We start from the raw sequence: 143,601 nt of genomic DNA, 5'->3' as shown, positions 1-143,601 counted from the left end.
GAAGCAGGTTTTCATTTTTAAAGAGACCAGTTCATAATTCAAGAGACACTTTCCTCCAACAGGAAGTCCGTCAGCCCAGGAAGTTTCATCGCGTTTATCAGAAGGTAAGAATTTAGTTGTTTGTTCCTGTGGTGTGAAACTATTTTGTGCAACTTTTTTGTATTTACAGTTTTGAGGGATAAGCCTCTTAAATTTCTCTAGAAATATATGTTAAAAAAACAAAAACAATTTAAAAAAAATTTTGTAGTTTATTGCACTTTTTTGCAATTTATGTAATTACTATGCACTTAATGCAGACATATTACAATTTGGGCTATAATGGTTGTATTGATGTATATCAACTTGAAATGTTCCCAAAAATGGCAAGTTTACTCAGTTAACTAAGAAACAATTTTCTTTGGAGTGATGTGTGCTTCTCATTATGATGATTTTGCTTTACTCATAGAAGTTACAGTATGTAATACTGTACAATAGATTAATGGGCCAGCCAGCCGTGCACAGGCTTCAGAACTTGCCTCTGAATCTTCTGGTTTAAAATATTTCTTTAACATTAAATCATCCAGTGCCACTTGTCAGTATTTCCAAAGCTGCACAGCAAAACCAATCACATTAGAACCCTGACCTTCTTTGGGCTCCACATCCACACAGTCAAAACCAAGTCTTTTCCATGAGCAGGAATTTTTCTCCCAGTGCAGAGAGCTGCCTGCGAGTGTGTAAAACTGTAACAGTGCATGTAAAGCAGACACTCAAAAGTGCATGAGTTCTACTTTGTGTACATATCTAATTTTGTTTTTTTTATGACATAAATATAATTACATAAAGACATCACAGCTGTGGCTTTGGGACAACTCTGCAAATGTTCTAGAGTAACTCACTGAGAGTCTGAGAGGATTTGCAAAGAAGAATAGTAGAAAATCTCCATCATTCTCAAAAAGATTTGAGACTGCAATTACAAAAATTTCTGTTCTTTAACGAGGGGACTAAGTCATTTCAATGACTATAGCATCAGGCTGCAACATAAGAAAAGTGAAAAAAGTGAAGGGGGGATATGGATACCATCTGAGCCTACTCTATATGATTGTTCTTCAGCAGTGTAGAACACAATCTCAAATTCTATGACATTTCTACCTGTATATTTACTGAATGAGAACAAGAAGTGACTAACAACTTCACACCTTGAGTCAGAGAGTGTCAGGCTGAGACAGCTGAAACATGGGTATGCTTATCTGAAGGTCAAGCTTAGCTAGCACACCCCGAAATTCTTAAAAAAATAAATGATATACTACAAATTTCCCACTGATTAAGCAGAATGTACTTTACAAAATGTAAAAAAAAAAAAAAAAACCTATGTAAAGGATTAATTACTAAATGATCAGACCACTTTCATCAAATCACTGGGGTCCTTTGAATTTTGGAGTTTTCTCTATATTATTGTAGTCTTTACTTCACAATATAAAGCACATTGGGGTGTCTGTTCTTGCAATTTAATGTTAAATAAATTAAAATGATTAAAAATAGAAGTTTTTGGACCATAGTTCAAAAAGTCCTAAATATCTGATGAGATCTAAACAAAAGTTACCAAGAGGCAAATAAATGAAGTTATTCACACTACATAAACCGCAATTGGCCAATCATATCATCTTCTGTTTCAAATTCAGAGGCTCTTCAAAACTGTCAGCTTAAATTCAAGTCTAACCTGGTAGAGCAGTTCCAGTGTGTGTTTGAGGGCATCGCTAAAGCAGGAAACCCAACCCTTCTGAATCAGATCTACACAGAGCTCTACATCACAGAGGGAGGGACTGCAGAGGTCAATAATGAACATGAGGTCATACAGATTGAAACAGCATCCAGGAAACCAGACAGACCAGAAACAACAATAAGACAAGAAGACATCTTTAAAGCCTCATCTGAAAGAAATAAACCAATCAGAACAGTGCTGACAAAGGGAGTGGCTGGCATTGGGAAAACAGTCTTAACACAGAAATACACCCTGGACTGGGCTGAAGACAAAGCCAACCAGGACATCCAGTTCATATTTCCATTCACTTTCAGAGAGCTGAATGTGCTGAAAGAGGAAAAGTTCAGCTTGGTGGGACTTGTTCATCACTTCTTTACTGAAACCAAAGAAGCAGGAATCTGCAGCTTTGAAGACTTCCAGGTTGTGTTCATCTTTGATGGTCTGGATGAGTGTCGACCTCCTCTGGACTTCCACAAAACTACAATCCTAACTGACCCTAGAAAGTCCACCTCAGTGGATGCGCTGCTGATAAACCTCATCAGGGGGAAACTGCTTCCCTCTGCTCGCCTCTGGATAACCACACGACCTGCAGCAGCCAATCAGATCCATCCACAGTGTGTTGGCAGAGTGACAGAGATCAGAGGGTTCATTGACCCACAGAAGGAGGAGTACTTCAGGAAGAGATTCAGAGATGAGGAGCAGGCCAGCAGGATCATCTCCCACATCAAGACATCACGAAGCCTCCACATCATGTGCCACATCCCAGTCTTCTGCTGGATCACTGCTACAGTTCTGGAGGATGTGCTGGAAACCAGAGAGGGAGGACAGCTGCCCAAGACCCTGACTGAGATGTACATCCACTTCCTGGTGGTTCAGGCCAAAGTGAAGAAGGTCAAGTATGATGGAGGAGCCGAGACAGATCCACACTGGAGTCCAGAGAGCAGGAAGATGATTGAGTCTCTGGGAAAACTGGCTTTTGATCAGCTGCAGAAAGGAAACCTGATCTTCTATGAATCTGACCTGACAGAGTGTGGCATCGATATCAGAGCAGCCTCAGTGTACTCAGGAGTGTTCACACAGATCTTTAAAGAAGAGAGAGGATTGTACCAGGACAAGGTGTTCTGCTTCATCCATCTGAGTGTTCAGGAGTTTCTGGCTGCTCTTCATGTCCATCTGACCTTCATCAACTCTGGACTCAATCTGCTGGAAGATGAACAAACAACCTCCCTGAAGTCTGAAATGAAAGAATATTCAGAGAAACACTTCTACCAGACTGCTGTGAACAAGGCCTTACAGAGTCCAAATGGACACCTGGACTTGTTCCTCCGCTTCCTCCTGGGTCTTTCACTGCAGACCAGTCAAACTCTTCTACGAGGTCTGCTGACACAGACAGGAAGTAACTCACAGTCCAATAAGAAAACAGTCCAGTACATCAAGGAGAAGCTCAGTGAGAATCTGTCTGCAGAGAAAAGCATCAATCTGTTCCACTGTCTGAATGAACTGAATGACTGTTCTCTAGTGGAGGAGATCCAACAGCGCATGAGTACAGGACTTCTCTCCGCAAATTATCTGTCTCCTGCTCAGTGGTCAGCTCTGGTCTTCATCTTACTGTCATCAGAAGAAGATCTGGATGTGTTTGACCTGAAGAAATACTCTGCTTCAGAGGAGGCTCTTCTGAGGCTGCTGCCAGTGGTCAAAGCCTCCAACCAAGCTCTGTAAGTAAATATGTGATCATAGCTTTAGTTTTGAAATGTTGATTCTACTTAACAAAAAAATCAGGTTAGCAATTAACAAATCCAAAAACTGTGATGGGTTCTGCAGCATTCAAAATCTTTTTAAAAATTGTATTATAAATGACATTATAAATGATCAATTTCAGAAAGCAAAGACGTTCCACTTATGTCAGCATTTCAGCTCATCGCCTTTACATCCATCTTTTAACATGAACACTGTTTTATTCAATTATTCTTATAAGTACGCTGATACTCACATTAAACAACTAGAATTACGCTGTTGTTAGAATTGTGCCCTCCACTATTATGTCTTGATGGATTCTCGATCATCCAGAAAATTAAATCTCCAAAAGTTTATTCTGTTCATCTGGACGTAGCGTTTTCAGTGGGAGAAACATTTCGTCATTCATCCAAGTGACTTTTTCAGTCTCAGCTTACTGCAGGTTTCCGCTGTGTTAGTGGGGATGGTGTTCGCTCTTTGTTGTAGCGTCCTAATGACACCCAGTTTGTGCTCCAGTGGATGATGAGAGTCAAACCTTAAATACTGATCCGTATGTGTAGGTTTACGGTACACGTCAGCTTTTAGATGTCCCCCATTACTGATGGAAATCTCACAGTCTAAGAAGGCCAACCTGCCGCTTTTCATATCCTCCCTGGTGAATTTGATATGTCAGTCCACCCTGAGCCACGGTCACTCCTGTGGCTCAGGGGGTTGGGAAGCGTATCTGTAACCGGAAGGTCACCGGTTCAATCCCCGGGCTCTCTGTCCTGGTCGTTGTGTCCTTGGGCAAGACACTTTACCCTACCGCCTACTGGTGTTGGCCAGAGGGGCTGATGGTGCGATATGGCAGCCTCACTTCTGTCAGTCTGCCCCAGGGCAGCTGTGGCTACAACCGTAGCTTACCTCCACCAGTGTGTGAATGAATAGTGGCATTGTAAAGCGCTTTGGGTGCCTTGAAAAGCGCTATATAAATCCAATCCATTATTATTATTATTATTAATGTGATCCGTGAATTGCGGAAAATCCTGAGATTTGATTTTTCACCCAGGTGTCATCCACATATCTGAATCAATGGCTTGGTGGTGTTCCAGGGTAGGATAGCAAAGCCCTCTTTTCCACTTCTTCCAAGTACAAATTGGCCATGATGAGTGAAACTGGGGAGCCCATGGCACACCCATGTTTCTGCCTGTAGAACTGACCCTTGTATGTTAAGTAGTTGGAATGAAGACACAGCTCCAAAAGCAAACACACTTGAACGAAGCTGAGAGTGATCCTGTTGCTGAGGTTGGTGTCATCCTGTAATCTCTTACAGACTACCTCCAACTTTTCCGTGATTGGGATGCAAGTAAAGTGAAGTGATGTGGTGTTCAGAGCTGCACACCAGCGGGTTGAGGATCGAAGCCAGAAATTTGGGAGATGTTATAGGTGAGTGAGTTGATCATGCAGACAATCGATCTTAAAGGTGCACCCTGTTTATGTATTTTTGGTAAACCATACTGACTCTCTATACTCATGGCCATTGATCAGTGGTCTTTGATCGGTGCGTTTTGTCAGTGGTTGTTGATCAATGGTCATGAGAATTTGCATAATTAAGATTAAGGAACTGACCTCCCAGCCCATTGTTCCCTCAGTGGCCTGGTTTTAGTCATTATGCAAACGTACGGTTTATAAGATTGGGGAAACCTGCAGTCAGCTGAGACTGAAGAAGTCACTTGGATGAGTGACAAAATGTTTCTCCCACTGAAAATGCTACGTCCAGATGAACAGAATCAACTTTTGAAGACCTCCGCTATTATATTTCACAGTCAGGAATCAGAAGATCTTGCTTGCATCCAGGGGCCAGAAATTATTTCTTCTACGAGACTTAAAGTTTGTATTCAAAATTTTATAAGCAGAGGGTGGAGGAGATGGAGCTCATAAAGATGGAATGCTTCCTGAAACAAGCATATTATAAAAAAAGGTTCAGTATGTGACAAGTACGGATAATGTTGAGTTGCATCGACCAACAGTTATGACAGACATTAGAATTAGGAAGTGACCAAAAAGTATTGTAATACATACTGGTATACTTTTATTACTAAATCTACAAGCCTGTCATTAAATTACATTCCAATAAAGGGTTGTAGTTATGCTTGTATTAAGAAAAGTTAAAGGGTTTTCTTCCATTTAACACTTATATTTAGAAATTTTTAATTAACCATGTCTTGTAGTGCCCTCCAGTATATTTATTTTTCTTTTCAAGGTTGAACAAATGTCACAAATGTCATCTTTTGTTCTTTTATTTAGGCTGAGTGTCTGTAAACTGTCAGAAGAAAGTTGTCAAGCTCTGTCCTCAGTTCTCAGCTCCCAGTCTTCTAGTTTGAGAGAGCTGGACCTGAGTATCAACAGCCTAAATCATTCAGGCGTGAAGCTTCTGTCTGCAGCAATAGAGAGTCCACATTGTAAACTGAATACTCTCAGGTCAGATCAGTTATACTCAGTTTTTGTTATTGTTTTTCTTTTGTTTTCAACTGATAAAATTAAACAGTTAAAAACTTGTAGCCCATAAATTTTTAATCACATTGTAATATGTCTTAGTAAAACTGTTGCATTTTTAACCTGTTTAACCCCAGACATTAGAGATTCTCTAAAAGACATTGCTAAACATAGTAGCTCCTCACTACACCCTTATTACAGTTTAACATGAGTGTTGTTTAATTGTTCATGTTTTCCTTTTCAGACTGAGTCTCTGTAACCTCTCAGAGATGAGCTGTGAAACGTTTTCTGCTGGATTGAAGAATCTAAACTGCAAGCTGTCTACTCTGAGGTCAGATAAAGAGGTTTTCAGAATTAACCAATTAAAGTTCATTCATTTCTTGATGTACAAGTAGCTTGCAAAAGTATTCAGCCCCCTTGAACGTATTGACATTTTGTCACATTACAGCCACAAACAGGAATCAATTTTATTTGAATTACATGTGAAAGACCAATACAAAGAGGTGTACACGTGAGAAGTGGAACGAAAATCATACATGATTCCAAACATTTTTTACAAATAAAATACTAAAAAGTGGGGTGTGTGTAATTATTCAGCCCCCTGAGTCAATACTTTGTAGAACCACCTTTTGCTCCAATTACAGCTGCCAGTCTTTTAGGGTCTGTCTCTACCAGCCTTGCACATCTAGAGACTGAAATTCTGGCCCATTCTTCTTTGCAAAACAGCTCCAGCTCAGTCAGATTAGATGGGCAGTGTTTGTGAACAGCAGTTTTCAAATCTTGCCATAGATTCACAGAGTCACCACGGGCCTCTTGGCTGCAGTTCTGATCAGCGCTCTCCTTGTTAGGCCTGTGAGTTTAGGTGAACAGCCTTGTCTTGGTGGGTTTACAGTTGTGCCATACTCCTTCCATTTCTGATTGATTGCTTGAACAGTGCTCCATGGGATGTTCGCCTTGAGGTGACTTTTGTTGTGATTTGGCTCTATATAAATAAAATTGAGTAGAGGCTTGGGAAATCTTTTTGTAGCCTAAGCCTGCTTTAAATTTCTCAATAACTTTATCCCTGACCTGTCTGGTGTGTACTTTCCACTTCATGGTGTTGTTGCTCCCAATATTCTCTTAGACAACAACTTCTGAGGCCATCTTAGAGCAGCTGTATTTGTACTTATATTAGATTACATTAGCACTGACATTAGATTACACACAGGTGCACTCTATTTAGTCTTTGGCACTCATCAGGCAATGTCTATGGGCAACTGACTGCACTCAGTCCAAAGGGGGCTGAATAATTACGCACACCCCACTTTGCAGTTATTTATTTGTGTTACGAGTTCAAATATTGGGGATGGATACAAGAGGAAAAACCACAATAACAACACTGGTCCGGCCGGGTTAAGTCAAACGATGATTTTAATTATCACACGCGTGGGAGATGGACACTGATGCAGACAGCCTCAGATCTCAAAATGGTGGAGCATTGATCAAACTCTTATAGCCTCTGGTGCCCCCACCTTATCATAAAAGCCTAAACATTCACATGCTTTTCTCTCACACGGCGCCTAAGCTACGACCTTGGCTCCCTGTTTATCTGCTCCTGCTGAGATGGGGCAGAAAACTCCAGCATGTTCTCTTCTAATCAGACAAATAAGGCGATGACTTTCTGCGAACAGTATTTCTTATAACTCAGCAGTATAATGCATCCTAAACAATATCATTCATTCACACTAAATCAGCAGTCTAATGTAATGCAAATCAGTTTAACAAATGCAATAGTTATCAGCTTCTTCTAATTCAGGAGAATAATGCAAACTAAAACTACATAATAATTCACAATCTTTAATTAGGGGTCTAACATGGCATAAAATAATATCTAACATTTGTAAAAAAAAAAAAAAAAAAAAAAAAAAGAAAAGAATGGAATCATGTAGTGTGGAATTCCAATAAAATTGATTCATGTTTGTGGCTGTAATGTGAAAAAATGTGGAAAAGGGGGCCGAATACTTTTGCAAGTCACTAAAAAAGCCAGTTTTTGTTTCCTGAAGTATTATTGAAAAAAGGGTATTAAATTTTGATAATAGCTCCACACTGATTATAAGTTAACACCAGTGTTTGTTTGTTTTTTTGTTTTGTTTTTTGTTTTGTTTTTTCATTTTCAGAATGAGTCTTTGTAACCTCTCAGAGACAAGCTGTGAAACTCTTTCCTCAATTCTCACCTCCCAGTCCTCTATTCTGAGAGAGCTGGACCTGTGTAACACCAACCTGCAGGATTCAGGAGTCAAGCTTTTGTCTGTTGCAGTGGAGAGTCCACAATGTAACCTTGAAACTCTCAGGTCAAGAATCAAAGCTTTCCACAGATGATCATTTAAAATGTGATTTATTATTGTTGCACAAATATAAGAATTGTTAAGAGGTTTTTTTTTAATGTGTGACAGTTTTTATTTGTTTGTTTGGATTCCAAAAATTACTTCATGCACTAATAAACTTATATATAGTCATTTTGTGTACAAAAGATACCAATTTCCTTTTATACTGGTAGGCCGAACATGACCAAATTACATGTTGAGGTTTCTTTTGGGGTGGAGGAGTTTAAGTATCTCGGGGGCCTTCTTCACGAGTGGGGGTAGAAGGCAGCAGGAGCTCGACAGACGGATTGGTGCAGTGGCTGTACCGGTCTGTTATAGTGAAGAGTGAGCTGAATGTAAAAGCGAAGCTCTCAATTTACCAGTCGATCTATGTCCCTACCGTCGCCTATGGTAGCGAGCTGTGGGTAGTGACCGAAAGAACGAGATCGCGGATACAAGCAGCGGAAATGGGACCATTAACAAATGCAACCAAATTTGTTAATGGTCCGACTAAAATACTCCTAGGACGCACCGTTGCGACCAACTGTTTGAGTAAAAAAAGAAAAAAGAAAATTCTTCAACTCTGAAAGTCTCTGTGTGGTCAACGACACACATTACATTCCTATCGTGGTCTAAACCAATTACAGATAATCAGGGGCGGGACCTCTCTGATTGGATGTGGTCTAGTTGAAGTGCAGGTGGATAGAGAGAGGTGAGTAGCTTGAATAAAGAGATGAGGCTCAAAAACTTTTTCAACAACCACCAAACAGCAAATAAGAACAGATAAACGGATTCCACACTAAGACGTAAACACAGAGTGGACACGTCACCTCAGAATCAGGTTTCTCTTTCTCGTCTTTCTCACACGACTTCCCGTGCTGGACAAGCCGACGAAGCTGAAAGCCGACAGCTTACTGATTCTAAGGCGTCGGGTCTGAGCTTTGTGTTTACATCCAGCAAGAAAAGAAGATCGAAACTACACTTCACATTTGATAAATATCGTCATTAAACTACTCTTAATTTTGCTGTTTTGCTTCCACCACAAGAAAATAACACTTCATGCACAGCTCTCTGTCTCTGTGTATTTCACGAACAGTTTCTCATCTCAGATCTTAATTTTTGCATTATTCATTCGCTCATTACCCATCAGTCTACCATTGTTTACAGCGCTGTTGGTGACTTTCTTTCTTTTCTTTTTTTTTTCTTACTTAAGTGACCTCGGACAAAAATATACTGACAAAATGTAAACTTTTTTAAAATTACGTTAAATTGCAGAATATTTTTAAGGTTATCTGCTATAAAAAGCCAAGTCAGGAAAATCTTCATGTTCTGTGTTTTATCCTCAGTTTCTTTGACACAAAGGCATCTGCTGTGATGCTCACACCTCCTATAAAGTCTCACAAGTGTCAGTACTGATAAATGATCAGAATGATATTATTTCTGACTGTCTGAGGCAAAATTGAATCGAATCGAATGGATTGTGGAAATCAGTGATGATACCCAGCCCTAGTGAGTAGCCTAGGCCTGGCAGAAGTGGATGTAGCTGTGGGTAATAAGAAAAGATGAAAAGAACTATTGATAACTTTTTTGTTAAGTTAAGGCCTGATGGGGCCAAATGGACATTTTAAAAGACATAGTCCTTTCTTTAGTTTTATTCTGCACTTTATTACATCAGATTAATTAGAGGTTCAGTCACTCTGCCTTCTGTATTACTCCAATACATGACAACATGCCAAGGCTAGATGTACAGCGCAAATAATTCTGTTAAAGGTCTCCTCAGCGCTGGAAGGCAAGACATTCAAACAGCAGCTCTGTAGCTGTCAACCAACCATGCTCTTTACATCATGTCACATGGCTAATTTCCATTCTATTTCCTCTCTTAGCACAAAGAGTAATGGCTAAAAGTGTTTTTGTTGGGTCAGATCCAGTCGGCATGCACTTGGAGGGGTTAGAATACTCATAGAATACTCATTCTAAATTGTCCAAAGGTGGAGGTTTGTCTCTCTGAATCATCTCTTAGTTATGCTGCTATATGCTCAGGCTGTTGGTTGACCTCCCAAGATACTCTGCTTTCTTCTGCACTCCTCTCTTTTCATTTCTGATGCTTTTATGTGCCACTACTGCATGTCCTTAAACTTTTTCTTCTTTTTTCTTAGTTTGTGTTTTGTTCTTGTCTCACTGAGATCATCTCTTCTCTTTCCCCTCACCTGGCAACCAGTCATGGTAGATGCTCCTCCTGGAGCCTGTTCTAACTGGGATGCTCTTTGTGTCAATGGGAGTTCTTCCTTCCCACCGTCACCCAACGGTGATGCTGATCAGAGGATATAGTCTGATAGTTGGGGGTTTCTCTCTAATATTGTAGGCTGTTACCTTACACTGTTAAACAGCTGTTGTCTGTTGGGAATTCCACTTATAAATAAAGTTAAATTTAATGCATGTAAATGGATAGATGTTTTTGTATATGACAAACAGAAAATTATTGTTGACAGATGGATTGTTGTTTTGTGTGTCTGTAGTCTGTCAGGCTGTCTGATCACAAAGGAAGGCTGTACTTCTCTGGCCTTAGCTCTGAGCTCCAACCCCTCCCATCTGAGAGAGCTGGACCTGAGCTACAATCATCCAGGCCGCTTAGGAATGAAGCTGCTGTCGGCTGTACTGAAGGATCCATGCTGGAGACTGGACACTCTCAGGTATGGAGAGAATGTCTGATAGAGGAGGAAGAGCTGGAAACATTTCTCTGTCCTTCACTCACTTCCTGTTTGTTTCCTGCAGATGTGACATGAACAAATCAATAAGGCATACTAATGTAAGAGGTTTTCAGAGAGAAGTTTTCCAGGAAAAAGTTATGGATATCTCGGTATATTTAGTGTGGATTATATTAATTGTTCTATTCAGAGAGCAACAATTAATATTTATCCTAGATACAACAACCACTGTAAGCAGGGGAAACTGTTATCTTAGATTTATTAAAAGAAAAGGCTGTGGTACAAACTCTCAACTACAGGGAGATCTTTTCATAACATTTAAAAGCTGCTTGCCATTAAATGCACAGATATGTAACTGTATTAATGTATTTTAGTGCTTTTCAAATACAAAGGTCACAATTTGCTTTGAAAAGCCAACACACATTATGCAATAATGGAACAAAAACAATCCAGTAGATAAACAAATTTAGAGACAACTGTTAAGATTCAATATTGAGGAAGGGTACAAGAGGTGATCGAAGAATAACCACACCGATCCGGCCGGGTGAAGTCAAACGATGATTTTAATGAATACACGCGTGGGAAGAGAACTCTGTACGCAGACAGGAAGTAGTCTTCGACTTAATCAAAGCATGAACAGATATTTTATAGCATCAGGGTTTGTTTACTGACGCCCCTTCATGCGTCACAGATACATTTTATACATAGATCAGATCAACATCATCATGACTTTTTACCTAGAAAATCATCTTCTATTTTCATGGCTAGCCCTTCCTGTCTACCTTTCAGTTCTTGTCTTGTTCCTCTTTCTTGCCGAGACACCAAGAAACGGTTCCTCTTTTACCAAGACAATTTTGCAGTTACAGCCAAACATAACTAACCTCTCCTCTAAATAAATCTAATTTAAAGTGTGTGTGTGTGTGTGTGTGTTGACCTCACATGCTCTTCGTGTCACCTCTTCACCTACTGTCTGTGTCTCGTCCTCAAATGCTCTTTCTCAATTCACCTGTTGCACTTCTGACCTTTTACCAGACCAGAAGCTCACTGAGACTATGTGTATGTCTTCTACTAAATAAATGTTTTAATCAAGAACCTCTACTAAAACCTTAATATAAAATGATAAAGCTATCTGTTACATTGTTAAAGCCTCGTCTTAGCCTGCGGCTCAAAATAACTTCCTGCTACTTTCTGCATACAACTTCCTGTCAGCCTGCAACTCAGTCTTTCTGAAAGAGACACTGTTTAAACCTTGGAGTGCAATATCCATGCTGCAAATTATATTATTAATGCAATGACAATTATTTAACAATAGCAGTAAAATAATTTCCCTCCTCGACACTCCCCCTTTTGACCTCTGGAACACCAGAGGTCACAATACATTGTGTCCTCAGGCAGACCCTTCTCTGGTGGTCTCGAACCTCGAGATCTCCAGGATCCTCGCCCCTCCTGTGGTCGCCGAGATCTTCTGCAAAGGAAACAAAACACCTTTTCTTGCATCTCCCTAACTTATCCTATCTGGGACTCTTTAATTAAAAGCCTGATCCTAATTATCTTCTTAACTTATTGACTTGTATTTATGTATACTCTTCAACGTTACTCATCACTTTAAAATTCTTTTAAGCGCTGGTTTCACGTCCAGTTGCTCGCTCTACTTTCCCTTATCTGATCATCAACATCCTATGCACAAGTTGTCGCTGCTGCAAGTTAATCTACTCCAAAAGAAAACAACCACTTCAATCAATTAAGTTTAAGCATATAAGCAATTACTCCTGTATACATTTCATCATAGCTAAATGCTGCCTTGAAACAACTCCTATGTGTTAACACTAACTTCATTTTAAAACCTCACATTTCCTATGTTATCACCTGTTTTGGTATAACCTTTTTATTTCATTTTGCTCCCTTAATGTAACAATACCTTCTAATTCTAATGTATCAGACTTAACCAAAATATATGCTTTCCTTCCTCTTTGGTCCTTCTTTAAGTTCAGTTAAAAGCTAAATGAATTTAAGGCCTTTTGCCTGGAATCAATACTGTCATGTGTGTTTCTTAACTCTGTGTCTGTAAGCGTGTGCAATCCTTCATGAACTCATATTATCCTCACAGTAGATTGGCTAATCATAGCGCTAGCCAAAGGCTCGTGACCCTCCAGAGACAAATTTGAGCCACAACTCCTTTAAAAGCACAAAATGCAATATGTATAAAATAGTTATAACTGCACCTGAAATACAAAGTTAACATCATCATAAACATCTTATGGTCATCAAAGCAATGGGCAGGGCTGCGACCCAATTTAGCCCTGTCTGCACAAATTTTAGCCAACTTGTTTTTCAAATTTAGGTTCATCCTCTCTACCTTTCCTTGAGATTGAGGATGAAAGACCGTCCCGAACTTATGTTGCATTCCCAACATCCTCTCTACCTCTTGCAAATCTTTATTCTTGAAGTGAGTACCATTGTCTGATCTAATTCTCTTGGGAAACCCATGCCTTGGAATGTAATGATTAAGCACTTAATCACGCTTTTCGCGTCTTCACATTTGGTCGCCCATGCTTCGGGCCATCCAGTCAAAACATCCACACACACCAACAAATACCTCACCCCACCTGGGCCTGTATCAATCATGTCGGTATAATCAATCACGACCTCTTCTCCTGGCCTTCCTGGCATGAGAACCTTACCAGCTTCAGGTCTTACTGCTGGCTTTGGGTTGTGTGCCCCACAAATTAGGCACGTTCTGGCCTTTTCCAGTATCATCCTTCTCAAATCAGGATGCCACCATCGGCACAAATTTCTCTCCATCTGTTTCACTCCCACGTGACCAAGCCCGTGAGCCTCATTCACCTTTTGTTCCGCCATTTTGACCGTTAAAGCGGGACGCCCATCTGGCCCCCTCCACAAACCGCCATCTTGCCAGGCTCCTTTGTTTTCCCACACCCCCTTTTCCTCTGGGGATGTCTCCTCCTGAGCCTGTCTAACTTCTCCCATGCTGTTAGTGCTACCCTCCTCTTCTGGGGTTACCTGCACCAGTTGTCTCTGTCCTTTGTAGCCCGCTGCTTCCTTTGCGGCTTCGTCAGCTTTCTGATTTCCTCTTGCCACCATACTGTCTGCTTGTGAGTGGCCTTTGCATTTTATAATACTTACCTCGTCTGGGTCCTCCAGGGCCTTTTTGTGACAGATGGGTGCATTAGTGGCCGTTCTGAACCCGGCTCTCTTCCACTGAGCCAGTTCCACATGAGCTGCTCCAAACGCATATGCTGAGTCAGTGTAGATGTTCACTCTCATGTTTTTAGCCAACCTCAGGGCTCGAGTTAGGGCTATCACTTCAGCTCTCTGGGCCGACTGTTGTCCCTCGATTTTTCCTTCAACCTGGGCTTTCTTAATACAGTCATGTGGTTCTCCTGACCCCATTAGGTCTGCCATATTTATTCCTTCATGTGTGAATATCAGATTTGGCGCCTCTAAAATTTTGCTGAACCTTTGTTGCGTCAGTGGAGTCATTGTGAATGCCTGTGAGTTCACATAGGCCACTACACTGTGTGTAGTAAGCACTTTCAGTGGGTGTTCCCTCACTATATGTGCTGTTTTCTGAATTATCTTTGCTACTCCTGCTGCGTGTTGTGTGCATGTGGGATGCCTTGCTTCTGTTGAATTTAATCTTATGCTGACATACATAAGTACATCCCCTGGCAGTTGACATGGGGACAATGTCTCTTTCAACACCTGATTAAAAATTCCTGGTGAGAGTGCAAAGCCTTGTGGTAGGCGTGTGTACCTAAATTTGCGGCCTCTGTATGTGAATGAGAAAATGTCTCTGAGTGACTCGTGCAGTGGGAGACAAAAGAATGCATTCGCTAGGTCAATACATGTGAACCACTTTTGGTCTTCAGTTTTGTGCTTCTATTATGGTCTGTTAAATGGTATGTCATACTTCAGCCGGAACAGGACAGGCGAACAGTTAGCTAGACCCACATCTGTGGGCCCTGCGGACCACAAAGTACCAGGCAATTTTGAGAGCTCAGCTACTGCATCAGGATGATCCATTCTTTCCCTGCCATGTATTCTGGAGATTTCTTTATGTTCTAAGATCACTGCATCGTTGGACAAACAAGTTATGCGATATATTTTACATTTTGGTGCATACCAGACGTTTGGAATTTGGGTGCCTTGCCAGCATGCGTTGTCCAGCGCCCGCTTGACCATTGGTCCCAGATCTCTTGGCCCATGACCCTCGTGGACCGCCAATGTAATGTTAGGGGCTGAATCCTCTCCCACATTGTATCAAGGCAGTTGTTCATCAGTAAATTTCACAGCCGCGGCCACACCTTCTGGTCCAACATAAATGTTATGTGTTTGCACATTCCACGTCTGTCCCTCAAGATCAGACTGGAACTGTTCCCAATAGATATCGTTATCTTCCCTATCATAAAAGAGTGTAACGTGGAAAGGATCTCGCGGAGGGGAATAGACGGCCAGGCTCATTACCCAGGGTTTCCATAGCTGATAATGTCTCAAAATGCCTTCTTCCACTAGCCTCCCCCAGTAGATTTCGGCAGTGGGTTGTTCAGAGTTCTGGACTAGATATTGAGTCTTTGAAGGTGATCCCAGTTTCACAAGCAGGTCCCTGCCCATGAGATTTTCCAGGCACCTGTGAGGACACCACATATTGGTGCTTCAAAGTCTGTTTTCCCAGCTGTGTCAATGCTGGATCATCATCATTGACAGCATAGGTTCTGCCGTCCCCACGCTGTTCAGTTTCTCCGGGCTCCATCAGTATTGCTCCCCCTCCCAGCCCCAGTCGGCTACTGGGTACTGGGGGGCTGGTGCTGCATTCGGGTTTGGAGCTTGATGTGCTCCCCTGTAAGCAGCTCTTTGTCTTGGGCCTCCTCGTGCCTGGGATTGATAGCCTCGCCCCTGATAGTTCTGCGGCGGTTCAGGGCAATCTCGGGCCCAGTGTCCTTCTGCTCCACATCTCAGACACGCAGTCCAAGACACTCTGCCAGGATTCCCCGGATTCCGAGCCCTTTGTCCTCCCCTCACGGATCCACCACGCCCTCTCTGCGGTCCACCGGTCCCCCAATTCCCTACGGGTTGACGCTGCCTTGGTGCATTGGCGGGCCAACGGTCATCAGGGTAGAGACCCGGATCCTGATCTGGCCAGTCAGGCACAGGATCGGGCTGAGGCCTTGCCACCATTATAGTCTTATTTAGTTCTTTCGGTTCTTTTTTCTTCGCATTATATTTTTAGCGAGCCTCACCCAGCTGCAGCCTAAGCAGCTGCGCCTGTACTTCATCTAACTCTTTCTTTTGTTTGTTTGCCAAATCCTGTTCCTGCTGAAGTCTGTGGGTCACATGTCTCTCCCACTGCACCGAGTCTGCAACGGCAAAATCTGGGTTCTTTTCCAAGTCAACTGCAACCTGATTGGGCAGCCCTGCCAGCACTGCCGAACGAAACCACGCTCTACTTTCGCCCTCCTTCCCAATGTTCTCCCTTGGTTATTGGTGGAAGTTGTTTAACCAATGCTTCCAAATCTCTCACCTTATAGGCGCGATAAACTGGTTCGTTCTTTGGACCTGCTATTAGAGGCAGACTTAAACCAGGGTCAGGAGCTCCTTGTTCAAAACTCACTCTTCTACTCTTCCTCAACTTTCCTTTCCCCTTTGAGCTCTTAAATATGGGCTGTCTCTGTGCTTGGTCTCTCTTCACACTTCTTTTCCTCAAAATTAGGCTTGTACTTGGTTGGGGTTCAGCTCCTCCATCTTCGTCCTCCTCATCGTCTTCTTCTGATGACGTCGCACGGTCTTCATTCTCCTCTTCTGGCCCTCCCTGCATTACTCTCTGCTTTATAACCTCCAATGCCGTTAATGCCTCTATGGACGCACGTAGGGCCTCATGCATTTGTCCATACACTTCTCCTTCAGTTTTTAACACCAAGCTCAGAGGTATTTTATCACCCAGCCCTTTCTGTTGGGATATAATAGGTTTACTTACCTCAACCTCCATCGCTTGGCACTCTTTCTCTGCTGATTTTGATACTCCAGGGGAAGCCAAGCGAACAGCTTTCTTAAGCTGTTCGAGCTGATCCTTCAGAGGTTTGCATCCCCTTTTCCTACTAGGTGTCGCACCCGATCTGTCAGCCATTCTCTGAAACACAGACTTACCTCTTCCAATGGCGTTGGTCGACTCCACCTTCTTGGTCTAGGTCACCCAGACACGCCTAACTTTCGGTTTCAGTCTTCGTCTCGCTGTTCTCGCAACCACTGGCTCCTCTTCCCCTGCTCGGTGATACACAAGGTTTAACCCAGCACTTTAGACGCTGTCCTCGCGTTCTCAAGCGTTGACACTCAATCAAAATTATTCGCCCTCAAAGTGTTAATATATGACACCAGCAACCCTTATGCGCAACGCGCTCACCTCCGTATACTTACCTCTCCAATAGTTCCTCGGATTAGTGTTTTTTCATTTATTTTAAACCCATTAACGGCGCTGCGCGTCCCTTATATACTTTACAGCAACACACCCTCAAGGGTCCCTCAACTTGTCCCGTACTAATAAGTCTAAAACCAAGAAATCACCTTTATGACATTATGTCAAAGCTTTCTCCATGTTGCACAGCCTGCCACAGGTCTAACAAAAAAATCGCTGCCCGAGAAGGCTCCCACATATCAAGGTGGTCGTTTTCACAAACTTCCAGCAGACCCTCAAATAAACAAAAACAACGACCCAGGCAGGCTTCCAGTTCAGCCTCCTCAATTTCTATGCACACTGAAAACTCATGGGGAGATTCTTCTGTCTCCCCGTGTCCTACACAATTCACCTCCAAATGATCCCCTACAATTGAAATTTCAGTGTGGAATGACGCAGAGATTAACATTTCCTTATTTATTCACTATATGTAACCTGAATTTTCTCTCTCTTATCAAATAACAAAGGTTATCTTTACAATTTGTTATTGAACTACTAATTAAGTTGCTTTTTATGGTGTCAGTGATAAACTGCCCCTAAAAAGTCCACTTTATTGCGTGCTCATTGAGTTACTCCTATCAAAACTATTTAACAAGTTCAATTTACACATACTCATTAATCTGTCACGCTTATTAGTGGCTCATGGTTGCTTAAAGCCTATGTCTGACTTGACCACAGAGTTAGAGCATCATTCAATCCTCTCAGGATGACCACTCCACTTACTCTGCATCCAGTCAGCTCATGAATTAACAACCCTTGCAGACTGTAACCCTTTTATTTTTTGTTTATGCCTTCAAATCCACCTTAAATCTTCTTTACCTAACCGTTGGTTTTAAACACAAACAATTCTTATATTCTATTTTGAAACGCTGTCACCATTCATATATTTACAATGTTGTTATTTACTAAGCCAGCATTTTAACTGCAGACATTTATCCACATTTGCAAACAATAGTTATAGAGCTGAATGACACACAAAACCGAAAGCATAGTCCTCTCATGCGCTCTGCATCAGCTGCCTCATTTGCATGCACACACACTCTTCATCTAAGAATAGCAGCAGGCAGTCAGTGCATTGCTGACTCGACCCACAGAAATCTTTTTTTAATACAGAGACGTCTTATATTTACAACTGCACAGATTTTATGCCTTTTAACACCTACCGAATTTCGAAAAATTTAAGTTAACGGTCTAACCGATAAAAGTCCAACTTTTTTGTAATCAATTAACCAGTATCTGTCCAACAGTTTCTGGCCTCATCTCTAAAGTCCCTAACTCAATTTAAAAGTGTCCAACACCCAAGGTCCAACCTTTGCTGCCCAAAAAAGCGCAGATACCGTTCCAAACGGTAAGGAGATTCTAACTCCTAGTTATTCTGGAGTGCCCCAAGCTCCACAGTGACCAACTGACTATCCCTCTTCGAGGACAATGCATAAGCGTCCTTTGCATTGGCAAGCGTTACCTCTGAGCACTGCGCTTCCTACCAGTCCAACTGGCGTTCTTGAGTAATTTATAATACTTTGGAACAACAATAAAACACCCAACAAAGTGTAAGACTGAAGCAGGTCCAACCTTATAACCAAAAAATAACCAGATTCCCTAACATACTAAACGGTCCAACCGCATTCAATCATTACCAGCAGTCCAACTGCTTTAAATCCTCAGTACTGTCATGACATTCTCATCAAAATCAAAACAGACATCCACCAGTAACTTCAGTGAGTAGACTTAAATTTTATCATATCCAATTTGGCACACTTTGGAAATAATTCAACAGGTAGTGCCTTACCTTTTGGATAAGCCGGCTTATGCCCACTCACTTAGACCACTGGAATTCACGTCTGCCCGTCAGACCACCCAAGACCCCGGATTTCTCCGTCCAAACCTCCAACTCTCCCTCCTCAATAACCGGACGAAGCCCCCAAATGTTAAGATTCAATATTGAGGAAGGGTACAAGAGGTGATCGAAGAATAACCACACCGATCCGGCCGGGTGAAGTCAAACGATGATTTTAATGAATACACGCGTGGGAAGAGAACTCTGTACGCAGACAGGAAGTAGTCTTCGACTTAATCAAAGCATGAACAGATATTTTATAGCATCAGGGTTTGTTTACTGACGCCCCTTCATGCGTCACAGATACATTTTATACATAGATCAGATCAACATCATCATGACTTTTTACCTAGAAAATCATCTTCTATTTTCATGGCTAGCCCTTCCTGTCTACCTTTCAGTTCTTGTCTTGTTCCTCTTTCTTGCCGAGACACCAAGAAACGGTTCCTCTTTTACCAAGACAATTTTGCAGTTACAGCCAAACATAACTAACCTCTCCTCTAAATAAATCTAATTTAAAGTGTGTGTGTGTGTGTGTGTGTTGACCTCACATGCTCTTCGTGTCACCTCTTCACCTACTGTCTGTGTCTCGTCCTCAAATGCTCTTTCTCAATTCACCTGTTGCACTTCTGACCTTTTACCAGACCAGAAGCTCACTGAGACTATGTGTATGTCTTCTACTAAATAAATGTTTTAATCAAGAACCTCTACTAAAACCTTAATATAAAATGATAAAGCTATCTGTTACATTGTTAAAGCCTCGTCTTAGCCTGCGGCTCAAAATAACTTCCTGCTACTTTCTGCATACAACTTCCTGTCAGCCTGCAACTCAGTCTTTCTGAAAGAGACACTGTTTAAACCTTGGAGTGCAATATCCATGCTGCAAATTATATTATTAATGCAATGACAATTATTTAACAATAGCAGTAAAATAATTTCCCTCCTCGACACAACCAAGGTGGAAGACATATAGGCATAATGTGACAAAAAAGAGGGTTTATTGAGCCAAATGCAAAACTCACGATGAGGAAACACGGAGTCAGGCACAGGAAAAGAGGACAGTATATACACTGGGATACCTGCAAAAGAGAGACAGGTTGGAGCAAAGTACAGGTGCAGATGCTGAGAGTGTGTTTGGTTGGTGAGAGATGAGCTGATTGGACGGTATGTACGTGTCAGGACTGGTGACTTTTTGAGTTGTTACTGGGTGGTATTGCTGCGGTTGGTTGTTCTCAGATTAAGTATTTGGATTAACCCTTTAAAACTGGTAACTACTTTTAAGTAGTTTAAATAGTTACTGGTGTATATCTATAAGTTTTCTGGGATGCTTAGAACTCAAATTACACTGTTGGAAATGCTTTGTCATGTTTCGACTGTGTGGAGGCAGGAGAAGGACCCAAACCCACAACTCACTACGTAGGAATGAAACTCAAAAAGCTGCTTTATTGCAGAATAGCGCGAAAAATATAACAAAACTATACTGGGACATGGCTAAACTGACACAAAGGGAAACGGCCATGAGGGAGACTACGACACTGACAAAGAGAAACACAGGGCTTAAATACACTGAGGGATAACAAGGGAATGAGACACAGAAGGAGAGCACAGCTGGGAGTAATCAGGCTGGATGAGACAAGGGAAGCAAAACTAGAAACACTGACATGAGACACGAACCTTCAAAGCAAAACAGGCAACACACTGACTGAACTCTAGACATGTAAACTTAAGAGAAAATGGGGAGACAGAACATAGGAACCTGAAACATGGTACAGAAAGGCACAGTAGACACAACATGGAACACAGTGAAGCCATATTTCAAGAACTAAACCTATGATAACCATAACTGAAACCTAGGGAAATAATAACTATAAAGATCAAAACAGCACAACCCACCTGAACATAATGAACTCGCAGGGAAAGAGTAAAACTAAATACAGTGACCATAGAAACGCAAGACCTCTTCAAAATAAAACAGGAAACATGAGACACAGACATGACAACCTGAACTTGACAACGCAAGACACAGACGTGGACCACATGAAGGGCAAGGGTGACTTAACAGGGGTTGGAAGACAAAAGGGGAATCTAATAACAAAGAACTATACCAACTATAAAATTAACTTAGAAAACCTAAAGGGCTTAAACATAACAGGAATGTAAATTAATACTCAAAACGCTGGGTCAAAAGCCCCAGGATCGTGACACTTTATTACAAATTTGGATTATAATATTTATTTTTATTTTTCCTGCAGTACATAAAAATTGGTGTATGTCAAAAATCAGACCCAAAAGCAGCGCACATTTCGGTGCTTTATTTTGGTGCCTTTTTTTCCCTGAGATGTCAGAATTCTAGCCAATAATTTTACCTTTGCCAGGATAGTAGGCGGGCCCAGGTACATATGTTATTTTAGAGCAGAGTTACAGATTAAAAATGCCCAAGGCAAAGCGATCAAAAGTCTGGCTATACTTCACAGCAAAAGATGCAAACTCAGCAGCCTGCAACAAGTGCTTTAAGGTGATACTGTGATACTGTGCAAAGGAGGTAACACCTCAAATCTGATGACAAACCTTTAAAAAAAAAAAAAAAGCTGAGGAATGAGTCTTTAGTTAGGAGTAAAGGATGAAGCTGCTAGGTGGGTTTTTGACTGGGGGATTTATAGAAATTAACATCTAGTTGAGCTGGACTATGGTCTGAGATAGAGTTGTATGGGCAATCTAAAACCTTGGGAAGAATTCTATTATCTACAACAAAAAAAATCTATCCGTGAGTATGACCAGTGTACTGGTGAGAAGAATGAGAATTGTTTAGATGTAGGATTTTTATTCCTCCAGGGGTCAAAAAAGTGTAAGATTGCAAAAAGAATTGCAGAACTTTTGCTGTCAGCTTTTGCATTTGATCTGTCAAGTTGAGGATTAAGCACACAGTTAAAGTCACCACCCAATATCAAATGGGACTCTGTTAAATCTGGGAGGTTCTTTAAAAAAGTACTATAAAATTTAGGTCATCCCAGTTTGGTCCTTATACATTTGAAAGAGTTACTTGTTTCCTATACAAACTGCCCTGTATAATAATACATCTCCCTCTGGTATCCGCTACAGTTGATAGTGGAATAAATGGAATGCCCTTCCTAATTAGAATAGCAACACCACGTGATCTATCCTCAAATTTTTATGCTAAATACTAAAGTTTAATTTGTTCACTTGATCGGAGGTGTGTTTCCTGCAGATATACAACAATGATTTTAAATGAATAAATACCCTTGTGCATTTAACCGGATTATTTATACCTTTAACATCCCAACTTAACCAAAAACAATGGTCTCTGAGCAAATACTCTATTTCTGAGAGACAAATCAAACCCAAGGAATGAAATTAACTCTTATGTGGGAGGCCTTAAAAGCCTATCTTCGAGGCCAGATAATTTCATATGCAACCTTTTAAAAAAAAGAAATACTTAAAACAAATGAACAACCTAGCCAACAGTCTAAGCAGCTTGGAAAGAAAAGCGTCTGGACTTCTTTAAGTTGCTTGAAGATGTTTCACCTCTCATCCGAGAAGCTTCTTCAATTCTAAGATAAAATGGCGGAGAGTCCCAGATTTAAATGCAGTGGGAATAACCCTCCAAAGTGGGACAAAAGGACCCCTGATGATCCTCTACCTAATCACATGAGCCAAGATGTGAAACAGGGGGGTGTCACAATCAGCCAGGGTTTTGGGTGAAACCTGTCCCCACCCTATCATGCAAGCAACATAACGAAGTCCAGACGCTTTTCTTTCCAAGCTCCTTCTTATACTACGATGACTGAGAACCTTCACAGATAACCTAGCTAACAGTATAAAAGAGATTGATTGCTTATATGTAGAAAATCCAACACCAGACCTCTATAAGAGAAAATTATTACTAAACAAAATCCTGTCCATTCAGCAAAAGAGAGCATTTATTTTTCAAATCAAGGCAAAAGTTCTAGGAGCATGGGGAAAGAGCCAGAAAAATCTTGACACATCAAATTAAGCAATCCATATCAGTTAACACAATTTCTGAAATCTGTAAAACCTCTGGAGAAAAGACGTCCGATCTGAAAACTATTAATGACCAGTTTAAAATGTTCTATTCCAATCTTAACGCTTCAGATCCAGTTGATATGCATGGGCAGGGGAACAATATGAGAACAATATGAAGAGTTGGACAGCACCAGGCCCTGGCACAAATGAACCAGCTGCTAGTTGACGAGAGACACCCGCAAAACGCAAAGCACCAGCTACTGGCAGACCAGTATCTCCCCCAGGTGCAGGCTGTGTAAAGATGTCTCTGAGACAATCCAGCATCTAACAGCAGGGTGCAAGATGCTAGCAGGCAGGGCATACATGCAACGCCATAACCAGGTGGCCGGCATAGTGTACAGGAACATCTGTGCCGAGTATAACCTGGAAGTCCCGGGGTCAAAATGGGAGATGCCCCCAAGGGTGGTGGAGAATGACCGAGCTAAGATCCTGTGGGACTTCCAGATACAGACGGACAAAATGGTGGTGGCTAACCAACCGGACATAGTGGTGGTAGACAAACAGAAGAAGACGGCCGTAGTGATCGATGTAGCGGTTCGGAATGACAGCAACATCAGGAAGAAGGAACACGAGAAGCTGGAGAAATACCAAGGGCTCAGAGAAAAGCTCGAGAAGATGTGGAGGGTGAAGGTGGTCCCAGTGGTAATCAGAGCACTAGGTGCAATGACTCCCAAGCTAGGCGAGTGGCTCCAGCAGATCCCGGGAACAACATCGGAGATCTCTGTCCAGAAGAGCGCAGTCCTAGGAACAGCTAAGATACTGCGCAGGACCCTCAAGCTCCCAGGCCTCTGGTAGAGGACCCGAGCTTGAAGGATTGACTGCCCTTGACCGGCGAGTGGGGAATTTTATACATACAGTGGGGCAAAAAAGTATTTAGTCAGCCACCGATTGTGCAAGTTCCCCCACTTAAAATGATGACAGAGGTCAGTAATTTGCACCAGAGGTACACTTCAACTGTGAGAGACAGAATGTGAAAAAAAAAATCCATGAATTCACATGGTAGGATTTGTAAAGAATTTATTCGTAAATTAGGGTGGAAAATAAGTATTTGGTCACCTCAAACATGGAAAATCTCTGGCTCTCACAGACCTGTAACGTCTTCTGTAAGACGCTTTTCTGTCCCCCACTCGTTACCTGTATGAATGGCACCTGTTTGAACTCATCATCTGTATAAAAGACACCTGTCCACAGCCTCAAACAGTCAGACTCCAAACTCCGCCATGGCCAAGACCAAAGAGCTTTCAAAGGACACCAGGAAAAGTATTGTAGACCTGCACCAGACTGGGAAGAGTGACTCTACAATAGGCAAGCAGCTTGGTGTGAAAAAATCAACTGTGGGAGCAATCATCAGAAAATGGAAGACATACAAGACCACTGAAAATCTCCCACGATCTGGGGCTCCACGCAAGATCTCATCCCGTGGGGTCAAAATGATCATGAGAACAGTGAGCAAAGATCCCAGAACCACACGGGGGGACCTGGTGAATGACCTGCAGAGAGCTGGGACCAAAGTAACAAAGGTCACCATCAGTAACACACTACAACGGCAGGGAATCAAATCCCGCAGTGCCAGACGTGTTCCGCTGCTGAAGCCAGTGCATGTCCAGGCCCGTCTGAAGTTTGCCAGAGAGCACATGGATGATACAGCAGAGGATTGGGAGAATGTCATGTGGTCAGATGAAACCAAAGTAGAACTTTTTGGTATAAACTCAACTCGTCGTGTTTGGAGGACGAAGAATACTGAGTTGCATCCCAGGAACACCATACCTACTGTGAAGCATGGGGGTGGAAACATCATGCTATGGGGCTGTTTTTCTGCCAAGGGGACAGGACGACTGATCCGTGTTAAGGACAGAATGAATGGGGCCATGTATCGTGAGATTTTGAGCCAAAACCTCCTTCCATCAGTGAGAACTTTGAAGATGAAACGAGGCTGGGTCTTCCAACATGACAATGATCCAAAACACACCGCCCGGGCAACAAAGGAGTGGCTCCGTAAGAAGCATTTGAAAGTCCTGGAGTGGCCTAGCCAGTCTCCAGACCTCAACCCCATAGAAAATCTGTGGCGGGAGTTGAAAGTCCGTGTTGCTCGGCGACAGCCCCAAAACATCACTGCTCTCGAGAAGATCTGCATGGAGGAATGGGCCAAAATACCAGCTACTGTGTGTGCAAACCTGGTAAAGACCTATAGTAAACGTTTGACCTCTGTTATTGCCAACAAAGGTTATATTACAAAGTATTGAGTTGTATTTTTGTTATTGACCAAATACTTATTTTCCACCCTGATTTACGAATAAATTCTTTACAAATCCTACCATGTGAATTCATGGATTTTTTTTCACATTCTGTCTCTCACAGTTGAAGTGTACCTCTGGTGCAAATTACTGACCTCTGTCATCATTTTAGGTGGGGGAACTTGCACAATCGGTGGCTGACTAAATACTTTTTTGCCCCACTGTATATATATATATATATACACACAGACACACACAGTGGAACCCCGACTTACGCAAGTTTCACGCAAGTTACAAAGGCACTGAATGGCAATATTTCTGCTTGTGTTCCGGCAAAATGCCCGAGTAACGAAATCCGCTGGCTCTGATTGGCTGAGCCTAGAATGCCCATAATGCCTTCCGAATCATGTGACAATCCCTTGGTTTCTGTACTTGCGTTTTGCTGCGCCTTCGTAACTTGAATTTTTTGTTAAATGGGGTATTCGTAAGTCGGGGTTCCACTGTACACTAGTCCCTTAATAGTTTCAACATGAAATATTGAAAAAACTAATATATGGTCCACTGATCGTGTGACAGATGCAGACATTTCTCTGTGTGCACGTGGTGAAATCTGCTGTTAAATCAGAACATGAAAAGGTTATAGGTGACATTAAAACCCATGAAAACAAAGCTGCATTCACTCAGAGGTCAGGGGTTATGTACAGTACCCACACTGACACAAAGGATAAAAAAAGAGCAGCAAAGGCAAGGGGGGGGGGGGGGGGTCATTTCCAGCTAAATAGAACAATAGAAGAATATAAAGACAATGAAGGTCAGTTTGAATCACTCATATTTTGTTCAATTCAGTGTACTGACAGATCCAGGATCAGCCCAAATCATCAGCAGTTTGATCCACGTATGGGCTGAAGTGTATTTGTATATGAGAGCCATGTAATGTCCATGTGTGCATGCTGAAAGAGACTGTGCTGGTCTGACCCCCCTCCTCCTTTCAGGGTGGAGCCTGCTGGAGTCCGATGGTTGAGACCAGGTCTGAGGAAGTGTAAGTGTGTTTTTAATGTGATTCATGAAAACAAAGCAGCACACATTCAACCATCTTCAAACTGTCACATCACTCACTCACATCTCTGATGTCAGGAGTCATCATCAAAGTGTCAATCAATGAACAGATGATGGATCAATAACTGCAGCTGGATTGTGTTTGTTCTCTCCATCAGATTCCTGCCAACTCACAATCGACACAAACACAGTTCACACAAACCTCCAACTATCTGACAACAACAGGAAGGTGACACATGTGAAGGAGGTTCAGTCATATCCTGATCATCCAGACAGATTTGATTATTTCTGCCAGCTGCTGTGTAGAAATGGTCTGACTGGTCGCTGTTACTGGGAGGTCGAGTGGAGAGGAAGGGTTGATATAGCAGTGAGTTACAGAAGAATTAGAAGGAAACGAGAGTGTCAATTATCAAAATCTGGTATGTTTGCTACGCTTGCCAGTTTCTATTCCCCATACTGTATGTTTGGACACAATGATCTGTCCTGGAGTCTGTGCTGCTCTGATGATGGTCCTCATTCCGTCTGGCACAATAAGTGGGATACATCCATCTCCTCCTCCTCCTCCTCCTCCTCCTCCTCCTCCTCCTCCTCCTCCTCCTCTGTCTCTAACAGAGTAGCAGTGTATGTGGACTGTCCTGCTGGCACTCTGTCCTTCTACAGAGTCTCCTCTGACACTCTGATCCACCTCCACACCTTCAACACCACATTCACTGAAACTCTTTATCCTGGGTTTTGGTTCAGGTCCCCTTGTTCCTCAGTGTCCCTGTGCTGAGTTGAGTGTAAAGAGTGTCCTCCTGTTAGAGAAACATTGTTATCATTTTACAAAAAATAAAACGGCTAAACATGAGAGGCTTTTGGACAAAGTTTGTGCTCTCCATTCTTTAAGCACCGGCACAGTTTCAAAAGTACTGGTTTTGCACTGGTATCGGATAAAATCTAAACGATACCCGTCCCTACTCTCACCTAGTGATGGTGAGGTGAAGCCTCGTGATGAACTGAAGTTTTCCATCCAACTGGGGCCCGTTCTTCGTACCTCGCTAAGTAAGTTAGCTGGATTTGATTGTTGACGATTTCGCGTGATCTTGGATCGTTCGGTTCTCTGAAGCTCATCCGGGACTTGCTGTCATAGCAACAGATCCGTAAGCGTAAACCTGCTTGGGAGCAGGTTTACTTTATGTAAACAGGATTAGATCGCGGGAACTCAGGTATGTCCACTTCATGTATACGAAAGCAACAGCGATATTTTACCACTGTTTTACCATAAATAAATATTATCAATGTAACTAAAGATAATGCATATTTGATTCTTTCATTGATGTCACACAGATACATACAGGTCATTTCCTAAAAAAGGGAAATGTACTATTAACATTCTATTACATGTATGTGATTATTATTATTATTTGATTATTTCAGATGTAATTCATATTTTAGAGGAATGTATTTAGGAGATCAGGAGATTATTGATCAGAATTCAGTGTATACAAGCAGAAAAATGTTATTTTATAAATTACCGTGTTTTATTTTCCACAATAAAACACATTACCGTTTTGATGTTTTCTTTGTGAAATTGATTCATTTTACTCAGAAAATAAGTTAAATTCATTTCATTTTCTCTTATTATTCAGAGACTTATTTTATATCAATTATTTCTTTTGGTAAAGTTGGGCAATTTCAACCTTCAGTTTGAGATTTTGACCCTAAATCCAACACATATTTACAGTTTAAATCTATTAATATCTACTTTTGTTTTCTATTTGAATTTAATTAACATTTTCTCTACATTTTACATAAATCTTTTGAAATTAAAATCTACTTAATTATTTCAAGTGTCACTTTGTTGCCATAACTTTTTTTAAGTAACCTCTAGTCACAGTTTTTACAGTGTAGTAATAGTAAATTACTTCATGTAATCAAGATGAGAGACCACGGCTATAAAAGCGAAGGTGGATTTGGGAAGCCTGTCGCAGCCATGTCCTGTCCATATACGCGAGCCACCCATTGAGGAAGGTGCAAGATTGATAAGGAGAGTCCTCAGAATCCAGCGTATATTGCGGGACAGACAGGATCCTTTAGCTCAGCGCGACAGTGTGCTCATAGAGAGATATCGATTTTCCCGTGAGGGTATCATTTACTTAACCAACTTGTTGACGAGGGGGTGCAGGACCACCACCTGTCTTTTTTTGCTCTGCCCTTTTCTTGGTTACTGTTATAAACAAACAAACAGATTATTTCAGGGTCTCTTTCCAAGAGACGAAAAGCAATATAAGTGATAAATATTACCATTCTGTGGAATATTCTTATATTTCACTTTTACTTGTTCCCATGTTCTAGTGGGTCCTGTCGTGGCTCTAATGTGAAAGAGGATATAATATAATATAATATAATATAATATAATGTAGTATAATATAATAAATTTACCCTACCGCCTACTGGTGTTGGCCAGAGGGGCCGATGGCGCGATATGGCAGCCTGGCTTCTGTCAGTCTGCCCCAGGGCAGCTGTGGTTACAACCGTAGCTGCCTCCACCAGTGTGTGAATGTGAGAGTGAATGAATAGTGGCATTGTAAAGCGCTTTAGGTGCCTTGAAAAGCGCTATATAAATCCAATCCATTATTATTATTATTATTATTATTATTATTATTATTATTATTATTATTATTATTATTAAATTACCGACCAATCAAAGGGTTGCCGATCAATGTTTCTACTATCGATGCGTAGCCCCTGTTGAGCCACCCAGTGATCTCACATTACTTCATCCAGCTATACTAATCGTCAACAACAGGTGTGTTCGGAGAACCGGAATAGCGAGCTCAGAGTTAGCGCGATGATTTGATCTTGGATGTGTCATTTGATCTTGGATGTAGTAAGCGAGGTACGAAGAACGGACCCCTGGTTGACTCGTGGTTCGAAGCATTGTGATAATTCATTTGCTCTACTGCGCCATCAAGTGGATTCAAGTGAAATAGGCTCTGTGATTATAACGATGTGATGTGTCAAGCTCTAAACTGAATAAATAAATTGTTTTCGTGGTTATTTATTCTGAATATTGTCTCAGAGAAAGTCAAAACTATCAGGACAGAGTTTTGGTATGATTGTGTAACTGTTAGGGCTCTGATTTCTAGAATTGATTCAAATCGGGGAAATGCCTCAGACAGTCAGAAATATTATAATTCACATCATGCATCAGTACATTTCCGTAATTTTGAATCTATAAAAATAAAGCTGACACTTTATCAAAGGTGTAAGCATGACAGCAGATGTCTTTGAGTCAAAGTAGCTGAGGATAAAACACAGAAAAACATGAAGGTGATTTTCCTGGCCTGGGATTTTATAAGAATATTCTGCAGTAGATCAAAAACGAAAGAAAACCATTAATCAACATAAACCATCAAGTTACAGTCAAAACGCATCAAAATGATTCAAGCTGCGCTCAAGCTGCGCTCAAGCTGCGCTCAAGCTGCGGTTAACAGAAGGTTTTTAACTCATGCTCACCCTACCTTGATGTTCATCAACATCAGGTTGGAGAACAGGTGAGTGTAGTGATGATCCGCTTGAAGCTGAAGCTCCGGTGCGTGTGTCACAAAAATCAACACACTGCTTCAGAAGCACTGTGTCGAAGCTTGATTCGTTTGGCCAGAGTCACATGATCAGTGACGTCCGAAGCTTCATTTAGAACCTAACTGCTTCGGTGTCTGATTCAATGGTTTATAAGGAAGCGAATCATTCGCGGGATTTGTGGAGTGTTTTGATGGTGACAGATAGCGAACCACTGATCATTCCACTGAGAGATTTGGAGCCAGCGAGGAATAGAGGAGGCTCTGTTGTGTGGGAGTATTTTGAGTTGATTTTTGTCAATTGGGTGGGTTTTCCAGCTTTGTGTTCTGGCCGTTTGCTTTTGTTTTGTGCGTGTTTATTTTATCTGAAAACGGGAAAAAGGTAAAATGTCAAAAATCTGCTTCCATAATATAAATATCATTAAATAACTTTAGAAAAACTTCCACTTGACTCTTTACATGTAATGTTGTAAAAATATATATTTTATTGTTTAATTAATCTGAAAATGTTAGTCTGCCAAATGTGCAGCAATTGAATTTCTTTATTCTCTTTAGCTGATAGTTTGTGGGGCCCAGGTAGACTGTATAACTGCATCTCTACCAGTTTCTCTGCACTCCAGCCTCCTCTGGGCCATGTGAGGGATGTTCCTTAAGGCAGGAGAAATTATCTCCACGAAAAGGAACAGGTTCGGCCATCGCACACTAGAACAAATTCTCTTTTTAAATAAAAATGAAAAAGGGTTACCGTCAATGCATCATGTTTTTCATTTGCAAGTTCATAAGCATTTTCCTTTTCCATTTCACAATCAATTCTACCCAAAGGTCAAAAATATATCTGGGAAAACTTCCTTAATATAATATTATTTATAAATGCGATTAATTGCATACGTGCATGGAGGCAAGACCTCACAGCAGAAGCATACTCCATAATGTGTTTTACATTATTATATGTATATATATGTAACGTGGTATTTTTCAATTATTGTATTTACCAACATCAAGAAGTCACAAGCAAAGGAAGACCACACCATGGTGCATGTTTAAACAAGGAGAGTTTACTGGTCAAAACTATTTATTAAACAAATAAACCACATTTTCTTAACCACCAAAAAATACACGTTCAAAGCAACACAACGGAGGCCCAATATCAGACAGGATTCCACTGTGTAGAGTGGGCAATCATAATGAAGCGGTTGGTTTTATTTTGTGGATTCAAGCTGCTCTTCATATTTTTGGCCACCAGATGTCACCAGAGAGGACCGTGTTGAAAAGCTTCGAGTAATGAACCGTTTTTCAATACAAGCTTCAGAAAGCTTCATTTGGCCATCACTAGGTGAGTGCAAACACATTTATCATCCACCACACCCATGAGACACGCCCCACACCCGTGCACCAATACAGTGAGTCCATTTAAACCAACCCATTTAGTCAAAAAGGAACAACTCATATGGGTCCTACAATCTGATTACGTTTCTGTGAGTATTATTATTTTTGAGTCTACTAAATGACTTTAATAAAATCTCCTGCAGTTAAATTTTTTCCTTTTGAACGCTTTGTGAAACATGAATGAATGTGAGTATTAATGAGTTTTAGTGTAAATGGCTCTTACAGGTGACACCATCCTTTCAAAGTAAGAGTCAATCGGGGCGACTGGCCAGGCCTCTAAAACCGTCCCAGGTAGCAAGTTGGTAAGTCCATTTAAAGCTTTGAATGTCAACCATTAAAAGGAAATTCTTTGATCAGCACCAGATTCCTGTTGATTTTCGGAATAAACTGATAAATCCTTTAATACAACGGCTGATAATTACCGGTATGATTATTTCAGTCAAAGCTGAAACTGCTCAGAGAAACGGGAAAGAAGAAGTGACACCAAGTTACTTTAATTCTGTCAGCACAAAGTTAAAAAGTCACAAACTGTCAGTGTGACGTTACTTTAGTTACAGAGTGCTTTTATTGTGAAAATCGGTCTGCACGTAGGTGAAGGCCTTCCTTTCCAGGAAGCAGCTAAACTGTCAGGAAGTAAGTGGAGCTTGTTGTTGGTGTGTGTGAAGAAACCGTAAGTTTGCTTTGTTTCCTCCTTTAACAGTTTGTTTTTAGGAACTTTACTGTTTGTTCAGCTCATGTTTGATTTCTTCTCACAACAAGCTGTGTGTTTTTATTTCCGGTCCCTCCATTCAAGAGAGAGACCGCTCGATAGTTCAGATAGTGATGGCTTGCTTGAAGCTGACGCTCCTGTGTCCCAATTCAGGGTCAACGCGCTTGAAGTACGCGCACTACGCGTACTACGCGTACTATCAGTACGAGAAGTGCGGAAGTGAGAGGCTCGTGAAATGGGACGGTATCCGGTTGTTCAGTGATGACACGACGAATCCTACTTCCGGGTCTAAAGTAGTCTGCGTTTAATATGGCTTTTGTGTTGTTAACATGTTTAATGTTATGTATTTTCTTCTATTTGATCTCAAAAAGCTCCTAAAACAGTCAGTGATCACTGTTGACCTCCCTCGGCTTTTATTACTGCTAATCATTTATTTAAGCTCAGTTTTTAAAACCTTAGGATGTAACTACAGCCCAGCCCATGCAGCAGTATATGAATGACTAACCTCGTATTGTGGATGGATTATCTCAGTTGTTCTCTGGCTGAAGTTTGGTCCTTTTACAGCATCCTGCCATGCGATTACATTTGTTCCTGACCACCGAGAACACTCACGTTAACTTTTATCGAGTGGAAAAAAGTTAGCTTGTTTATATTATGCTAACATAGCTGTGTCGCTAGCGGTCACGTAGCACATCATTATATAGCAGCTAGCCAAACTTCAGTAACCCTACAAACGTCACTGCTGTTTAGTTTTCTGTCTTCATTTATGCTGGAAGTGATAACAGAGCTGTACGTTTGAATTTGTTTCCAAAACCTCGCAGTCAGGACATGCTATATTGTAGTTAGATAGAAGCTAGCGAGCTAACTCCCTGCTAACTTCTAACTCCGTTAAATGTCATAAATTCCGTTTTCATGGATGCCTGGATGTTAAACTCAATTGTTACACCTGGTAGAGCAGAACGCTGATCATTTTATTAAAGATGAAAGACTTTAGACAGTTTTTCAACTCTCAGTAATGCCATAGTGATCGTTTGATATATGGACCTGCAGCGCAGTTTAGGCCCAGACACGGCTAGTGACGTCAGACTGAACAACCGGATAGGGCTTTGGAGCGTGATGTCACGTGGAAAGGATTTTGGCCCGATCCGCCATTTTGGGGGTCTAGCGCAAGTGAAAAGGGAGCGAAGGCACACACAACAGCCATGGTTCGTATTTGCTGTGTGGTCGGCTGCAATGTTCGATCGCACGACCAGCAAGAAAATAAGCTTGAAAATGGTTTATCTTTTCATTCTTTCCCAACCTGGAAGCAACATGAGGCAGCTCGTGTATCGATGTTAGCAAACCATGATACTAACCGCGAGACACGTTACATACAGCTTTGTGTGAGAGAAATGAAGGAGAAAATGTTTTGTTAGTCATTCATTTTTGTTCTGACATCACTTTGATTAGTTGAGTATCTGAGGCTGAGACCACAGGACTGTAAAACATGATTGTTGGGCTTCATTTCTGTGCTGAACAGTCATTTAAGATTAGTTAGTAAATAACAATTAGTTAGTTAATGTTGTTCATGAGACTATATATATATATATATATATATATATATATATATATGAGAGATTACTAAATGGTTCTCATTTCCAGTAAATCCATGTGTGTCAGTGAATGCATCGTTTGTGCTTCAGGCTCCATCTAGTGGACTGATAGCAGAGCAGCTGATGGCAGCTTCCTCTGCCTCACACTGCTGTCTGACTGCATCCAGCTGACACTGAGATGAAGCAGGAAAGCAGCAGCTGATATTTGGACAGCACAGTGATGGAAAGCAGGATTACAGTTGATGTGCATGTGAATGATTTGTGTTTCCTCTGCAGGTAGAAAGTGTGTGTGAGCTGATATGAATTGAGCAGCATGGATCAGTGTGAGGACAGAGAGGAGGGAGCCCCTCCCTCTAAAAGCACTCTGTGTGGGGAACATGAGAGCCAGACCAAAGCTCAGAGGTGAGATGACCATCTCTAACTGTCCATGACTCTTCTCCATGTCACAGCTCAGCACTCACATCACTGCTCCATCATTATTCACAGGAAGAAACGAGGAACTAAACATAAACATGAACCTGGACCTTATTGAACCCAGATTCTTTTGTCCCCATGATAGAACAGAGAAAACCGACTCATAGTGGTCAAACATTTATAATTGTTTATTTAATTATCTTCCGGAAGAGAGAGCCCTGCACACCCCAAAGGCAGCCGCAGGATCTCTAACATTTGAATCATAAACTGTGTCTCATATAGGTATTATCTCCTGCAAAGAGGTAATGTGTGTGTAAATGTTGTTGTGAATAAATCCTCTATCATGTTTAATGTCAGCTCAGCTGTGTTTCACACACATTTCTATGTTCATATGTGTGTGTTGGAGTGTTTCCACGAACACAGCAGTCAGAGTGTAAAGGGTGGATGTTGTAGGAGGTGTTTCTGTAGTGAAGAGGCTGAGTAGGACACCTGCAGATGCTCCAGCAGGTGTCTCCTTTGTGCTTTGCTTCAAACACAGTGTAGGGAGGAACTTCCACTCAGATGTCTCAGGTGGTGCTGGATAGACGAGGATGAATAGTTTGAGCGTCAGACATTTCCAACTGAAACCAGAAAAAAGATGTTCTGAGTTATTGGGATTTGTGTGAAACTTGTGTGTTTTAGAGCGAGTGGTCAGCTCCAGCCTGTGAGTGGCCTAAGTTTAAGCTCAGCTAATACTTGTGTTTGTCTGCTCTGACAGAGGAGAACTAGCTCATTAGATTCAACGGGAACCTGAGAATATCTCCAAGGAACAGAGTTAACCCATCATCAGATGATTATATTGTAAATGTTGTTATAATGATTTCCTTGGTACCAGATTCCTGATTTAGAAACCTCACGTTAAACATCCTCGGGTATAACTCTTTAACAGCAGTGTTAGGATTAAAGTTACATGTCACACTTATTTCTGCACAATTCTCTTTTAATGATTCTTTGGTTTTTTGGGGTTAGTTCTTATTGTATCAGGTCTTATTGTTGATTCTTTATTATTCAGTTTGTGATGTTATTCCCATCACAGAACAATCCATCCAGGAAAAAAAAAATGTAAAACCTAAATAATCCAGATCAAACAGTTAATCAGCTGTGCAATATACAGTGGAACCCCGACTTAAGAATACCCGTTTCACAAAAAATTCAAGTTACGAAGGCACTGAACCCTCGGGAACGAATTAATTTCGTAAGTCGGGGTTCCACTGTTCTACATTTCTTTAGTAAAATTCTTGCAGAAACTTGTAAATGCCAACTAGTCGTAAATTCTCTAATATTTAATAATTTTTTCCCCTCCTTTTGTCTTTTATTATTACCACTGGTAATTTCTGTTATTCTCTCCTTAATATAACTGCACACTCTCTCTCTGCTCATGTAGAGCTGAGGGGCACGAGCCAAAGAATTTCATTATGGATCTGTACATGACAATAAAACTTGAAACTAAATTAGTAAAATGTAGATGTGATAGAGACTGTGACTGTTCACATGATTTCATGTTTAACAGATCAAAGATGGAGAAGCCCTCACCAGTGCAGCTGCTGGAAATGTTGAAGAATTTGGGAGAAGAGGAGCTGAAGATTTTCCACTTTTACCTGCAGTATGAACCCGGAGCTGACTTCCCTAAAATCTATAAGAGCCAGCTGGAGAACGCAGACAGACTGAAAACAGTAGACGTGATGGTGCAGGTGTATTCAGACCATGTGATGGAGGTGGCGAGGTCGATTTTAGGGAGGCTGAAAGGAGGTCAGTAAGAGAAAAATGAAACATTAAACACTGCTGACACAATCAGAATCAGAAAGGATTTATTACCTAAAGTTGAGCAGGTTTACAAGATTAGGAAATTGCTGCAGTACTTAGTGCAAAACATGCTGTAAGACAAACACTTAAATAAAATTTAAAAGTGCTGAGATTGATATATACAGTGGAAAGCAAAAGTTTGGGCAACCTTGTTAATAGTCATTATTTTCCTGTATAAATCGTTGGTTGTTCCAATAAAAAATGTCAGTTAAATATATCATATAGGAGACACACACAGTGGTATTTGAGAAGTGAAATGAAGTTTATTGGATTTACAAAAAGTGTGCAAGAATTGTTTAAACAAAATCAGGCAGGTGCATAAATTTGGGCACTGTTGTCATTTTATTGATTCCAAAACCTTTAGAAATGATTATTGGAACTGAAATTGGCTCGGTAAGCTCAGTGACCCCTGACCTACATGCACATGTGGATACAATAATGAGAAAGAGTATTTAAGGAGGTCAATTGTAAGTTTCCCTCCTCTTTTAGTTTTCTCTGAAGAGCAGCAACATGGGGGTCTCAAGACAACTCAAATGACCTGAAGACAAAGATTGTTCACCATCATGGTTTAGGGAAGGACACAGAAAGCTGCCTCAGAGATTTAAGCTGTCTGTTTCCACTGTTAGGAACATATTGAGAAAATAGAAGTCCACAGACTCAGTTCAAGTTAAGGCTCGAAGTGTCAGGCCAAGAAAAATCTCGGATAGACAGAAGCGACGAAGGGTGAGAACAGTCAGAGTCGACCCACAGACCAGCACCAAAGACCTACAACATCATGTTGCAGCAGATGGAGTCGCTGTGCATCGTTCAACCATTCGGCGCACTTTACACAAGGAGATGCTGTATGCGAGAGTGATGCAGGGGAAGCCTTTTCTCCGTCCACAGCACAAACAGAGACACTTGAGGTTTGCTAAAGCACATTTGGACAAGCCAGCTTCATTCTGGAATAAGGTGCTGTGGTCTGAGGAAACTAAAATTGAGTTATTTGGGCATAACAAGGGGTGTTATGTCATGGAGGAAAAAGAACACAGCAGTCCAAGAAAAACACCTGCTACCTACAGTTTAATGTGGTGATGGTTCCATCATGCTGTGTGGCCAGTGCAGGGACTGGGAATCTTGTCAAAGTTGAAGGACACATGGATATCAGTATCAGCAGATTCTAGAGACCAATGTCCAGGAATCAGTGACAAAGCTGAAGCTGCGCCAGAGATGCATCTTTCAACAAGACAATGACCCCAAAAACTGCTCAAAATCCACTAAGGCATTCATGCAGAAGAACAAGTACGTTCTGGAACGGCCATCTCAGTCCCCAGACCTGAATATTACTGAAAATCTGTGGTGTGAGTTAAAGAGAGCTGTCCATGCTCGGAAGCTATCAAACCTGAATGAACTAGAGATGTTTTGTAAAGAGGAATGGTCCAAAATATCTTCAACCACAATCCAGAATCTCATTGGAACCTACAGGAAGCGTTTAGAGGCTGTAATTTCTGCAAAAGACGGATCTACTAAATATTGATTTCATTTCTTTTTTTGTGGTGCCCAAATTTATGCACCTGCCTGATTTTGTTTAAGCAATTATTGCACACTTTCTGTAAATCCAATAACCTTCATTTCACTTCTCAAATACAGTGGAACCCCAACTTACGAATATCCCATCTAACGAAAAATTCAAGTTAAGAAGGCACTTAACGGCAATATTTCTGCCCGTGTTATGAGCAAATGCCCGCGTAACGAAATCCTCTGGCTCTGATTGGCTGAGCCCAGAATGCCTTCCGAATCATGTGACAACCCCTTTGCTTTTGTACTTGTGCTTCGCTGTTCCACTTTAACCATGTATTGTTGTTGCAGTTAGCAGTTATCCTATAGACCACCGGTGCGCGCACACACACACACATGCACGCACTAACACATCCTCCAACCACACACACCCATATTTTGCTCAATTGCGGTTTATTTCATACCTCAAACATTTAGTAAACAATTAAGCAAATACAAGTAATCTACAGGTAGTAAGAAAATAAACTACTAACTCTTTTACGCTATGTCCGCACCTACACGGGTATTTTTGAAAACGCAGCTGTTTCGTCCACGTAAACGGTGTTTTGAATCACCAAAAACAAAGATTTTTTAAAACTCATTTTTTGCGTTTATGTGTGGAGGAGGAATACAGAGTTCCTCACACAATGTTAAAGGTACGTGCCTTTTTTCACGTCAGCTGTGCGCCACGTTATTGTTTACATGAGAGGAATTGCAGAATGGCAGATAGTCGGATTAACAGTATTTTGTCTCTATCTTCAGGTTTTACAGGCTTACATATAGACACGCAGTTACTGTCCCTCCATTTACAAAGGCAGAGGCGTCACAGTGTGATTATTTTACATGTAGTTGTTTTTTCATGTGTAATAATATTCAACATTGCTATCAATACATTTTTCAAAAAATGCATCTCTGGGTTTAAAAACATAAACAGCTGTGAGAGACTGTGAGAGACTGTTTGTGATTTGAACCGAGGGAACAAACTGTGGCAGGATCAGCCTGATGTTATTTGTATCCCGCTGTAACTTTACTGTATAAAGAGCTAATATCTCCAAAATGTCAGGAGTAGTTAGTCATTACAAGAAGTGTTTGTGAACTAAAAATCAAGAATGTGGGATTCTGTTTGTCCGTGATTTGGAGAGCCCAGCGCTGCTCCCGATGCAGGGAAAACCAATCCTGCAGGGAGACCTACCTCGGCACTTGTGCAGGTGAAGCCAAAGGGCAGATATGCTTCACCATATTTTCTAGTCTTTGGCTTAGAATGAAGTTGGTTTGGAAACATATTCAGCGATGCTTCATCTCCTGCTTTGCGTTTGTGTGGGAGCCCCATGGTTGTTGTTTATTTCTTTTTTTTTTTTTTCCTTTTCATGCCGCGCACACCCTGCAATGGCTCTGCGCCCCCCACTTTGGGAAGGTCTGCTATAGACTATCGTTCATTCAAAGGCGCGATGAGTACTTAATTAGCTTGACAGACTGGTGTTTGGAGGTACAGCAGTTGGTGTACAGGGAGAAGAGCAGAGGACAAAGAGCACAGCCCTGGGGGGAGCCGGTGATGATGGTCCGGGAGTCCAAGACATTCTTCTTCAGTCAGGAAGTCAGTGAAACACCAGCAGATGGGATCAAGTATAATTATCTGGGAAAGTTTTTCTTGGAGATGGTCTGGAAGAATTGTGTTGAAGGCAGAGCTGAAGTCCACAAACAGGATTCTGGCATAGGTTGCTGGGAATTCCAGATGCTGCAGGTTAAGGCGTAGAGCCATCTTGATAGCATCGTCTACAGACCTGTTGGCACTGTATGCAAAAAGCAGGGGGACCGTGAGGGTCTTGACATAGGAGAGGATCAGGCACTCAAATTATTTTATGACCACGGATGTGAGAACCACAGGTCTGTAGTAATTTATTCAAGTAAACCTTGGCTTCTTGGGGACAGGGACTGTGGTGGAGGACTTGAAGCAGGCATATTTGCATTTGCACAGTCTCTGAGAGTGACAGGGGTCAGGAGCTTTCTGAGCATTCAGGCTCTTAAACTACTTCCTCACATCTGCTTCATGAATATGAAGGTTTGTAGTGGGAGAAGGTGGTGTGAGATCCTCATAGGTGTGGGATGAGAAGGGGGGTGTTGTGGGTGAAGTCTTTGGTTGTAGTGATGGCTCTGTGGTGGGGGAGAGGGGAAGGTGGGGTGATGAGTGTCCAAAGTGTCCCTATTGTTGGGGCTGGTGGGGGTATGAAAGGTGCTTGACGGCTCATCAAAACGACAGTAAAAGTCGTTGAGGGCGTTGTCCAAGAGCAAGTCATCAGTGGAGTGGGGGGTTTTAGGCCACGTCCACTTGTTTTCTCTCTGTTTTGGCCTCACATCCACATTGAGATGTCGTTTTCCCCGAAAGAAAACACAGCTTTTTGAAAATGCTCTCGAAAATGCATTCTTTTAAAACGGAGCTTTCGCATCGCAGTGTGGACAGCGAAAAATTGAGACTTTCTAAAATGATGACGCATGTTAGTCATATGATGCAGTCATGTGACCAATTAAACTAAGATAGCAGAGGGAATTATACAGCATTTGTTTTCTTTGCTGTCAATTTAGACAGCCCTATTAAAGATTAATATCAGTTTGTACATGCTTCAGATAGCTTTTCTTCACATTTTTTTAACTTTCACTCGTTTTTGCAACTTTGTACTTCTGTGTTTCTCGCAGCAACAACTCCACCTCATTGTTAGTCCATTTAAAAAAAAAACTCGGTGCTTTTCCTTGACATGTTGCCCCGACGTTTCAAAGAGCCAGAAAGTAAATAAGTGCCAGACAGAAATGAGGCAGGTTGAATCTTCTTGCATTTCACGCATGTGCAGTACTGGAACGTAAGCGTTTTCGGCCGTGTCAACGAGGACGCGCAATTCTGTGAAAACAACTGAAAATGACTGTGTGGATGTGGAGCGTTTTCATATCAAAACGTAGTTTTCAAATCTATCCGGGCTAGTGTGGACGTAGCCTTAGGCTTGTAGTTAGTGATATTCCTAAATTATTCCTTTTCCACACAGAGGCTGAGTCGTTATCTGAGATCTGATGTGTCTTTTCAAAATGCTGGTGTTTAGCAGTGTCCACTTCTTTACTGAACCTCTGTAGTAGTCCCTGACTCCACATCTGAACGCCTTTCACTTTTCTAGCCACAGCTGTTTGATTTTAGGAGTAAACTAGTGTTTGTCATTATTATAACTCACCGTGGTGCATGATGGCACAATGCTATCCTCGCAGAAGTGGAGGTGACAGTGTCTCTAAACTCATCCAAGCTGTTAGAAGCAGCCCTCATTGTGTCCAAAGTCTGTAGTAAATCCATCGCAGATGTGACAAATACTGGGAAAAAAACAAAAGTGTGTTAGTCCTGTAGTTCTCTGGTGTAAGGATATCCAGAAGCATGTCCAGACACACAAATTATGCAGAAAAACAAGACGGCAGTAGCGCACTGAAGTACCAGGGCATCCATTTGTGACGCCATCTTGGATCTCATATTGTCATTCTTATTTTATAAATGTATTTTAGTCTTACTTTTTATTTTGTCTTTCCTTCTCAAATAATTGAGTACAAATATCATACTTACATTTTTTCGAAGACAAATTTATTACTCAAGCTGAACTTTCCTCCAACAGGAAGTCCTTCAGCCCAGGCAGCTTCATCACTTTCATCAGAAGGTAAGAATTCAGTAGTTGGTCTCAGGAAATACTGATAAGTCCATAACACATAAAGCCTGATGTGACTAAACAGAGCTCTGGTTTCTCTGTAGCCTCAGCTCTGCATTACGACAAAAGTCCGAGCTCTATTGAATGAACATCTGGTTGGTTTAATAGTCTCTTTAGTTCACTAGATTTCTTGATGGATACAGAGCTTCAGATGACACGTGAGGATGGTTCATATTCAATTAAATTTATGTATACAGCACCAAATCACAACATCAGTCACCTCAACTCGCTTTATATTGTGAGGTAGACCCTACAATAATACATACAGGGAAAAAGCCAACAATCATATGACCCCCTATGAGCAAGCACTTTGGCAACAGCGGGAAGAAAAAAACGTATGAATAGAACTCTCCATTTACATGAACAAACTATTAGATAGATAAGATACAAACTGCACTAAGGTCTAGCAGGACAAGCACAGAGATGAGTCCACTGTCAGAGGCCATAAGAAGATCATTTGTAACCTTCACTAAAGCTGTTTCTGTGCTGTGCTGAGCTCTGAAACCTGACTGAAACTCTTCAAATAAACCATTCCTCTGCAGATGATCTGTTAGCTGTTTGACAACTACTCTTTCAAGGATATTTGAAATGACAGGAAGGTTGGAGATTGACCTATAATTAGCTAAGACAGCTGGGTCTATGGATGGCTTTTTGAGTAAAGGTTTAATTACAGCCAGCTAGAAGGCCTGTGGTACATAGCCCATTATTAGAGATAGGTAAATCATATTTAATATTGAAGAATGTTAATGTTAGAGCTAATGTTAAAGCTGAATCTTCGAGCTAATACTCATTAAAAAAAATACCTGAAATTAGCACTCTACAAAACTCATACTGACTGAGTCAGTTAACAACAGATTAAAATGCAGCAGTTTGGATATATTCAGATTGCAGCTTCTGGTCTTGATAAATTTTCATTAGCTGAGAGCAACGTGGCAGTGACTTACCTTCGGTCAAGCTGAAAGGAGCTGTGACCGGGGCACACATGCTTGCACCTACATCACCACACAGCGCACACGAACACACACAGACTCAGATCACATAGGCAGGAGATTAAAACACAAAATAAAATATTTAATAAACAAAGCATGTTTTGGTGAAATTCAAAAGAACAACATATATTTAACCAAACATCTAATGAATTGAAACAAATTTAAGATGCAAATAAATAAATATATAAATTATAGACCATAGTAGACTAATCATCTCAAATACTGTTTTTAATTCAGAGACTCTTCAGTGCTGTCAACTTAAACTCAAGTGTAACCTGAAGGATGAGTTTGAGTGTGTGTTTGAGGGGATCGCAAAAGCAGGGAACCCAACCCTTCTGAATCAGATCTACACGGAGCTCTACATCACAGAGGGAGGGACTGCAGAGGTCAGTGATGAACATGAGGTCAGACACATTGAAACAGCATCCAGGAAACCAGGCAGACTAGGAACTACAATCAGACGAGAAGACATCTTTAAAGCCTCACCTGGAAGAAATAAATCAATCAGAACAGTGCTGACAAAGGGAGTGGCTGGCATTGGGAAAACATTCTTAACACAGAAATACACCCTGGACTGGGCTGAAGACAAAGCCAACCAGGACATCCAGTTCATATTTCTATTCACTTTCAGAGAGCTGAATGTGCTGAAAGAGGAAAAGTTCAGCTTGGTGGGACTTGTTCATCGCTTCTTTACTGAAACCAAAGAAGCAGGAATCTGCAGCTTTGAAGACTTCCTGGTTGTGTTCATCTTTGATGGTCTGGATGAGTGTCGACTTCCTCTGGACTTCCAAAAAACTACAATCCTAACTGACCCTAGAGAGTCCACCTCAGTGGATGTGCTGCTGATAAACCTCATCAGGGGGAAACTGCTTCCCTCTGCTCGCCTCTGGATAACCACACGACCTGCAGCAGCCAATCAGATCCCTCCACAGTGTGTTGGCAGAGTGACAGAGATCAGAGGGTTCATTGACCCACAGAAGGAGGAGTACTTCAGGAAGAGATTCATAGATGAGGAGCAGGCCAGCAGGATCATCTCCCACATCAAGACATCACGAAGCCTCCACATCATGTGTCACATCCCAGTCTTCTGCTGGATCACTGCTACAGTTCTGGAGGATGTGCTGAAAACCAGAGAGGGAGGACAGCTGCCCAAGACCCTGACTGAGATGTACATCCACTTCCTGGTGGTTCAGGCCAAAGTGAAGAAGGCCAAATATGATGGAGGAGCTGAGACAGATCCACACTGGAGTCCAGAGAGCAGGAAGATGATGGAGTCTCTGGGGAAATTGGCTTTTGATCAGCTGCAGAAAGGAAACCTGATCTTCTATGAATCAGACCTGACAGAGTGTGGCATCGATATCAGAGCAGCCTCAGTGTACTCAGGAGTGTTCACACAGATCTTTAAAGAGGAGAGAGGACTGTACCAGGACAAGGTGTTCTGCTTCATCCATCTGAGTGTTCAGGAGTTTCTGGCTGCTCTTCATGTCCATCTGACCTTCATCAACTCTGGACTCAATCTGCTGAATCTAGAAACAACTCACTTATTTAAAACCCTCAGAACAAAATACAAACTACATTTCTTCTACCAGAGTGCTGTGAACAAAGCCTTACAGAGTCCAAATGGACACCTGGACCTGTTCCTCCGCTTCCTCCTGGGCCTTTCATTGCAGACCAATCAGACTCTCCTACGAGGTCTGCTGACACAGACAGAAAGCAGCTCACAGACCAATCAGGAAACAGTCCAGTATATCAAGGAAAAGCTCCATGAGAATCTGTCTGCAGAGAAAAGCATCAATCTGCTCCACTGTCTGAACGAACTGAATGATCATTCTCTAGTGGAGGAGATCCAGCAGGGCAGGAGCTCAGGAAGTCTCTCCACAGGTAAATTGTCTCCTGCTCAGTGCTCAGCTCTGACCTTCATCTTACTGTCATCAGGAGATCTGGATGTGTTTGACTTCAAGAAATATTCTGCTTCAGAGGAGGCTCTTCTGAGAATGCTGCCAGTGGTCAAAGCCTCTAAAAAAGCTCTGTAAGTAAACATGAACTCATCACTTAAAATCCTATAATCAGTAAAAATCTTAAAATCATGGGAAATAAATCAGAAATGCCGAAAACATAAAAAATAGTAACAATTATTATTAGCTCAGTTGGTAGTGGTTTCCCTATGATCTTCTTTTCTCTTTTTTTCCTTTCTCTCTCAGCCTGAGCAGCTGTAACCTGTCAGAAAAAGGCATTGAAATTCTGTTGCCAGTGGTCAGCTCCCAGTCCTGTCGTTTGAGAGAGCTGGACCTGAGTACCAACAGTCTGAAGGCTTCAGCAGTAAAGCTTCTGTGTGCTGCACTGGAGAGTCCACACACCAAACTGAATATTCTGAGGTCAGATCAACTTGTTTAGTTTAATTCAACAGTTTAGTTCAACTGTTTAGTTCTGTTGCTTATATGTTTGATGTCTTTTTTGTTTATATAAACCGAAAAAAATAATCAACAATTTAACCAGTAAAGGTAAACTTTATCCAGTTATCCTTGTTTCATAGCATTTTTAATCATTTTTAAGTTAAAGTTTTACTAACCTGCTCAGCACAAGACAATACGCTATTGCACCTTGATTACTGTTTAATAATAATCTTTATTCATGTTTTTATCTTCAGACTTAACATCTGTGAACTCTCAGAGGAAAACTGTGAAGCTCTGTCCTCAGTTCTCAGCTCACAGTCATTGAGACTGACAGAGCTGGACCTAAGTATCAAAAACCTGCGGAAATCAGGAGTGAAGCTTCTGTCTGCTGGACTACAAAGTTTAAACTGTAAACTGAATACTCTGAGGTCAGATCAAATTACATTTTGTTTTTAGATTTATTAATTAAATATTTAAGCTAAGTTCATCCATATGATGTTGTATCTTAGTATGTTAATGTTTCCTATGAAAATTGAAAGACAAGATTTAATGTTGTGAAAAGTATTAACAAGCTTTACAGGAGTATTTGTTTTATAGACTGTCTTTTATTTTTCAGACTGAGTGGATGTAACTTCTCAGAGAGAATCTGTGAAGATCTGTCCTCAGTTCTCAGCTCCCAGTTATCTAGTCTGAGAGAGCTTGATCTGAGTAACTGTGACCTGCAGGATTCAGGAGTAAAGCTTCTGTCTGCTAGACTAAAGAGTTCACAGTGTGCAGTGGAAACTCTCAGGTGAGGATTCCAACTTTTCCACAGATGATCATTTTTCCTTGATTTCCTGCAAGATTCTTTGTAATACAGGTGCCAGAATTGTCCAGAATTATTTGTAGAATTCTGCAGGAAAGTCATCTGGAACTCGAGGCTTATTATTAGGCATACTTATCAGGGCTTCCTGGAGTTCCCCTGGTGTCACAGGCAAATCCAGTGCTATTGCTTCACTGTCTAGTAATTTTGGAAGAATTACATTGTCAAGAAACTGATGAATTTCATTTTTAGTGGTAAACATAAAGTTTCGTAGAAATCCCTAAAATATTGTTTGTTTGATTATCTAAGAATAACAAAATTGTTATTGTGTTCGAAATTCTGCAAGGGAAGTCTTTGCTTAGGAATTTATTCATTTTTAAATTAATAATTTAATTTAATTCTAATTTTGTTTCGCGTGTTTTGTTCAGTATTTCCTGATCTTGGTCTGACATGTAGGGTTTTCTTTCTTTTTTTTAAGGATTTGATGTTTTTTTTTCTAGTTCCTGTATATTTTTGTTTTCTTTTTTCTTTTTATGTGATGAGAAAGAAATTATTTTACCTCTCATCACAGCTTTCCCTGCTTCCCATAGAACAGATGCTGATGTTCCAGGAGTGTCACTATAGTCTAAATATAAAGACCACTCTTTTTTAAAATATTTAATAAAGTCTTTATGTTTGAGTACTGATGTATTAAACCTCCAGCTTTTACTTCTTCTTAGTGTTCTTCTTATGTATTAGTGTTAAAGATACAGGAGCATGATGGCTGACAGCGATAGGGTGAAGTTTAGTGTCTGAATTTTTACTTAACAGTGAGCTGCTGACTAGAAAATAATCCAGACGAGAGTAGGAGTGATAACCATGTGAGAAGAAAGTATATTCCTTACTGTTGGGGTGATGGGAGCGCCATACATCGCAAAGACCAAAGACGCTTATATACTGTTTGATTATATTTGTGGACTGCCAATTGCGCTGAGTTCCTGCTGTGTTTAGCCTGTCCATTTCTTCATTCAGTCCAAGGTTGAGTTCGCTTCCTAGAAAAAGCAGTCTAGGTGTTCAGAGAATGCACTAAAAAATCTGTGAAAGAATGAGCGATCATCAACATTTGGGCCATATAGACTTAAAATACATAACTTTTTGTTAAGTATAGATGGTTAATATTTAAGAATCTGTACTCTGGATCTATAACTGTATCGCATACTATAAAATCAACAATTTTACTCTACTCCCCTTTGTCTAGATTTAAAACAGGCAAACACATTATGAAACTCAGGTGTTTTAAGTTCTTTTAAACTTGTGACACATCTGTGAGTCTCTTGTAATAAAACAACATCTGCCTTTAGTTTTTTGAGCTGCTTAAATATCTTTAACCTCTTTTCTCTGGTGCCATCTTCATTTACATTTACCAATTTATAAAACTTAGTGTGCCCATATTTGTGTGTATATGGCTAATGATGTACGCTGGATATTTTGTTTTACGGGTGAAGAGAATCTAGACACTTGTTTAAAGAGGAAAAAAGATATGTGGTGTAACGCTTCATAATTCTGACTATGTGTGTGCATATTAACTAATATTAGCAGGCGTGTATGAGCTTGAGTGTGTGTGACCTATATGTCTATGTGCACTGTGAGGGTGTTGTAAATGTGCTGACATTGAGCGCATATGGGTGTGTTCCACTATTCACACACTGTTAGAGGCAGCTACAGTTGTAGCCACAGCTGCCCTGGGGCAGACTGACAGACGTGAGGGTGCTGTATCACCCCTCTGGCGATACGGCAGCCGAGTAAGCTTCTCGGATGAGAGGTGAAGCTTCTTTCTGACAGAACTGAAGAAGCTTCTCGGATGAGAGGTGAAACGTATTCAAGCAACTTAAAGAGGTCCAGACACTTTTCTTTCCATGCTCTACGACTACGATGACCTGGATGACTGAGAACCTTCACAGACATAAGATACCATTTACTTTTCTTTTCCACCTGACGTGACCTACAGCGTGACACATGTACCTTTTGCCTCACTTCCATCACTTCCCTCTCTGTATGTGTTTTCTTTCTTTCTAAAACAGTAAGCATTTGTCACATTCTCAGATGCTAATAGCTGGGTTTCATTTGACGTAGACGTGACGTCGACGTAAAGCGCGAAATTTGACTGGAGGGCGGAAGTGAAAAAGATCAGCGCAAAATCACAGACAGACAGTACGCAAAATGCCTTTGTCCTGTTGTGTTTACGGATGCTCCAGTAGGTCGACCCGAGAAACTGATAAACGGTATTTTAGGGTACCAAAAATAGCCCAACGAAGAGGAGAAAAATGGAAAATTCTAACCGAAAAACGTAGGAAAAAATGGATTTTAAATTTACGTTTACAGTCGGGAGGAGCAGAGTCTGCCAATGCCCGTGTCTGCAGCGACCACTTCGTCAGAGGTAATGTTATGTTTGCAAACGAACTTATTAGCATTATGTTGTCGTTAAATTCTCGTTTACTTAGTGCTTTTAAGTTAGTAGTCTAATATTGACTTGATTGGGACTATAGGCTGCCCAAGTGCTTTGGATGACGAAGAGTCGGAGGACTGGGCTCCGACGGTCAATCTCGGCTACGAACGAAAACCCAGATCGGAATCAGTTCTCAAACGAGATAAAAGAATGAAGCTTAAGGCAGAACAGCATCGATGTGCAGAGGCGATTTTGGATATGCAACAGACGGCTGAGAGCCCGGATTTGAGCCTAGTGACAGTGGAGAACCCCGAACTGCAGCTTCCAGCTGAGAATCCACAACCAGAAGACTTCAGTGTGAATGAGACATTCACTTATCCAGGTAAGATATTGTGCTGAGATGTAAAACAAACAAGAATCATGTCAAAGAGAAAAAGATGCCATTATCTGTAATGATTATGGTCCAAGTTACATATTACATGTTTGTGATTTTTTAATCACAGAGTAAATCCATACCATTTTATTCAGAAAAAAAGAAAAAGTGGCACTTATTACCGTCAGGCACACACCACAGGTTTTTGTACACTGCTGTGGTTCTTATATTGCCAGATTCCAGACAGTCTCCTTTCACAGATAAGTAAAGATATCCGTAATGTAAGGTTTCTGTGGTGAGAAACATATAAATATATTTTTTGTTTAGACGCAACATGTTTTTTTGTTGATTAAAAAAAATAATTACATTAAATTAACATAGTGAATTAAACACATTACACCAGATTCTAATAGCCCACTAAAAAACTCCTACAGTGAAAATGAGTAAAAATTGAGGTTGCCTCTATTATGCTGATTATGCTCCCCCACTGTTATATTGCAGGCTGTGCGGATGCTGGATGCCAGACAGAGCTGACGATGGATGACATCGAGAAGATGGAGGATGTTTTGAGACAGAACACAGCAGAGCTGGTTGATCTTCGGAGCAAGGCTCTGGACACACAGTTCAGCCAGGAGGCTTTTGAAAAAAATGAAGACAAGACAAAGTTCTACACAGGGCTCCCCAACTTCTTAGTTTTAATTCAGATTTTTGAACTGTGCGAGCCCTATATCACCTCGGGACCTATGTCTTTGTTGTCCAAATTTGAACAATTCATACTAGTTTTGCTGAGGCTGAGACTAAATCTGCCCCTGAAAGATTTAGCTTTCAGGTTCAATATTTCTCTGTCCACTGCTTCTAGAGTTTGGCATAAAGTAATTGACATACTTCATAAAAGGTTAGAGTTCCTAATTGAGTGGCCAGAGCGACATGTTCTTCAAGCTACGATGCCACTGAGTTTCAGACAGGCATTTGGATGTAAAGTGGCTGTGATTGTTGATTGCTTTGAAGTCTTTATTGAGAGACCATCTAATCTTCTTGCACAAGCTCAAACTTGGTCCAACTACAAGCACCATCACACTGTAAAATTTTTGATTGGTGTTGCCCCCCAAGGCTACGTCACTTACATATCTTCTGCCTGGGGAGGGAGAATTAGCGATAAGCAGATCACAATAGAGAGTGGCCTCCTAAAGAACTTGTTACCTGGAGATATTGTCCTTGCAGATCGTGGGTTCAATATTGGCGATAATGTGGGGTTTTACTGTGCTTCACTACAGACACCGGCATTCACTAAAGGGAGAAAACAGCTGTCAGCCTATGAAGTGGCAGAGACAAGGAAAATAGCCAATTTGCGTATCCATGTTGAGCGAGTCATAGGTTTAGTCAGGAGGAAATATCAAATTCTGCAGAGCAGGGCTATGCCAATAGAGAACATGTCCACAAAGCCAGGTGAGACACATGCATTGATCGACAAGATTGGGGTAATTTGTTGTGCCTTATCAAATCTCTCCGAGTCTGTTGTCCCACTGGAGTAAGGGGGGTGGGTGGTAATCAATCAGTTAAAAAAAATTAAATGTCTTGTCACTGTCACGGCTCACAGACGGGGGTGGAGAGGAAGAGTAGTGTCCAGTATCTGCTGCTTGGCTCTGGTGATAAGTAGAACAGGGTAGAGTAATAGTAGTACCTAAGTCCTGACTCCTGATTAGTCTGTAAATGTTTTCAAATGAAATATTTTTCTCCAACTGTCATATTGTGCTGGCAGTTTGTACAGTATTATACTGTGAGATGGATTGCAATCTATTTTGTTTATTTGTTTAAAAGTCTAATCTTGTAAATAAACCACCAATGTATTATTATGCTGCCTCAATAGCATTTAATCATTGTGTAGTGTTACACAACACTTAAATGACACAATTAAATGTACAATAAAATTAAATGACAATCTGTGCTCTAATGCTACGTCAGAGCAAATACAATAGCCAGAACTCATAATGACTACCATCAGGTCATAACAATATTCAAAATGTCATTATGTTGTCGTCCTTTTATCACATTACACATGTATGTTTGTAACTTGCTGTCCCAGTATTTCTGGGAGTATACTGTTTCTAAAAAAACACTCAACTTTAGGAATCGCATCATCCCAAAACTCAAGGTCAGGCAAAATCCTTTCAACAAATATGTCATTGCGGTTCCACACAACAAAGTCACAGTACTCTGCATTTGCAATGTGAAGCTGTGCCTGAATTTGGTAATAGTAGTCATGAGTTGGGTCCAGTGTGACATTATCCCCGTCACTGATGAGGCAGAAGCCCTTCTCCCCAGCACGCATGCGCAGGTTGACCGCATCTCTCTGAGAGTGTGGGCACTAAAATCACAGTGATGAGAACAACAATCAAGATTTATCTGATGAAACAGTGAAGAAGCAAAGATGATGGGTGTGGTCTGTGTTATCATAATCTCTCATTGCCCAAAACAAATGTCTATTTGAGACAGACAATAAAGCCTCATCTTATCTTAATTGAACAATAGATTAGAAATTAGAAAAGGTATTTCCTGCATTTTTACTCAGTTCACTGATTCTTATGGAAAGATGTCACACCTATGGCCTTGACTACAACAGAGTCAATACCTTAATCTCGCAGATGCCAGTTCCATGACAGTCACAAGTGACTATCCCATCAGGGGTGGACCCCATGTATGGCCACTTGGGGTTCAGCCAGAGACCGCTGTCCATACATGAGAAGCCTGCATGCTCCTGGCTCATAAGCTTCTCATATGCTCCTCTGGCTTGTGCTTCATGTTTGCATCCATAACTATAAACAGTACACATGCCAAACATGAAAAGGAAATTATTACTTAGTATTGGATGTGTAAAACAGTAAAGTGATGTATTATACAATATGCCATTACCCTAAACTATACTTAGTTCTTACCCTGTATAACCCTAGCCGTATAAGCCTATAACTAACCTCCATCTTCATAACACTTTTTTAGTTACAGTTATGGACAGTTTCATACCCCAAATCTTAACTCTGCCTTACCCTACATCAAACCCTAAATACCTTGTAGCAGCTGTGGTGAACCTATATGCCTCTGGATAGCATATGGCCTTGATCAAGCTCTTTGATGGTTGCTGGGGGTTGGTCTTAAGAACTTGTTTCAGCTTAGAGGCAGTTACGCGTCCAGCTCTTTGCCTAAACCAAATACTGCTTGCACTCTGACTTCGAGTCGCCCTCTCTACAGCCTGGACTTGGGACAGGGTGAGCTCTTCAAGCTGGAAGTCCAGGCATAGCTCTTCAAGGTCTTTGGGGGGGAGCTGCAGTGTCTCTGGTGTTCTGTACTCAGGCACAGTTTTAGGAAGCATGCTAGACTGGGGGACATTCTTTGTGGTAAGGTTCCCTAGACATCAGTGCTGCACTCCTTGGACAGTTTTTGCTTAAACTCTCAAAAAACCTACAGTATGTCTCTGAATCTCTCTGCACTCTTGGGCATGGAAGTGATTTCCCAACCTTTTGTGTACTTGTGCAGCCATCAATGGAACACTCAAGCTTTCGTTTTTTTGACTTTGCTGAAGAGAAGTCAATCAGAGTTACTGGGCAAGCAGGAATCTGGAAAAATTAAGCCAAAGAAGATCATTAAAATTTAAAAAGCTCTTTTCCAAAACGCTATATATGCCCGGCTTGATTAGATCTACCAGGAGCTTGAAGCCCCCGCCGGTATAGCCTACAGGGTCATTGAGGCACTCAAGCTTCCCCACCACGACAAGGTAGCAGTATAGGGGAAGATATTTTATCCTACTGTCACATGAAGTCCCAATATAACATTCTTTATCCTACATTTTGCTTTTTGGCTTACCTTTTTAACATGAGATGGCATCAGCCACTTGCACTGCTCTGATGTGCATGTCGCTCTCATTTTCACCCCAGCTTCAACTGCAAAAAGAACAGCTCCAACGTGCGAGCATGATTCTGATAGTCTGGAAATAGAGCACATAATCTTTTTAACATGAAATGCAATATTTACAGTACATTTTGATGATGCATAGCTTACTAATACTAATGTGCAATGGCACTTTATTTGAAGTAACATGTTTATTCATTAACTCTTTCTCAACAGCCTATAGAGAAATCATTATCTAGGTGATGACATGACTGAATAGTTCTACCCTCTATCTGAAAAATGCATCTGAGTGTCATGAGGGATCTAAGGCAATCACACAAATTCTTAGCTGATGAATTCTTAGCTAAAAGAAAACACTCTCTCCCCACTACTACTGAAGTACACCTGCAAAATGCTAGCAGTGCCCTATGCGTATATGTGTGTGTGCTCATTGCAATAACATCCTACTTAATTAGGCTACTAACCCTGCCATACAATTGCAATGGGCTGCAATCACTTCTCCATCCTCCTTTGCAATTACCCAAGTCTTCAGAGGTGTCTCGTTAGACCTCTGAGAATGGTTTACCTTGAAACAAACAACTGTCACTCTAACGAAGTCCTAAGGATTTGGCATGTTTGTTGACGTTAAAGCCGCTAACGCTAACTGTTAGCGTGTTTAAGATAAAGCAATATAAGAACAAACACTCACCCTTGCAAACACCAAACTGTATCCATCACGGAGACGTTTTGTTCCAAGGTTGTGGACCCACCCGCTGACAAAAAAATTGTACGCCTCCAGACTCTTGAAAGCTTTCATTTGCTCCCTAGTGTAGTAAGAAGTCTGGAGGACCAAGTAGTTGGTGATATCCACAGCGTCGATAGTAGGCAAATCCTTTACTTCTGTGGTGTATTCGGACATTTTCAAAGAATACGGATCACGTCCGATATATTTTTTAACTATCTGTTTATATCTCTCCCGAGAAACGGGGTCTAAAGTTGCACAATAGCTGCTCTCCTGACTCTCCACAGTGTCCTCCATGTTTACTTCCGCCCTCCACTCAAAAATCGCGCTGCCTCCGCACGTCATCAGAACCACGTGACTGCAACCCAAGTATTCTGACCAATCATAAGCGTCAATTTCACGCATATCTTTAAGTCGTCCTCTGCTGAATATCTTCTGAACTAGGGATGGGCGATATGACCCAAAATTCATATCTCGATATTTTTTTAGCTGGATGGCGATATAAGATATGTCTCGATATTTTTTTTTTTTAAAGCCATAAAGTAGGAACAAAAAGAGTTCTTATTCAAAGCTGTGTCCCAGATGTCACACAGGCACTTTTATTAACATACAGCATAGATGTACATGAAAAAAACTACTCAAAAATAAACTAAGCATTTATTAAACAATAATGCTCCATAAATAAAAGAAAACATTGTTTTTGTGCATAACAAAAAGCTCACAATTCAAAATGTAAACTAAGAAACGCTGAACATAATAACAAAGATACAGATTTCACAGCTGCTCTGTTCCTGACTTTAACTGCGTGACTGACAGCCTGGAGTTTGAAATCCGCTTCGTAACCATGTCTCTTAACAGGTGCCATTTATGGTCCTTAAACACACACAATACTGTAATATTACGTTGAAGCACAGTACGTATTACTACTCGAGGCGCCTCGGTAGCCGTAATGCTCCGACAAGCCATCAAGCGGTGCAGCTCTGTAGCTTACCAAAGTCGTATTAAATTTTTTTTGACAGATTGCTGAGCGCATTGTTCCACATAAAATCGTTTCGCAGTCATCAAGCACAACCAGAATTCATGCATAAGGCGCGCTGTCAACTTTTGAGAGAATGAAAGGATTTGAGGCTGCACGGCATTGGCATGGTTAGCTCGTTAACATGTTGACGCCGTCCAGCCACACGCACGGGGCAATGCGCGGAAACTTGTTAACAGAGATTTGCCGTGTCCATCTTGTCACTGCCTGCAGGTGAAGCGATGGGAGAAGAGGGGGAGTTGTGTTTAGTTAAGGAGAGAGGTGATTTTCTGACGTTTTTAATTTGGTTCTGCCTGCTTCTAATGATGTTGATTTATTAACAAATCTTTTTAATAATTAATGTCTTTCTATTATCGATAATATTTGCATTATTAAAACTAGACTAGCCCCTGTTACAAAACCCTCGCCCTGGATAAACGACAGCATTCACTGTTTAAAGCGTGTCTGTCGTAAAGCTGAGCGTTTGTGAAGAAAGACTTGTTTACCGGTTCATCTCTTTCATTTAAAAGACCTTTTAGTTTCTTTTAACGCTTCAATTCGTGATGCAAGGGCTGCTTATTTTTCAAACCTAGTCTCTAGGAGAAGAGGTAACCCTAAGGTTTTATTTGACACTATTAGGGATATTGTTGCTCCAGCTTCTGCTGCTGTCCCCATTTCTTCGAATGAAGACTGTGAAAAATTTCTTTCCTTCTTTGTTGAAAAGGTTAGCAATGTAAGGAGCAAAATCTCTCCCTCCATGTACCATTTGCCTGTTCCGATTTTACTTAAGCCTGTCAGATTTGAAAGATTTTCACCAGTGTCTTTACCTGAGTTGTTGAAGCTGGTCACTTCAATGAGATCATCCTCTTGCCCCCTTGATATTTTATCCGGGTCTTTACTTAAAAAAATTTTTGAGTCTATTGGTCCTAGTGTTCTTAAAATTATTAATGCATCTCTGCTCTCTGGTCAGGTCCCTGTTTACTGTAAAAGTGCTGTCATTCACCCACTTTTGAAAAACCTAAACTAGATCCTTCTTTGCTTTCCAGTTACAGACCCATCTCAAAATTGCCTTTTATTGCCAAAATTTTAGAAAAGGTTGTGGCCAAGCAACTCACGGATTTTCTAGATGAGCACAACTTTCTTGATAAACTTCAATCTGGCTTTCGTAAGGCTCACTCTACCGAAACTGCACTTCTTAGAGTGTTTAATGATATTTTGATGAATTATGATGCTGGAGAGTGCACTGTTTTGATGTTGCTGGATCTGACCTCTGCTTTTGACACTGTTGATCATCTTATTTTGTTAGATAGATTAAACCACTGGGTGGGCGTATTGGGTACCGCATTGGAATGGTTTAAATCCTATTTGTCAAATCGATCTTTCTCTGTGGCTACCTCTAAGTTCAGATCCTCCGTCAGCTCTCTTGCCTATGGGGTGCCTCAGGGCTCTGTCTTGGGACCATTATTGTTTTTGTTGTATTTACTCCCTCTTCTGAAACTTCTCAGCTGTTTCTCTGATATTTCATATCATTGTTATGCAGATGATATTCAGCTATATATCTCTTTTAGGCCACCTGATGTTTCTAAGCTCTAAATCCTGCAGTCCTGCTTAGATTCCGTTAGAGATTGGCTGGCTGGTAATTACCTTCAACTAAATGCTAGTAAAACGGAAGTCATTGTCTTTGCTCCTGAGAAATTTGTTCCCCTCGTGGTTAAAAATCTAGGCCCTCTTGCTTCTTATATTAAATCATCCATTAGGAACCTTGGTGTTACATTTGATCCAGCTCTGACGCTGGACACACACGTTAAATCTTTAGTTTGCTCTTGTTTTTACCATTTAAGAAATATCGCTAAGCTGACTCCCATTGTGTCACGTTCCGAATTGAAAATGATTATTCATGCTTTTGTTTCATCTCGCTTAGATTATTGTAATTCCTTGTTTACTTGCTTAAGTAATGCCTCCCTGGAACAACTGCAGGGTGTTCAGAATGCTGCTGCCAGGCTTCTGACAAAGCATCACAAACACTCCCATGCCACTCCCCTGCTGATTCAGCTGCATTGGCTCCCTGTCAAGTTCAGAGTCCAATTTAAGATCATAATCATGACTTATAGGGCCCTGCACGGTGTAGCTCCAACTTACTTAAGTGATCTTCTTCTTCCTTATGACCCCAGCAGGTCCCTGAGGTCTTGTGACCAGGGGTTGCTGGCTGTCCCGCATACAACGTTAAAAACAAAAGGTGACAGAGCGTTTGTATCAGTGGCTCCCAGACTCTGGAACTCGCTCCCTCTAAGTTTGAGATCTGTGGACTCAGGTTTTTAACTGCTTTTTTTTCTATCTGTTTAAACTCGCTTTTGGTTGATTTTGTTTTGTTTTAGATTTTAATGTCTGTTTTCTGCCTCTGTAAAGCACTTTGTGATTTTATCTTGAAAGGTGCTATATAAATAAAATTTTACTTTACTTACTTTACTTAGTATCAATATTTTCTTTATTTCTACACACAGTGTGTGAGTAACTGCTGACAGTGAGGATGATACCCCTGATTGCAGTAAATCATATTTTCTGTTGAAAGTAGAAAAGAAGAAAGTAGAAAGAAGTAGAGCGCAGACAGAGCTGAAAACTGGTGCCTGTTTGATTTAGTCCTTGAAGGAGAGGTGGTGTTTTTACTGAGATATTCTAATGATGTTACAGACAGTGTGTGGCTCTCTTTCTCTGAATGAAAAGCATTCATTCAGTCATTACAAGGCCCAAAAAGTCCAAAAGACCAGCCAATCAAAAATTGGAATTCCTGAGCCTGGCAATGCCTGAAAGCAGCAGGTATGCTACCTGTGGCAGCCGGAATCACGTGATCTGACTGTTTGAACCACGGCGCAGCGTTTCCAAACATCTGCACTTTAGAAGCTCCAAACTGTGGAAACGTCAGTGTTGAGTGTCTCATCCCTATTTAAGAGATCTTCTTGGCACTGCAAAGCTAAGCTTGCAAACAGCACCATAGTTTGTGAATCCCAACTAATCAGAGCGCTCCTTATGTCACGTCACATGACCCGTGTGTTTTCTCCTTTGATTAGCACCCAAAGAACTAAAGAAAGGCCAGAAGGATGTTCAGCTAATCAAATCCCTCATAGGAACAGGAAGTCTAGAGACGAAATGGAGCAGAGAAGGAGAATCACCAGTTTAAAAGTCTGAGTTTTAAACTGGTGACCCTCTAAAGAGCCTTTTATCGACTCTCTTTTTTTAATTGACTTTCTCTTTTCTTTACAGTTTTTTTTCACCATTTAAACTGTTTAATATCAGATTTAGAAATAACTTTTGGATAGTTTTTCTACATTTCCACTAAAATGTGACACAAATAATGACTTTCTGACTTTACTTTGGACTAATATAACGACTCAGCCTGGCTATGTTGGACTTGGTGTGGAAGCAGCTCCCAGTTTGAGTTCAGGAGACAGACACCCTCTCTACTTTGAAGATCAGCTTCAAGCTTTCCTTTTTGATAAAGCTTATAGTTCGAGCTGGATCAGGTGACCCTGAACCATCCCTTAGTTATTCTGCTATCGGCTAAGGCTGTTGGTGGACTTCCCATGATGCTCTGCTTTCTTCTCCACTCCCCTCTTTTCACTCCTGATGCTTTTATATGTCACTACTGCATGTCCTTAACTTTTGTCTCCTCTCTCCCTAGTTTGTATTTTGTTCTTGTCTCTCTGAGCTCATCTCTTCTCTTTCCCCTCACCCTGCAACCAGTCATGGTAGATGCTCCTCCTGGAGCCTGTATTCACAGGGAGGATCTTTGTGTCAAAGGGAGTTCTTCCTTCCCACCATCACCAAGTACTGCTCAAAGTAGATAGTCTGATAGTTGGGGCTTTCTCTCTAATATTGTAGTATATTGCTGTTACCTTACACTGTTAAACAGCTTGAGATGACTGCTGTTGTCTTTTGGGAATTGTCACTTATAAATAAAGTTAAATTTAATGCATGTAAATGGACAGATGTTATTATATGTGACAAACAGAAAATGATTGTTGACAGATGGATTGTTGTTTTGTGTGTCTGCAGTCTGTCAGGCTGTCTGATCACAGAGGAAGGCTGTACTTCTCTGGCCTCAGCTCTGAGCTCCAACCCCTCCCATCTGAGAGAGCTGGACCTGAGCTACAATCATCCAGGGGACTCAGGAATTGAGCTTCTGTCGGCTGGACTGAAGGATCCAGGCTGGAGACTGGACACTCTCAGGTATGGAGAGAATGTCTGATAGAGGAGAAAGTGCTGGAAACATTTCCTGTGTCCTTCACTCACTTCCTGTTTGTTTCCTGCAGATGAGACATGAACAATCACACATGCAGGAATATTTTCAGGGACAGACACACTAGTCTAGCTGGATAGTACATGGATATTTGTGTAGGGGGTCTCCAAGGAGCCTGTTTGCAGGAACATGATAACAGATAAGTCATGTTGTGAGTTTCATTAAAAGTAGACCTACAAATAGGTCCATAAATATTTGGACAGAGACAACAGTTTGCAATTTTGGGTTACCACGGTGAACTTTAAATTAAAAAACTCAGATGCAGTTGAAGTTCAGACTTTCAGCTTTAATTCATTGGTTTAAACAAAAAGCTTGCATAAAAATGTGACAAACTAAAGCATTTTCTTAACATAATCCCTTCATTTTAGGGTATGTAACATTAATGACTCAATGGTAGGGAAGTGGAAGGAGCGCAGTTTTTGGCTTTCCACATATTCCAAAACTTGCTTTGTCGCTTTGCCATTACTGTGGCCTGGCATAATTTGCAGATGATGCGATGCTTTGAACCAAAACAGGCGCAGCTTGATGACACCATCAACATACGCTATCGAGGCAGAGCGGTATAGTCAAAAGCTCTACCGCCAAATTTATATCGTTTCTACAGTTTACCGTTTATACCACCCACCCCTAGTTTACAGCAAACTCTTCCAAATGCAAGCACCACACCTCAAATCCACCCCTGCCTTTTTTGTACTTAATTGATAATGACATAACAAAGGAATTTTCCTTTCCTGCCCACGAAATGGACGTTGTATCAGTTGTGTGTGCTACAGTTAGTGTGTAGTGTAGTCATTCTTTGGTTTTGTGTGTCAGTTCTACTAGTTGTGACAGCCAGTGGGCTGGCCTTGTGTTTTGCTTTTCTTGTTGCCTGTCTTTTTCAGGTAAGTGGTAGGTTGAGCTGACCCAATTATAGACGCAGCACACCTGAGAAGGCCAGTCCCAGCATATAAAGCCACCTTGATTGAATCTCTCTCTGTCTGGCATCCATCGTGTTCATTCGGCGCTTTTGTTATGGCTGCTATATCATTTAAATTGTGTTAAACTTTCTTCACCTTATTTTCATTAAAAATATCTTACAGCCTTTAAAAGACTGTATGTGTTATCCCACTTGCTTGTCACGTCCTTGAGCCGGGTTGTGACATAGTGAAGTTTGAAATGCTTATATAAAACCACCTGAGGCCTTGGCTGCATTTTTAGGGAAATAGTTGCATGTTGTTTGCAAAACGTATGCATCACTTTTTAAAATGCACAAATTCTATGAGCATTTCAAGTTCTGAAAATGATTGGTTAAACATGTTTGTGGTTTTTACAGTAAAAATCTGACCTTTTTCTACTCAGATATTTTCTCCAATGACTCGAGATATGGTGTTGATGAATGTGTCAGAACTAATACAAAGATATAACCCTGTGCAGTCTGGAGAAATTGGCCATCATCCACTCCTGTCCTGTTTCCGTCACTGTCTTGTTGGCCTCAGTCATGAAGCAACAGACAATAAGGTCTTTAGAGAGGCTCATCTGTGCTGTCTTTCCTCCATCCAGGACCTGGAAAGGTCCAGAATGAGGAAATGGGACAAACACATCTCTATAGACCTTTCACATCATGGAGATAAACTGTTTGCATTTCTTTCTTCAGGCAGATGATACAGAGTGTTGTTAACAAAAACAGACACCACAGACAATTCATTCCTCCGAGCTTTCACTTTGATGAACACTGTGAATGTTCATGTGTATGAGAGCCATGTAATGTCCATGTGTGCATGCTGACTGTGGTGCTCTGACCCCCCTCCTCCTTTCAGGGTGGAGCCTGCTGGAGTCCGATGGTTGAGACCAGGTCTGAGGAAGTGTAAGTGTGTTTTTATTGTGATTCATGAAAACAAAGCAGCACACATTCAGCCATCTTCAAACTGTCACATCACTCATACACATCTCTGATGTCAGGAGTCATCATCAAAGTGTCAATTAGACACGATTAGGGATGGGTATCGAAAACCGGTTCTTGTTGAGAACCGGTTCCCACTGTTTCAGTTCCTTGGAATTGTTTGCCATTTTTGCAAACGATTCCCTTATCGATTCCAGTCGCCCCGAATGACGTCACCACGTTGCGGTGCGTCATTTACCTGGCAGGAAACACGGCGCCTAAGCGGCTCAAACGCTCAAAAGTTTGATTATACTTTATGAGAACCGATGACAACAGGGCAACTTGCAAAGTAGATATTTCATTTAAGGGAGGAAACACTACGAATATGCAAAAGCATTTGCTCACAAAACACGCGATGACACGCATTTTTAATTCCGCTCCGGACTCGTGACTCTCAACCCAGCAGCAGCGGTAACGTTTGCATGTCCTCTCCCGTTAATGCGGCAGGTAAATAATCAACTAACAGTGCATATTATGTTAGCGCGATCTGCCTTATTACAAAACCTGCCATTACTGTACATGTAGGTGACCATGATGAGACAGAGTCTGGCTCAGATGCTGGCAGTTCTTGCTGCAGTCTACCGGTAGCGTCTCCTTTCAGGCAGGATAGACGAATGTCACCGAGCAGTGTCTAAGTTTGTGGTCAAAGGCTTGAACCCATTTGCCACAGCAGATGCCCCCGATTTTTGGTAAGTGAATGTGTTTAATTGTAGGCAGGGGCATTACTGGATATTCTTGTGTAATTGCCACAGAACAATTTATGTTATACTTTGTTATTGCTACAGAAGAATATTTATTTTATTATTTTACATTTACAATTTTTTTTCCTGGGGACCCTGTGACACCCCATTGAAGAGCCGTAGGCTGGATCTCTTAAGATCTCACTGTTGGGTTTGTAAGGCCATGTTACTCCTAAATTTCTATCTTGTTCAAAGAGAAGATATAAAACAAAGTTCTAAGCTAATCGACCTTAGTGTTCTCCTTTTTAAAAAAAAAAAAAAAAAAGAATCGATAAGAGAATCGATAAAGAATCGAATCGTTAAACAGAATCGAAAATGGAATCGGAATCGTTAAAATCTTATCAATACCCATCCCTAGACACGATAGAACAGAGAAAACCTGAGTCATAGTGGTCAAAACATTTATATTTCTGTTTTATTCAATCATCTTCCGGAAGAGAGACCCCTGCACAGCCCCCAAAGGCCAGTTGTCTCAAAGCTGGCCCTTTTTTTATACATAAAACAATATAATCAGCAAATAAGCCTTAAAATATATATTTAAATCTCAACACAATCAATGAACAGATGATGGATCTGCAGCTTGATTGTGTTTGTTCTCTCCGTCAGATTCCTGTCAACTCACAATTGACACAAACACAGTAAACAAAAGGCTCCAACTGTCTGACAACAACAGGAAGGTGACACATGTGGAGGAGGTTCAGTCATATCCTGATCATCCAGACAGATTTGATGTCAAGTGGCAGCTGCTGTGTAGAGATGGTCTGACTGGTCGCTGTTACTGGGAGGTCGAGTGGAGAGAAAACGTTGATATATCAGTGAGTTACAGAAGAATCAGAAGGGAAGGAAGCAGTAATGACTGTGTGTTTGGACTCAATGATCTGTCCTGGAGTCTGAGCTGCTCTGATGATGGTCCTCAGTCTGTCAGGCACAATAAGATAAAAACATCCATCTCCTCCTCTTCCTCCTCCTCCTCTGCCTCTAACAGAGTAGCAGTGTATGTGGACTGTCCTGCTGGCACTCTGTCCTTCTACAGAGTCTCCTCTGACACTCTGATCCACCTCCACACCTTCAACACCACATTCACTCAAACTCTTTATCCTGGATTTTGGGTTAATCCTGATTCTTCAGTGAGTCTGTGCTGAGTTGAGTGTAAAGAGTGTCCTCCTGTTAGAGAAACACTGACTGTTGAAGAGATCAGTTCAGTCTGTACATGTCTGACTCTTTCACTCATGGATTCAACCAGTTTTTAACTGATTTTAATGTTTTAAACTGTTCTAAATGATTCCTTGTAAACTTCTTCCTCTTCAGTCCTTTAAAGATGGAAGCTCCCATTATTACAGGATCCACATGTTGTTTTTGTGTCTTGTTCCACTCAAAGCTTCACAGTGAATATCAGTATGTGTTTCTCTGAAGCTCAGTTCACAACCAGCTCCTCTGCATTTTCAACAAATCTGAGCTCATTAAAATGAATCCAAATGTTTGATTTCTTTTTCTTAATGGGATGTTTCCAAACTCTCCACATGCTCTTACTGTTTCACTCATTGTTGGAAGCTTATCATTTGAAAATGTTTCAGCCTGTGACAAAGTGGCTAGGACAGAATTAATTTGACATTTGTCACTTGCATATATTGTTATTTTGTGTTCTGTTATTTTACAGTCAGCCATAATGCTTTGATTTAGACATTGCTGGTGTAACTTCTCTTAACACACAATATCCCGGGTTTTGTTTGTGGTAGCAGTAGTTACATTCTTTACATCCATGCATGTGTTTTAAAGCAAACACTACTAACCATCAGATCATCTGAATTCTCTTCTGTTTACAGACACATGTCTGGTAAATTATGTTTCTTTATGTTGCTTTGGTTATACTTACCATGGTGGCCATGTTGTGCACTCAGGTCCTATATGTGAGACAGGTGTAGGGGAAGGGCCGCCCACTACTTCCTGTTTATATAGGGTCATGAGGTCAATGATTGCATCACTGGGTGTAACCAAATGGAGGGTTTTTCATTTTGTATAGTATTGTTTGTTTTCTTTAAAGTAGCCTTTTGAGTTTATTAGTGTTAAAATAGTGTGAACACACTTAATTGGAAGTGCTCTTGTGTCGATTAAGCTAACAAACAAACATGCAGTGTTTTACTTTACCATTTAGTTGAGTAAATGAGTTTGTCAGTTTCATGCATGACCTTATTCCTGTTCTTTGTTTAGAATTGTATTATTTGGTTTGACCTATTTGTTTCAATGGTAGGGACTAACGAGGTCAGGTGTGGGCAAAGTCCTGTATAAAGCCAGTGGGATTTTTGCATGTGTGATTGTTTTATGTTAAATGGAGATGCCAGCAATAAAGTATGCTTAAAAGAACTTCAATCGTCTGCTAATCCTATTTACTAGTGATGGCCAAATGAAGCTTTCTGAAGCTTGTATTGAAAAACGGTTCATTACTCGAAGCTTTTCAACTCAGTCCTCTCTGGTGACATCTGGTGGCCAAGAATAGGAAGAGCAGCTTGAATCCACAAAATAAACCCAACCACTTCATTATGATTGCCCACTCTACACAGTGGAGTTCTGTCTGATATTGGGCCGCTGTTGTGTTGCTTTGAACGTGTATTTTGTGGTGGTTAAAAAAATGTGTTTTATTTGTTTAATAAATAGTTTTGACCAGTAAACTCTCCTTGTTTAAACATGCACCATGGTGTGGTCTTCCTTTGCTTGTGACTTCTTGATGTTGGTAAATACAATAATTGAAAAATACCATGTTACATATAATATATACATATAATAATGTACAACACATTATGGAGTATGTTACTGCTCTGAGGTCCTGCCTCCATGCACTTATGCAATTAACTGCTAGACGGGTATATTTATAAATAATATATTAGGGAAATTTTCCCAGACATATTTTTGACTTGGGGGTAGAATTGATTGTGAAATGGAAAAGGAAAATGCTTATGAACTTGCAAATTAAAAACATGATGCATTGACGGTAACCCTTTTTCATTTTTATTTAAAAAAAGAATTTGTTCTAGTGTGCGATGGCCGAACCTGTTCCTTTTCGTGGACATCATTTAACCTGCCTTAAGGAAAATCCCTTCACATGGAACAGAAGAGGCTGGAGTGCAGAGAAACTGGTAGAGATGCAGTTATACAGTCAACCTGGGCCCCACAAACTATCAGCTAAAGAGAATAAAGAAATTCAATTGCTGCACATTTGGCAGACTAACATTTTCAGATTAATTAAACAATAAAATATATATTTTTACAACATTACATGTAAAGAATCAAGTGGAAGTTTTTCTAAAGTTATTTAATGATATTTATATTATGGAAGCAGATGTTTGACATTTTACCTTTTTCCCGTTTTCAGATATAATAAACACGCACAAAACAAAAGCAAACGGCCAGAACACAAAGCTGGAAAACCCACCCAATTGACAAAAATCAACTCAAAATACTCCCACACAACAGAGCCTCCTCTATTCCTCGCTGGCTCCAAATCTCTCAGTAGAAATATCAGTGGTTCGCTATCTGTCACCATCAAAACACCACAAATCCCGCGAATGATTCACTTCCTTATAAACCATTGAATCAGACACCGAAGCAGTTAGGTTCTAAATGAAGCTTCGGACGTCACTGATCATGTGACTCTGGCCAAACGAATCAAGCTTCGACACAGTGCTTCTGAAGCAGTGTGTTGATTTTTGTGACACACGCACCGGAGCTTCAGCTTCAAGCGGACCATCACTACTATTTACTTATCACCTTCCTTGCTGCTTAAGTTATGCTACATCACACAGCCATATAAGCTGAAAATATTGGCTCAATAATTTTTAAACCTGGTTGCTTTCTCACAGTGTTGTGTTCATATGTTACACAAATATTGCATTCCTTGTATTTTATGTTTACATGCTGTAATGTTGGCAGTGAACCTCTGAAAGTCTGTCCTGATGTCAATTATGGTGAAGTGGTGTGTTGACAGTGTAACGGCAGCATTGGTGTGGTGTGAGAGTCCAGCGTCAGCCTTTATGTTGGACACTAATCTTGTATACAGAAACACTAATAAAGAATCAATCATGAATAATTGTTGTTCAGACATTAGCTCCTGATGGAGAAACTCCTTCTTTATCACAGCTCTGATGGGGCTACAGCTCACTTTCACACTAATCAAGCTCTTTGTTTCAATTCCGTGATTCTTATTTGCAAACCTCTGCCTGCTAAACCCCCTGCTTCTTTTTCTGTTACACCAGCTCGACTGTGCAACAAGCGTTTTCATAGATTTCTTTTAACAGCTGATTTTGGGCTAAGTCCAGCTGTTAAAATGCGGTGGCTGTCCCCTTACATTTACTCTGTTTGTGTCAGAACAATAAATGGACCGTAAGTGGCGCTCCATAAGGGAGCACACTTATTCCTCCTACAGTTTATTAAAGCTTGACAAATGAAACATGAGCCACACACTGAGACAAGTCTGAGGGCGGAGCTTGTGCAGCATAATCAGAGCTGTCCCCATGGAGGCAAAATCCATCCTACAGTTTGGGAAGTTAGGGGATCATCTTTCCTGTGGCTCTTGGCTTTCCTATATAATGCACCATTACATTGCTAACATGCTTGTCTTTAACTACTGCAGCTTCTACTATTGTGTTTCTGTAAAAAACTGTTCAATGTTTTGTTTTTCAGCTAAGTTTAACAGATGCATGAAGCTGTTGGAATCATTCACAAGCCTGAGTTTTGAAGCATTTTCAAATATGCTGATGTCCTCAATGACATGTCACAAACTTGATTTGTGTCTGTAATACTTGGTGTTAAATGATTTAACTTAATGCTTCAGATATTAATCAGATACCTTCTTTTCAGTTTAAGGCTTTCGTTGTCTTTGTTAAGACAACAAAATTGGTTGTAACTCAATGCATATCATCATTGATTTACAACTTACTTTTTTGTCAGTAAATGTGTGTTTGTAATTAAAATGTAATGATCATCTTACTGTTTCCCACTTGTGAATATTTTTCTATACTGATTGAAATAATCCCATAAGGAGAGATGGTGTGGAAAAACGAAACCTGATTTATTGGGATACAGATATTCATGAAGCTATTTGACGGTTAGACTCCCACAGAGTCTGGATGCTGATGGTGCTGTAGTTGAAGATAGAGGCATGCTTCAAAGAAGGCAGCTGAGAAAATGATTGGACCGTGGAAGTGATTTGAAGTATTATTGAGTTTGACAGTGCAGGGAAATGGAAGTGATGGCAAGAATAAAGACCAAGGAAGCAGCAGAAAAAAATGGTGTACAGCTTGTGTCACTGAATAATGCGATTTTGATTGATGACCCTAGCCTTGACCTTTTGACCCTACCGGAAGTATTCCGGAAGTGACTAATTGAATCCAGATGTGTGTAATATGATCCATAAGCGTGACGAATTGTATCCAGTGAGGGGAGGGGGTACTCCGGAAGTCTCTAATTGATTCCATATGTGTGACTAATCACATCCGGTGGGAAAAAAAGGAGGTGTGGTTCCTGGGGGGGATGCTTCAGGGATAATTCTGATCAGAGAGGGAGGGGTATGGTTACTGGGGAGGGAGAAAAAGTTCAGGGGGGTAACGCAGCAGATTTCTGATGAGTGTATAGCGACAGAGAGAAGGATTGTAGCAGTTAGTTTTTCACAGACAAACTCATAGTTTGGATTCTGTTTAATTGTTTCAGTATTATGACAATGATCTTGATAACCATTTTCTCGGTAAAAAGCTATTTCTTTTTTCAATAGCGGCTTTATTTTGCTTTCTTACGTTGATATATATATATATATATATATATATATATATATATATATATACTGGAAGAGCATATGGGAGAAGGATGCAACCCATATGCCTCCCTGAACAGGGTCCAGTAACCATCACAGTGGCAGATATCCAAGAAAGGGTCTCCAGTATGAAGAGTTGGACAGCACCAGGGCCCGACATGGTTCACGCCTACTGGCTAAAGAAGCTGACTGCACTCCACGAGCATCTGGTAGCACAAATGAACCAGCTGCTAGTTAACGAGAGACACCCGGAATGGCTAACCGAAGGTCGGACGGTCCTGATCCCCAAGGACCCCAAGAAGGGACCGGTCCCCTCCAACTACCGACCAATAACCTGCCTCAGCACCACGTGGAAGCTCCTGTCAGGCATCATATCGGCTAAGATGAACAGGCACATGGGTCAATACATGAGTGGGACACAGAAAGGGATTGGCAAGAATACCAGAGGCGCAAAACACCAGCTACTGGTAGACAGAACAGTCAGCCGAGACTGCAAGACCAGACTGACCAACCTGTGCACTGCCTGGATTGATTACAAGAAGGCCTATGACTCAATGCCCCACAGCTGGATACTGGAATGCCTAGAATTGTACAAGATCAATGGGACCCTAAGAGCCTTCATCAGGAACTCAATGGGGATGTGGCGTACAACACTAGAGGCCAACTCCAAGCCCATAGCACAAGTCACCATCAAGTGCGGGATCTACCAAGGAGATGCTCTGTCCCCACTGCTGTTCTGCATAGGCCTGAACCCCCTCAGTGAGATCATTAACAAGACTGGCTATGGATACCGACTACGGAACGGAGCAGTTGTCAGCCACCTCCTGTACATGGATGACATCAAGCTGTATGCCAAGAGTGAACGAGACATCGATTCACTGATCCACACTACCAAGCTATACAGCAATGACATTGGAATGTCGTTCGGACTGGAGAAGTGTAGTCGGATGGTAACAAAGAGAGGGAAGGTAGTCAGAACTGAGGGGATTGAACTACCAGAAGGCAACATTGCAGACATAGAGGACAGTTACAAGTACCTGGGGATCCCGCAGGCAAATGGGAACCATGAAGAGGCCGCTAGAAAGGCTGCAACCACCAAGTACCTGCAGAGGGTCAGGCAAGTCCTGAGGAGTCAGCTGAATGGTAAGAACAAGATCCGGGCCATCAACACGTACGCCCTGCCCGTGATCAGGTACCCTGCTGGGGTAATAGGCTGGCCAAAGGAGGAGATAGAAGCCACTGACATAAAGACAAGAAAGCTCCTTACCATGCATGGAGGGTTTCACCCCAAGTCCTCAGGCAGCAGAAACCCAAGAAAGAGGAGGGAGACGAGGAACCATCATGGAAGGACAGGCCCCTGCACGGTATGTACCACCGGCAGATAGAGGAGGTGGCTGATATCCAGAAATCCTACCAGTGGCTGGACAAAGCTGGACTGAAAGACAGCACAGAGGCACTAATCATGGCAGCACAAGAACAAGCTCTGAGTACAAGATCCATAGAGGCTGGGGTCTATCACACCAGGCAAGACCTCAGGTGCAGGCTGTGTAAAGATGCCCCAGAGACAATCCAGCACATAACAGCAGGGTGCAAGATGCTAGCAGGCAAGGCATACATGGAACGCCATAACCAAGTGGCCGGCATAGTGTACAGGAACATCTGTGCCGAGTATAACCTGGAAGTCCCGAGGTCAAAATGGGAGATGCCCCCAAGGGTGGTGGAGAATGACCGAGCTAAGATCCTGTGGGACTTCCAGATACAGACGGACAAAATGGTGGTGGCTAACCAACCGGACATAGTGGTGGTAGACAAACAGAAGAAGACGGCCGTAGTGATCGATGTAGCGGTTCCGAATGACAGCAATATCAGGAAGAAGGAACACGAGAAGCTGGAGAAATACCAAGGGCTCAGAGAAGAGCTCGAGAGGATGTGGAGGGTGAAGGTAACGGTGGTCCCCGTGGTAATCGGAGCACTAGGTGTGGTGACTCTCAAGCTAGGCGAGTGGCTCCAGCAGATCCCGGGAACAACATCAGAGATCTCTGTCCAGAAGAGCGCAGTCCTAGGAACAGCTATGATACTGCGCAGGACCCTCAAGCTCCCAGGCCTCTGAGAACCCGAGCTTGAACGATAAACCGCCCGCAGGGGCGTGCTGGGTGTTATATATAAGTGTGTGTGTGTGTGTGTGTGTGTGTGTGTGTGTGTGTTTCTTTTAGAATGTTTAAGTATGTAATGAGAATAAAATTGTAAAATGAATATTCCTTGCTTGATTGATATGCTCTATATATGTTTTAGACATCAAATAAAGATTTCTTTCAGCTGTTACATGTGAATGTGTTTTCTTAGAAATATATGAAGGGTTAAATTTTTATATTTTTGGATGATTTTAAATAAGTTTAAATTGTATTTTGAAATATATTTTGAAATATATTTCAAAATATAGAAAAATGGCCAAAAATATATGCGTTAAAACACATTTCAAAATATATTATGAATATATATAAATATATTTTAAAATGTATTTTAGCACATATATTTTTCGCCCATTTTTTGTATATTTTGAAATATATTTCAAAATATATTTTAAAATATATATTTTCACCGTATGGGCTGACCTTAAAAAACAAAGAAAAGAAAAGGAAAGGAAAGGAAAGGAAAGGAAAGGAAAAAAAACCAAACAAAATACAATTAGGCTGTCTAATCAAGTAAACAAAATCCTTAAACATTCCCTAAAGAATGTAAACCAGGTTATGTTTAACAGTTATTACCATTATTATTATTATTAGTCATAGTAATAGTAGTAGCGATGATGATATAATGTTCATATTTCAGCTATATATTATTATATATTTCATGTCTGTCACATTTATAGACAACTTGCTGGCAGTGTTGGAGATACCGTCAGCCCCCCTTTAAATGTTTTTTTCATTAGGGTTACTGTAACACTTTTCAAAACTTTTCCAAAACCTAACAAAAACTATTATTTAAACCTGTGAGTTAATCTAGAAATCAAGTGAAAATTAATATGAATTTCAATGTAAAGCATAAATGTTCAAATGGGACACTGAAATAAAGCTTAACTCATCTCATTTGAAAATGTAAAGAAAAGTTGCTCTAGGTGGCAGATCTTTCAATGACCACATCTAGCTATAGTATTTAAAAAATAAACAAAGGTATCTGAAATACAAAACATGGCTGATAAACCTGTATGTTATGACATCACCACTGACATTTTACATTGTGTGGAATAGGTGGACACAGGAAGCATTTGAGAAAATTGAATTCTATGTAACAGTGAGGTTGTGGCATATTCTTTTGCTCCCTGCAGGGGTACTAAATAATCTAATGTTACTATGGGTCATATCAGAGAACAGAGATACAAATGACATAAAGGCAGGAAAACAGATAAACTACAATCGAAAAACAAAATATGCCATATGTATAAACTGAAACCAAATGCATCCATCCATTCTCTTGTGCTTATTTTTATCCACGTTGCTAGCCTATTCCAGCTACCACAGGATGAAAGGCAGAATACACCCTGGACAGGTTCTAGGGTGTCGCCTGGGCGCCGGGTAGCTTAGCTTGTGGGCTGCGCGGCGGCTCGCGGCGTCGGCTTTGCTGTGTGACTGCTGTCAGCTGGGCTGCTGTGACGCTTAATCCCGGGGGGGACACGGTTTAGCATCGCTAGCGTGTGCTGTCAGCTAGGCTGCTGTGGGCCATACCGCGGGGGGGAAGCTGCTTCGGCGTACTAGCGTGCGCTGTCAGCTGGGCTACTGTGAAAGCATAACACATAGAGGAAAAACGGTCACACAAAGTAAACAGCTTCAGTGTTGCTATCGGCTAGCTGCTGTAGCGCGCTACACAGGGGTCACGCGGCTTTGGTTCTTAATCTGACGCTGAGTTAACAACATTAACAAGAAATAAGAAAATTAAACATGCATATGCAAAATAGAAAAACAAAAACAAAATCCTCATCAGTTCTGCAATCCTTGAGAATACACATCATGCTCTTCCAAATCCTGGTGAATTCTGTATTGCAAAATCCATGTCTGATTTGAAAGTAGTGTACACTACATGAACTGGTATACGGAGGATATTTTCACAAGTATTGGTCACTGGAAATCTGCAGTTAGTGATGAACTCAAGGCTTGGCTTTGGAGAAAACCCAAAATACTTTAAATGAGAATAACAGAACATTTCTATTACAGAGGCTAGAGCCTGTCCCAGTAGTCACAGGTAGAGCACACCTGGACAGGTCACCAGTCTGTCAGAGGACTAACACAGAGACAGACATCAGAGTAACAAATCTATTTAAAATTCATGTAAGTTTGCTGCAGCTGTATGTATGAACATGTGTTTCTGTGCTCACAGTCCACCTCTCAGGAACCTGCAGTTCACTTTTAGTCTACTTTAAACAGACCTCACAAAAGGCTGATGTGGCTGGATCAGTAGTCTGATTTAAGTACGATACTTTTGGCCAGGGATTAATCTGGTGCATCGCTTCACTGCAGTCTTTCGTATTTTCCCCACACCTGAATAAAAAATACTGATATATACAAATAACAGCTTCAGCTGATGCAGCCTGACTCAATCCTAGATGTTCAGCACACAGAGACACAGAGGTGCCGTTTAAAGTTTAGTGTTAACCTGAGTCAGTGATCATTTGCAGTATTACAGAGTCTGGCAGTCTTTGCATGATGTCCACGTCACTGTACGTTTCTAGCTGACTCTCAGGTGTGACAGGTGTGCCAGCAGGAAAGAGTAATAATAACCTGCATCCTGAGGTTTGTCATGCAGGATTAAAGGAGCCAGGCTTTGTTCACACAGCTAGGATTGTATTTTACACTGACCCTGGGTCAGTATAAGTATCATACAGTTTAAACGAAGCACTGAAACTTGCACATATTTATTACAGATGCACTGAAGCTAATCGAGATATTTGCTGTCAGTCTGTGGCTGCGATTAAACACTTTACTGGAAACTTTATTAACTAGTAACTTCATCAGTCATGACAGAAGCTAATATTTCTGTGCTAACATCGTTTAACCAGTAACAGCTTTCCTCCAATATAAGCTAACGTTTACACCGTAACTTTAAGCTAGCACCATAAAGACGGTAAAACACGTAATAATATCTACAAATGCATCTTAAAGCTGTTATATTAGCACTCGGTGTATTACTAACATAACCACATTAACATTACTGACACTCGCTGACTTTTAATAGTCATTCTATAAATGCTGTCCGTTTAAATGGTCTTACCTGTAAACACTGCTGTATCTACCGGATTCCAGCCAGAGTGGATTCTGGAGTCTTCCACGCTCCTGTTAGTGATCCTCCATCTGGATGGATGAGAACAACCTTCTGAACAATCTAGCAGGAGATGGTCCATATCTATGGGACTGATTTGTGCTGATAACGCCCATTGTATGGACTGATAACAGCCGAAGAGGGTGAATAAAGTCACCCAGTAGCTAGCTGTGCTACTGGGTGAACAAGAGTAGAAGAAGAAGACAGATTAATATCAATAACATCTGTGTAATAAAAACAACCTTTGACCTATCGACTGTTCTCATCTATTACCCAGCATACATCACTCCCTCCATAAATGCAATAAACGATACAAAAGTAACAGCCTATAATTAATTTCTCTGCTGTATCTGCTGTTTCTCAGATAGTTGCTTACATTATATAATTTATTGTGTTCTGTATACGTCACTACAATGTGATTTTGGAAATATATAAATATATGGACAACAGGCTCTTCCGCAGCAATCTCTTGTCGTCAATAAACAACTTTTAGGGAGCTCTATAGTATTCAATGAGAGGACCCTGCAGGTCAATTCTCGACGCGAGGGGGGTACCCTGCGTGTCGATAAGTGAAGCAGAGGGAGCCTGACCATGCGTCACACGTTTGACGAGTTGGGAGTGAGAACGTGTTGGATATTTACTATTGGTTCTTATAGCTGCTTTATTGAACATGGAGTTTCCTCTCAGTGCGTCACGTTTTTACTGGACTTGAAACTCATTCTGAATATTTGGCCTCATGGATGTCTTTTTGCTCTCTACATAATTTGGACTGTTTGAAGCTCATTAAATTGAAGTGTTTTTAATTTGATGAAGAGTGAGTCAGACGCTTGATTGAAGCCGGTGTTATTAATAATTCTTATTACTCTTGGAATATATATTTTGGTTGGAAATGCTCTTCATTAAGGACGGCACCTGTCACTGGTTTAATATCATGCAGTTCCTCACTGTGACCACCTGAGGGCAGTAAGCTGTCATCAGAAAGTATCTCTCTGCTGACAGTGTCAGTGTTGCTATCAGTTTAATAATATCTGTGTTCACATATTCATTGATCATTCATCGTCATTATCACACTGATGAACACTAGTGGTGAAACGCTGAAGTGAATGTGTCCTAATGTCAGTATTATTGTATGTGGACAGTTGTAGTTACTGACAGTGACCACTGGAGGGCAGTGACCCTGATAGTTTCTCTGGAACAGTCCAGAAGCCTGTCAGTGAAGCAGGATTAGATGTTCAGTGACGGAACATCAGCAGCAGGAAGTGTATTTTCTCTGTGAAGACAAAACAAGTGTAAATGTGTGTGTTGGTAACTCACTGTCAGTGTTGTGCTCTTCTTTTCTCTCCGCGGCCTCAGAAATGCTGACTCTGTTTGTACATCACTTATTTTTCAAATGATAACGCTGTTAAACTGCTTTCATTGAAAATATGAATTTAAATGGAGATAAAATGACATGAGGGAATTTCTACAACCCTGTCAATCAAATAGACGATAAGGAGAAAGTGTGAGGCGACCTCTCGGTAAAAGTGAGTGCAGCAGTGAAAAGGTGAATGAAAAGATAAGGTGAAAGCAGCTCAAACATTACAGACTGCTTCCAACAGCTTCACATGGAGGATCACACAGATGATCACCTGGGACACCAAGTTCAGAAAAGAGCAACTTTGAGAAGTCACAAATGGTTTATTTTGCGTCTTTATTGTGATTTTTGTGTTGTAAATATAAAGTCAGTTTTCACACTGACACAGAACTGAACTGAAGGTGTGATTATTTGGACTGTTGACTGATGTTATGTGCTGATGATATTTTATTGTTTTGAGCCAAACTGGATTTCTCTGTAGGAACTCCGTGTTAAAGGGCCAATGCACCAAACTGGCTTTGAGAACAATTTATTACTCATGCAAGGAAAGACTGAAACTTCTCTGAGTAATTAGTAGTGGGAACAAGTTCACTGAGCTCATAGCATTAAGTTGGCTTTATTAGCCCTGCATGGCAGACTGGTCTGAGACCCTCACTCTCAGATTGCCTTAAATAAGACCATTATTAAACTGAAGGTTTTACATCAAATCTATGTGGCGGAGGTGTGGTCCCGGACGCGGCTGCAGGGGAGGAGTGGTGCAGTGAGCTCAACGGGGCGGTGCTGGAGAGGCAGGTGAGAACAGCTGATGGAGTTTGGGCTGATGACGGTTTCCTTCCCCTTTTTAGTGAGACGGGAGAGGAGCGGAAGGAAGGCTGCGATCAGCTGAGACGGAAGCTGTCCAGATGGTGGACTGTCAAAACTAATAAAAACTCAGAATAAACGTGGCATCTGGCAATAACGAACTGTGTGTGTGTGCGTGTGTGAAGTGCATCTCAAAATCGAATTCCTAAATCAAGAACTAAAGCTTAACGAATAACCTGTCTTACAGTTACCTGTTATCTCTGTCTTACAGTACTGCAGGTACTCCCAGCATGCATGCGCTCACACACACACCTAATCTTAAAAGTAGAGATAGTGTCTGTCTCCTGAATCCAAACTGGAAGCTGGTTCCACAGAAGAGGGGCCTGAAAACTGAAGGCTCTGCCTCCCATTCTACTTTTAAATACTCTAGGAACAACAAGTAGGCCTGCAGAGCGAGAGCGAAGTGCTCTAATAGGGTGATATGGTACTACAAGGTCATTAAGATAAGATGGGGCCTGATTATTTAAGACCTTGTATGTGAGGAGCAGGATTTTGAATTCAATTCTGGATTTAACAGGATTTAACCTGGTCGTTGTGTCCTTGGGCAAGACACTTCACCCTACTGCCTACTGGTGTTGGCCAGAGGGGCCGATGGCGCGATATGGCAGCCTCGCTTCTGTCAGTCTGCCCCAGGGCAGCTGTGGCTACAACCGTAGCTTGCCATTATTATTATTATTATTAGTCCCTGTCAGGACTCTTGCTGCAGCATTTGTGGATTAACTGAAGACTAACTATTTCTAAGTCACTGTGAAAACTCTGATCAAAGTTAAAGTCCTGATGAAACTCTGATTAACTACATGGGCTCACATGAAAAACTACAGGCTGACATTAACGTACAGTTAGAGCTTAATGCATTCCACTCAGTTTTCCCGAAGTGCACATCTTACAGTGCACTTTTTTACAGCCTGGAACAAACATTTCAACAATTTGACTTTAAATCTGACATTTCAAACACATTTGATTGTTTTGAAATATTGTAATATTATAAGATGACGAAACAAAAAAGGTTCATTTCCTAAAAATCACTTTGTACTTTACTACATTATCTACATGTTAATGTTTGTTTGCTCCCAATTGTTCATTTTTTCCTCTTTCACACTGAAAAACACAGAGACTGAAAACATCTGGAACATCTGCACTTGACTCAAATCAAATCTATATTGTACAGTCACAAGTCAACAGCTTTGATTTAGTATTACTATATAATAAATACCATAAACGACTGTACAAATCACTCATTATATATATTATTATTTAAAAGTGATCTTCATGAGTTTCAGAGAAACATACTGATATTCACTGTGAAACTTTGAGTAGAAAAAGACAGAAAACAACAGGTGGATCCTGGAATAATGGGAGCTTCCATCTCTAAAGGACTGAAGAGCAAGAAGTTTACAAGGAATCATTTAGAAGAGTTTCAAACATCAACTGATTGAATCCATGAATCTGAAAACGTGTTTGTGAGTGAAAGAGACAGACATGTACAGACTGAACTATCTGTTCAACAGTCAGAGTGTTTCTCTAACACGACGACACTTATGCCTCAACTACACACACTTTCAAAGAACAACCAGGATAGACTCTAAACCCAGGATAAAGCGTTTCAGTGAATGTGGTGTTGAAGGTGTGGAGGTGGATCAGAGTGTCAGAGGAGACTTTGTAGAAGGACAGAGTGCCAGCAGGACAGTCCACATACACTGCTACTCTGTTAGAGACAGAGGAGGCGGCGGCAATGATGGATGTTCCTTTGTTATTGTGCCTGACAGAATCAGGACCATCATCAGAGCAGTAGAGACACCAGGACTGATCATTCCACCCAAACACAACATCTTTACTGTTTCCTTTCCTTCTGATTCCTGTGTAACTCACTGATATGAGAACCCCTCCTCTCCACTCGACCTCCCAGTAACAGCGACCAGTCAGACCATTTCTGCACAGCAGCTGCGGAAGTTGATCAAATCTGCCTGGATGATCAGGATATGACTGAATCTCGTCCACATGTGTCAGAGTTCTGTTGTTGTCAGACAGTTTGAGGTTTGTGTTCACTGTGTTTGTGTCGACTGTGAGTTGACAGGAATCTGATGAGAGAACAAACACAATCCAGCTGCAGTTATTGATCCATCATCTGTTCATTGATTGACACTTTGATGATGACTCCTGACATGATGAAGATGGTTGAATGTGTGCTGCTTTGTTTTCATGAATCCCATTAAAAACACACTTACACTTCCTCAGACTTGGTTCTAACCATTGGACTCCAGCAGGCTCCACCCTGAAAGGAGGAGGGGGGTCAGACCAGCATAGTCTTAGCATGCACACATGGACATTACATGGCTCTCATTCACACACTGTTACACACTGATAAAGGAACAGTCCAACATTTTCACAAATACACTTCAATCCACACATGGATCAAACTGCTGACGATTTGGACCAGGGGTGCTCAATACGTCGATCGCAAAGGTAGTATTGGTAGATCGCATGGCATTAAAAAAAATAGATGCCAGCCTATCATCCATCCTATCACTTGATTGATACAGGGAAGCCAGTCAGATGACATCAGATTTTTTCTGACGCTTAGGTCGCTGCGCATGCGCAAACAGCGGCGCGAAGTGTAGTAAAACTGACAAGCTAGTCAGCGAGTTAACTCCAATTTTTAGCTCTCGGTTTTTTCTCTTAAACCTAAGAAAGGGTTAAAAATGAGTGAGGGAGCTGGACCAAGTAAGAAGACAAAAACGTATCACTTTCATACGGAATGGGAGGAGGACTTTTTTTTTCCACGATGTCATTTTCGAAGTGCGTTTGCCTCATCTGCCAGGCTACCATCGCAATGCCAAAGAAGGGAAATGTGGAGCGGCATTTTCGAACTGTTCACGGAAAATGACAGGTAATGACAAAAACAATTTACATTGTTAATTGTGTTGTGAAATATTGGATATTGCGGTTATGCATGTATATACATTGTAGATATAAAGAATCCTCAATATATTTATAAATAAGTATATGTTTTGGATTTTTGTAGTGGGTAGATCATTTTGACTTGGTCATTTTAAAAATAGCTCACATGCGGAAAAAGTGTGAGCACCCCTGATTTGGACTGATCCTGGATCTCTCAGTTCTTTGAATAGTTGTTGGATTTGTTGTCACAGCAACAAATCTATTAAGTGTTGCGTGGTCATCATTATCTTTTATGTCCTCTTACAGATTACCTACAGAAAGATGCTGCTTCAGTCAGCAAGGAATAGTCTACATTATTTTTGACCACCGCATAATTGACAAATGTGGGATTTTGGATAATTTCATGCTGCCAACATTGTAAGAAAAGTTTAGGGGAAGCCCCCTTGTCGTTCCAACATGACTGTGCAGTAGTGCACAAAGGAAAGGTCCAGTAGCCTGGGCTATGATAGTCACCTTTCACCCCACTTTCAGCCACACTCCCGCTGGAGAGTGACAGGGCTCACCACATCTACTCTCCTAGATCCTCCAAAGCCAGTACGATGATCCTTCGACTCCTCAAGTACACAGATCGACAGGCCGACAGTATATTCTCAGCAGCATATTAAACATATCAGGTCCCCATAAGGAGAATCATGTGCTAACGGCTGTCTAAATGACTCGGGTAAAGTTTGTAGCATGCATGCTTGTTGTTTTTGTCTGCTTCCACTTGTCTTTGCACTAGGATGATGTCGGCGTAAATGTGCAGTCATATTCGTTGTGTTCCCACTAGTGCTTTCAGCGTTAATCCCGTTAAAATTACATTAACGCCATAACGCAGCAAATCTCCGTTAATGAGTTACCGTGGCACTCTAATAATTTATACTAATAGGTAGTTCTGACTATTTTATGTTCCATTTTTACATTTTTATGGCCGGTGATGTGTAGAATGCAACAAGTTTGCAACTTTGCACCTTGTAATCGTTCTAAATTATGGAAAGGAATAGTAATGGAGATGGAAGATAAGATCTGGGAAGGATACCCAGAAAGTTAAACTCATGGGTTGTACTTCATCGACGAGGGGTTGTTACAGTCTCCTAACTCAATAAAAGTTTTTGGTGTCTCAATTTATAAGTATCTTTCACTTTTCTTGATAAACTGGACTAATGTTTCTTTTGTGAGCACAGGAACAATTGAAAGAAATGTTTCTAGCTCTTCTCTCCATACCTGAGAGTGTCTAGTCTCCAGGATGGATCCATCAATCCTGCCGACAGCAGTTTTAGTCCTGAGAGACCGGGTTGATTGTAGCTCAGGTCCAGCTCTTTCAGATGAGAGGGATTGGAACTCAGAGCTGAAGCCAGAGAAGTACAGCCTTCCTCTGTGATCAGACAGCCTGACAGACTGCAAACACACCACACAACAATTCATCCATAAACACTTGACTTATATTTTCTTCATTTTTTCAGTTTAATTCTGCTTTATTTATAGTAGGACAATTTTCTTTTGTTTTCTTTTGTAATAATCCACATCTATTTTCGGAAATTCTGGGAATTAGATGCAGGGTGTGCAAAATTGTAAATTTTGGTATCGATCTGATATAAAGTAAACAAAGGGCTTGTGTTCCCTGAACCGATACCAATAACAATACATATACCTTTAACTTGATTTATAAGTGCACCTTATACATCAATCAGGCACAATATTAGGACCACCTGCCTAACATTGGGTTGTTTCCCCTGGCATACTGCTTGATGTCATCCACGTAGAAGAGGTGGTTAATAATTGCGTCATTCCATGCCTGGCATCTGTAGCCAGTAATTGATCATCTGATTGAGGGGGTTCAGACCTATGCAGAACAGGACTGAGCTGCTGTTCTCATATTGTTCCCCTGCCAGTAACAGCACACCTGATGGTTCACTGGAGAACAGCTGGTTTATTCTATCCCTTCTATCCCTCTTGTATACCTCTTTAGGCAGTTAGCCAAAGCTGTGAATCTTTGCTCGGAGAGCCCATAGAAAAAGACTTTCAGACTGCCTCAAAGAGATTCTGGCAACCTGTCAGGTGACTCAAGATGGGAAAGCTTATTTAAACTGAGGATATTGTCAAGTGTCATGGTCCTGGGTTATTCTATGCAGTGTTTTTGAGTTTTATTGTATTTTCTGTCATTTTGTATTATATTTAAGTCATGTTGTTATTCTATGGGTTTATTCTATTGTCCCTAGGTTATTCTGCTTAGTTTGGTTTATTAGATTTCCCCTTGTGTCTTTGCCCTCAGTGTCTCCCCCTGGGTGTCTGTGTTTATACAGTGGTGTGAGTCCTTGTGCCTTTTTCCTCTCCTTGTGTTTTATTCCATCTTGTTTCTCCAGCCCGTCATGTCTGCCTCTCTCCTTCGTTCCCTCTCGTCTGTCTCTCCTCCACTCGTATCTCGTTACCTGTTTTATTGTGAAGGTCTTGTGTTTCCATGTACGTTCTGTCTCGCTATGATTATCCATGTCAGCTGTGTTCCCCGTGTGCTCCCACATCCCCTTTTATCTTTCTGTGTATTTATGTCAGCGTCTCTCTCAATTCCGTGTCGCAGTCTCCCTCATACCAATCTGTCTGTTCTGCCTGCTAAGCCTGCCAAGTTTATTTTGTATATTCAAGTTTAGTTTTTTCTCGTGTCCAGCAATAAAGCTGCCTTTTTGAGTTTAAGTTTCATCTCCGCGATTCAGTCTAAATTTTGAGTCCTTTCCTGCCTGCCTGCACAGCAGAATATTGGAAAGAATACTTCGAGGACCTCCTTAATCACACTGACATGTCTTTCATAGAGGAAGCAGAGTCTGGGGATAAGGGGGACGACTCCTCCATCACGAGGCGTTAGGTCACTGAGGCAGTTAAACAAATCTTTGATGGCCAAGCCCCTGTACTGGATGAGATTTGCCCTCTACAATTTGCTTCTACAATGTTGCATGCAGATCAGGGGTAGTACCTTTGGATTGGCAGCCTGGGGTACTGAACAAGTGGGACCGGAGGGTGTGCTCCAATTATAGAGGGATCACACTCCTCAGTCTCACTGGAAAAATCTATGCCAAGGGGCTGGAAAGGAGAGTCCGTCTGGTAGTCGATTTCGAATACTGGAGTAACAATGTGATTTTCTTCCTAGTTACGGAACACTGGATCAGCTTTTTACCCTTTTAAGGATACTTGATGATGGATGGGAAAAGCATGGCTGTTTATCTATCTGTCTATCTATCATGATGATGATCAAGCAGGCAGGTGTGAACAAAAGATTAAAGTTCATAAAGATAAGTAGCAAACTAAATCGACAAAGCATAAACTAGCATACATACTGTAAATGTGGCACCAGGGGACATGGATGAAACGGGAAGGAGAATAGAAGAATACAATCACCTAGGATGACATCTGGTATGCAGAACCTCAGGGCATGAAGTTCGTGCTCCAAGCTATGTATGACATGCTACCCTGTCCAGCAAGCCTGCTTATCTGTGACAAGAGAAAGCATCCAACATGCCTCCTCCAAACATGGTGAGGGTACACTGCATATCTACAACAGCTACCCAAAAGCCCTTAGGGACAGTAAACAGGTCTGCAGTCAAAGAAAAATCTCCTTTTAATGGCTTACTGATGCCAGATATTCCTCTCTAAGACCTACAACTCTCTTGGCATCAGAGGAGCTGCAAAGAGGAAGGCCATCAAATCTGTCACCGAGGCTGCAAAAAGAGCCTTTAGGTGGATTTGCATTAATAGGTCCAAATCGTGGGCCAGTGCAGCTGGGACATAAGTCAAGGTCTGATCAGGCCTGACTGAGTCACCTAATCAAGGCTGTCTTAATGTTGCAAGGCCCAAAACACCCGATGACCTCAAGAAAAATCAATGACAATACATCTCAGCATATCTATGGATGTCTGTACAATATACTTTTTTTGGTATTCTAACTAAATGCAAAATGTAGCTTTTCTCTTAATTTTTCTGTAGTCCTAAATCTAACTCCTAACGCTACAGTTCATAACAATGAAAGGAAATTGGTATGCTATGAACACAAAATAGCCATAGATCTCTAAATGATCATTGCATAAATTTGATTTATTCAAACAAATCTAAAACAAAATTCGCATATCAAACATTTTTAGATAGCAAGTCAGAATCTGATAATACATGTAAAAGGTTAATAAAAGGTAGTTTTAAATTTCTATAAGGGTTAGCTGTCTATGCAAAAATAATTATTCAGAAATTCAGATTTTTTTTAAATGAAAGTGGAAAAGTTTACTTACCGGAGAGTTTCCAGTGTACAACACAAACTCTTCAGTCCAGTAGAGAGAATCTTCACTCCTGAGTCCTGCAGGTTGTTGTTACTCAGATCCAGCTCTCTCAGATTAGAGGACTGAGAGCTGAGAACTGAGGACAGAGCTTTACAACTTCTCTCTGAGAGGTTACAGCCACTCAGTCTGAAACACAATGACATTTGTGATAAAAAAAAAAAACAAAGCACTGTATGGTTTACCTATGACCTATTGTCTATGTGTTCAACTTGGCTATATGCAATGTATCAAGATTTCTGGCTCAAAACACTTTGGATTTCAAGGAGAAGGTGAGATATGCTACTACAGGGAGTGCAGAATTATTAGGCAAATGAGTATTTTGTCCACATCATCCTCTTCATGCATGTTGTCTTACTCCAAGCTGTATAGGCTCCAAAGCCTACTACCAATTAAGCATATTAGGTGATGTGCATCTCTGTAATGAGAAGGGGTGTGGTCTAATGACATCAACACCCTATATCAGGTGTGCATAATTATTAGGCAACGTCCTTTCCTTTGGCAAAATGGGTCAAAAGGACCCGACAGGCTCAGAAAAGTCAAAAATAGTGAGATATCTTGCAGAGGGATGCAGCAGTCTCAAAATTGCAAAGCTTCTGAAGCGTGATCGTCGAACAATCAAGCGTTTCATTTAAAATAGTCAACAGGGTCGCAAGAAGCGTGTGGAAAAACCAAGGCGCAAAATAACTGCCCATGAACTGAGAAAAGTCAAGCGTGCAGCTGCCAAGATGCCACTTGCCACCAGTTTGGCCATATATCAGAGCTGCAACATCACTGGAGTGCCCAAAAGCACAAGGTGTGCAATCCGATTGTTCAGTCTGACGTCACTAGCCGTGTCTGGGTCTAAACTCCGCTGCAGGTCCATATCTCAAACGATCACTGTGGCATTACTGAGAGTTGAAAAACTGTCTAAAGTCTTTCATCTTTAATAAAATGATCAGCGTTCTGCTCTACCAGGTGTAACAATTGAGTTTAACATCCAGGCATCCATGAAAACGGAATTTATGACATTTAACGGAGTTAGAAGTTAGCAGGGAGTTAGCTCGCTAGCTTCTATCTAAATACAATATAGCATGTCCTGACTGCGGGGTTTTGGAAACAAATTAAAACGTACAGCTCTGTTATCACTTCCAGCATAAATGAAGACAGAAAACTAAACAGCAGTGACGTTTGTAGGGTTACTGAAGTTGGGCTAAGATAAGATAAGATAAGATAGAACTTTATTAATCCCTCGGGTGGGTTCCTCTGGGAAATTCGATTTCCAAAAAAGCACAGCACCGACAGAAGTTACAGAGTTATACACACACACATATATATAAATACAGAGACAATATAAATAAAATATACGAAGGGGATAAATAGAATAAATAGGAATAAAAATAAAAATACAAGTGAATTGCACATTTCAAGTATTGAGTCTATTGCACCGTTGACTATTTACAAAAGTATTGCACAAAAGGTATTGCACAGTGAGGTGAAGAGGCACTACAGCTTAGTTGTTCCCTCCTTTGTCCTCCTGTTTCCCCTCCCTCTCCCCTCCAGAGAGGAGTTAAACAGTTTGATGGCGTGTGGGACAAAGGAGTTTTTAAGTCTGTTAGTTCTTGTCTTTGGGAGAAGCAACCTGTCACTGAACAGACTCTTCTGGTTGTTTATGGCCGTGTGCAGAGGATGCCCGGCATTGTCCATAATGTCCATCAGTTTCTTTAATGTCCTTTTCTCTGCCACTGTCACCAGAGTGTCCAGCTTCATGCCGACCACAGAGCTAGCCCTCCTGATCAGTTTCTCCAGCCTGGATGAGTCCTTCTTTGCTGTGCTGCTCCCCCAGCACACCACAGTATAGAAAAGTACTCCAGCAACCACCGACTGGTAAAACATCCTCAGGAGCTTCCTGCAGATGTTAAAAGACCTCAGCCTCCTGAGGAAGTACAGTCGGCTTTGGGCTGTTTTATACAGGTGCTCTGTGTTGCATGACCAGTCCAGTTTATTGTCCACCCACAGCCCGAGGTACTTGTACTTGTTGACCACCTCCACCTCCTCCCCCTCTATCTGAACCGGCAGTGGACCTGCTCTAGACCTCCCGAAGTCCACAACCAGTTCCTTAGTCTTTGAGGTGTTGAGTTGCAGGTGGTTTGTGTGACTCCATGCGACAAAGTTCCTCACCAGACTTCTGTACTCCTCTTACTGATCATCCAAGATACACCCCATGATGGCTGTGTCGTCTGCAAACTTCTGAATGTGGCATAATTCAGAGTTGTAGCAGAAGTCAGAGGTGTACAGGGTGAAGAGAAGAGGGGACAGCACAGTTCCCTGTGGTGCTCCTGTGCTGCTGACCACTGTGTCAGACGTGATGTCCTTCAGCCTGACGTACTGTGGTCTGTCGGTGAGGTAGTCGGAGATCCAAGCCACCAGGCAGGGGTCCACCTCCATCCTGTTCAGTTTTTCTTGAAGCATACAGGGCCGGATGGTATTAAAGGCACTGGGAAAGTCAAGAAACAGGATCCTGACCGTGCCTTTTCCCCCATCCAGGTGTGAGTGGGCTCTGTGTAGGAGGTACAGGATGGCATCCTCCACTCCGACACCCGCCTTGTATGCAAACTGTAGTGGGTCCTGGGCATGTTGTACCTGTGGTCGGAGGAGGTTGAGGAAGAGCCGCTCTAGAGTCTTCATAAGATGTGACGTCAGTGCCACCGGTCGGAAGTCATTCAGCTCATTGGGCCGGTTCTTTTTGGGGACCGGGACGATGCAGGATGTCTTCCATAGTATAGTCTTCCATAATATAAACAAGCTAACTTTTTTTCCACGCGATAAAAGTTAACGTGAGTGTTCTCGGTGGTCAGGAACAAATGTAATCGCATGGCAGGATGCTGTAAAAGGACCAAACTTCAGCCAGGAGAACAACTGAGATAATCCATCCACAATACGAGGTTAGTCATTCATATACTGCTGCATGGGCTGGGCTGTAGTTACATCCTAAGGTTTTAAAAACTGAGCTTAAATAAATGATTAGTGGTAATAAAAGCCGAGGGAGGTCAACAGTGATCACTGACTGTTTTAGGAGCTTTTTGAGATCAAATAGAAGAAAATACATAACATTAAACATGTTAACAACACAAAAGCCATATTAAACGCAGACTACTTTAGACCCGGAAGTAGGATTCGTCGCGTCATCACTGAACAACCGGATACTCAGAGACATGGCCAAGGTAAGAAAGGCTGAAAGACGACCACCACTGAACAAGACACACAAGCTGAAACGTCAAGACTGGGCCAAGAAATATCTCAAGACTGGTTTTTCTAAGGTTTTATGGACTGATGAAATGAGAGTGAGTCTTGATGGGCCAGATGGATGGGCCCATGGCTGGACTGGTAAAGGGCAGAGAGCTCCAGTCCCACTCAGACGCCAGCAAGGTGGAGGTGGAGTACTGGTTTGGGCTGGTATCATCAAAGATGAGCTTGTGGGGCCTTTTCGGGTTGAGGATGGAGTCAAGCTCAACTCCCAGTCCTACTGCCAGTTTCTGGAAGACACCTTCTTCAAGCAGTGGTACAGGAAGAAGTCTGCATCCTTCAAGAAAAACATGATTTTCATGCAGGACAATGCTCCATCACACGCGTCCAAGTACTCCACAGCGTGGCTGGCAAGAAAGGGTATAAAAGAAGAAAAACTAATGACATGGCCTCCTTGTTCACCTGATCTGAACCCCATTGAGAACCTGTGGTCCATCATCAAATGTGAGATTTACAAGGAGGGAAAACAGTACACCTCTCTGAACAGTGTCTGGGAGGCTGTGGTTGCTGCTGCACGCAATGTTGATGGTGAACAGATCAAAACACTGACAGAATCCATGGATGGCAGGCTTTTGAGTGTCCTTGCAAAGAAAGGTGGCTATATTGGTCGCTGATTTGTTTTTGTTTTGTTTTTGAATGTCAGAAATGTATATTTGTGAATGTGGAGATGTTATATTGGTTTCACTGGTAAAAATAAATAATTGAAATGGGTATATATTTGTTTTTTGTTAAGTTGCCTAATAATTATGCACAGTAATAGTCACCTGCACACACAGATATCCCCCTAAAATAGCTAAAACTAAAAACAAACTAAAAACTACTTCCAAAAACATTCAGCTTTGATATTAATGAGTTTTTTGGGTTCCTTGAGAACATGGTTGTTGTTCAATAATAAAGTTATTCCTCAAAAATACAACTTGCCTAATAATTCTGCACTCCCTGTATTGAAGATAAAACAATGGTCTCATATCATGTTGCATCACCATTTACCTGCCCTTACCTTCAGTTACCTCCAGTAAATTAAGTAGTGAAGGTAGTTTGAAAGAGATTACAGGATGACTCCACCTTAACAACAGGACCACTCTGAACAGTAGCCTGCTGAGTGTGTCTGCTCTTGTAGCCATCTTCAGGTCACATATTACGCATACCATGTGTGACTGCAACCATTCCCCAACTTTCTCTGAATTGTACTAATTACTTATTGATAAATGATCATGAAAATTTCTATATTAATGGTCACGACATTGACCTCATAACCCATTGTTGGTCCACTGTGATCATTTTGTTCATTATGGAAAAGTACTGTTTATAAAATTGTAGAAACATGTCAACTGAAACTAAGGAAGTCACTTGACTGACAAAACATCCCTTCCATGGAGAATTTTACATTCAAATGAACAGAATCAGCTTTACAAGATTATAAGTTTAATTCAATTGTTCTTTTTTCCATTGTGCATACATGCTTTCCATGTGAGTGTGAATGGTTGTTTGTCTCTCTGTGCTAGCCCTGAGTTAGATTGGTGAAAACCAAAGAGTGTACCCTGCCTCTCGCCCTAAGCTAGATAGGGTAGGCCTAGAACATCCCCCCCCTCCCCTCCCCATGACCCCAGTAAGGATAAGCAGAAGAAAATGGATGGATGGATGGTTTTCTATTAAGTAGAATCAACATTTCAAAACTAAAGCTATGATCACATATTTACTTACAGAGCTTGGTTGGAGGCTTTGACCACTGGCAGCAGCCTCAGAAGAGCCTCCTCTGAAGCAGAGTATTTCTTCAGGTCAAACACATCCAGATCTTCTTCTGATGACAGTAAGATGAAGACCAGAGCTGACCACTGAGCAGGAGACAGTTTATTTGTGGAGAGGCGTTCTGCTTTCAGGGACTGTTGGATTTCCTCCACTAGAGAACAATCATTCAGTTCATTCAGACAGTGGAACAGATTGATGCTTTTTTCTGCAGGCAGATTCTCACTGAGCTTCTCCTTGATGTACTGGACTGTTTTCTTATTGGTCTGTGAGCTACTTCCTGTCAGAGTCAGCAGACCTCGAAGGAGACTCTGATTGATCTGCACTGACAGACCCAGGAGGAAGCGGAGGAACAAGTCCAGGTGTCCATTTGGACTCTGTAAGGCCTTGTCCACAGCACTCTGGTAGAAGTGTTTCTCTGCAGATTCACTTCTTTCAGATTTCTGGAAGGTTGTTTTTTGTTCTTCCAGCAGATTGAGTCCAGAGTTGATGAAGCTCAGGTGGACATGAAGAGCAGCCAGAAACTCCTGAACACTCAGATGGATGAAGCAGAACACCTTGTCCTGGTACAGTCCTCTCTCCTCTTTAAAGATCTGTGTGACCACTCCTGAGTACACTGAGGCTGCTCTGATATCGATGCCACACTCTGTCAGGTCTGATTCATAGAAGATCAGGTTTCCTTTCTGCAGCTGATCAAAGGCCAGTTTTCCCAGAGACTCAATCATCTTCCTGCTCTCTGGACTCCAGTGTGGATCTGTCTCAGCTCCTCCGTCATACTTGACCGTCTTCACTTTGGCCTGAACCACCAGGAAGTGGATGTACATCTCAGTCAGGGTCTTGGGCAGCTGTCCTCCCTCTCTGGTTTTCAGCACATCCTCCAGAACTGTAGCAGTGATCCAGCAGAAGACTGGGATGTGGCACATGATGTGGAGGCTTCGTGATGTCTTGATGTGGGAGAGGATTATTTTGGCCTGCTTCTTATCCCTAAATCTCTTCCTGAAGTACTGCTCCTTCTGTGGGTCAGTGAACCCTCTGACCTCTGTCACCATGTCAACACAGTCGGGAGGGATCTGATTGGCTGCTGCAGGTCGTGTGGTTATCCAGAGGTGAGCAGAGGGAAGCAGTTTCCCCCTGATGAGGTTTATCAGCAGCACATCCACTGAGGTGGACTTTCTAGGGTCAGTTAGGATTGTAGTTTTGTGGAAGTTCAGAGGAAGTCGACACTCATCCAGACCATCAAAGATGAACACAACCTGGAAGTCTTCAAAGCTGCAGATTCCTGCTTCTTTGGTTTCAGTGAAGAAGTGATGAACAAGTTCCACCAAGCTGAACTTTTCCTCTCTCAGCACATTCAGCTCTCTGAAAGTGAATGGAAATATGAACTGGATGTCCTGGTTGGCTTTACCTTCAGCCCAGTCCAGGGTGTATTTCTGTGTTAAGACTGTTTTCCCAATGCCAGCCACTCCCTTTGTCAGCACTGTTCTGATTGGTTCATCTCTTCCAGGTGAGGCTTTAAAGATGTCTTCTTGTCTGATTGTACACTCTAGATTGTCTGGTTTCCTGGATGCTGTTTCAATCTGTCTGACCTCATGTTCATCATTGACCTCTGCAGTCCCTCCCTCTGTGATGTAGAGCTCTGTGTAGATCTGATTCAGAAGGGTTGGGCTTCCTGCTTTAGCGATCCCCTCAAACACACACTGGAACTTCTTCTTTAGAATAGACTTAAGTTCATGTTGACTCCACTCAACGTCCCTAATTAAAGTTCCTAAAAGAGTCAATAGACAAAAGATCACTATGGATTATTATATGCACATATTTTGAATATATATGTCCATTCATTGAAACAATAGTAAAGGTTCATCCAGCAGCTTAAATCTTCAGGAAATCCTCTTACTGCTCTGTAATTCGTCAGCCAGCTCATCCTGCTTTATTCTCCTCAGGAAATGCAGTGTGATCTTCACAAATGATTCTCTGATGCTATTTGGCTCTTCATCCTCACCCACTAATGCACAATTATTGTCCGTCTGACTCGCTAAGCATTCTGGGTAATCTGGACACAGACCCTTCTGGATCTTCTTCAGTTCTTTCTTCACAAAAGTGATCATTTTGTCCTCCAAGAGCTGCAATGGAATACTTTATGAATGAGGGCGGAGTGGGAGGGTGAGGTTGCTGTACCATAGACACTGAGAAAAAACAGAACAAAATGCAAGCAACAAGAGGGAGGAAACAGAGACATGCAATATTGTATGTGTCCATGAGAGTAACAGAAGAGAACTTTAGAGCATATCATCAGAAGTCTCACCCCTGACCCTAACTACAAGTAAAAAGGAAAGTTGGAAGCCTAGTCTTAAAAGTCAGGCATCTTGCTATTAAAAACTGGTATCTGATTTTAGAGGAGACGATCTTGACAGCTATTCCTCCCATTCTACGGTTAGAAACTTGAGGAACCACAAGTAAACCTGCAGTTTGACAGCGAAGTAACTGGTTGACATAATAAGGCAGTATGACCTCTGCAACAAAAGATATGATTTTCAGCTAATGTCAAGGGTATATGACATCTCACCTCTGCAGCATTTTAATAACTCCCCAGTGCAAACACTGTGTTGAACATTTTTACATCACTAAAATTTTCCGCAGTAAAGGCTTAATTCATAGAAATCAATTCAGTGATGTGCAATACCAAGAGTCCAAACCCTGACCTGTCTTTAACAACAAAAAAAAAAGAATGAGACGTATTTTCGATCAGACCTGCACTGTTCAAAATGCCATAGATGCCATATTTCATGACAAGACCAAGTTTTTTCTATAATGTTTTCCAATTATCTATCTAGGCAGATAGTTTACCGGACACTACCATTAGAGCCAGCAGTTGAAGGATGACATGTAACTGTTCAGGTCAAATTAGTCAGTGGTCAACAACACCACAGTTTTATGTTGTTTAGGTTTTCCCAGCTTCCAGTGTTTATGCTTTCATTTAAACAGTGTTGAGTTGTGCTTCTAATACACTGAGCCTTGCCTCCGGTAATTAGAAAAAGTATGTTATATGGACAATTATTGCTAAGAGGGAAGAGGAATAACTACACATCTCAAAAATTATGTCATGCAATTTAAAGGAGGCAGAGGTCTGTCAAGGACAATTGGATCTACCTTCTGAACTAAAACCCTTGCATGTAAAAGTAGTTGTTGTACATGTACAGACCATAAATATGGAGTCCAGGTGTGTTTGATGCTGCTGGGAAGACTGACCACTGGGAACCTCTGAGCTCTGCTGGTCCACTCTGTGGAGGAATCATGAAGATCAAGAATAATACAAAAGATAACCAAGTAAATAAGATGCTGGTGCTTCCCATCCCTAATAATAATAATAATAATAATAATAATAATAATAATAATAATACTTTTGTCTGATACCTTGTTAGTATCTTGCTCTTGACTACTCTTATTGTCTTTTGCTTGTATTTCTTCTTTTTCTCTTATTTATTGCTGCTCTTTTTGGTAAACTACAAGCACAGTCTATCTCAAAATTAATGTTTGTATATTATTATTAAATTTACTCAGGTATTTTCTTGTGATGTAGCTGAAGCTGCTGGACCTGCAGGAGTGTTGATGTGATCAGATCTAGTGTATGACTGGCTCAGGTCGACTGCACAAAGCTGAGTGTCAAACTTTGTCTTCTTCCTGTAGCTCTGAATTGAGTCCTTCTACACTATTACATGTGACACAGTGACAGGAAGTTCATGGAAAACGTGGAACCTCCTCTGCATGAATCCTGCACTCCTCCTGATCTGTCCGATTGATCCAGAGAACAGCTGTCTGAAGATTATACACATCACTCTGGTAGGCATGCTGCCAACAGCCAGCTGGATCATTGCTTCATGTTTTAAAGGAGGTTTCTTTATTAGTCAGTTCATTATTCGAACAAGAACCTCATCAGATCATGCCTCTGTTATACTGAAGGTGAAATTACATTAAAACTGAAAAATGATGGAGACAAGCTTCAGAGAAATCAAAGTCCAAACGTCTTTCTTCTGGCTTCAGATGGAAAGTTCAGTGTTCACAGTTCATGCTCTTCATTTTATCAATGCAAGAATCCAAAAAACCTCCATGAAGACAAACTTCTCAGCCAGAAATCAAAGCAGCGCTCACATGGAGTCACACTCATTAAACTATTCGCCCCCCTCCATCCAGCAACACCTAAAACACCCGAGTGGAAGTTCCTCCCTACACTGTTGTTTGTGGAAACAGTCCAACCTACACTGCTTCACATATAAACATAGAAATGTGTGTGAAACAGAGCTGAGCTGACATTCAACATGATGGAGGATTTATTCACAAACACTGAGTCATAACAACATTTAGACACACATTACCTCTGCCGGAGGACACACGTCTGATTTAAATGTAATAATAAAATATTTTGATTGGTCACTCTTGAAGGACACACAGCTGGTTCACGGGAATCAAATAATAATAATAATAATAATAATAATAATAATAATAATAATAATGGATTGCATTTATATAGCGCTTTTCGGGACCCCTCAAAGCGCTTTACAATACCACTATTCATTCACTCTCACATCCACACACTGGTGGAGGCAGCTACAGGTGTAGCCACAGCTGCCCTGGGGCAGACTGACAGAAGCGAGGCTGCCATGTCACGCCATCGGCCCCTCTGGCCAACACCAGTAGGCGGTAGGTGAAGTGTCTTGCCCAAGGACACAACGGCCGAGACTGTCCGAGCCGGGGCTCGAACCGGCAACCTTCCGATTACAAGACAAACACCCAACTCTTGAGCCACGATCGCCCCAAATTTCTGATTGATCCTGATAGGAAAATAAAATAAAACAAAATAAAAAAATACTTGAAGTTCATTATCTTGATTTTAAAATGCAAATCCATCCATTCTCTTCAGCTTATCATTGCCAGGGTTGTGGGGGGACTGTAACCTATCCCAGCAGGAGAAACACTGGACAGGTCGCCAGTCGTTCGCAGAGTTTAAAATGCAAATGGTTTAATAAAATCTATAAATATCTTTTTAAAATCACAAACAAACAAACCAAATTAAATTAGAATAACATTTCCCCATCAAAAATTATTCAGCTAACAATAAATTAGTTTATAAAATCTAGCCTAACCCTGATTAAATATTGAGTATTACTCTATGTTAGATAAGTTATTTGATTCTACAGTATATTAAATATTTTGTGTTCCTATTCTGCACATGTTACCGGTTAGCTGTAATATTAATATTAAATATTCCTTGGATGAACAGATGTCCAAAGTAGGGATACCTGAACAGACAATGAAGTACAATACTGAAATTCAGAAAATGTAACAATGTTATCAACATCTTTTTCAGCACTGTTGGTATAGGGCCAGACAAGAAAACAAAAGACAATCTTATACTGAAATAACTTTTCCACAACTGCAATATGAGACATGATCAATATAAAGCTGATATGCCTAAGTCTGTCCATGTTTTGACAGACAACATAGGAGAACATCAGAATAGAGCTTCTCCGAACCAGTCATGGTTGGAACAGAGTTTAAGCCATGTCAGTTTACGCTGACTCACTCAGCATAGGAGGAACAGCCCGCAGCCACACATGTGCTAACCTCCGGGCTGCTCCACCCACATACAGCACTATGTTATGAGTAACATACTGAGCAACAGCGTCACCGAATGTGACACCAAAATGCACAAGCCTAAGGCTCAAATAACGAGATAACATAAACAGTAGTATAAAATAAAGTTGTTTGTTTGAAACTTTTTTTTTTTAAATTTGTTCATATTCATCTGCAACACCTCAAGCTTTTTAATAGTCAGCATTAAAATGGACAGGAAACAGCGCATAAATAAAGGCCAATTTATACCATGGAGCCCTAATACTGTCTGTGAAGCTGGATTTAAGAAATAAGCCTTTAAAGTCAAAGTATAGCATGTTTAGCACTATCTTGCGCCGGTACAGAACATGATGTCACCTGTTTTTTGGTTCCTGCTAATAGACTCATCTTACTTTATATTTGCTGACAGTTAGGTGTGGGGGTGAGTGGTGGTGTACCCAGTACCCGCTGTCATCAAGACAAGAAGTTCCTTACCATGCATTGAGTGTTGCACCTTAAATCCAGCACCCTGCGAGTGTACACTAAACATAAGGAAGGTGGCCGAGGACTAGTGAGTGTCAGAACTATTGGAGCACGAGCATGACTTCCTGTTTGCTGAGGTGGATTTTCAGTAAACCAAAAGGTTGTTTTTAAGACAGTTTAAATGGGATTGAGGGAATGACGTGTTTGCACTTCAGTTTATATCCAACAACATCAAGCAGTTAAATCAAAGCTCACCTCTCTGCAGCAGACAGAGGCTGGGATTTAAAATCAATGGGACGATCTGCAGAACGGTCACTCTTTAAGGACACACAGCTGGGTTCGGGTTCAGGTCCAGCAGCTCTCTCATAAATCCTGTTAGAAGAAAAATGTGTTTTTAATTTACAGCCACAGAAGCTGATGAAGACTAAGAATACCTTCATCATCCCAAAGAGAAACAGGTTTTCAGGATGAGCATGAGCAGAAGGGAACTCCAAACTAGTGTTGGCAGTGTGAGAACAGAGCGCCACCTAGAAGTAAACACAGTCATTTACAGTGTGCAGGACTATTGATGGTCCTACTGTGAGCAGCAGGAGTTTAAATATACATGTTGGACATGTTTTACAGAATAAAGGAACTCCTCACTCAGTGACTTCCTTTGACCAGGAAACAACATCAAGAAGTTTATTTAAATCAAACTGACATCAGAGAAATCAAATGTTACTAACAGCTCACCTCTCTGCAGCAGACAACTGCTGGCTTTTAAAATCAATGGGACGGTCTGCAGACCGGTCACTCTTACAGGACACAGAGCTGGATGGAGGTCCAGGCTGGTTCCTGTGAATAATGATGGAGCAGTGATGTGAGTGCTGAGCTGTGACATGGAGAAGAGTCATGGACAGTTAGAGATGGTCATCTCACCTCTGAGCTTTGGTCTGGCTCTCATGTTCCCCACACAGAGTGCTTTTAGAGGGAGGGGCTCCCTCCTCTCTGTCCTCACACTGATCCATGCTGCTCAGCTCACACACACTTTCTACCTGCAGAGGAAACACAAATCATTCATGTGCACATGAGAGCTGCAGAGGTCGTGTCTGATGTGTTGGACTAACATCCACTCCATCTGAAACACAGCTTTTATCATTCAGCCCTGTGTATAGATGTGAATTTTTTTTATTCAGAAAGATGAAGTTTGTGTTTCAGTCATGTAGTGACTCTTGCTGCTTAACTGTACGAGGTTAGTTAAACACTGTGAAACAGATCATACAGATCCCGCCATGTTAGAAGAAATTATTAAAGACAGGGAGGCATCCTTTACAGCAATTGCTACAGTTATTGATTGTTCCATGTTTATTTCAGTATAGTAGTATTCAATTCTTTACAGTTTTTAATGTCCTCTTAATCAAATCAATGAACAAATCAGTCCATGCAATCTTTCTGAATGAATTCACAATGATGGTACTTTGATACCCACGCATTTTGCTAAAACACTTGAAAATACTTTTTTACTAATATTTTTTTTTTAAAGAACTCGAGTAATTGGGCATATCATGAACAAATTCCATCATAAATATTAATCATTGGAATTAACGGGAGATGGTAACAAAAACACTGGAGCTGAGCTTAGCTGTGACGCCATCCCGTACACTGCCTTTACTGCTGAACTACCGCGTCGTGTCCTCGGAAGTCTGCACTCCCGAGCGAACTTGTAAGAACTAGAATTAGGGAAGTATGAACTTCTGTGTTGAGATTAGACTTGGTCCAACGTTCCGCACCAGCTGTAAACATAAAGAATGTCATGTATGACGCCTCTCTGCATTTTACACGGTGCTGAGCTACCAGCCAGGCTAAAGTCAGACCATTTGTCACAGGTCTCCTTACTGCAGTCAGCCGCCATCGCTATGCTAGAGATCATCAGTCTGAGTCAGTCTCACACATTAAATGGTCCAGCTGTGAATCCGTTACTATTGAGCGGCAGATTTGTGCTGGAACTAAGCTGCAAGGAAAACATTACAAACTGCTAACGCTACCTTCACATGGAAACGGCCACCAGCATCATTCACAAACACCAAGTCCAGGAAGGAGGAGCCATAGAAAGAAGGAAACACGCAGAGACGTTAGCGTCATCTCGGGAATACCCAGCTGGAGCCCCGCCCCTTCTAATGACGTTAGTCAGAGACTACACATGAAAAACCATCATCACTCTGAATTTACAGCTCATTTTCACAGGTTTGATTTTTTCAAACTGTAACTGTGATACAGGATATTTAATTTTAGTTTTTGAAAGTTCAAATGCTTAGAAAAAACTACAAAGTGACAAGTTTGATTGTATTTAAATTAAATAATAATATTAAAAATAGACGCAATACAGTCATTGCAGGACTGTAACTTTGTTTTTGTTTTTTAAAGAGCAGACATTATATTTTAAGGATCTGAATGTTTTTTGTTTTTTAGTTACAGGAAAAGGACTGCAAGGCAGCCAGGAATAATACAAGGTGTGTCTTTTTAATGCCAAGTTCACAACTGTAAAATATTCCAACAAGCCACAAACCAGGCAGGAACACATGAGAGAAGGTTACCAGACAGTGACAGACATGACAGGTGACAAAGGGGACCCAAAGCTTTATTTACAAAAAGGATAATTAAGGAAATATTGAACAGCTGGTTGGGACTAATCAGATATAGCAAAATGCAAGGTACATACATAATTCCAGAAAAGTTGGGATGTTCTTTAAATTTGAACAAAATGAAAACTAAGACTTTCAAATCATAAGAGCCAATATTTTATTCAGCCGTACTTTGGTCAACACTTGTTGTTTTTTTTTTAAAAAGTGCTATATAAATAAACAGGAACTTGGTGTAGCATTGGTGTTTCTGGAGTTTTGGTGTTGGAATTAAGTCCCATTTATTTTGCCTGGTTTTTGGCTGCTGAACAGTTTGCTGCCATGTTTGACATATTTTTCTTTTAATGATGCGCCAAAGAGGTGAAGATCTGGACTGCAGACCAGTTCAGCACCTGGACTCTCCTCCGATGAAGCCATGCTGTTGTAATAGATGCAGTATGTGGTTTTGCATTGTCCTGCTGAAATATGCAGGGGCTTCCCTGAAATAGACATTGCATTTGTTGTACATATATGTTGCTCTAAAGCACAAGTGTCAAACTCTGGCCTGCTCTGCTCTGACCAGGACTGCCTGGTCCAGAGCAGTCTTCCTAGATGCTTGATTTGAAAATAATAAAACACATATTAATTAAAAAAAAGATGATAAAGATGTTCAGTGTCTATATAGGCCCACCAGTGTTCATTCATGGTGTGTTTGTCTCCTCATTTTCATGTTTGTCTCTGTAATGCCTAAACACAGAGGAGGTGCTTTTGTTTGTGTAAGAAAGCTCCACAGAACAGATGCGACATTTAACCTGCATAAAATGAAATAAATAATTTACACTGCAAGTCACATTGTTGCTTTTTGTTTCTATTCTGATAGATTACACTGAAACAAAGACAGACAAACTATTACCTTATTTGCTGTTAAAAGATCAAAATGATCCCACACAGCAGAAACATTTCTTTTTCTTTCCGGCTCCATTTTGTTATGGAGAGATGTGTGTTTTTTTTATTTTAAATCTTTGCGAGAGTAATTTTGTGTGTGTGTGTGTGTGTGTGTGGGGGGGGGGGGGGGGTTGGTGGCGACTCATTCCGTTGGCAGATGCGGATGCGGTACCTTTTAAACACAGTTTGGCGCGTTGGCAATGAGCGATGCAGCAGCTGTATCGATCACGTGACTTTCTTAAAGCGACGCACGCACCGACACAGGTATCGCTATGTGAGCTTGATACAAGGGTCGGTGCCTCAGTGTTGCTGGATTGGGATACAGCCCAGCTGAAGAGTGGAGCTTGTTGTTGGTGTATTTGAAGAAACTGTAAGTTTGCTTTGTTTCCTCCTTTAACAGTTTGTCTTCAAGAACTTTACTGTTTGTTCATCTCATGTTTGATTTCTTCATACAACAAACTGTGTGTGTTTTTATTTCCGGTCTCTCCTTTAAAGTCAGTGTGTAATGTTTTCCGACGAGGCCGAGCGTGTCCGCCATTTTCTGTTACTGTGTGATCAGACAAAACACACAGAATGTGTTCTGAGCTCGACTGGAGACACTTTGTAAATGAATATTTTGTATAAATTTGTGTTAGATGCAGATTCAACATGTCGGTCTTAAAAAAAAAACTGCGCCACAAACTGTTGGCTCCTCTCCAACAGGAAGAAGTGTTACAAAACACACAAAAGTTACTGTAGTTCACTAAAACTGAAATCCCAACTGAAACTAGATCAAAAGAAAGCTAAAATAGAAGTTAAAAACTACACGCAAAAATTAAAACTACATTATTTATCAGGGCTGTAGCAGATAACCTTAAAAATATTCTACAATATTTTGCATAATTTTTATAAGTTTAAATTTCTTTAGTATTGCACAACAGAAATTAGGTGTTCTTGTCCGAGGTCATTTAAGTGACAAAAAAGAAAGGAAAAAGACAGCGGCTGACAGCACTGTAAACGGTACACTGGTGGGTAATAAGCAAATGAATAATGCAGAAGAGATTTGAGACAGGAAACTGTTCTTGAAGTACACAGAAAGAGAGAGAGAGAGCTGTGCATGAAGTGTGATTTATTTGTTTTTTATTGTGGTGGAAGCAAAACAGCAAAAGTCAGTGTTCATGTTAGTATCTGAAGAATTGATGGAGAAAGCACTGATTCAGGGGAATAAGTGGAGTATTTCTGGCTGTAGCTCAGGTGGCAGAGCATGTCAGCCACTAATCAGAAGGTCAGTGGTTCGATCCCAGGCTGCATGCCAAATATCCTAAAATACTAATCCCATGTTTGCCTACTGGTGTCAGTCTGTCTGTCAGTGCGCCCCAGAGCAGCTGTGGCTACAATGTAGGTTGCCATCACCAGTGTGTGAATGTGACTGAATAGTGTAAAGCACAGAGCCCATTTCTTTACACAGCTCACTGAAGATGCGGAGCCTCAGAGCACTATTTCGCACATAGTTCACACATTCCACCACAGTTTTTAATACTTCTGCCATTTTTGGGAGCAAGGTTTTTGTTGCCAACGCATGCCTGTGCAAAATACAATGCGTCACAATGATGTGTGGTGCATCGGCTTTTACTAGTGCACCAAAACCAGAGTTTCTTCCCAGCATGACTGGAGCTCCATCTGTACAAACTGCAACCATATCCCATGAAAGATTGTTGTCTCTGAAGAAGTCATTCACAAGCTTCTTCACATCGGCTGCCTTATTTGTTGTTGTAAGTACAAAATAAAAAAAATCTTCTTTTATCATGTCATCTTTCACATAGCGCACAAAAACAGTAAGCTGGCTTAGATTAGCAGCGTCTGTGCTCTCATCGAGTTGAAGGCTGAATTTTGCCGGGCTTGAAATCAGATCCGTGACTACTTGAGCCAAGATATTTTTACTCATGTCTTCTATTCTGTTGCTGACGGTCTCATTCGAAAGAGGAATTTGGGATAATTTACCTTCGGCGACTGTTCCGAGTGTCAGATTCGCCATCTTTAACGCCGCTGGTTTCACGAGTGTTTCACCAATGGTGTGTGGCTTGCCTTGCTTTGAGATCAGGTAAGCAACTTCGTACGATGCTGTGAGGATCGGTTTGTTAATCTGGCTCTCTCCACTTTGAATTCAGCAAGTGTTGTGTTCTTGTGTTCCCCGTCTCCATGCAGCTTCAAGAAGTGTTCCTTTAGTTTTGCCGGTGCGAGACTAGAGTTGCTCAACTTGGCGTTGCAAATCATGCAGATAGGACGCTCACTCCCATCACGTTCCGTGATACATGTGAATCCATATTGTACATATTCGTCCAACCACTTTCTTCTTTTGCCCGAGATACTTAGTATGGATTAAAATATTAACAAAAAAAATCACACGAAGTACTACCACGACATTCACACTTTGACTACTGCGTGCGCTACATTCCCTGCAGCACTGATTGGCCAAGCAGTGTAGCATGATCATCTGCAGCCAGTGATGGCCAAAAGGGGGTGTGTCATCACAAATTTACACGATGATTTGGGTATGTCTGGACCTCCGCGACCTACGCGGTGGAGGCTGCCAAACCCCTGAGACCGACTCACCGAACCCCTAGGGTTCAATCGAACCCAGGTTAAGAGCCACTGCCATAAGCAGGTATAGTGTAAACAACTGTTAGAGGTCAGAGGCCTTTATAATTACAGTGGAGGTGGATGTATAGATGTGGTAAAGAATTGAATTAAACCTGTTGGCTTCTGTCTGTTTAAAAATCCTTTGTTACAAATATTGAATCTACTTCAACAGGAAGTAATTACAACAACGACAACACAAAAGTTTTTGCATTGTTTATTCACGCTGACTTCATTAGACCAAATAAAATTATTATATTAAATTAGTGAAAACATTAACAGATAATTAGACATTAGTTATCAGGTATGTCCCAGGCAGTGAGATGTTGAGACAGAAGAATCGTGTTTGAAATAAATAAAACATTGAATTTTATATTATAAATATTATAATATGTATAAATAATATAATATAAATATAATATAATATTTATATTATATTATATATATTATTATATATTATATTATTATATAATATTTTAATATTTATAAAATTATAAATATTATAAAATATTTATTTTCATTATGTTTTAATCAGATTTAATATAAAAAGTCATAATTACTTGTACTAAAATGTTATTTTCCTATAAAATAATACCAAGTAATAGTTAAAAATTTCTGTTTGTACACAGACATGATTTAACTCAAAGAGCATATGTCAGTCTCACTGTCTGTGCCCAAAGTGTTTGACCTCAGGGGCCCGTTCTTCGTACCTCGCTAAGTAAGTTAGCTGGATTTGATTGTGGACGATTTCGCGTGATCTTGGATCGTTCGGTTCTCTGAAGCTCATCCGGGACTTGCTGTCATAGCAACAGAGCCGTAAGCGTAAACCTGCTCGGGAACAGGTTTACTTTATGTAAACAGGATTAGATCGCGGCCACGCAGGTATGTCCGCTTCATTTATACGAAAGCAACAGCGATATTCCACCACTGTTTCACCATAAATAAATATTATCAATGTAACTAAAGATAATGCAGCACTTGATCCTTTTATTGATGTCACACAGATACATACAGGTCATTTCCTAAAAAAGGGAAATGTACTATTAACATTCTATTACATGTATGTGATTATTACAGATGTAATTCATATTTCAGAGTAGTAATAGTAAATTACTTCGTGTAATCAAGATGAGAGACCACGGCTATAAAAGCGAAGGTGGATTTGGGAAGTCTGTCGCAGCCATGTCCTGTCCGTATACGCGAGCCACCCATTGCGGAAGGTGCAAGATTGATAAGGAGAGTCCTCAGAATCCAGCGTATATTGCGGGACAGACAGGATCCTTTAGCTCAGCGCGACAGTGTGCTCATAGAGAGATATCGATATTCCCGTGAGGGTATTATTCACTTAACCAACTTGTTGACGAGGGGGTGCAGGACCACCACCTGTCTTTTTTTGCTCTGCCCTTTTCTTGGTTGCTGTTATGAACAAACTAACAGATTATTCTAGGGTCTCTTTCCAAGAGACGAAAAGCAATATAAGTGATAAATATTACCATTCTGTAGCATATTCTTATATTTCACTTTTACTTGTTCCCATGTTCTAGTGGGTCCTGTTGTGGCTCTAATGTGAAAGAGGATATAATGTGTCTGTGAAGGTTCTCAGTCATCCAGGTCATCGTAGTCAAAGGAGCTTGCAAAGAAAAGCTTCTGGACTTCTTTAAGTTACTTGAAGACGTTTCACCTCTCATCCGAGAGGCTTCTTCAGTTCTAAGGTCAAATGGTGGAGAGTGGATATAATGTAATATGATATAATAAATTTACCCTAATGCCTACTGGTGTTGGCCAGAGGGGCTGATGGCGCGATATGGCAGCCTGGCTTCTGTCAGTCTGCCCCAGGGCAGCTGTGGCTACAACTGTAGCTGCCTCCACCAGTGTGTGAATGTGAGAGTGACTGAATAGTGGCATTGTAAAGCGCTTTGGATTTATATAGCGCTTTTCAAGGCACCCAATCTATTATTATTATTATTATTATTATTATTATTATTATTATTATTATTATTATTATTATTATTATATTACCGACCAATCAAAGGGTTGCCGATCAATGTTTCTACTATCGATGCGTAGCCCCTGTTGAGCCATCCAGTGAGCTCACATTACTTCATCCAGCTGTACTAATCGTCAACAACAGGTGTGTTCGGAGAACCGGAATAGCGAGCTCAAAGTTGGCGCAATGATTTGATCTTGGATGTAGTAAGCGAGGTACGAAGAACGGACCCCTGCTGTCCCAGTAATATACTCATTTCTAATGGTGTCCCTGTTGGTCACTATTAATAAGAATCTTAGGATATTTAACTCTGTTACCTCCAGCTTTTAGGGCAGAGATTACTTAACACAGAGCTGTACTCTTAAAATGCTCCTCCTTTTTAAATTAAAACTACACAGTTAGGAAAGAACCGACAAACAACAGAAAATCAAAACAAACTCCTTGTGTTGTTAAAATCTGCCTCGTCCACCTTCCTTTTGTTTTCTGTCCATATTAACTCACTTAGAGAGACAAACTCTCACTTCTTATTTTTCTTATTACCATTAAATCAGTGTGTGTGTCAGTGAATGCATCGTGTGTGCTTCACGGCTCCATCTAGTGGACTGATGGTAGATGGTAAATGGCCTGTATTTGTATAGTGCTTTACTCAGTCCCTAAGGACCCCAAAGCGCTTTACACTACATTCAGGCATTCACCCATTCACACACACATTCACACACTGGCAATGGCAAGCTACGTTGTAGCCACAGCTGCCCTGGGGCGCACTGACAGAGGATGGCAGAGCAGCTGATGGCAGCTTCCTCTGCCTCACACTGCTGTCTGACCGCATTCAGCTGACACTGAGATGAAGCAGGAAAGAAGCAGCTGATATTTGGACAGCACACATGATGGAAAGGAGGATTTCAGTTGATGTGCACATGAATGATTTGTGTTTCCTCTGCAGGTAGAAAGTGTGTGTGAGCTGAGCAGCATGGATCAGTGTGAGGACAGAGAGGAGGGAGCCCCTCCCTCTAAAAGCACTCTGTGTGGGGAACATGAGAGCCAGACCAAAGCTCAGAGGTGAGATGACCATCTCTAACTGTCCATGACTCTTCTCCATGTCACAGCTCAGCACTCACATCACTGCTCCATCATTATTCACAGGAACCAGCCTGGACCTCCACCCAGCTCTGTGTCCTGTAAGAGTGATGGGTCTAAACATTTCATCATTAATTTTAAATCCCAGCATCTGTCTGCTGCAGAGAGGTGAGCTGTTAGTAACATGAACTCTTTCTTTTAACTGTTTGATGTTGTTGATTATAAACTGCAGTGCAAACACGTCATTCCCTCAATCCATTTAAACTGTGTCTTTAAAACAAGCCTTTGGTTTCTAAACAGCTGAAAATCCACTTCAGCAAACAGTTACAATAACTTGTACTGCGTTGTCCCGGACTTCAGCTACAATGAAAAAGACACAAAGCTGGAGTTGTTCTGTCTTTACGCTGCAAAGCTGCCTCTTCTTCTCTCACTCTCTCCCCTCCCTCTCCTGTTGCTACTTCAACAGGAGAGGGAGGGGAGAGACAAATAACACCAGGATCCTTTTTTATGTAGCTGATGGCTGGTAACTGTGCAGGGGCGGGTCTAGCAAAGTGTTGCCAGGGGGCCAGGTAGGGCATTAAAAGGGAGAGGGGGGCACAAAGAAATACTTTTCTTTCTTATTCTCATTTAAAATTTCTAGCTTTGAACAAATAATTATCCGTATCTTACAACCAAAGTTTTCATCTGATGTCAAATGTATAGAAATCATACATATACCAACAAGACTGTACATCACTGTCACAGCAGCGTTTGTTTTCATTCAAAGGCTTTATGGCTTTTCCTATAATACCTGGTGGGCCGGTCTCTAGTCAAAATGCCCGGGCCCATTTTTTGTCCCAGTCCAGCCCTGGTGAAGGGGGTGATTATAAATGTCAAGAGTGATTTGTGACAGAAGGATTGGAGGAAGAGTGAAAGGGAAACTTTACAAGATGATAGTGAGACCATGTTATAGGGCTTGGATGTGGTGGCACTGAGTTGACGATGGACAAGATTTCAAATGAGTATGTCAGGAGGACAGCTGAAAGGAGCAGCCAAAAAGGGAAGAAGCAGGATTGTTTGTTCTCAAGAACTCCCCAGTATTTAAAAAGTCTCTCATCTGTTACAGCTTCATTATCCAACAAATATCCCTAAACTAAATACGTCCATCCCTTCATTCATCCATCCATTCTTTTTTACTTGTCTGCTCTTCCAATTCAGGCTAAATACAAAATGAATTACTATATTACAATACTAATAAAAAAAGAAAAGGAAAACAACATATCAAGCCTACCCTGATATGGATTTCTGCTTTCAGTTTCCACGTGATAAAAATTAAGTTTACAAGATCTTCTCTAGGAGAAAACTCCTAGAGAAAAGAAAGAATTGCAAAACAGTCATCAGAATAAAATAGAATCTTTATTGTCGCTGTTACAAGAACAATGAAAGGTAGTTTGGCATTTCTCCATGTGTGTGAAGTACACAATAGCGTAAGTATTTACACAATAACACAGACAAATTTACACTTACACAAGAAAGATATGTACATAAGCTGCTGCTTTACAGAATTCAGTGTATAATAAAAGTCTTGGATCAAGTTTTGATCATTTTAGTACTTAGCCCACTATAATAAAAAAAAAAAAAACATACCGTAAATGTCGGGCTATAAGCCGCTACTTTTTGCACAAGCTTTGAACCCTGCGGCTTTTAGTCAGGTGCGGCTTTTCTATGGATTGTCCGTGATTTTTGTCATATCGTAAGACGATTTGTTTTGTGTGTTCCGCTGTTGTACGGCACTACGTTGCCTGGCGGAAGGATCGGGGTTCAAGAGTGGTATGTTAGTCACATGTCCGTCCGCCAGGCAACGTAGTGCCGTACGAAGTAGCGCGAAAAACAAACTTCAAAGTAGCGCTACGCGTTCAGCGGGAGTCGTGGATGATGAGCGGCGATAAACTTGCAAGTTATGCCCAAAAAGCAAGTTATGCCCAACTCCACCGGTGGATTCTGACAGCGTGGAAAAGTGTGAAAACATCCACGATCACCAACGGATTTTGAAGAGCTGGACTGCTGCATGATGGAGAGGAGGACACCGCCACGGCCCTTCTGAGGGTGTTTGACTCTGACACTGACAATGAGGATTTCTTTGGTTTTGAAAGTGACAATGAAGGAGAGAAGCGGAGAGTGGATGACGAAGCCATCATGAGCCTGTTTGTATCCGACACTGGAGAAGAGGACTTTGGTGGTTTTAGTGCGTAGGAAGAAGAGAAAGATGGTGAATGACTGACTTTTCTTCTTGTTAAAGCTGTGTCACTGCACCTGAGCCTAAAAGGTAGGCCGAATCTATTGTTCTGGTGTGCTGTAGGTTATTGTTATGTACTACATGTGCAAATATGTACCCATAACTTGTTTTTCAAAATATTAATAAAAGTGATGTCTCCAAACAGCCATCTCTTTCCTGACAATTCCCTTTGTGCATATTCTCTTACATATGATAAGTCAACATTGAAACACCTGCGGCTTTTGGTCAGGTGCGGCTAATGTATGTACAAAACAGGATTTTCCCCTGATTTTAGCTTGTGCGGCTAATATTTAGGTGCGCTTTGTAGTCCGCGAAATACGGTAATCAAAACTTAGTCAGTGTGTGCTCTCACACAACTGCAGTACAGCTCTGAGAATACATGCTGAGGTTTATTTGATTAAGGGGACCTGGAGGACTATGCAGACTATGTTACAACTGATAAGTCAACTCAAACATTTGCACCCATCCTGGTTGACAATCAAGGTTCAAAGACTCCGTAATATTTGTAATATCTTCATTGGATTCACCGATGACACAAGGAGAGGCATTAAGAAGAAAAAGTAAATTTAAAAAAACATCTAGGGGCATCTGACAGGAAATGATCTTCATGCTGGGCTGTAAAAAACAGTTTGTTCACAGAGAGCAGCAGGGACCAAAATCCCTGTTTCTTGGAAGTGCACACAATGTCTCAGCTCTCTTTCATTAAGAGGTCTGTGATTATTTATTTATTTATTTTACTCCTGCACAGTTGGTGTGGAGCACAATAATTTTGTTGTATATTTATAATAACAAAAAAGGATTATTCTATATGCTTTGTTAAAAGTATTTTTAACGAAGATAAATATTGCTAGTGAACTTTGTTCTGGAGTTGTATATTGTTAATGTTCAAATAGTGTCAGCTCCCACTTGATAACAAGTGAGAGCTGGGTTTTTTGTTGTCTTGTGTGTTTGTTTGTTTTTTGTATAATGTGGAGGACCACCAGCATCTTAGGTTGCGTTTCGATGACAATGTTTTGTTGTATTGTTCTGACTCCTTGAATTATTATTGAATTCCTCCACAGAGTGGACCAGGAGAGCTCAGAGGTTCCCAGTGGTCAGTCTGCCCAGCAGCATCAAACACACCTGGACTCCTTATTTAAGGTACATGTACAACAACTACATTTACATCTATTCTATTCACAGTTATTTCCATGTTGTGAAGTGAATACATCATAAAATTATAAATATTAAGCACAAATCAGAATACGCAAGTTTAAAAAAAATGTTTTAAGGCTGGCTTTAGAGCTAGGGTGAGAATGCATGTTGTGAATGTGGTGCAGCAGATAGTTCTAAACACCAGTGTCCACTCAGCTGAAGGCGCCAAAGCCCATGATGTGAGCAAATGGTAACAGTAGCAGTGAAGTAGGATCTTAGAGTAAAATTAATGTCATACTTTACAGGAATCCAGTGAAGTGGTTGAAGGACAGGAGCAATATGCTAAATAGAAGGTATTCTGGCAACGACACAGGTAGCTGCGTTTTGCACTGGGTGAAGTCTATGGAGAAGTTTGAGTGGTAATCTAGAAATTAATTAATTAACATGGGAGAATGAACCAGAGAATGAACAAGAATAGTCGTATTGTTAGCTGTGTAGAAGGGTTGTTATGAAAGTTTTAAATAAACTGTAAACACTTGGTGAGCGCCTTTTTTAAAGTGGAGTTTATTATATACATTGCAGTGGAGAGAGCATTCAGGTCCGATGCCAAAATGCTGTGTCACGATGGCTGCCGCCCTTATATCTTATACACACACAGAAACACAGAGACAAAAGGCATTTGACAGCACATGATGTGGTTTTATACCTTCAACTCAAAGTATCCTTGAAACCTTTCCTTCGAGAGAGAGAGACACCTTTGTTTTTCACTTATCCATCACCTGGAGATTTACCTCTCGAAACCTTGCTACGGCCTGATAAGGGAGGCACCTTCGTTTTTCACCATCTGTTTAACGTCTCCCATGAACTTACACACACACACACACACACACACACACACACACACACACACACACAGTAGGGCATTTTATGGTGTAATAGAGCATAAAGACATTTGTGGTGCTATCTGACATGTATATAACTAAGTGACAAAGTGATGTTATAATTATTACTAATGTGATCAATACATAAAATAAATGTCTGTGTAGGTTCTCAGTCATCCAGGTCATCGTAGTCAAAGGAGCTTGCAAAGAAAAGCGTCTGGACTTCTTTAAGTTACTTGAAGAAGTTTCACCTCTCATCCGAGAAGCTTCTTCAGTTCTAAGGTCAAATGGTGGAGAGTCCCAGATATAAACCTAGTGGGAGTAACCCCCCACAGAGGGACAAGAGGACCCCCTGATGATCCTCTAATCGCCTGAGCCAAGGTGTGAAACTGGGTGTGGGCCCCAATCAGCCAGAGTTTCGGGTGGGTTCATTGTGAAACCTGGCCCCACCTTATCATGCGAATTCCTGAGATCACCATCACTCTCCACCATTTGACCTTAGAACTGAAGAAGCTTCTCGGATGAGAGGTGAAACGTCTTCAAGTAACTTAAAGAAGTCCAGATGCTTTTCTTTGCAAGCTCCTTAGACTACATAAAATAAAGAAATTTCCATTACAGGGTGTACCCAGCTGCTGTTATGTAGGTGGACATATACCAACTGAGTGATATTTTGTTTTTTTTTTCGTTTAGAGTCGTACGTAGTGAGGAGGTGAAATTATTAACAAGATAATCAACCTCTGTTGGGGTAGCGTTCAGATAGCTGCTCTGCTCTGTGTTGGTACAGGGCATTGGAGATGATAACAGTGGGTGGATTATATTCTTAAACTTAGTTACAGCACTTTCAGAAAGACATCTACTTTGATAAAGTCTACTCTCCACCGCTGTGTAATCAATTATTGTAAATGTAAATGTTATCAGGAAATGATCAGACAGGAGAGGGTTTTCAGGAAACACTGTTAAATGTTCAGTTTCTATGCCATATGTTAAAACAAGATTCAGAGTGTGATTAAAGTGGTGGGTGGGTTCTTTTACATTTTGAGAGAAACCAATTGAGTCTAATAACAGATTAAATGCCATGTTGAGGCTGTCATTTTTAGCATCTACATGGATGTTATAATTATTATAATAATTATTTTATCTGAGCTCAGAACTAAATTAGATATAAAGTCTGAGAAATCAGACAGAAACTCTGTGTAAGGCCCAGGTGGACTATACACTGAAAAAAAATATGTTGTTGGATTTACTTAATTCAATGGTGGACATTTGTTGCACACAGATGTTTTGCTTTGGCAGCAACTTAAACAATTGAGTTAAATTAACACAATTTATTCATGTTCAATAAGCAATTTCTGTTGATAAAATGTGACTTAAACATGTTTTGATGAAGTAATTTGAGCTCTTGGAATATTTTAATCCTTCACAATTTTCTCACTTTATCCCAACACCATTCAATAACTTTTACCCAATACTACTTGGTCACTTAAATACTACATGTTATCTTCAAATTACATTTTGCTATTATATTCTAGTATCAAATACACAATTTTCAAATGGAGGCCTTATAACAGATTATATTGTTCTCTTCCAAGATGGTTGCTGGCATCCACCAGTAACCTTTCAAAACAAAATGTCTAATTTCACTGCATTGACAGTAGGTAAAGAATTAAACTGACATTACTCCTCCACTGAATCTACATAAATCAACAGTTAAATAATGTCAGTTCTTCCGTGTTCTCTGGAATCAATCACAGCAAAGAAATTAGACTGTTTCTTTTGAAAAATGTTGGGAAAGAACAAATCAAGATCAAAAATCAAGATTCAGTTAAACAACAATTATAACTAAACAATTTGAGATAATGTTAGGGGATAATGTGCAACTGGATTATGGACTTCCTCACTAACCGTAGACAGAGTGTCAGAGTGGGTAAGAACACCTCTTCCACCCTTGTGGTCAACACCGGTGCCCCTCAGGGGTGTGTCCTGAGCCCTCTGCTATACACTCTCTTCACCCATGACTGTATTTCCTCCTGTGCGTCCAATCTCATCGTTAAGTTTGCCGATGACACTACAGTGCTCGGACTTATATCCAACAACGATGAGACAAACTACAGGACAGAGGTGCAACAACTAGAGTCATGGTGCCACGACAATAACTTGGTCTTAAACGCCAAAAAGACCAAGGAGATCATTGTAGACTTCCGGAGGAAGGGTCATAACAACCATCTGCCTCTCTTTATTGGCAGTGGGGCGGTGGAGAGGGTAAGCAGTTTTAAATTTTTGGGGGTAACTGTGACCGAGGACCTGTCCTGGGGCAACCATATCACCTCAGTTGCACGGAAGGCCCAACAGCGCCTCTACTACCTGAGGAGACTGCGGAGCGCACACATTCCCAGATCTCTGATGCTGAACTTTTACAACTGTGCCATCAGCAGCGTTCTGACGTATGGATTTCTAGTGTGGTTCCCCAGCTGCACCAAGGCCGATCAGCAAGCACTCCAGCGGGTGGTGAAAGAAGCTGGCAGAATTATTGGAACAAGTCTGCCAGAGATCAGTAATATCTTCCCCACTCGCTGTCTGAGGAGGGTGCACAGTATCCTGCGGGACCAACATCACCCTGCGCGCCACCTTTTCCACCTGCTGCCCTCAGGGAGAAGGTACAGGTCTATACAGGCCAGAACATCCAGACTGGCCAACAGCCTGTATCCACAGGCTGTGAGGCTTCTGAACTCTCTGCCCCCCTCTCACGGACAATAACCATATCCAACTTCTAAATAGCACTGAACTGGTCTGCATTGGTGCATCAAATCTTTATTCTCTTTCCCCCTCCCGAATTTCTTATGAACATTACTTGTCATGTTCTTATGTTGTTGTTAAGGATTGTCTTATTGCACTGGAGTCACACTGGGTTAAATATTTACACTTGGGTTTTAAGGGGTACTCTTCCATTATTTTATTTACGGGTTGTACGGAGCCCCAAACGCAATTTCATTGTTCTCTGACAATGACAATAAATACTTAAATAAAAATTAACATTAAATTAGGTTACTGAATTGGCAAACACCTTCCTATTAACATTACCCATTTTACCCCAATAACTAAAGAAATTAGCACTTGCAGGTCAAAACCTTTTATTCAAGAGATGCAAAAATAACATTGATACAGTGACTGTCAAAAATTACAGCACTGATCATACTGTGACATCTTGGTTCAAAACAGCACACTTAGAAATATTCAACGTTCTTTACTTCAACTGAATGAAACTGAAAACACCATTTCACACGACCCATATGGGATATTTAGATTGTATAACTGTTCACGCTACATCTCTTCACTAGTAAAAGAAAGAAAAAATACAAAGAGAAATTTAAAAATGCTGCCAAAATGCTGTACAGAGCAAAAGGAAAAACAAACAACAACAAAAAAAATGGCCCTGTCCTCATGGCAGTTGCAGTGTATATAAAAATGAACCCTGCGATCTGTTCCTGGAATTGAGCTTCAAAAATGCAGCAGAACAAGTGTGAGATTTAAATGTCTTCTCACCTAGAGCTGGTCACCTCACATGCATAACAGTGAGCTTTCCTTGCAGGAGCAGTTTTGTCTTAGTTGTGAGCTTTTCTTGAGAGCTGAGTTGCATCCAACTCCATTACCACCCTTTGAATCACCTCAAAAGTGTAGCAGAGTTGTGATGGGTAACTCATGTTGAAGGAATAAAAAAGGTCCAAACAGCATGGCTACTGCAAAGGTCACGTTATCCAGATCTTGAAGAACTACTATACCCTCGATGATGATGCCAACATCAGAAAAGTCATTGCCTGCCGCATCCTCTGGAGACAGATGTTCATTGTGGTTTTCTCAATCTGTGCAGTGGCCTCAGTCAAGTCCTGGTTAAACACAAAACATTTCTTTATGATTCCTTTTTAAACTCATCTCTTTTGAATCTACCAGTTCTAATGTTAGAGTAATTTAAACCAATGCAAGCAACATAGTAAATAGCTATAGCCAAAGAGTGGCCTGCCATGCTGCCATTCATGGTCTAACAGAGTTTCTAAGAGAGGGTGAAAAACATAATTTCAAATGCTTTACATTAGTTTTTGTTAGAAAGCCACCGGCCCATCAGAAATCCAGGTTATGTCACTCAGAAGATGTTAGAATTTAGACTTTCAGCCCCACAATTTGGTTAGCTGTTGGTCAGTTGGTCTTTTTCTTTTTCCAAACAAAAGCTAATGTAAATATTGGTGGGATTTTCCTTTGTTCACTAGAATGACAAATTTAAAGTTTTTTCACACTGATGTGACCCCTAATACAGGGGTGGGGCCTCAAGGGCCGGCGGATGAGTTCACTACTAGGCCTCATGTGAACTTCAAATTATTAAAGAGGACTACTGGTCCTAACCAGTCCAATGAGGATCAAGTGGATAACTAAATACATTTTTAAATGTTGCAAAGCCACAATCTACTCATAAAACACTCACCATGAACTCCTGCACCAAGATTGCAATTGTCTTTCACACAGATGTGGAGCACTTTGATGAGACTCCCTTTGAGCATTAATGTCATCCTAAAGTATTATAACAAAGAAAACAGAGATTTGTGAACTTTTCAGTAGCACAGAAGAAAATGATCCCAGACAAAAACTCTTGACTTTTTAAACCAGTCAACATGCAACACCAGCATCTACAAAGCAATATCAAAAGTTCCTGTTTGACATCAACTTTATGGATATATAGTTTCCAGAACATATATTTTTTAAAAAAGATAATTTTTTCTCAGTGGGCCAGTAAATGCATGACGAAAATTATGGCATCCTTTCAGTGGAATCAGTACTCACAGGTAATAGTTGACTGTTTCAATGGATGCAGCATAAAAATCTTTTACTGACCTAATGCAATACATATACACTTTGTAGTTAAAGAATTTTAAAGTTCTTACTGTCATCATGGCAGCTACATCCTTTAGCTTTGTGCCCTGTTCCCCCGATCACTTTGCAAACACTTTCAGCAGACTGTCAGAGAGAAACTCAGCTCCGTCAGAAACCTTGACTGTAAAGGCATGGTTGGGATGCACTGGAATGCTGCATTTTATCTGAAATGACATAAAATTATTTTGAAATAACAGCAGGCATTGTGCTTGGTTAATAATCAGTAATGTTTTGTTGAATAAAAACTGTGTTTCCAGATCTTATGGGATTCAAAAAATCCAAAGATGTTTGTTCCTGATTTGCAACCCAACAACCCAGAAGTTACAACTTCATTTTAGTTCAAGTGTGCATTAATGTGAGTCCAGTAATCACCTTTCTGACAATACATACAGGTATAAGTTAAACCTATGGCAGATTTTGGATTTCTCAGTTGTATTAATAGGGTGGTCTATTTGAGTATGCATGCACCTAATAATTATAAAAAACCTATTATAATTAAGTTACAGAAACCTTAAGCGAAAATAGAATATACTTTCTTACCATAACACCTTGAACCCACAATCCATCAGCTGACTCCTGGTGAAATGCAGAATAGAGGTCGTCTCTCAATGTGCAGCAAAAAAAAACAAAAACAAAAGGACAGCAGGTGAGGGCAGGAGGGGTAGGGATGTAAGCTAGCATAATGCCACTGATGATATTAGCTAAAGCTATTCAATGTCCAAAATCTCACTAACACCACGGTGCAGTAAATACACAATGTAACTGAAGAGTCAGTTGGCAAATCTATTCACACAGAAAACCAAATTATGTTATGAGTGCCTCGTAATTAGGTTTAATGTGATATTACGGCTCTTGTGCCAAAGACAAATTCAAATGAAAAAGCGCCAATTCTTTGACAACAGATAAAACAGCAAATAAGCTAACGGCTCTTTTTTAGCATGTTACATGGCGACACTCTAGACGTTTAACTACATTTGGCTGAAATATGGTAAATATTAATTCAAAAAATCAAGACATACCAAAAACGTAGAGTTGACTGCTCAACTTGACTGAGATGGATGCCTTTTTTAAACCACGATCCAAAGCCCGCGAGATGAAATCACGCGTGGTTTCACGAGATTTAACGTTGCTATCTTATTGACTTACTTCACCTGAACATGATATGAACAATTTAATACACCCTTTCTGCATATCATGTAGTTTTTACACTATATAGTTACATTTATCTTTAAAACATGAGGCAATTGTGTTAAATACATGCAAGATGCTTACATAAATCCAAGAGATGGCCAGTCCCTTTTTTTCAGTGTAGATGATAACAAGTAAGACTGGTTTCTGAGTTTCACAGCTGGGGTGGACAATGTTAAGCATCAGGCTTTCAAATGAATTAAAAGTCTGTCTTGGTCTTTCATTAATTAATAGGCTGGTGTGAAAAATTGCTGCCACACCACCCCCTCGGCCTGTGCTTCGAGATTTCTGGTAGTTAGAATGACTCGGGGGTGTTGATTCATTTAAACTAACATAATCATCCTGCTGCAACCAGGTTTCTGTAAGGCAGAGTAAATCAATTTGTTGATCAATTATTAAGTCATGTACTAACAGAGACTTGGAGGAGAGAGACCTAATATTTAATAATCCACATTTCACTGTTTTACTCTTTGGTTCAGATGTGGATACTGTATTGTTCTTTCTTTGTGATTTTTATATGTTTAAGTTGTTTGTTGCTGGTTTTTAGTTTGTTTTTTGTCTTTTTGGAAGCTGACACAGTCTCTATGGAGATGGGTTTTTGGGGGGTAGCAGGAGGAGAGAAGCTGCAGAGAGGCGTGTAAGACTGCAACTCTGCTTCCTGGTCCCAACTCTGGATAGTCATATTTTGGGGGGTTTAATAAATTTGTCCATATTTCTAGAAATGAGAGCTGCTCCATCCAAAGTGGGATGGATGCCGTCTCTCCTAACAAGACCAGGTTTCCTCCAGAAGGTTTGCCAATTATCTATGAAGCCCACATCGTTTCTGGGACACCACTAAACATGTCACTCCTGGTCTGATTGGGAAGGGGACCAGAGAAAACTACAGAGTCCGACATTGTTTTGGCAAAGTTGCACACCGATTCAATATTGATTTTAGTGACCTCCGATTGGCGTAACCGGGTGTCATTACTGCCGACGTGAATTATGATTTTACTGAATTTACGCTTACCCTTAGCCAGCAGTTTTAAATTTCCTTCAATGTCGCCTGCTCTGGCCCCTGGAAGACAATTGACTATGGTTGCCGGTGTCTCTAGCTTCACATGTCTGAGAACAGAATCGCCAATCACCAGAGTTTGACCCCCGGCGGGTGTGTCGCTGAGTGGGGAAAAACAATTAGACGCATGAACAGGTTGGTGGTGTACCTGGGGCTTCTGTTTAGGACTATGCTTCCTCCTCACCATCACCCAGCCGCCCTCTTACCCCAGCTGCTTGGGGTCTGCCGGGGAACAGCTAGCGGGGCCTACGCTATCTTCGGCTTCACCAGCTACAGGGGCCTGGCTAGCTATAGGTGAATGAAGGGTGCAAAGCCGAGTCTCCAATTCAGTAATCCTGACCTCCAGCGCTGCAAATATGTTATATTTCTTACAGGTATCAGTACGGTCAGTACACAGAAAGTGTGCTTCGGATGAAGCACGTGAAGATTATACTATGAAAAAAAAATAATGTATTTAAAAGTTTTTAATTAAATTGCTAAGCAGATAAGCTACTCAGAAACACCACTGTGTTTGAGCAGGAACAGGAAGCAATTAGGACTGGGCGATATGACCCAAAATTCATATCTCAATATTTTTTAGCTGGATGATAAGATGTATATCTCAATATTTTTTTTTAAAGCCATAAACTAAGAACAAAAAGAGTTCTTAGTCAAAGCTGTGTCCCAGATGTCACACAGGCACTTTTATTAACATACAGCTTAGATGTACATGAAAAAAAACTACTCAAAAATAAATTATCAGCATTTATTAAATAATAATGTGCCATAAATAAAACTGTTGTTTTTGTGCATAACAAAGAGCTCACAATTGTGCAGTCAAAATGTAAACTAAAAGACGCTGAGCGTAATAACAAAGATTTCACAGCTGCTCTGTTCCCAAGCTCTACTGCGTGACTGACAGCCTGGAGTTTGAAATCCGCTGTGTAACCGTGTCTCTTAATTGGTGCCATTTATGGTCCTTATACACACACAATACTGTAATATTACGTTGAAGCACAGTACGTATTACTATGCGAAACTCCTCGGTAGCCGTAATGCTCCGACAATCCATCAAGCGGTGCAGCTCCATAGCTTAGCAAAGTCATACTAAAAATTTTTTTGACAGATTGCTGAGCGCTGTGTACCACATAAAATCGGTTCGCAGTCATCGAGCACAACCAGAATTCATACAAAAGACACGCTGTCAACTTTTGAAAGAATGAAAGGATTTTAGGCTGTGCAGGCCCTGTGGGCTGCATGGCGTTACCGTGGTTAGCATAGTTAGCTCATTAACACGTTGATGCCGTCCAGCCCCACCACGGGGCGATGTGCAGTAACTTGTTAACGGAGATTTGCCGTGTCCATCTTGTCGCTGCCTGCAGGTGAAGGGGGGGAGGGGAAGTTGTGTTCAGTGAAGGAGAGAGGCAAGGTCGAGTAACGTTGCGTAAAGATAAAAGTGGACGAAAGAGAGGCAAACTTGTGGCTCCACAACTATAATTATAACGTAACAAAGACTATATCGATATAAACGATATTGTCACATCGTATATCTTGTATAAAAATATGTAGATTTTATTTTATTTTTTTTAAAAACTCAATATATCGCCCAGCCCTAGAAGCGATACTCTACCACAGAGCGAGCGAACCCCAAGTGACAGCGCCATCAAGAGTCAGGCAAATATTCACTCTCCCACCGTGTCTGAAATTTTCTGCACTCACTTTCTACCTTTCGCTTCTTTGGTTCTGCCATGTTTAGCAACTTGGGGTAAATTTCTTCTAATTGTCTTTTTTTTGGTGGTGCAACTGCCTTGATCAACAGTAGCTCCCCCTGGTGTTAAAACTAAGAAGTGCAATACACTCAAGCAAAAGTTGAAGTGCGGCCCATATGCTATTCTATTTACAAAATTACTTGCGGGCCAGTAAAAATGGGCCCGCGGGCCAGAGTTTGGACACCCCTGTACTAAACCTACTTGATGCTTTTAATGTTTTGCAGTCTGTCACTGGTCCCACACATAAACGTGGACATACTCTGGATCTGTTTTTGTTTTTTTTTTTCACATGGCTTGCCTGTTTATAACCTTAAAGTTTATGATGACGTCTTTTCTGATCATATACCTGTTTTGCTTGAAACTTCTTTTCCCTGTATTATCGCTACATGTGGTTTTATCTCTTTTTGTTTTACATGCATTTGTGACAGGGACACACAAACATGAGCACATTACCCCTGTCCTTACCTCTTTACGCTGGTTGTCTGTCCATCTTATAATTCAGTTTACACTTTTATTGTTTGCTTTTAAAGTTTTAAATGGCCTGGCTCCTTCTTACCTGTCAGACCTTCTACACCGATACACTCCACAAAGGTCTCTCAGATCAACTGAGAAGTCACTCTTTCCTGTCCCCATGTCAAGATTGAAACACTGGGGAGACTGGGCGTTCGCTGTTGTGGCCCCAAATTATGGAATAAGATACCCCCATATTAGACTGGCCCCAAAACTTGAGAAATCTTCAAATCACTTTTAGAAACACACCTTTTTTCCAAGGATTTTTAGAAGTAGTATCAGAGTCAGTTTTACTCAGTTTTTGGTTGCTCTTAATCTTTTTTTACTTTTTTTTTACTTTTAATATTTCATAGTTACTGATTTTTTTCCCCCATTTATGTATTTATTTTTTGTTGTTGTTGTTATTAGTGTTATTATTATTGTTGTTGTTATCTTTGTCTGTTTAATGTATGGTTTTTAACTTTTATCTCTGTATTTTTTTTATTGGAAAGCACTTTGGTCAACCATGTTGTTCTTCATGATTCAGCATATCATTGATATAAATTGAGCAGATTTAGACTGATTGGCTGACATAGAAAAACACAGAACACTCCATGCTCTCTGTGTGTTTCTTTGTATGTCCGTGTGTGTGCATTTTTCTATGTCTGTGTTTGTTTTCTTCACCTCTTTTTAGCAGAAGTTTCAGCTTCTTCACCTGTATTAAGCTCAAAAATCAGCTTTCTTTACACATTCAAATACTATGAAAGACACTTAATCTATAGTGTTACATCATATTTTAGAAGGATCTTATGTGTTTCTATCATTTCTGCCTTGTTTGACCCATTTAGCAGAAGTCAGCCTGTTATCTACTTTGTGTGACTTAAAGCTTTTGTGATACAACTGGCTTTGTTGTGGTGTGATTTGGTCATTCCTTAAGTATTCTATTCCAGCTGCTGGAGGATAACATCATCACGTTTGTGAAGAGTGAGTTGAAGAAGATCCAGGAGGTTCTGACTCCAGATGACCTAAAAGGCTTAATGAGTCAATGCAAGGATGGCAATTTATTGCAGGGTGAACATGAGGAGCCTAGTGAAAGCAGCAGAGAAGCATTTGTGAAGATCACATTGGATTTCCTGAAGATAATGAAGCAGAAGGAGTTTGCTGAGTGTCTGCTGAGAAGTGAGAATATTTCTCTAAATATTTATGGTCCTCAGTAAAGGAAATTTTTATTCTGTCTGAAGGAACAGACAAAATTACATTTACAGTATGTGCAATTAATAAATCCTTCATTGTGGTATTTTGTCTATTGGTTCATTTAGGAACCTCGCCCAGAAACTTCCAATGGTGTCAACATGAATTTAAATCTGCACTGAAGAAGAAGTTCCAGTGTGTGTTTGAGGGGAACGCTAAATCAGGAAACCCAACCCTTCTGAATCAGATCTACACAGAGCTCTACATGACAGAGGGAGAGACTGTAGTGGTAAACAATGAACATGAGGTCAGACAGATTGAAACAGCATCCAAGAAACTAGATGGTCTAGAAGCAATAATCACAAAAGAAGACATCTTTAAAGCCCCACCTGGAAGAGATGAACCAATCAGAACAGTGCTGACAAAGGGATGGGCTGGCATTGGGAAAACAGTCTTAACACAGAAATACACCCTGGACTGGGCTGAAGACAAAGCCAACCAGGACATCCAGTTCATATTTCCATTCACTTTCAGAGAGCTGAATGTGCTGAAAGAGGAAAAGTTCAGCTTGGTGGGACTTGTTCATCACTTCTTCACTGAAACCAAAGAAGCAGGAATCTGCAGCTTTGAAGACTTCCAGGTTGTGTTCATCTTTGATGGTCTGGATGAGTGTCGACTTCCTCTGGACTTCCACAAAACTACAATCCTAACTGACCCTAGAGAGTCCACCTCAGTGGATGTGCTGCTGATAAACCTCATCAGGGGGAAACTGCTTCCCACTGCTCACCTCTGGATAACCACACGACCTGCAGCAGCCAATCAGATCCCTCCTGACTGTGTTGACGTGGTGACAGAGGTCAGAGGGTTCACTGACCCACAGAAGGAGGAGTACTTCAGGAAGAGATTCAGAGATAAGAAGCAGATCAGCAGGATCATCTCACACATCAAGACATCACGAAGCCTCCACATCATGTGCCACATCCCAGTCTTCTGCTGGATCACTGCTACAGTTCTGGAGGATGTGCTGAAAACCAGAGAGGGAGGACAGCTGCCCAAGACCTTGACTGACATGTTCATCCACTTCCTGGTGGTTCAGGCCAAAGTGAAGAAGGTCAAGTATGACGGAGGATCTGAGACAGATCCACACTGGAGTCCAGAGAGCAGGAAGATGATGGAGTCTCTGGGAAAACTGGCCTTTGATCAGCTGCAGAATGGAAAACTGATCTTCTATGAATCAGACCTGACAGAGTGTGGCATCGATATCAGAGCAGCCTCAGTGTACTCAGGAGTGTTCACACAGATCTTTAAAGAGGAGAGAGGACTGTACCAGGACAAGGTGTTCTGCTTCATCCATCTGAGTGTTCAGGAGTTTCTGGCTGCTCTTCATGTCCATCTGACCTTCATCAACTCTGGACTCAATCTGCTGAATCTAGAAACACCTCACGTATTTAAAACCCTCGGAACAAAATACAAACTACATTTCTTCTACCAGAGTGCTGTGAACAAAGCCTTACAGAGTCCAAATGGACACCTGGACTTGTTCCTCCGCTTCCTCCTTGGTCTTTCTCTGCAGACCAATCAGACTCTCCTACGAGGTCTGCTGACACAGACAGGAAGTAGTTCACAGACCAATGAGGAAACAGTCCAGTACATCAAGATGAAGCTCAGTGAGAATCTGTCTGCAGAGAAAAGCATCAATCTGTTCCACTGTCTGAGTGAACTGAAGGATTGTTCTCTAGTAGAGGAGATCCAACAGTCCCTGAGATCAGGAAGTCTCTCCACAGATAAACTGTCTCCTGCTCAGTGGTCAGCTCTGGTCTTCATCTTACTGTCATCAGAAGAAGATCTGGATGTGTTTGACCTGAAGAAATACTCTGCTTCAGAGGAGGCTCTTCTGAGGCTTCTGCCAGTGGTCCAAGCCTCCAAGAAGGCTCTGTAAGTAAATATTTACTCATATTTTTTTTTTTTTTTTTTTTTTTGTTATCAGCGCAATGTATTGTTTATAGTAGCATAAATTGTTAGCGTTTCTGAAACTTTTTTGAGTGTAGCCTTTATAAAAGTACTTTCCAGACCTGTTCTACAGTGGGCCTACAGCTTTTCATTAACTACTCAAAAATGAATACAAACCAGAGCTAAAACCGCCTGTTTCAAACAGAAGATGAATGTGGGGTCTCATCAAGGTTGAGAATGGCATAAGTAAGGATTATTTTTGAAGTCTATCTGGCAACAACAATCATATATATTGTAATTTGAAAAGTTTTTTATACCTGTGGCAGAGGATACTGGTCTTTTACTAAATGTTGCATGTCTAGATATAGAGGTATAATTGTGTTGTTAAGCAAATTAAAAAATGTCATCTATATATTATTTCCAGACTTGAATTTGAAGGTGTATTTATATTAATTACGTCCACGTGGAAACATTTGTTTATTCCGTAGTAGGTTGAAACAAAAGGTAATTTCATTTAATCACAAATATAATTTATTTTCAGATTGTCTGGCTCTAATCTCTCGGAGAGAAGCTGTGATGATCTGTGCCCTTTTCTCATCTCCCATACCTCTACTGTGATGGAACTGGACCTAAGTAACAATGACCTGCACGATGCAGGAGTAAAACTTCTGTCTGCTGGATTGAGTCCAGATTGTCCACTCAAAAAACTGAGGTCAGGATTCAGCCTTTTTCATTGATGTAAATTTAAAATCTGTATTATATCATGGCATAAACAAAACCTTACTGAATTCTAAATTGAACTTTTATTTACATTCTGTATCACCAGCCTCTGAATTACTGTTTGGTTTTTGTTTTTTCAATTTATTCTTGCATATTGGTGACTCTGTTTTTAAAAATGTGAATTTGGACACTCCAGCAATCATAGTTTATTATATTCCTGGGTCAAGATCAGGTGACACTGAAACAAATTTCAAACTGCAACAGGGGCCGCAGGTGCACATTCGCTGTCAAAATAAAAGACACTCACCAGATAATCAGAATCAGAATCAGAATCAGAATACTTTATTGATCCCTGGGGGAAATTATTTTTTGTTACAGTGCTCCATTTTAAACCAACATTAAGACAAGACAGACAATACGCTAACTAAGAATAGTACAATATATACATATATATACATACATACATACATAAGTCACTTATAAATAAATATTTGGAAAAGAAACATGTGTAGCTGTAGCAGCAAACAGTGTGTTAAGTGGATGCGTTGTACAGGGAGATGGCCACAGGCAGGAATGATTTCCTGTGTCGTTCAGTGGTGCTTTTCGGTAATCTCAGTCTCTCACTGAACGAGCTCCTGTGACTGACCAACATGTCATGGAGTGGGTGGGAGGTGTTATCCAACATTGTCTTTATCTTGGACAGCATCCGCCTCTCCGACACCACCTTGAGGGAGTCCAGCTCCATCCCCACAACATTGCTGGCCTTACGGATCAGTTTATTAAGTCTGTTGGCATCTGCGACCCTCAGCCTGCTCCCCCAGCATGCAACAGCATAGAGGATCGCACTGGCCACCACAGACTCATAGAAAATCCTCAGCATTTTCTGGCAGATGTTGAAGGACCTCAGTCGCCTCAAAAAATAGAGACGACTCTGGCCCTTCCTGTAAAGTGCTGTGGTGTTTTTAGCCCAGTCCAGTTTATTGTCAATGTGTACTCCAAGGTATTTATAGTCCTCCACAATGTCAACACTGACCCCCTGGATTGAAACAGGGGTCAAGTGTTTCCTGGTCTTCCTGAAGTCCACGATCAAAGTCCAGTTGCAACGCGCATTTGCGTACATATACCGCTTCTTTTGCATTTCAGACTCCTTCTGACATTTCTTTGTAGTTGGAGGAACACCAAAGTAATTTCTTAAAGGAGTTTGCTTCTTTGACGTCTTTAAGAGTTCTAAACAAATGTCTGTCCTCCTCCATAAAATTGTACGTACATAAACAGCGTTGCAACTTCTTATCTGGTGCGCGTCTTTTATTTTGACAGCGAATGCACACCTGCGGACCACTTATGTGCAGCCCTGTTAATAGATATTTGATAGAGTTTCTGGGAAACCTGGTCTCGTTACGAGAGATGGCATCCACCCCACCTTTGCATGGAGAAGCTCTTAGTTCAAGAAATATGGTTGAATTCATTAACACTCCAATATATGACTACGCAGAGTTGGGATGCAGAAGCAGAGTTGTAATGTGGAGTGTTATACACTGTCTCTCTTCTATGTCTCTTTTAATAAATTATTTTATATTTAATCAACACACTTATTCTGGCTTCAGTTCATCTTCAGTTAATTCTGTATCAAATCTACCACTAATGAGGCGTCCTTAAAGTCACCACTTTTTAAAATAATATTTTAGTGTTACTATCCATACAGGTGAGGAGAGAGGCAGAAACATGCTGGGATTTGCAGATATTTAATAATTAGTTCTGCACAGTAACTGATAAAGAGTCCGACTGGTTGCTCTTACAGTATAAAACCCATAATAAAAATACAGTAGTAGTAGTAGATGTTATATGCTTTTCTGTCGTATCTGAGTATCGGTGCCCCTGGGCAAAGTTTATTGAATTGCTTTGAAGCACTCCTGTTTCAAAAGACCTGCTCATCAAAGGATTTTGATACCCATCATTTTTTTACATCAGTAAGACAAAGAATTTCTTCGTCCCCATTCTATGAAGAAGTAGAATGTATTTTTCATGTATTTTGTTTTCTTTTTCTTATTTTTTTAAATAACGCAGGACACTAAGAATGATCTTTTACTGCATGTCAAACATGTTAATATTATGTAAGCCGAGGCAATAAAACACGCAGCATGCTGAACTGTAGACTGTAAACCTTTCCCATATCCATGAAAAAACTAGAACTTTGTGGTTACTGTGTTAGTGGTGTAACTTGATAGTATGTGGCATAAGTTAATAACTACAAGAGACATGATCCTAAATATAACTTTAGGAATAAAAAAAAAAAAAGATTTTACTTACCTTACAGTTATTAAATCCAGATTCTGCTCTGTTCCCAAGTTCTACTGCTTGACTGACAGCCTGGAGTTTGAAATCTGCTTCGTAACCGTGTCTCTTAACATGTGCCATTTATGGTCCTTATACACACACAATACGGTAATATTATGTTGAAGCACAGTACGTATCACTCCGCGAGGCTCCTGACTACGGTAGCCGTAATGCTCCGACAATCCATCAAGCGGTGCAGCTTTACATCCATCGTATACAATGCACTAATAAAAAAACAAATGGCAAAATACCCCGTGGCTGCTTGTCATTAAAAGAAGTTCATCAGAGATTTACATTACATTTTTTTATTATATTTATTTACATTACATTTACATCACCTTAGTTTGCACTAGTTTCAGACATTGAAAGCTTTCAACTATGAATACAACATATCAGAGCACTACGGGAGACAAAATTTAACTCATTACAAATCAACCAGTTTGCAACATATTAAATAAATAAATAAATAACATTTTATTTATATAGCACCTTTCTTGACAGAATCACAAAGTGCTGCACATAAGATAAAAAATAATAAAAGGGTAAAACAATTCAATTCAATTCAATTTTATTTATATAGCGCCAAATCACAACAAAAGTCGCCTCAAGGCGCTTCATAGATACAGAGAAAAACCCAACAATCATATGACCCCCTATGAGCAGCACTTTGGCGACAGTGGGAAGGAAAAACTCCCTTTTAACAGGAAGAAACCTCCAGCAGAACCAGGCTCAGGGAGGGGCGGGGCCATCTGCTGTGATTGGTTGGTGGGAGAGAAGGAAGACAGGATAAAGACATGCTGTGGAAGAGAGACAGAGGTTAATAACAGATATGATTCAATGCAGAGAGGTCTGTTAATACATAGTGAGTGAGAAAGGTGACTGGAAAGGAAAAACTCAATGCATCATGGGAATCCCCCGGCAGCCTACGTCTATTGCAGCATAACTAAGGGAGGATTCAGGGTCACCTGGTCCAGCCCTAACTATATGCTTTAGCAAAAAAAGTAAAACAGTCAATATAAAACAGGCAGAAATTTAACCAAAAACAGTTTTAAAAAGGTGAGTTTTGAGTTGTTTTTTTTTTTTTTAAAAAACAACTACCGAGTCTTAATGTATTCTTAATGTATGAGGGAGAGAGTTCCACAGTCTCGGGGCCACAGTGGCAAAAGCTCTGTCACCCTTACTTCTCATCTTAGTCTGTTTTATAGCAAGTAAGATCGGAGATGTAGGGTGGTGCCAGTCCATGCAAGGCTCTTAATGTCAAGACCAGGATCTTAAAATGTACTCTAAATTCAACAGGAAGCCAGTGTAGCTGAAATAGCAATGGTGTCACATGTGAATACTTGGAGGATTTTGTCAACATATACATAAGGATTCATTCGGTGTTATTTTGCAGTGTGAGTCAAAGAGTGACTGGTGACTGGCTGCTCCAGCCAATGATGCGATTCACATTCATACAGGGAGTGCAGAATTATTAGGCAAGTTGTATTTTTGAGGAATAATTTTATTATTGAACAACAACCATGTTCTCAATGAACCCAAAAAACTCATTAATGTCAAAGCTGAATGTTTCTGGAAGTAGTTTTAGTTTTGTTTTTAGTTTTAGCTATTTTAGGGGGATATCTGTGTGTGCAGGTGACTATTACTGTGCATAATTATTAGGCAACTTAACAAAAAACAAATATATACAGTGGGGCAAAAAAGTATTTAGTCAGCCACCGATTGTGCAAGTTCCTTATTGTGCAAGACCCTTAGTTATGCTCCCCTCTTTTCACTCCTGATGTGTTTATGTGCCATGCTTTCTCTCTAATATTGTAGGCTGTTACCTTACACTGTTAAACAGCTTGAGATGACTGTTGTTGTCTGTTGGAATTGTCCTTTATAAATAAAGTTAAATTGAATGGATAGATGTTATTATATGTGACAAAGAGAAGATTGTTGACAGATGGATTGTTGTTTTGTGTGTCTGCAGTCTGTCAGGCTGTCTGATCACACAGGAAGGTTGTACTTCTCTGGCCTCAGCTCTGAGCTCCAACCCTTCCCATCTGACAGAGCTGGACCTGAGCTACAATCATCCAGGAGACTCAGGAATTAAACTGCTGTCGGCTGGAGTGAAGGATCCAGGCTGGAGACTGGACACTCTCAGGTATGGAGAGAATGTCTGATAGAGGAGGAAGAGCTGGAAACATTTCCTGTGTCCTTCACTCACTGTTGGTTCATGTGACATGATTCATGTTTAAGGTCTCTAGGGAGAACATCTCCAGGTAAAATTTAGTTATCTTAGCACTGTTCCCTCTACGCTGCGAGCCTGCGCAAATACGCACTGCTGGCACAGAAAAGCTGCTGAGATTTAAATGTATACATAAGGATTCATTCGGTGTTATTTTGCAGTGTGAGTCAAAGAGTGACTGGTGACTGGCTGCTCCAGCCAATGATGCGATTCACATTCCTATTTACACAGCTAATCAATGTCGTTGACAGGCTCTGACAGTGTCCTTATGTGCCGACACCAGTGTTTTAGCTAGCAAAGTGGTGTGGCTGATGTGGAGTGAAGCTACACTAATGACAACATGTACAAGCATTGGAGATGTGAGCAGGACAGATAGGAAAAAAAATTAAGGTGAAGTTTGAGTTCTCAGTCAGATTTGTGCTCATCTAATGTCATTTATTTACAATTTTTATTTGTGGATATTGATCATTAAATACTGTCACTGGTTTATGAGTAGCAGAAATGCAAATAATCGTGTCATTTTGAGTGATGGGAATAACGGCCGTTACTTTTTTACAGTAACTAGTGATCTCAATAATCTCTATTTCTGTAGTTACATCGCTGTTACTAACAAGAAAATGTGGTGTGGACTCGTTGCTCTTTTTCTAATCACAGATGGTTGAAGCTACCTTCAGCTTAACAGGAGCTGGGGGGTCGGGCGCAATCACACAAGTGTTCCTGATTGGCTGAGGAAGAATAAAGTAAACCAATTTCATGATCAATTTAAGATGTGTTGTGGAAGTTTACCATTAAATAAAGCCTGCAGACGAGCGGTAGCTAACATTCTTGAATCAAAACACAACAGACAACCAAGTTGGTGGAGCCCCTGCATGACTGCGGGGCAGACGGTCAGCAGAGTCTCCCTGAGCCTAGCATGGCTCTCAGTTAAATACCTTCTCCAGGAACAAAAGGCAGTACACAGCTGTTTCACACTCCCTTGCTACCTCCCAGAGTCCTCGAAGAGACAAAAGATTCTTCCTGTGGAGCTGTCTGCTTCCCCCAACTTCCTTACTAGACCCCCACCATTTGTCTTACTGTATGAGTGTGAGACATGTTAAAATCCAGTGGCACCAAGGCATTATACGGTAAAATAATGTGATTAATACACAAGTAAAAGAAATTCCTATACAGATGACATAAAAACAAGATGTTATGTCAACCCAAGACAACCTGAGTCTCCCTTTATATGTTAAAAGTGTGGACTTCGACTATATCAGAATCAGAATACTTTATTCATCCCGAGGGAAATTAGGGGTTACAGCAGGCAGCACGCTAATGGCGCATGCGCACTCACAAAGGAACCTTCTGACCAACTTTACACAAACATCACATTGGGCAGACATGTCAGAAAGGTAGGCTGATAGGAAAAAAAACAACAACGAAAATACACTACATGAGGTAAGAGGAGGAGAAAAAAAACTCCACTCAGACTGAGCTCCTAGTGGGAGAACAATTTGATAACAGAAAAAACACCTCAGCACAAAAGCACATGACTATCAATACACCATAGAAACACGAGACAAGCAACAGGGGCGGGTAAAGGTGAGAGAGAGCCGGCGTAGACAGCGCATCCGGTCCTGCAGCATATCTGCGCTGGTCCAGTTGACTGCTATCTTCCCCGGTAGGGCACAAGCATCGAAGGCGTTGGAAAGGGAGGGGGGATGAGTGAGTGCTTATCAGTGTAAGTGTGTGTGCGTGTCCATAGTTTAGCTGAGACAGTGTCCTTCGGCCTATCAGGCTAAGTAAACAGTCCTCCAGCCAATCCAGGTGTCCTTCGTGGGGCGGGAAGAATAGTCATCACACAGTCGTTATCAGGGAGTTGTTTTGGTGGGCTCCAGCCTTGGGCCTGCAGCTGGGGCCGTGGTGTCCAAATGTTGAATATTGTTGATTTCTCCTTTGTGAGCAGCTCGAATTCTAGCACTCCGAGACTGGTCTCTCGATCTCCCGTTGGAGAGCCGCGAGCCTCCCCATGATGGTATCAAACTTCTGTTCTGTGGTGTTGTCAGTCTTTTGATTCTGAGACCTCACAACTGCAGTGATCCGTTCCGCGATGTTTTCCAACTGTCGCTCAAGGGTCTCATTTTGAGCAGGCCCCTCTCTGATGTTTCCCCTCATACGCTCAGTGGTGTTGTTTTGAGCCTTCACAGCAGCTGTAAGCGTCTCCAAGGTGTTGACCATATTACGTTCGTTGTGAGAGGTCGCACCTCGTCCCGTCGCTTCGAATCCAGCGGGCACCCTTGGGGGGGTTTGAACAGCCGGTTCCGCTTTCTTATTTCTCTGATAAACCAGGGCTAAGCCAACGCCGATCAGCATGAACCCTGTTATCATGGTTCCAAATAGGTAGATATCTTCAGCGTCCTCGATCGACAGTCCCGCCAGGCACACGGTCCTCCAGTTCTGCCACCCGTCCATCGTGTAACCGGCAGGGAAAGTCCCTCCAGGGCACTCAGGCTCTCCCGAGCCCCGACTTCTCGTTGAGAAAAGGGTGTCAATAGCACTCAGAGACCAGTTGATCAAATCCATAATTCTCTTTTAGGTTTAGAGAACGACAGTGAGAGACTGTTCCAGGGAAAGTAAATTCACACAAGACAAGACAAGGACATAGAGGCAAAGCAGGGAAGATAAGGGTGAGGAGGAGAGGAGAAAGTGCGACCGCCTTCGCTGAGAGCTCAAGAAGGTACTTCAATAGCAGTTTTTAAATTGTGTTGACAGGCTACGTAAACCCAGAGTTATGATAATTAAAAAAAAAAGTGATGTTTTTTCCTGAGACATTTGTTTACCACGGGCAGAGATGGTAAATGTGGCGTTTTATAAGGAAAGCGCTCCAAAGCACTCTCCACTCTACAAATGAGCAAAAACACAAATCAAAAAAACCCCACCCTTTCCTATTGACGGAAAAATGTACCATGTTGACCAATCAAAAAATGAAATGGCACCATAGCATTTGGTTGTTTAGAAAGAGGGGAAAGTTTTGGGAGTGACAGTGGCGAGAGAGCAGAAAAGAGAGAGAGTTTTGAGATGAGAGACTTGTGACGTTTGGCATGTTTGGAATCTACAGTTAGTGTGTAGTGTAGTCGATAGTTTTGTTGTGTGTGTCAGAACGATGAGGCGACTGATGAATGTTACAGGTGCTGCCAAAAGTGGCTGCACGTATCAGGCTTGTGGTGTTCTCCTTTATCTCATAGTGGACAGAAATAATTTGTGTGGCATCAAATTTGATGCAGAACGCCTGATTTTTCTTTAATAAGAACTATAATTAATTATTGTCAAGTGTTCTGTCTGTGAGGTGCCCACACTTGAAAAAGACCAGACTTTGGGTTTCACTCACTTTATTTTGACCAGCTAGTTAGATAGCAGGTGAAAAACCTTTCAACACAAAAAAGAACATTTAATTAATCATTCAGATAAACTAAAGGCATTATACAGAAGACAAATGAAATAACAAAAATATATACACTTCAGTAAAGCCACTTAACATAGCTAAAGCTAAATACTTTTGTCTAAACTATCATTTAACCCAGTTTAAGTTAGTTTTACATTCATTGGTTTTTAATCACAGAGCTGAGTAACTTCAAACAACGAAGATGAAAAACTGTTTCTTAAATACACAAAATGTGTCTACCTTGCATTTTTACACTTTTTAACAATTACATTTTTAAAGTATACATTTTAGAGTTTGCAAATATTTTAATAGAGACTTTAACCAAGGATTTTCTTTTACAAAGAATTATTTTCCTTAAATTAAACCAAACATATTTACACTAGTTTTAAGATTTAACCAAGGATTTGGCTAACTATTTTTAGTATTAATAAAATAAATATGTGGGAAACACTATCTACATAAACAATTTATTCAAACTTAAACATTCATTTTAATATCAATATAATTTTTTAAACTTAAATGCAGTAACTATTTCCCAAAGCATAAATACATTTCCACAATTGAGCTTCCATAGTTCACCAACATATAAGCAGCAAATATGACTCCAAGAGCTTACCGATAGCCCGTCTAGCTCAAAGTCTTCCTCACAGTGGAAAGTGGATTGTGCTTGGTTTGCTGTCCTCTCAGTATGTCATACCCAGGTCAAATGACTGCTGCATGCATTTTAAGGTCTTGTTACGTTCCCCCCGAAAGGGTCTAGGCATGTGAGTGAGGGGACCAGTAACAAATGAGTCCAGAACAGAATGAAAGGAAAACAGACCAGTGTTTTCAGTAAATAAAATAGTCTTTATTATAGATCATCTTAACATAAAGAGCCGGCAACGCCGTTTTACCAATAACACTTGGAAAAAGAGAAAAAGGGTTGCAACAACAAAGAACACAACAACCAAACAAAAACTCCACACCACGAGGAGGTACTTCCAGGGGCCCACAAGCTCACCCTGTCACTAACAGCAGCTGGCTTTACTGCTGCCAAGGCCCACAAGCCCACACTACTCACGCAAAGCAGCTATGCTGTTTCCACAACACCACACTTTGAGCAGGCTAACCACACACAACGCAGAGACACCAGAGAACACCCCACACCCTGCTCACAGCTCATCCCCAGCTTATATGACCTCCGAGAGGTGATTGCTGACTGGGCCCAGGTGGTAAATGAGTCCAATGAGCAGCAGCTGTGTCCTGGGGAGAGAGAAGAGCAAGAGAGAGACGGGGGGTGGAGCAAAAGAGGAGGAGGCGGAGAAAAACACCACGCCCACACAAGGGCAGTATCAGGAGGCCCAGCTAGGGCCGTAACAGGTCTACTAGGCACGCCAGGCCTTGATTGCTCTAATTCAGCTCACCTGGCGGAGCAGTGCGCACCAGGCCACGCTTAGCTGTAGATTGCACACAAGGTCTAATCAGCAGCCATGCGCAAGCAGCCGTTTGATGACTCGCCATGAAAATCTTATTGCTTCTCATTCTGTCATACATTGTCTGATCTGGTCCAAAGAGCACACATATGATAAGGCTCCACCCCTGAACATATTTCAACTACCATATTTGACATCAGGGAGAGCGCCACCTAGTAGGAACAGGAAATGTCATGTTTTACACTTTGGGGTACAGTATTGTGATGGGTGACATCTGCAGCCTCAAATTTCTCCAGGAAAGCCTTAAGCAGTTGGTCTTGGGTTACAGTGAAAACTGTGAATTTTCGCGTAAGGGTGTGACCCCAGAAGCATGGCGAACTTTCATGTCTCGCCATGAAGAAACAAGTTAGTATAACTCAATGAAATCCAGTCTGATCAGTACCAGACTTTACAGGCATGATGTCAGACCTGCCCTGAACAGATTGATGTGCCCATCGTCAGGAATATGCAGAGCGCCACCTAGTGGCAACAGGAAATGTCATGTCTTTCACTTTGTTGTACTGATTTCACAGGTTCATCGTGGACACCTCAAAAGTGGTGAACATGAGTCCCTCGTGATGCTTCAGTGCGAAAATTGTGACTTTAAACTGAACGGCGCAACCTAGTGACAACACGGTTCACCATGAAAGATGAAGTCGCTTTTAAGGGGCTTGGAAAGTTTAAAAAGTCTTGAAATTTGGCCCACACCTCCAATGTGATGAAAGCTTTCTATTTGATCATTTTCATTGAATAGCGTGAAATGGCTCCACAGCGCTCCCTACAAAATTTCAAAACATCAGCCCCTGCTCTGTGTTTTATCTATGAGTCTGAAACCTGGTAAGCTTATGGAAGATATTAAGATGTAGAAAAAAGTCTCTTGGAGCAATATCCCAAATCCAACAGGAAGGCAGCCATTTTAAAATTAATGTGTAATTATGGCGACATTTTCCCCTCTTTTCAGGCACCGTTCTTTGACGAACTCCTCCAAGGGATTTCATCAGATTGACCCGATCTCCAGTGTGTGGAATCTAAAGACCTTTGTGATGTTAAATTGCGAAGCTTTTTACGTTCAGGGAAACGGGGTGGTCATGGCGCCACGTGGAGTTTCAATCACTCGCCAAAAAGCAGTAATCTGCTGTCACTCAAAAACACAATGTCCAATCTCTCCCAAAGGTCGCAGGCGTGATGAGACTCGAGCTCGGAAATGTTTGTTATGCTATTTGTCAATAATGGTTAGAGCACCACCTAGTGGGACAACTATAATCATGATTGAATGAGATGAAATGTTAGCTGGTGGGTAAATGCATGAATTCCATCAATGTGACATCAGATCGGACGTGCTGGTTTTAGGTGTTGAGCGTGCCTCGACGTGCCGGGTGTGCGAGGGCCCTCATAACGCTGCTTGCAGCTTTAATTAAGTTTGTATTACCAAAATAAGAGATGCTGCTGTTGTTCATTTGATTATATGCAACATTGTATGCTAGCAAACAGCAGTCACCGCTTAATATTTGTTTTATTTTGATGGAATAGATTAAATATTGTAACGTGAATGATTTTCTATTTCCCAGTTTCTCTTCACTGAGTTGTCAGTGATGTGACAATAACTCAGACTGGAAGTAATCTTCTGATTCTGACAAATGAACTTTCAGATTATCAGAGGACAGAAGGAGACTGACAGGTGACTCAGTGATGTCAGCTTACAGCAGAATGATTCAGTGCACTAACATGAGGATCAAATCAAATCACTTTTATTGTCACATCACATGTGCAGGCACACTGGCACAGCACATGCGAGTGAAATTCTTGTGTGCGAGCCCCACAAGCAACAGAGATGTGCGAACACAACAACACAAACGAGCAAAATACAAGAATGGCCAACCTGAAACTAATACATATATGTACAATATATAATAGTGTATGCATTTCTGGATGTGTATACTAAATATTTTCCTGTGTGTGTGTGTGTGTGTGTGTGTGTGTGTGTGTATACACATTTTTACAAATTAAATAGTAAAAAAATAATAATAAAATATATAAAGTATACAGAGTCTTTGCTGAGGAAATACACTGGTCCCTTAATAGTTTCAACATGAAATATTCAAAAACAAATATATGGTCCACTGTTTATGTGACAGAGGCAGAAATTTCTCTGTGTGCATGTGGAGAAATCTGCTGTTAAATCAGAACATAAACAGGTTTCAGGTGGCATTAACGCACATGAAAACAATGCTCCACTCATTCAGAGGTCAGAGATCATGTACAGTAACCACACTGACACCAATAGGAGAAAAAAAGCTGGCAGGGAGGTGTCAATTCCAGCTAAACAGAAGAGGAATGTATAGATAATGAATGTGACAGTTTGAATCAGTCACATTTCATTCATCACACTGGTGCACCAACAGATCCAGGATCAGTGCAAATCATCAGCAGTTTGATCCACATATGGATTGAAGTGTATTTGTGAAAATGTTGGACTGTTCCTTTATCAGTGTCTAACAGTGTGTGTATGAGAGCGAAGTAATGTCCATGTGTGCATGCTGAAAGAGACTGTGCTGGTCTGACCCCCCTCCTCCTTTCAGGGTGGAGCCTGCTGGAGAACGATGGCTGACACCAGGTCTGAGGAAGTGTAAGTGTGTTTTTAATGGGATTCATGAAAACAAAGCAGCACACATTCAACCATCTTCAAACTGTCACATCACTCATTCACATCTCTGATGTCAGGAGTCATCATCAAAGTGTCAATCAATGAACAGATGATGGATCAATAACTGCAGCTAGATTGTGTTTGTTCTCTCATCAGATTCCTGTCAACTCACAATCGACACAAACACAGTTCACACAAACCTCCAACTGTCTGACCACAACAGGAAGGTGACCCGTGCGGAGGTTCAGTCATATCCTGATCATCCAGATAGATTTGATGCTCATCCTCAGCTGCTGTGTAGAAATGGTCTGACTGGTCGCTGTTACTGGGAGGTCGAATGGAGAGGAAAGGTTTATATATCAGTGAGTTACAGAAGCATCAGAAGGAAAGGAGACAGTGATGACTGTATGTTTGGATGGAATGATCAGTCCTGGAGTGTGAGGTGCTGCAATGGTGGTGCTCATTCTGTCTGGCACAATAGTAAAAAACAATCCATCCCCTCCTCTGTCTCTAACAGAGCAGCAGTGTATGTGGACTGTCCTGCTGGCACTCTGTCCTTCTACAGAGTCTCCTCTGACACTCTGATCCACCTCCACACCTTCAACACCACATTCACTGAAACTCTTTATCCTGGGTTTTCAATATGGTCTGATCCTCCTGATTCCTCAGTGACTCTGTGCTGAGTGGAGTGTAAAGAGTGTCTCCTGTTAGAGAAACACACTGACTGTTGAACAGATAGTTCAGTCTGTACATGTCTGTCTCTTTCACTCAGAAACATGTTTTCAGATTCATGGATTCAATCAGTTGATGTTTGAAACTGTTCTAAATGATTCCTTGTAAACTTCTTCCTCTTCAGTCCTTAAAGATGGAAGCTCCCATTATTCCAGAATCCACATGTTTGTTTGTTTTTTGTCTTTTTCTACTCAAAGCTTCACAGTGAATATCAGTATGTTTCTCTGAAGCTCAGTTCACAACCAGCTCCTCTGCATTTTCAACAAGTCTGAGCTCATTAAAATGAATCCAAATGTTTCATTTCTCTTTCTTAATGGGATGTTTCCATCATGGCTGAATAAGTGGACATCCAATAGTACTCAGTATATCAAATATTAAAGATATTCAGAGCCATACAGAGGTAAAGGGATGGGGGGGGGGATGGTGGGAAGGATTCATGTCATGATTCATGACGTGTTCTGTTTTTTGTTTTGCTCACTTTTTTGAGCTCTTGGTTTGTTTGTTGGTGTTTTTTTTTTTTTTTTTTGGGGGGGGGGGGGATTCCTTGTCATAATTCTTTCTGTAATTACCAATGTCATTATGTTGTTGTTATTGTTGTTGTTGTTGTTATTATTATTATTAGTATTATTAGTATTATTAGTATTATTAGTATTATTATTATTATTACTTTGTGTGTTTGGTTTTCGGATGTCTGAGGTTATCCTTGAAAGGCATGGATACAAGAGTGTGCACCTGGGAGTGCTTCTGTGGTCACAATGGCCTGCCATGTCGTGGTTAGTTGTAGATGTTTGCTCTGTGCCATGGATGTAAGTTTTTTGTTTGTTTTGTCTGTTTCCCAATTTAAATGAAAATGAAATGAAAAGAAAATAAATCTTATAAAAAAAGACATTCAGCATCTCTCATGTTTCTGTTATTCTATAAAAACAGCTCCTGTTAAAAGCTGATCCAATTAAAGAAACATGAACTTCCATATTGATTAGATCAATACGTACAGCTCTGATGTCACTAAAATCTCCTTGAACTCTTCATTGATGGTGATTTGTGGTCCTCTGCTGGTGAGAAGATGAACTGCATGATGTCGGTTTAATGAGCACAGGTGAAGTGTTTTTAAATCTGCTTTTTCTAATTGTTCAGGGTCCTGCTCCAGGAAACAGCTTCAACAAACTCTGGCTTTCAAAATAAGACCTCAGTCTGAGTTTTTAAAAAAGCTCTTAATTTGGAGGGAGCTGACATTTAATATTCATGTTATCAGTCCATCAATGGGCTTTATTAGCAGTTATCAGTCCATCAATGGGCTTTATTAGCAGTTATCAGCTTCATAGCTGTGGCTGAGATTGGCCCTCCTGCACCTGCTAGCAGGCTTAGTACGTCGTTTTCTCCAATCGGTGAGCCGGATCGCTGCGTCTCTGTTGGAAGGACGACTATGAATCCAGATCCAGTACAGACAGACTCCAGTTCACTTCACAATGAGATGGGCGCATAGCAGTTGCGAGAGCAAGTGGGGTCAAGCGAAGGAACGACGTTTGTCTGGTTCTCTCCTCTCCCGTGCACGAGAAACATAAAGAACTTTGCCTATTTCATGTCTTGCTTTGCTGTCCAATTATATTGTCTTCAACGTTCCAGCGAATAGGTTCAAGCTACAAACCTATCACCAGCTTCTGAAAGTTATTCTTTTGCCACGAGCATCATCTGTATGATGGAAGCCTGGAAATATCTTCAAAGCACACCATGAGAGTGTTAATAACGTTACTAATGTTCAGTTACACTTTACTAGGTCACATCTGTGACACACGTCACTTAAATAAAGAAGTAAATATTGGCTCTGTTTCATCTGCTGGGCCCAAAAGTGACTCCCTGTATTTAAACTGCTATGAATAACTTGTTGGTCTATAATATGTGAAACATGTGTCAAATGTCTCCATCATGAAAGATATCAGGTCATCTTGAGCCACAAAAACATTCCTAACGTGAGGTAGAAGCTGGATTCAGTTTGTTGCAGACGTTTATATATCCGATATTTATCCAGTTAAAGTCACATTGAAATTCAAAAATGTCTCTTCAAGAGGAGCAGAAGCTGCAACAAATATAACAACAGTTATTTAAGGCTGTTTTAAACGGCCACAAAGGAGCAGATTGGTTATAATGCAGCTGCTTCAGAGGAATAAAGATACTTGAAAAACTGTTTTTATTTCATGTGTAACACCTTTCAATGATGTGTTGACTAAAGTCTATTGACCAGTATAAGTAAAGATATCACACACACACACACATGGAAACACTGAAACCTGTTTTTGGTGCAGCAGCGGTCCCAGCTGCTCGCCTTTATCTAGACTGGGTCGGCTGCTGATCTCAATATAATCAATGTTTAAAGTTCTCAGTGTTTCTGTGTTGCTGCGTATAGGATCTCCCAGCATCATCACTGTGCTGTCCAATCATTGTGTGCGAGGTTACCCTTATAGTGCGATGTGTGTTTGCACAAAGAGAAGCATGTGTGTCAAATATAAATAGGCACAGAACAGAAACAGCTGCTCGTTTCTTCTATTTAGAGTCAAGTTAGTGTTTTGTGTCTTTGTTTGAGGCCTGATGTCGAGCAGAGGTGTGTGTAACTGCACTGGTCTGTTATATGTGTGAAGTGTGTGCTTCTCTTCAGCATCATCTTTGTCACTGCTGATTCCTTTGTGTCATCATGTGTTGAGAAGAGAGAACAGTTATAACGGAGGAGCAAAAGGAATCCCTGAAATCTGCATCAACAAGGAAGTGTTGGCTCACCAGTGATCCCAGCAGAGCCACTGGTTTGGCTCCAGTTGTTCTAGATTCAATGATGTTGTTGCTACAGATACATGTCAGCATCTTTATTGTAGTAAAGTCTTGTAATGTGAAGACAGAAACAAGGCAGCAAACAGCTCCATGATCTGATCTTAATGATGTTGTTTTTATTCCTGTCTGTCAGAACTGGATTGGAAACTATCAAAGGTCTAAAAACAGCCTCAACCCTCCCACAGAGCAAACTTTACACACGTCATCTTTCAGCTACAATCTTTGTTGCAGGGATCTTCTGCCAAACAAGGCTGAGAGAAGATTCCTTACAGCTGTCATGTTGATGCTGTTTCAGTTTTTGGGCAAACACACTCATATATTAGGGCTGATATCAGGGCTGCACAAGTTCTTTGTGTTTGTGATCATGAATAATAGAAGTGTGCCTGTTGAAGATCATGTTTCTACATTATTATATGTCCTGTTATTGTTCTGTGTTATATTCAGCTTTCAGCATCCTTTCCCAGCCCCCTGTTACACCATCCATACAAAGCCAGTCTGACTGTGAGCCAATGTGTTTGTTTGTGTTGGATCAATAGATTTGACAGACTTGGTTCATCCAGAGGGAAACAGTCCAAATTCAGATCTAATGAAGTGATGGAGGCTGTTTCCTACCACGGTGCTGATGTGTGACTAACAAGGCTCATGGTCTCCAGCAGACAAGCGCCTGGAATGAGGTGAGCTGAGTGTTGCTGTGGTGGGTCTGTGCCCACGTCATGCATCAGGATTCATGTTGGCAATAGTTCATATCTCTGTTCTTCAGCCTTCATCACAAAGCTGTGAAGGAAAAACAAACATCTAACAGGATCTGATGGATGCAAAGTTCACTGAGCTCTTTGTCATTTACAAACTTGTCCAACCAACAAGAGCACAGATGAGAAACACAGTGACACTTAAAGGATTTTGCCATATATGAGCATAGATTACTTTCATATAGATTTTCAATGCAGGCTTTTGGTGAGCCGCTGGGTTCTGTCTAATAATCATCTCAGCATTTTACAATAGAACAGCTCTTTATTAGCTCTGCATTTATTGTTATTGGACATGAAACAAGGAAGCTGTTTCTCATTGGATGTTAGTTTCATGTTCATCAGGATCATTTTCTAAAGAGCTGATATTGAGACCATTTACTGCACTGGCTGCACATCCTGTCTACATTTCTCTGTGTGTGCTGTGTTTGTCTTTGCATATTTCTCCATATTAACACAAACAGTGAACAGAAGCAGAAGCTTCACATGAAAAAGCTCCTCAAGCAGATCATGTCAGAGGTTTGTCATCAACAGGAGGAGCTGTTAATATCATAGGATGAAGATGCTGTCAGCTGGATGAAGAAGGTTATTTAATGCAAACGTTCACATTGAAGTCAAATTGTTGTCGTGTTGAACAGATTCATGTACTGATCGTCTCCAGAATGTTAGAAGAGCTTCAATGAATCATTAGAAACAACTTACAGCTGCACAGCTGTGTCAAACACATCTGTGTGTCATTGTGGGATTGTTGTGTTTCTACATGTGACACACGTCTAAAACATGCACACAATCTGAACACAAACAGGGACTCATGTGTTCCCACAGCCAGATGCTGAGAGCCATTTCCTTGTAGTCCTGTGTCTATATATATGAACCATTAGATGTTATTGGAATGATTGTCAGCTTTGATAGTTTCGTGTGTGTTTAGCTGGACGCTGTTTGATCCTCGACATGTTTAAAGGCGTCCAGTCCTGAGACACTGGGGCTGGAAACAGCTGTGATGTCATTGGACTGTCACACAGACAGAAGTGCATGAAGTGAGCAGCCGAGGAGCCGCTGATGTTTTGGATTCAACAGCATTTGAAAGGTCGACACAGACACATTTGCACATAGAAAGCTGAATCTGTCATATGCCACAGTGAACTCATTGTTCAGTGTTTTTCAGGAAACTTCTTATATGCCTCTGCTGCCAAACAAGCAGCTGATGTCCTTGAGAAGAAGCTGAAGAAGTCTTCAACAACAAATACAGGAAGTGGACTTTCAAATACTAGATTCACTTTAGACTCACACAAGAAATGACTCAACCAGCTGTGTTTGATTGACTCCTTTGACTATATGAAAGGTCAGTTCAGTGTGTGTCTGTACACAGACTGTTGTGTTGGACTATTATTCAGTTGTCTGCTGTGTGCTGAACTGTGAATGTTTTCAAATGTCTGCATCTCAGTGTAGATGAGGTTGGGGGTCATGGGAGGCGACCATAGCAGTCTCATCAAAATCATGACATCATCATAAATGACGGTGAAAAAGCCATCGGCCTCTGGAAGGAAACAGAAGACATTTCAGAGGCTGCAGGCAGATTTCTGTGATTTGGGGCCTTTTTCAGCTTTATTGGACAGAGCAGTGAAGCAAAAAAAACAGCATGTGCATCAAAATAAACTATTTCCAGCAGTGCAATTTGAGTTCTAAGCATCCCAGAAAGTCATAAAGTCAAACATAACTTTTAAAAACACCAGTTTAGGCTGATGAGGCCCTGAAGGTAAAAAACTACATTTTCCGCAAAAATTATGTCACTTCCGGATTCGGGCAGGTAATGGCGGACATGCGATAGTTTGCGCTGATGATCTATTCCAACACAGGAAGTGTTATGAACAGCTGATCTGAACGACAAAGCGTGTTTCAGGAATATTATGTTTTTGTTGCTGCAAGTGGTCTTTTATGCAATTTTTGCAAAGCTATATGTGGAAGGAAACTGTGACCGAGGACAAGCTGATGGCATAAGATGTAAGTACAACTCCTCCGGTTTCATATGCAAAAAAAGTTATTGTGCTAGCTTACGTGGTTGCAGTGCTACCGGGATTTAAAAATAGTTACGCAAAACGGAGCGTGTCCGCTCCGACCGGCTTTAAAGGGTTAAGATTCTCTGGCCACACTGTAGGATTTCCCTTTGATCCACTGTGGGGGCATTTTTGAGTCTATCAGTGAAACTCTTCATATTTGTGTTTGACTCCAGTTTATAGAAACAGAGAAATGTGTCATGCTTTTGTTCGGCCTCCACAAATACACACATTTGTTCATTGGTTGAACTTTTTGTAAGGAGACACATTGAAAACCATGTTAATAAGATCTTGTTTCCTGTGGATCCGACACAGAGAGTGGACTTCAGACAGAAAGCGTGGAAGAGATTTTAGAGGCCGTGTGTGGCAACAGGAAGTTTCTGTATGTTTGCTGATCTTACATGTGGAAAACAACACGTGATGTTTGTGAAGTTCTACAATGATCATTGTTCTCACAGCATTTTGAGTGGGAACAGTTCAAACTGGGAGTAGTGGGAGTTATTTACTGATTGAAACAAGCTGAATGTTTCTGTGATGATGAAGATCAGCAGCTCAGCTGATCAATGAACTGACATCTATCAGTCGTTTCATGAGATGAAGTCATCAGCAGACATTTGTTCTGACTGTGTGATAAATGTCAGAATGTCAGGGCTCTGCTTTAGTCACTGCTTGATGATCATTGGCTCATTGTTGAATCCAGTGGCCCAGGTGGAGTCTGACCTCTGACCCTTTGCTGCAGGTCTTCTGTGTTATCTCCACTTTCATGTCTGATCTTCTGCTGTATCGTCCAAAATAAACATCTGAATCATTTCCAACACTTCAGCAGATCTTTAATTTGGGCAGTGCAGCACAAAATAACACATATTGTACTATACTGCCCACTTCCTGATCTTATTGGATCTGTGTGTGAGGTTGGTGAAGGAAACACATGTTTACTGAGTAAATCGCTGCCATTAGGAACTAGTTTTTATATCACAGCCTGGAAATCACACAGGACCATTTCTGCAAGTGAAAAGTCGTCATTGGAGGAAAATAATTGTATAGTTTGTGCGACTGTTGTTTGTAAATGAAGAATTGTCCCAACTACATGTGCTGCTGACCTTTGACCTTTCCTTTAGGTGCACAGAGGAGTCTGTGGAAACATCCAGAACTGAGGCAGTGCTACAGATGCTTCAAATAAAGTGGTGTATTATTCATGTTTTCTATGGATCACATCCAGTATCCTGATCTAACGAGCCCCCTTTGTGTGGATTTTAGAGCCTCTGACTTTTGCTGCGTCTCATTTCAAGCACAAGAGCAAGAAGTGGATGAAGAAATGGGGCGAGTGGGGTCAGTGTGGTGCACGTCAGCTGTGCTCACACATGCTTTCACAAAGAACATGTGTGTTCATCGGCAGCATTAAGGTGCACTTTAGTCTTCACAATAATAAAGTATTCTGACTTTATTCTTCTGAATCCTCACAGTCATGTTGCAGCTCTGCTTTGCTTTAAGAAAATGTTCTACCAGGATGTTACTTTCCTAAACGTGTTCTCCAAATGTTCCAAAGACTTTGTTCTAAGTAGTTCTACATGATGAAACATTCACACTGAGTTTAAGAAGGACACACAAACACCATCTGTCCTTTCATCATGTGTACAAACATGTTCAGACCAGATGTCAAATGTAGCGTGAATGGATGCAAATGTGGATCGTTCCAATAAAATGAGACAGTTTTGTGAGTGGATTAGAGTTCATTTAAGTTCATTTAAACCTATAACAACATGTTATTCAAACCAACTTTATCCAACAGGAAGAAGCATCAGGGGAACAGGAAACATTCAAACATGTTTCCTGTAAGAACTGCACAAAGGAAGGAAACACAATCCTACACACGAGCACTTTAAAATGGACATTTAGCTTTTCAAACATCAGGTAGCTGCAATAACAACACTGAGCCCATTCTGATCAGACTGAAAGATTTATAGAGATTTATCCATGTGCTGGAAAAGGATTTGATATCAACATAGATGCAGATTAGTAGGAGCATTTTCTTCATATTGATTTAGAGTTCAGTACCAGGAATATGTAGAATTAACATCTGTGTGCATGACAAGTGATGAAAATTCAAAGTCAGGCTTTCAAAGGACGTTAGAATCGGTGTCTCTATCTGTGACTGTCCCAGAGGAACCTACCTGAGGATTATTACAGATCTGTCTATCTAGAAAGACTTGCATTGATTCACAGTGTACAATTCTTTCTAATCTGTTAACATCTTCCTCCAAATCCTGTTTCTGCTGCATCAGAAGGGCTCAAACCTCCTGCTGTTTCTACTGGACCATAAATTCTACTTTATGATGATCTTCAAAGATAAAAACGTGAGTTTATTTGTGAACTCTGTGAAATGCGTCTGATGTTTAGTTTGAACCAATCCTGTGTCAGCTGCAGCCACATCATTGCATACAAATGGGTGCGTTCCTGTTTAGACCTGCTCGCTGTCAGTGGGCTTCATTCCATTTCAGACTGCTGATGGTCGGCTGTGATCTAAACTCAACATGGCTCCTGTGTTAGAAGAGACGATGATTTTAAATTTGCACATTGAATAGTTTCTTTCCAACACTATGGAGCTACCAGCCCAGTATATGTAGCCACAGTAGATGGAGTTATCAGCTGACTGACAGACATTTCTCATGGCTCATATCCACAAATGTCTGGCTGCACATTTTTATCATCTATATTTCCAGTCTTCATACAGCCGATATTTCATATGAACTCCAATCTGCCAGCTGCCATCACGTTTTCAGGGTTCATTCAGTGTTGGAAATGTAGGACAAACAGCAGCACATGTTCGCTAAATGTTTGCAGTCATTTTAAATGAAGCTGATACTACATGAGACATTTTCCACATTTACTGTCTTTGAACAGAGAATAATAAAGCCATCAAACATATACAGACTTGTGCAAATACAAACTTCTGTGGTGCATTTGATGACCTGCAAAGGAGAACAAGTCAGGATTTTCAGCCCTAACACAACCTCTTTGTTCTCAATACAACAAAACCTTAAAAGGCTGATATGCAAGTTTGCATGAATCACCAACACAGTTGTATTTTTTTCTAGTATAGTTATAAATAAGGTGATAAAATATCTGCTCACTGATTAGATCCAGTATCTATTAAAGATGAACTACGCATGTTGTTAATCTGTGAAGAGGCAGAAAAGCATAGGCGTGGTGTCACAGTTTGAAAAGGTAAGAATAATGTCTTTTGATTCATCTACGTGGAAATATAGAACCAAAAACCAAACAAATAATACAACCAAATCACTCCCAGTTTATTTACAACATTTGAAACATACAGTGTAGCTCAGTCAAAACACCCCAAGGCCAAGTGAATGTGCCGAGAGGGAAAAGATCATGATTGATGATTTATTTAAACTCATAACTGGGTGCAGCAGCTGAGCTTTAACCTGTGAGCTGCAGCTTAAGACTCTTTTATAGCTCCGTGTTTAATGTTTAAACTGTTTATGGCTGCAGAGATGCCCACAGTCAGGCTGTATACTGTTGAAATGTTATATACAGTGTGGCAGCTGACCTTTGACCTTTAACCTGCGAGCTTCAGACTCATTGCTGGTGTGAGGTGTTTAATACTATTGAAGCTTGCAGACACACCCACATCATCTGATTTGTTCTCAGGGTTGTTCAGAGTGTTGGAGCAGAAACCTGCTGCAGGTTAATTATTGATCAAATTAATATCACAGAAGGTGCAGCAGCTGACCTTTGACCTGTGAGCTTCAGACTCTTTGCTGGTGTGAAGTGTTTAATGTGACACAGCCTGCAGACACAGAGGACTGATGACGGAGGAGAAGCAGAGGATTTTCTCTGTTTCTACACAGACCTGGTCCAGACAGCAGAGAGCTGCAGAGTGAAGACGTTCATGGGAAGAAGCTGAGTAAGTGCAACGTCCTCTTTTATTCCTGGATCAAGAAGTGACGCCGGTGAATATTTGGTGTTTAAATAAGGTTTCTGTCTTTGACTCAGTCTGCTGACGTTTGTTTTAGCGAGAGAAAGAGATTTCAGATTAACTGAACAGATTCCTCCTGCTGCAGCACTAAAGGACAGTATAGGTGACCGCGCTGATGCCTGTTCATAATTTACCAAAGTTAATAAACTGTTGGCTAAATGTTCTTGTTGTCAGAGGTAAACAGAGGTGACAGGAGCAGGTTTGACACTTCGTTTAGAACCTAACTGCTTCGGTATCTGATTCCATGGTTTAAAAGGAAGCAAATCATTCGCGGGATTTGTGGAGTGTTTTGATGGTGACAGATAGTGAACCACTGATGTTTCTACTGAGAGATTTGGAGCCAGCGAGGAATAGAGGAGTTTCTGTTGTGTGGGAGTATTCTGAGTTGATTTTGGTCAATCGGGTGGGTTTTCCAGCTTTGTGTTCTTGTTGTTTGCTTTTGTTTTGTCCATCCATCCATCCATCTTCATCCGCTTTATCCGGAGCCGGGTCGCGGGGGCAGCAGCCTAAGCAAAGAGGCCCAGACCTCCCTCTCCCCAGCCACCTCCTCCAGCTTATCCGGGGGAACACCAAGGCGTTCCCAGGCCAGCCGAGAGATATAATCTCTCCAGCGTGTCCTGGGTCTGCCCCGGGGCCTCCTCCCGGTGGGACATGCCTGGAACACCTCACCCAGGAGGCGCCCAGGGGGCATCCTTGTCAGATGCCCGAACCACCTCAGCTGGCTCCTTTCGATGTGGAGCAGCAGCTGCTCTACTCTGAGCCCCTCCCGGATGGCCGAACTTCTCACCCTATCTCTAAGGGAGAGGCCAGCCACCCTTCGGAGGAAGCTCATTTCTGCCGCTTGTATCTGCGATCTCGTTTTTTCGGTCACTATCCACAGCTCGTGGCCATAGGTGAGGGTAGGGACGTAGATCGACCGGTAAATTGAGAGCTTCGCTTTTACACTCAGCTCCCTCTTCACCACGACGAACCGGTGCAGCGTCCGCATTACTGCAGCCACAGCCCCAATCCGTCTGTCGATCTCCGGCTCCCTTCTCCCATCACTCGCGAACAAGACCCCGAGATACTTGAACTCCTCCACTTGGGGCAGGAACTCATCCCCGACCCGGAGTGGGCACTCCACCCTTTTCCGGCTGAGAACCATGGCCTCAGATTTGGAGGTGCTGATCCTCATTCCCGCTGCTTCACACTCGGCTGCGAACCGTTCCAGTGCGAGCTGGAGGCCCTCACCCGATGGAGCCAACAGAACCACATCATCTGCAAAAATCAGAGATGAGATTCTGAGGCCACCAAAGCGAAAGCCCTCCGCCACTTGGCTGCGCCTAGAAATCCTGTCCATAAAAATTATGAACAGAACCGGAGACAAAGGGCAGCCCTTGCGGGGCCCATCACCCACCGGGAACGAGTCCGACTTATTGCCGGCAATGCGAACCAAGCTCCTGCAACGGTTGTATAGGGATCAAATGGCCCGTAGCAATGGGCCAGACACCCCATACTCCCGCAACACCTCCCACAGGACACCCCTTTTGTTTTGTGCGTGTTTATTTTATCTGAAAACCGGAAAAACTTAAAATGTCAAAAATCTGCTTTTCATAATATAAATATCATTAAATAACTTTAGAAAGACTTCTATTTGACTCTTTACATTTAATGTTATAAAAAGATATATTTTATGTTTTAAATAATCTTAAAATGTTAGTCTGCCAAATGTGCAGCAATTGAATTTC

The 143,601-nt window shown here is 41.1% G+C and overlaps 7 protein-coding genes and 2 long non-coding RNA genes across 18 annotated transcripts in view; 5 read left to right on the top strand and 4 right to left on the bottom strand.

Annotated features, from left to right (window-relative positions):
* The window catches only part of LOC113019580 (protein NLRC3-like), a 30,420-nt gene extending 1,588 nt beyond the window's left edge, over positions 1-28,832 (top strand). Inside the window, exons 2-8 of the mRNA XM_080296194.1 lie at positions 1,659-3,453; positions 5,759-5,932; positions 6,192-6,278; positions 8,104-8,277; positions 10,806-10,979; positions 26,586-26,632; positions 26,808-28,832. Coding sequence (XP_080152320.1) covers positions 1,659-3,453; positions 5,759-5,932; positions 6,192-6,278; positions 8,104-8,277; positions 10,806-10,979; positions 26,586-26,632; positions 26,808-27,421 — 3,065 coding nt within the window. The 3' untranslated portion in view covers positions 27,422-28,832. The remainder of the gene's footprint in view (positions 1-1,658; positions 3,454-5,758; positions 5,933-6,191; positions 6,279-8,103; positions 8,278-10,805; positions 10,980-26,585; positions 26,633-26,807) is intronic.
* Positions 11,540-14,674, bottom strand: LOC113032057 (uncharacterized). Its single transcript, XM_080299432.1, has 2 exons — positions 13,417-14,674; positions 11,540-13,350 (listed from the first exon to the last, which is right to left on the bottom strand). The coding sequence occupies exons 1-2, from the start codon at positions 14,667-14,669 to the stop codon at positions 13,347-13,349; spliced, it is 1,257 nt and encodes a 418-aa protein (XP_080155558.1). The 5' UTR covers positions 14,670-14,674; the 3' UTR covers positions 11,540-13,346.
* Positions 28,833-32,188: 3,356 nt separating the features above from the next.
* On the top strand, positions 32,189-63,671 carry LOC113019589 (protein NLRC3-like). Its single transcript, XM_080299399.1, has 11 exons — positions 32,189-32,265; positions 34,173-34,298; positions 35,860-36,098; positions 41,327-41,368; positions 42,643-44,434; positions 44,607-44,780; positions 45,053-45,226; positions 45,415-45,588; positions 58,085-58,258; positions 60,125-60,171; positions 61,593-63,671. Exons 2-11 carry the CDS (start codon positions 34,210-34,212, stop codon positions 62,126-62,128), a joined length of 3,441 nt encoding a protein of 1,146 aa, XP_080155525.1. The 5' UTR covers positions 32,189-32,265; positions 34,173-34,209; the 3' UTR covers positions 62,129-63,671.
* LOC145425931 (uncharacterized) lies at positions 47,747-50,251 on the top strand. The gene is made up of 3 exons (XM_080299425.1): positions 47,747-48,016; positions 48,126-48,407; positions 48,900-50,251. Exons 1-3 carry the CDS (start codon positions 47,800-47,802, stop codon positions 49,928-49,930), a joined length of 1,530 nt encoding a protein of 509 aa, XP_080155551.1. The 5' UTR covers positions 47,747-47,799; the 3' UTR covers positions 49,931-50,251.
* LOC113028482 (uncharacterized) lies at positions 50,246-53,387 on the bottom strand. Of its 6 annotated transcripts, XR_013906700.1 has the most exons (6): positions 52,987-53,379; positions 52,763-52,863; positions 52,254-52,374; positions 51,908-52,006; positions 51,028-51,211; positions 50,246-50,763 (listed from the first exon to the last, which is right to left on the bottom strand). XR_013906700.1 is itself a non-coding variant. In XM_080299439.1 (4 exons), exons 1-4 carry the CDS (start codon positions 53,362-53,364, stop codon positions 50,449-50,451), a joined length of 978 nt encoding a protein of 325 aa, XP_080155565.1. In that variant the 5' UTR covers positions 53,365-53,387; the 3' UTR covers positions 50,246-50,448. The 6 variants fall into 6 exon arrangements, 1 of the variants encoding a protein (XP_080155565.1); XR_013906699.1 differs by having other exon boundaries at positions 52,763-53,374; XR_013906698.1 differs by lacking the exon at positions 52,763-52,863 and having other exon boundaries at positions 52,987-53,372.
* An 11,647-nt stretch (positions 63,672-75,318) lies between the features above and the next one.
* LOC113019582 (NLR family CARD domain-containing protein 3-like) lies at positions 75,319-94,824 on the bottom strand. Its single transcript, XM_080299400.1, has 11 exons — positions 94,707-94,824; positions 93,601-93,716; positions 93,415-93,516; positions 92,938-93,054; positions 89,792-89,870; positions 88,487-88,712; positions 86,551-88,357; positions 81,517-81,690; positions 78,473-78,646; positions 76,537-76,583; positions 75,319-76,389 (listed from the first exon to the last, which is right to left on the bottom strand). Exons 2-11 carry the CDS (start codon positions 93,687-93,689, stop codon positions 75,848-75,850), a joined length of 3,357 nt encoding a protein of 1,118 aa, XP_080155526.1. The 5' UTR covers positions 93,690-93,716; positions 94,707-94,824; the 3' UTR covers positions 75,319-75,847.
* On the top strand, positions 94,077-96,125 carry LOC145425959 (uncharacterized). The gene is made up of 2 exons (XR_013906728.1): positions 94,077-94,905; positions 95,131-96,125. It is a non-coding gene; the product is annotated as an uncharacterized LOC145425959 (long non-coding RNA).
* Positions 96,126-96,443: 318 nt separating this feature from the next.
* Positions 96,444-133,148, top strand: LOC113014848 (protein NLRC3-like). Of its 4 annotated transcripts, XR_013906695.1 has the most exons (11): positions 96,444-96,594; positions 101,771-101,886; positions 101,971-102,072; positions 105,241-105,319; positions 116,541-116,769; positions 116,910-118,716; positions 119,273-119,443; positions 123,755-123,928; positions 126,588-126,728; positions 131,464-131,510; positions 131,685-131,774. XR_013906695.1 is itself a non-coding variant. In XM_026156627.2 (10 exons), the coding sequence occupies exons 2-10, from the start codon at positions 101,798-101,800 to the stop codon at positions 132,209-132,211; spliced, it is 3,225 nt and encodes a 1,074-aa protein (XP_026012412.2). In that variant the 5' UTR covers positions 96,445-96,594; positions 101,771-101,797; the 3' UTR covers positions 132,212-133,148. The 4 variants fall into 4 exon arrangements, 2 of the variants coding, with proteins under 2 accessions (XP_080155529.1, XP_026012412.2); XR_013906694.1 differs by lacking the exons at positions 126,588-126,728; positions 131,685-131,774 and adding an exon at positions 124,667-124,752 and having other exon boundaries at positions 131,464-131,485; XM_026156627.2 differs by lacking the exon at positions 126,588-126,728 and having other exon boundaries at positions 96,445-96,594; positions 131,685-133,148.
* On the bottom strand, positions 108,446-112,768 carry LOC145425945 (uncharacterized). 2 transcript variants are annotated; one of them, XR_013906712.1, is made up of 3 exons: positions 111,652-112,768; positions 111,123-111,275; positions 108,446-110,075 (listed from the first exon to the last, which is right to left on the bottom strand). It is a non-coding gene; the product is annotated as an uncharacterized LOC145425945 (long non-coding RNA). The 2 variants fall into 2 exon arrangements; XR_013906711.1 differs by lacking the exon at positions 108,446-110,075 and adding an exon at positions 110,686-110,751 and having other exon boundaries at positions 111,652-112,767.
* Positions 133,149-143,601: the final 10,453 nt, after the last annotated feature.

The sequence above is a fragment of the Astatotilapia calliptera genome, chromosome 3, assembly GCF_964374335.1.
Source record: "Astatotilapia calliptera chromosome 3, fAstCal68.1, whole genome shotgun sequence".
In the NCBI taxonomy this organism is placed as follows: Eukaryota; Metazoa; Chordata; class Actinopteri; order Cichliformes; family Cichlidae; genus Astatotilapia; species Astatotilapia calliptera.
The sequence above is the reverse complement of the archived record's forward strand: the minus strand, read 5'-3'. Positions and strand labels throughout refer to the sequence as shown.

Excerpts from the sequence above, each read along its gene's own strand:
- LOC113032057 (XM_080299432.1), bottom strand. The coding sequence starts at position 14,669 with ATGTATGTCAGCATAAGATTAAATTCAACAGAAGCAAGGCATCCCACA.
- LOC113019589 (XM_080299399.1), top strand. The coding sequence starts at position 34,210 with ATGGATCAGTGTGAGGACAGAGAGGAGGGAGCCCCTCCCTCTAAAAGC. Across the intron at positions 45,227-45,414 it reads TGTAAACTGAATACTCTGAG|ACTGAGTGGATGTAACTTCT; the intron begins GTCAGATCAAAT and ends TTTATTTTTCAG. Across the intron at positions 45,589-58,084 it reads TGTGCAGTGGAAACTCTCAG|TCTGTCAGGCTGTCTGATCA; the intron begins GTGAGGATTCCA and ends GTGTGTCTGCAG.
- LOC145425931 (XM_080299425.1), top strand. The coding sequence starts at position 47,800 with ATGCCTTTGTCCTGTTGTGTTTACGGATGCTCCAGTAGGTCGACCCGA. Across the intron at positions 48,017-48,125 it reads CAGCGACCACTTCGTCAGAG|GCTGCCCAAGTGCTTTGGAT; the intron begins GTAATGTTATGT and ends TTGGGACTATAG. Across the intron at positions 48,408-48,899 it reads TGAGACATTCACTTATCCAG|GCTGTGCGGATGCTGGATGC; the intron begins GTAAGATATTGT and ends GTTATATTGCAG.
- LOC113028482 (XM_080299439.1), bottom strand. The coding sequence starts at position 53,364 with ATGACGTGCGGAGGCAGCGCGATTTTTGAGTGGAGGGCGGAAGTAAAC. Across the intron at positions 52,864-52,986 it reads ACAGTTTGGTGTTTGCAAGG|GTAAACCATTCTCAGAGGTC; the intron begins GTGAGTGTTTGT and ends GTTTGTTTCAAG. Across the intron at positions 51,212-52,762 it reads CATTGCAATTGTATGGCAGG|TTATGGATGCAAACATGAAG; the intron begins GTTAGTAGCCTA and ends TACTGTTTATAG.
- LOC113019582 (XM_080299400.1), bottom strand. The coding sequence starts at position 93,689 with ATGGATCAGTGTGAGGACAGAGAGGAGGGAGCCCCTCCCTCTAAAAGC. Across the intron at positions 78,647-81,516 it reads TGTACACTGGAAACTCTCCG|TCTGTCAGGCTGTCTGATCA; the intron begins GTAAGTAAACTT and ends GTGTGTTTGCAG. Across the intron at positions 76,390-76,536 it reads AGAACCAAGTCTGAGGAAGT|ATTCCTGTCAACTCACAGTC; the intron begins GTAAGTGTGTTT and ends TTCTCTCATCAG.
- LOC113014848 (XM_026156627.2), top strand. The coding sequence starts at position 101,798 with ATGGATCAGTGTGAGGACAGAGAGGAGGGAGCCCCTCCCTCTAAAAGC. Across the intron at positions 102,073-105,240 it reads CATCTGTCTGCTGCAGAGAG|AGTGGACCAGGAGAGCTCAG; the intron begins GTGAGCTGTTAG and ends ATTCCTCCACAG. Across the intron at positions 131,511-131,684 it reads GACACCAGGTCTGAGGAAGT|ATTCCTGTCAACTCACAATC; the intron begins GTAAGTGTGTTT and ends TTCTCTCATCAG.